We start from the raw sequence: 112,748 nt of genomic DNA on the forward strand, positions 1-112,748 counted from the left end.
TATGCTATAGGCTTAAAAGTTTTTTTAATAGAAGCCCGGGAGAATAGCTCGGTTTCTAACAGAGCTTGCTGTGAAAGTAAGAGGACCATCAGACTTTAAATTCCCAGCATCCACATGGAACCCGGATATGTCCACAAGTGACTTTAACCCCAGTGTTCAGAAAGTAGAAACAGAAAGATCCTGGAAGTTCACTGGGCAACCTGCCCAGTCAAAACAGCTAGCATCAGGTTCAGTAGTAGAACTTAAAAACAAAACAAAACAGAAAAACAAACAAAAAAAGTGTGGTAGTCTACACTTTTAATACAAGAATCACTTGGAAGGCACAAACAGGTAGATCAGGTAGATCTCTGTGAGTCTGAGGCCAGCCCCAACTCTATACAGTTTTAGGTCAGCCAGACTACATAGTTAGACTTTGTTTCAAACAAAAGAAAACACATAAAAAATGTAGAAGGTATAAAAAAAGACACCTAACCTGTTCTTGCCTCTGCATTCAAGTATGTACACACATACACCACACATACATACATACATGAATATATACTGCATGCATGAACATGTTTATTATATACTCACATGTACATATACTGCATACATAAATGTGTTTGCACACACACCACTAAAAATTAAAATAAAATAGAAGTTTTGAAATACAAAGAAATTCCTAAAATCACCTCTGAGTGAGAAATTTGGGGCATTCATTTCCTTCCTTTTGATGAAAATCCATCAAAATGTCTCCATGTATAAAGTTCTGTTATAATGCTAGTGTATTTTGAAGCTGACTTGAATTACTACCAGAATATGCCTTTTACTTTCATTGTAAGATACTGAAGAGATCTGCAAATATTCTAACTCTCACCTTTCTGTGTGGTGAGCTGTCAAGGCAGAATCAGTGACTTTGCGTGCCTTAAATTCACCTCCACAACCTATCTCTACTTTGCAGACACACACCATCCACTTGCAGTCATTTGGCTTCAAAGTATGTGCAGGTGAACCACAGAAGAAAAGGTTTGCCATGTAATCATTTTTAAAGAACATATTTTAAGCCATATCTACAGAAATTCGTGAAGCTTTAAGAAGGGGAGAAAAAGAGTGTGTGTCATCAGCTTAGCCTTACAAAATAAGAAAACTCATACATTAAACATTGCAAAAAAGAAAAGAAAAGTAATACAGCATTAGTTCAATCTGTAATTTGTGAGCTATCACAGAGTTCCTGGCTTGGCACCACTCCGAATGCTCACAGAATGTCATTGTAAAGGTTTGAGAGGACTCTCCAAGGACCAATTAAATGAAGGGAGAACTGGGAAAAATTGTTCTTCACAAAGAAAAAAAAGAATGACTCAGGGTGGATGTGATTTCCCAATTTTCTTATCTTCTCTGTGAATAGGAAAACATGAGCTAAATGCAATTAAGAGTCATCATCGTTTTGTCCAGTTAATTGTTTATGGTCATTAAGAAGGTGTTGTGCTCTCCATTCTGGTCCTATATTCTCTAAATCCTAATTGCTCTCCGACTCCAAACACTAAACAATGTCATTGATTTCATTGCTCTAAATCCTGGTGTGTGTGTGTGTGTGTGTGTGTGTTTGTGTGTGTGTGTTTGTGTGTGTGTACATCCATATTCATAACTGGTTCTCATTTCATTAATTAACAAGTACTACGTGACTCAAAAAATAGAAATAAGAGATTTTAAATATATAAACAGAAAAAGCTTACTGGTTCTGCTTAGTTATTTCTCATTTAGTTTTACTATCATATATTAATTATACACAATAATGGGTTTCATTATGACATTTCCCTACCTGTATAGAACATAATCTTGATCACGTTAGTGATCACCCTCTACTTCCTCTCTTGTTGCCTTCTCACTCACACTGATACATTTCCTTTTTCCAACTATCCGTCTTCTATTTTCATGTCTCATTTTATATTCATGGGGTGAGGGTGTCATCCAATGACTTTAGTAAGAGTCATTTACAAGTTCATGGATGTGAGGTTATTTACAGGAGCACAGATAAACTTTTCAGGGAGCTATATCACTGAAGAAAATGTCTCAATTCTTCCTTCCCAGCAACCATTAAGTATCTAAATACTTGGGCAAGTGGGAACCCCCTTCAAACACTTGTTGTTGTTTTTTAATGTTGACTATGGGGGTATGTTGTACAAGGGGGGAGTGCATGCCATTGTGTTCATGTAGAAGTCAGAAAACAACTTTGTGGACTCAATTGTCTTTTTTCAACTTAATGTAGATTATAGGGATCAAGTCAGGGTGTCGGGGTTTGATTTATGTGCTTTTATCTGCTAAGCCACTATTCTTCATCAGTTTAAACTCATTGCCAATAACCAACTTTGCATTTTTCATAGTATAAATTTTAATTTCAAAACAAGTGTATGAAATGTATAACAGGTTCTCAAAGGCCGATTCACAAATAATTGTCTAATTGGAGTGGGGAAGTTGAATTAGGCATTTCGACTACATCCTTTAAACAAACCCTTTCCCTATTCCCTTATGTATTCTTTCCTCAAACTTGATTGACATTAGTGGATTCTGACATTCAAAGAGAAAGCCACTGAATCTGTACATTATCCATAGGGCTGGTTGTCACTCAGTAAGTTTGTAAGTCTGAACTGTAAATGGAAGTGTCTACTGAAGAGGCAACAATGGTGGCAGATGAGCAGAGTCCTTCCCTTACCCCACATATTTTGTTTTCAAAGTTACAGACTCCTCTTTCAGCATTATACTGTATTTTGTATCATGATTGGTGATGAAGAACAAAGCTTCCCTAGCCCCTGTGTTATAGCACAGAGAAACAGGAGTCTAGGGAAACTAGAATACTCTTGTGTGAAAATTTCACTATTTTTTCTTCTATTTTCTTGTTTCTGTGTTGGTTTATTTGTCTGATTGTATAACCTCTGGGATAAACCAAAGAAATTTCTGTTCTCAAAGTCAAAAGGGATAAAGAAGTAAGCAAAATAGAGAATCTCAATACCAGTTAGGGTTCCAGTATCAAATAAGAATTAGTGTGGAATCTTGGGTTGAATGAAGCCTTGCTCTGTAGGCCATACAAGAGTAAAGAAAGATTCACACATTGAAAGTAACCGGGTGTGTCCTGCTAAACAATGTGCCTCCCATCTATCAAACCCAAGCAGCCATTTGGAAAACTAAGGGTTTAAATTATTTGTTCATTCCATCTCTGATATTCCATAATTGTATTTCTCAATGAATACGTCATAATCATTTATAAGTAATATAGATGGGCTGACATATGAAATAGCAAAATTAATGAACTATTCCTTAATGGTCCTTTATATTTTATGTATCCAAGTGAGACATAAAAGACTGGGTGCTAGTGATGGCTTGGGCCATCGTTGAATCTCTGTTCCTTTTTCCATAGAGTCGATTTCAATTGTCTATTCATTGCCTTACTGAAGACAGGTGGTGAATTCAGTCTAACTTGTTACAAGTTCCAGGTTCAGGGCGCTGACTCTAATGACTTCAGTTATAGTATTGGTAGGCCAAGTAAGTTGGGGAACAATTACATTTCAACAAGTTAACTTTCAACAAGTTAATCACAGATAAAATAGAAACATTAAGTGGTCCCATACAACTTTTGGAATCTTTCTTCCAAGGATTTTTTTCCTTATCATTTCACCACAGCTCTCATTTGCTGCTTTTTTGCCTCTATTTGGTGAAGCAAAGCAGAAAAATAAATATTTGGACTTTGTTTTGGATCCCTGAGAAAGTCTGGCCTTAATTCCCTGAACAGATTTTTTTTTTAGATAGTAGGAGATTACCCACAAGATAGACAAAAATTAAAATCAAGGATGAACTCCAAATTAGACAAATGGGAGAGATTACATATGTCCTAGTGGCAAGGGACAGTCAAGATACAGTCATGAGAGGATTAGTTGGTAGTGTCTTCAGAGAATATTGACTAGAGGAACTTGTCAGAATTGAAATAAAGTCATACTTGGCATGATGCCAGTTCCCTGTAATTTCAGGGAAGGCAGAGAGAAAAGTCTGTGAATCTGAGACCAGTCTAGGATTCATAGAAAGACACTGACTTAAAGCCAGCAACAAAAATGGAAAAAAAGATGAAGTCACTTTCGTTGACTCAAAACATGAGGACTTGCTATTTTCCCAGCAGGGAGGGAAATATCCAAGTCCTATACACAAAGTATGTAGTCTCTTTAGCAATAAAGACTTACACTCGACTTCTGGGAGGAAACCAAAGTCAATAGCAATGGGCTATACTTTGGGACGAGTCCTGCACTTCTTTGACCAACAGCTGGGAGAGATTTCTATTCCATGAATGGTGCTGGGTTTTTTGTTAGATAGTCTATGGCTCTCAAAGGGAGCATTATCACCCCCAAGTGACATAATTTCATTTGTAAAATATTGTTTTATAATTTATCATCTAAACTACTTGGCATATCATAGCTACATTATTTATCTAAGTAATTTACACATGTCTTCCTAATTAGATGTATTTTTCCCTCAGAAAGATTCAAGTTACTAAGTAAATTAAGACAATTTTTTAAATTAATTTATCATGTCTTAAGGAAGAGTTACTAATTGGTGCTTTCATGGATTGTCTTATGCAATTACTATTTTACATGCCTAATATTTAAAATATGATAAGTCTTAAAAGTAGCAGTATTGGCCTAAATAAACACTGAACTTAATTTTTACAGTTAGGGACAGAGAGATGGGTTAGTAGTATCTCATATGATATTTTTAAAAGGCATTACCATCCTTATCTGTATTAAGGGAAGATATATCACCACCTTCTGCTGGTTTCTCAACCAAGAGGAAAGCATCTGAACTTGTGCTGCAGGAATAACAGTGGAGAACTAAAGTTCATCACTGTCTTCACAGATTTAGGAAAGCAGAGTCTTTGTTAAATCTCTGAAATTAGTTCCTAATCCAAAGAGTGCAGACACTTCTAGTTTTAAATGAGTTCTTCAAACTGCCAAAATGGGTACCATTGGTCAAAACTTGGGTGAGACAGAAAGTTCTGTTTATTTTATTGATTTATTATTCTCTGGGCATTATGCTATATTACATTCCTTCAAAGATGTTGTCAAATCTCTTATCTAGATGCCCATTTTTAATTTATCCATCAAACACCCACCAGCGGTATCTAGAGGTAGATGGGTATCAACAGGTAGATGGCTATCATCTACAGGCAGATTGGTATCTACAGATAGAATCTCACTTAGACTGAACCAACAACCAGGGAGTCTGCATGGCACTGATCTAAGCCCTCTGCATATATGTCACAGTTCTTCTTTGACTTGGTTTTCTGTGGAACTTCGAACAGGGGCTGCCTTTGACTCTGTTGTTTTGGGGACCATTTCGTCCTATCAGATTAACTCTTCCAGCCTTAATAGGAGAGGAGGTGCCTAGTCTCACTGGAGATTGATGTCATAGTAGGTTGATGTTCATAGGAGGTCTGCTCTTTCTGAAGAGAAAGGGAGGAAGAGGAATGGATAGGGTAGGGGACAGTGAAGGGGGGTTCTGGAAGGAGAAGAGGGAGGGGAAACTAGCTGTAAGTCAAATAAAAACAAACAAAAATGGCAGCAGATTGTACACCTCAGTTCAGAAAGAGGGTTGTGAATATGTATTGAATTATAATCTTAACTTTCATTCAAAAACAGAATTTTTTTAATTGAAAATAGATTTATTTTCACAATGTAATTCCAGTCAGTCTTGCCTTTCCAACTCGTCTCAGAACCTTCAACCTCCAAATCTCTTTCTCTCTCTCTCTCTCTCTCTCTCTCTCTCTATATATATATATATATATATATATATATATATATATATTTAGAAAATCAAGCTGGTATCTCAAAACAATAAAATAAGATAAAATAAAAACAAACAAAAACAGGAAAAATAGTCAAAGGAAAAGCACAAGGAACATATACAGATGCCCAGACACACACATTCGCACACAGAGAAAACCCATAAAATAAACAAATCATAAACCAGAATATATAAGCAAAAGACCTGTAAGGAAATAAAATGTCCAGATAAAGATTATAAGACAAAAGAAACTTTCAAAATTACCATTGAGCTTTTTCTGTGTTGGCATGCAGTGAGCGTAGGACTTTCCTTTAAGTGTGGTTTGCACAGATAGTAAGACTCCCACTAGAGAAAACTCGTTCTCCCTTGCAAGTGGTTATCAGCTGGAGCTAGTAAAGGAGAACTTTCAAAGATGGAAGGAATAGGGCACTATTCTGAGTAAAAGAAGACAGAAAGAAACCTCAGTCAATATTCAAACTTGCCAAATATGATATCATCAAAATGAGAGTGGAGAATCATGAGTTCTAAGTCAGTATGAGCTGTAAATCAAGTTTCTGTTCCCAAACCCCATGCTTTTAATTTTCAAGTCAACAGTCAACTTTTACAAATACAGGGTAAAATCAAGGGCCAATATCACACTCTTTATAAGGAGATCCACCACAGGCCGTCACATAGAGATCATGAAGGAATAATAGCACAGTCTCCAAGTGCACACTGTGAGTGTTTAGTGTTTTAGTATTCTTCATTAAAGATGGGGATCACCACAGTGAGAAACGCCAGATTCATAATGTGTGCTTTCTCTCAGATTTGGAATCTAGATTTTAGAAAAGATACAAAGAAGGGAGACTACTTGGAAAGAGAAAAAAAACAAACAAACAAACAGAGGATGAAGGGCCAAGATGAGATAATGGGAATAAACACGATCAAATTACTTAATATGTATTTGTGATGATGTCATGATGAAACCTAGTTAACCTATCTGTATCTTTTTTTTTTTTTTTTTTTGGTGTTTTGAAACATGAATGGTACTACATAGCTCAGACTGACTCAAACTCACTGTGTAGCTGACAATGACCTTGGATTTCTGGTGAACTTTCCTCCACCCACTGAGTGCTGGAACTACAGGCATGCATCATTATGTGTTTTCATAATGATCCTGTTATTACTCATTCAAGGAACGTTTTCATTTGACAGTGTGATATCCTCCAACTAAACTAGCATTCATTGAAGCAAGGGTCTGTGCTCTTCAGTAAACTTAATCAGGCCTCCAGGACCATGCCCATACCTAATGATGTTTTGCTTCAACATGCCAGTCTGGAGTTTCATATACCAACAAGCTGAATAGCAACACATTCATAGTCCCTTCCCATTGAAATATGTCAGGAAGAGAAACCATGCCTTGATGCAGATAGAGCTACACAGGGATCATATGTCCAGAGTCAAATGCATTGTGAGGCCTCTGGTCGATGATACTAGTTACTTTGTAAATGAACTGGAATTCCTAATTCTGCTTCGTTTACAAATCTTATAATCCTAGGGCTTGTAAGAAATCAGCTTTAATCCTCTTTCAAATGTTATTCAACAGGCTCTCTCGTACATGGGAAGTAAATGAATTTTTCTTATCACATCCTTTGCTAATTCACTTTCCTTCCACAGAAATTTCTCAGAAATAATTCAAGACTAGATTCTGAGAATGATTCTACCCTTGAATAACATATGTTTGAAGCACCCTGTCTCTTCAATCAGCAAATCACTTCTGAATCATGACTCAAAGACATAGTTTTTTTTTTACTCCATGTGAATATTAAACATGAAAAATATCTGACATGTGATGTGCATATCTATGCTGTTCTCCATGTAGTACAATGTTGACTTAAATGAAATTTTAAAATTTAAGCCTTGGCTACCCTGATAGAAACAAAACTTCTTATCTGCTTATCCAATCAATGATTCAAGGAGCTGAAGAATGTAATTAAGTTTCACACTTGTTATAAAAACCAGAGGGGGAGCTGGAGAGATGGCTCAACGGTTAAGAGCATTGCCTAGTCTTCCAAAGGTCCTGAGTTCAATTCCCAGCAACCACATGGTGGCTCACAACCATCTGTAATGAGGTCTGGTGCCCTCTTCTGGCCTGTAGGCATACACAGAGACAGAACATTGTATACATAATAAATAAATAAATATTTAAAAAAAAAAAACAGAGGGGGAGGAAGACACCAGGAGAGCAAGGCCCTCTAAATCAACTGAGCCAACCTCGTATGAACTCATAGAGACTGAAGCAGCAAGCACAGGGCCCACATGGGTCTACACCAGTTCTTTGCACATGTACTAGGACTTTGAGTTTAGTAATTGTATGAGACTCCTGTGTGTGTGTGTGTGTACACATGCACACATGCACGCGCATGCAAGTGTGCATAGGAGCAGGGGGGCAGTGGGTCTCTGGTTCTTGTGCCTTCTTTTGGAATTCTTTTCCTTCTGTTAGTTTGTCTTGTTCAGCTTTGATATGATGATCTTGTTTTACCTTGTTATGTTTTATTGTTATCGCATAGAATCCTGCTTTTTTGTGATAGACAGAAAGGGGGTTATCTGGGTGGAAGGGGAGGTGGCAGGGATTGGGAGGAGTAAAAAAAGGCAAACCTACCAGAATATATTATGTGAGGAAAAAAACTATTATCAATAAAAGGGAGAAAGTGATTTCACACTCTTAACAGGAAATTTATAGAGCTGTTAGTACCCCTTCAAGCAAACTGAAAATTAATCTTTTTTAATATTTATTTATTTATTTAGTACATATAAAATATTTGTCTGTGTGTTTGCCTGCAGGCTAGAAGAGGTCACCAGACCCCATTACAGATGCCTGTGAGCCACCATGTGGTTGCTGGGAATTGAACTCAGGACCTTTGGAAGAGCAGGCAATGCTCTTAACCTCTGAGCCATCTCTCCAGCCCCCGAAAATTAATCTTAACCAAAGACATGGGATATTTCAAAATTCATGGGATAATATGGAGAAAACTATACCTCAATGTATCTGAGTTGAAAAATGAATGAAATTTTGTTTGTATATTGATAATTGGCCCCCATGAAAGGTGAAATTCACAGTGAAACTGATATAAAAATTTGTCTTTCAACAGTATGAAAAATATACTATGTCTGTTCCAAAGCTCAGTGCTTATATTGTTGGTTGAATCCATGATATGGAGATCTGAAACAAAATTTGAAAGCTTTTTTATAAAGTAATTGTGGCCTTTGGGCTCTAAATATGGTTTCTATTTTTTTCTTTACCCCATGTAAACATTAAACTATTGCATTTGTCCCTCACATGCATCACCTTTGTAGCTATTTGAATACATTATCTGGCCAATGACAGAGCAGTATTACATTTAGAGTTGGAGGACATCATGAGCTGTCACTGAATTTAAACGCAAGAGCTGTTCTTTACCACACTGTGTAGGCACAAATATACCTCATATACTAATGCAAAATGGGGTATTAATATGCAATTCCCTGAACTTTAATCTGAGTAGTGTATTTTGGGAGTTCCTCACTTTGAGGAGGTGGCTCAGCAGTTAAGAGTACATACCGCTCTTTCATAATCCCCAAGTTCAATTTCTGGCTCCCGTGTCAACTGGTTCACATTCTATAACTGCAGTTCCAGGGCACCTGACACCCTCATTTGGTTTCATACATGTGCATGTACCTATGCCCAAACACACAGAGACACATAATTAAAAATGAAATGAACCACTTTAAAAACAAAAGAAAAGAATTTCTCATTTTCTGTAGGCCTTAATAGAGGGAAGAACTTACCTTCCAGTGTGGAGGGGAAAAAGCTACCTCCTGGGCTTCACTTCATGGCACATTAGTTGGGATGACAATTAACCTGCAGGCTCACGGAAGAAGCCAGGATGGACGTCAGAGACAGGTGTGTGCTCAGCAGAATTTTTCTGGAGAATGTTTCTGTCTGACGTGGCCTATGCTTTCTGGCCTCCTTAGCCGATTAGTCATCCAAGAGACTGTCTCATCTTATGACTAGTCAATAAGTCACTCAAAACATTTTACCAAGTCTACTCTGGATAATGAGTAGAAATCAAGCTGGGGTACGTGGCATAGAGACGTTTGACTAAGCACATCTTTGTGAATAGTGGAAAATTAGACATTTGCAAGATACCTATGTGACATATACTAGATAGGAGATGAGATGTGGCCATTCTTTGATGCAACCATAGGTATTGTCTCCTAGTCAGATTTACTCTGGTATAATATTGGTAACTGGTTACATAAAAGTTAAATATGTACAAGACTTCTCCCAGGATGACTGATAATTAGCTGGCAAACCTAACTTCTCATCCTCTTCAACAGTAAGTTTAGACATGATTTGAAATTAACAGATTTAAAATGTAATTTCTAGAATTAGATGAAATATGCCTCTATTTATATATATAATTTCTTTATCATTCCCACCCCCTAGATATACTCTATATAACTTGCTAGTGACAGGCTATAAGCTATAAATATCTAAGCTTTATCATCGGTTTCCCATGGGCAAAGAAGTCATTTTCGCTTTTTGTGCCTTGTTGTCTCAGAAGGATTACCTATAGATTCCATCGGTTGGATTCCCTTCTCATTTTCTCCTTGACTCACCAGTGGATGATAACACAGACACAATTTCTTTGATGGCCGTGCCTTTACCACAGTTTTTGCAGGGTCCATAAGAGCAAGGGGATGGCAGCTACTTTCCATGATGTTTACTCTGTGATTGTCCTTTTCTTCTTCTCTGTCAAGGCTGGCCACCTTCCATTATAAGAATGAGAAAGAATATTACCCCCAAAGCACATATTGTCTTTAAATAAAGGACATAGAATTTCCCACACCGATTCCACTTGTATTCACTTGGAAAGAAACTACATGACCACTGCTAGCTGCCAGTGAGGACGGGAACGAGAGCTCCAGCTGGATAGCCATATGCAACATCAGTATGTAACTATGGGGTAAGAGATGATGCATGGGAGGGAACATCATAAAAGATGTCCTGGAGATATTTAACAGACAATACATAAACAGTGACTTGTCCTAAAGAGTCCATAAATATTGGTTTCCTGCCTCGCCATGTCTGTTTTCCACATAATGTTAGAGAATCCCTCCCATAGAGAGCTATTACACACAGTTCTCCCTATGTGACAGAAAACTATATTATTTCCTGAGTCCAGTGTGTGCCACTCAACCACAGAGGGCCATCTGTTCCCCTTGCCTTTCACAATTGCTTACTGCCATGCAGACAGATCAAGACCTGTGTGTCTATGGTTTATTTCATGCTTGCATGTGTTTAGAACTCCTAGAAACAGAGCTTCATACTAAAATTATAAGACACATTCTACTAGACTGACCCTATCTTGAAACTGATAATAAAACCAAGCATTTTAGAACAAATTTTATGTTCTGAGTCAAAGTTAAGCTTACAAAAACCTGGTGATTAACCATAGTTGATACATACCCCTTCCCACATAACATCTAAATCCAGTGTCTCCTGCTACTCTTTTTATAATAGATGGGTATGTTTGTTACAATGCATGGATTATTAATAGCTGAGGTTCCTCTGTGTTAGAGAGTACTGTAGTTTTTGATAAACACAGAGAATCTTTACCATATCATAGAGAATAATTTTTTTCTGTCCTAAGAATGACTTGTTCTCTTCTTATTCATCAGACCTCTTTCTCCCAGAATAATACCCAGTGAACACTGACATTTTTTATATCACTCAAAACCTTATCCCAAACCCATACAGTTTTGGATTTTTCTTTTGGAATGTCACATTGTATAATGCCTTTCAATGTTTGCTTCTTTTACTTAACAATATGCATTTTTATATCCAAACAAATAACTTTCTGTTTATTTGGTATTTTGTTTTTCTTTCTTTGAAGCATGGTTTCATGTATCCTAGACTAGCTTCATACATACTCTGTAAATGAAGACAACCTTGAGCTTCCAACCTTCTTGTCTCTACCTCCTGAGTGCTGAGATGACAGTTATGTGCCCCCATATCAGCTTTCTTAGGGTGCTGATAATTGAACTCAGGAAATTATGCTTGCTAGGAAAGTTCTTTATCAACTGAACTATATCATTAGCCCCTATTGTTTATTGATTGATAAATACAAATTATGCTTATTTATGCTGCCCAACATGGTGAATTAGGCATATATTTTAATATTTATTATGTTTTATGCATTGTTTTGTGTGTATTGTGTGTATTCATAGGCATATGTGTATGTGTATACATGAGTTCTCATGTGTGTGCCCATGCCATAGTGCTCAAGTGGAGGTCATATGACACCTTGCTGAGGTCAACTCTTTCTTTCTGCATGTGGCTTCCAGTGATCAATCAGGTTGTCAGCAAGCTCATTTACCTGATTAGCCATTCCACTGCCCCTGGTAACGTTTTCATAAAACTTTTGGCCATTTGCATATTTTTTTAAGATAAAAATACAGTCAAGTCCTTTGTCATTTTTAATTGGGTTATTTATTTTTTTAATATTGGGTCCTCTGAGGGGTTTTGTGGTTTTGCTGTAAAATTGTTATCAGGGGGTGTGCAAACAAATTTTTGAGTGGTTCCATATGTCGGTGTATTGTTTTCAAAGGATGGGCCCTTTATGAAAGCAAGCTTTGTGTGGCTAGGCACAGTGACTCTTGTCTGTAACCCCAGCACTTGGTAAGTGAAAGCAGACAGAGCTTAGAGTGAAAGCCTTTTCATCAAGGCATACAAATATGAACATATAAATATATACATGCATGCGTACGTATATACATGCATGCATGCATACATACATACATACGTACGTACGTACATACATAAATCTTATATGGATGCTGTAATATGAATAAAATCTAATTCTGACCAGGCCTGGTCCTATAGATCTACAGTCTAGCTACTCACATGGCAAGAAGATCTGTAGGCCAGATAGGCAACTTGTGAAGACTCTATCAAAATAAAAAAAAAATCACAACAGGGTTAGGAAATATAGCTTGATGGTCGAAAACCTAAGCAGCATATGCAAGGGCCAGTCTTTCAGAAGACAGAAATATTTGACTTTTATAGTAGGGCACTAAATATTTAAGCACTAGTCTTCACACCTAAACATTTTAAACATTTTGCCTTCTCAGAAATAGCCCCCCTTTGCTCTTTTGTCATATATGTGTGTTTGAACCTAGATTCTTCAGATGAGATAAAACATGTCACATTTTGTCCTTATTACTACTCCAATTACCTATTATTATTACATCCTCCTTTTATAGACTCCTCATACTCCCCTTCCCACTTTGGGGTGTGTGTGTGTGTGTATGTGTGTGTGTTTGTAGACTCCACATGTAAGAAAGAGCATATAATATTTCACTTCCTGAGTTTGACTTATTTAATGTAACAAAATGATTTGTAGAAATCACTTAAGCTCTATAAAACTCAAGTTTCTCACATTTATTTTATTCACAGTTACTTGTTTAGTTGTATATTTAGCAAATATATCACAACAGGCACTTCAAAATTATGATTTCCTGCTCAGAGAAGCCAATTTGAGAATCCTCTTTAAAAATTATTTTGCTTGGGCCTGGAGAGGTGGCTCAGCAATTGAGAGCACATTCTCCTCTTTCAGAGGGCCCAAGCTCCATTCTCAGCACCTACTTTGTGTGGCTCACAACCACTTTTAACTCCACCTCCTTCTGACCTCCACTGGCAGAATGCACAAGTGCACATATGCACATGCCTATACATACTTAAAAAATGACTTTTTAAGTTTTTTTAAATTTTTAATTTAGTAAAATCAAATAGTAAGAATGGAAAGGGAATTAATAGAAATTGAGAAACTAAGTGTCAAGGTACTCAATAAGTTATGAGTGTTTTTTTGTCATGAGTTCTTGTCCTGACTTCCTTCAGAGATAGAAGTTGTAGATTGAAATGAACCATTTCTTCTCCAAGTTGCTTTTGTTCATGGTCTTTATCAAAGAAAAAAATTTAAGACACAACTAAACCTAAAGTTATCATCTGATCATCTGTTCTTTATTTAGATATTTTGCAAACTAAATAAGAGTCAAAATGTGCCATCTTACCCCATGGGACAACATCAAATGATGACCAGGACTTGAGAGGAATTATCTCCCACTCGAGCTGCCCTGGGCAGAAGAATAAGAGTCATAGATAGTAGATGTTGCCTTTCAGAACCCCACCACCACACACGCACATGGGCTGTGTATTAACTCTGACATGAGACGGGAATGTTTCCCATCAGGCCTACTGTGATTAAATTCTATAATTCCCCAGATAGGGCCTGAAATTTTATACATTGTATTTTAGCCTGAACCTGAACTTTTTATTGGATACAGTAAAATTTTGGAAGAATATCTTCTAATTTTATAATAATATCTTTCAAAATCTGAAATCTCAGGAAAGTTGACCCACTGATCCTGAATTATTTTGGAATAACAAGTCTGCTGCACCAACCTTTGCTTAAAACAATCCATTGAGTTCACAGTTGTGCACATAAACACTAAACTGACATCCTCAAACTAGCTCCAATTGCTTTATGCACCCGTGCTTCACTTGTATGGAGGCAGTTTGCACAATAACCTTGCTAAAATAATTTGATTTTGCCAAATACTCTGTAATATCTATCTTTTCTGAAATTTTTCTCACATTTTTTTAGCTTACAATGTATCCACCCCTTTTCTAATCCACAACCTTGCAATTCTTAAGTATCTAATTCAATTATTACCTCCTTTAAGAAGTTTCCATTAGTGCCCAATAAGGAGAAAGTCCCATACCTGAATTTCAGACTAGTTTACAAGTATATCTCATTGCAATTTTATTGTTGTGTTTTGGAAATCACAGGAGAAGTTAGCTGGTATTTTTATAGTCAAGTGTCCCTTGCTAGCTATCTTCCTAATACCCATTCTCCTCTTCATTGAAGCAGTAGAAACTTAATTGGTGCCATGGTTTTACCAAAGGAAAGTAGATTTTCCATTCTGCCTTGAAGAGAGATACCTTCATTTCCGTCTTTGACCAATGGTATGTGAGAAAAACACTTTATACAATTTCCTACTGGCTTAACAAGTAAAGTGAGATTATTTCTTTATCTTTTCCATGAGTGGATAAACAAATGTGATGGGTTTTTATTGTCCATTTAAGATTACATGTATTTTGAAGATTGGAATGTATGTTAAAAAACATATCTTTCTGCTAGAATAATTAACATAGTGTCTTGTATATCTTGTATGCCAAATGAATAGGTACTAATAATTGCATATCTGTGGTGCCTAAATGAAGCACAGCTAATTTACTGATGTCTCAAGAAAGGCAATTGGCATAGCATGGTAGATATCACCTCACAAGCTTGCTGTGGGATGATGTTCTTGTGCAATGTAAAGTTTTATCACTCATATTGGTTTAATTTAATGTTGACTGGCCAGTCGCAAGGCAGAAAGTGTCCAGACTAGAATTCTTGGAAGAGGAAAGGCAGACTCAGTTACCAGCCAAATGCAGAGGAAGCAAAATGAGAATTCTGTGCTGAGAAAAGGTACCAAGCCACGTGGCCAAGCATAAACAAGAATCATGGGTGAATTTAAGTTGTAAGAGCTAGTTATTAATAAGCCTGAGCTAATAGGCCAAACATTTTACAGTTAATATAAGCCTCTATGTGTTTCTTTGGAACTGAATTGCTGGAAGTCCAATTGGGACAGAATCTTCCATCTACACAGTTGCTGTATCAATCAATAGCTTAAAAATAACAAACTTTATGAAGGTATACATATTCTTGATTGTACCTTCACCTGGACTAAAGATTAAATAGCATAGCAGCTTAATGAAATCTTGTGAATGGGATCAAAAGAAAGATGGAGATACAAAAATGCAAAAAGTGGGAATAGACTACCTTGTACAATTTAAACTTTCACCCTCAGAATGTTATCTTGACCTATACCAATCAATCACTAATTAATTTTTTTTCCAACTTTAAAGATTTTAGAAAACTCTGGGGTTTCTTTAGTTTGATTTTTCTTTTTTAACTATTGCAACCCAATCTTCATTATGGAGCCACTGACAGATGATCACTGGTGGAAGGGGGAAAGTTAGTTTTCTTTAAGGATGTGGCTCCTGGTAGGTCAATTATGCACCACTGAATGGCATCGTATCCATGGATATATGAACAGCATAAAGTGGGCATAGAAATTATTAAAAGGGGGGACATAAAGTTGGGAGGGGCTTGAGATAGATCTGGGAGGAGTCAGGTACAGGAAAAGAGGGTAAATATGATCTAAATATATTATAAACATTTATAAAAAAATCTCAAAAAAATAAGAAAATATTATATTGTAAAATGTGAAAAGGACAGATGATTCAGAAGTTAAGAATGTATCCTGTTGTTGAAGAAGGCCAGAGGAATTCCCTGAACAAAATAATGTGACTCACAACTCCCTGTAACTTCAGCTCCAACCTCTGACCTCCACAGGTGTGAAAAATTCTATATACATACCTATACATAGACCCATACCCATATTTATAATTAAATAAGTCTTTTTCTTAGTGTTGCAAACCAGGTGTATTGCTGTACATCTTTAATCTTAGGATTTAGAAAGCAAAGGCAGGTGAGTTTATGTGAGTTTGGCTCCAACCTGCTCTCCATAGCGAATTCCAGGTAAACCAAAGCTACATAATGAAACTCTACCTTTTATTTATTTCTTTTATTTATTTGTTTGTTTATTTTGGGAAATGATGGATATTTTACTTATACGTATTGTAAAGACTTCTTTTTAAGGCATTCTTTTCAGCAAGCTAATAGCAATCATAAAAAAGGGCACAATAAACAACAGAAAAATTAAATGCATTATGGGTATTTCAAATCCACAGTTTTATGGGAGGGCACAGAGGAAAATGGGTGCTTACATTTGTTTTCTTGAAATATTTTTTACACAATGTATTCTAATCCCACTTCCCCCTCCCCAACTCCTTCCAATTTGTCCCCATCTGCCCACCCACCCAACTCCACACCTTTTCACTCTATGGAAACCAAAATATACATGTAAAAGAAAAATAAGACAAAAATGCTCAAACAAAGCAAAATGAGACCAAAAATAAATCTACAAAAATAGCATTGAGTTCATTTGGTGTCACAGGGACTACCCTGAAGTGTGTGGATAAAATAACCAGTGTCTCAGTTAGGGTTACTATTGCTGTGGTAGAGCAAAACACCATAGTCTTTTGGTGGCTGTTTTTACTCTTTCCTCTTAACTCTTTTGCAGGGCTCACTATCCAGCTCCCAGATAAATACATGGAGGCTTATTCTTTCTTATGAATGCCTGACTTTAGCTTGGCTTGTTTCTAGCCAGCTTTGCTTAATTTGAGTTGTTCCACCTACCTTTTGCCTCTGGGATTTTATCTTTCTCTATTCTATGTACCTTTATTTACTTCTTACCCTGTGATTTGTTCTATAGCTTTGTGACTGGCCCCTGGTGTCCTATCTTCTTTTCCTTTCACTCGTTCCTTAATCTTCTCTCCCCAAATTTCTCCTCCTGTTTATTCTCTCTGCCTGGAAGGCATGCCTGTCCTTTATTCTGCCTTCCTATTGGCCAGTCAACTCTTTATTAGACCTATCAGGTGTATTAGACAGACAAAATAACACAGCTTCAAAGTTAAATGCCACATAAAAGAAGGCAACACATCTTTTTGCATCATTAAACAAATGTTCCACAGCATAAACAAATGTAGCACATCTTTAACTAATATTCTAAAACAATGACCAAAATGTAAGAGAGGGACAAAGGAGTTTATTTAGTTTACACTTTTATATTGCTGTTCATCTTTGAAGGAAGTCAGGACAGGAACTCAACAAGACAGAAACATAGAATCAAGAACAGAGGCAGAGGCCATGGAAGGGTGCTGCTTGTTGCCTTGCTTCCCATGGCTTTCTTGCTCATCCTGCTTTTTTATAGAACCCAGAATCACCAGCTCAGGGATGGAACAAAAACCAAGACACTGGAACCTCCTCCATCAATAACTAATTAAGAAAATGCCTTAGCATACTTTCTCAACTAAGGCTTCCTTCTTCCAGATAACTCTAGCTTGTGTGCCCAGTCAACATAATGTTAGCACACCAAGTGAGACTCCACTGGAGAAAACTAACTCCTCTTTGCTGGGGGATATCATTGCTGATAGTTTTTTGGTTAAATGTAAGAGTGCACGTTCACTTTGTGCTGAGACTCTGTCTTGCTTGAAGCTGTTCAGATCCTGTGCATGGTCCCACAGTCCTGCTCTCCAAGGAGTCACCCTGTTTCCTTGGAGTCATCCATCCCCTCTGGCTCTTATAATTTTATGCCTTCTCTTCCACATAGCCTCCTGAATCCTGGTGGTTGGGGGTGTTTGATGAGGACATCTCGACTAGGAAAACTCTACCTTTCTAATTTTAATGTTAAATTTTCCTAATTTAAAAACTCTACCTTTAAAAATCTGCAAATGTTAATATCACCCACAAAAATTAGCTTTTAAATTCTTATAAGTCATTCAATATCCCTTTCATGACATTGTGTACTTAAGAAGAATCAAGGTCATTCTCAATTTATGCCTAAAGAGCACTTACACACAGTTGGAACTGACTGAAGTATTTTGAAGACACTCTTCATCTGAAGTATCATTTTATTTTTAGAAATAAAGATGAGAGGGGGAGAGAGAGAGACAGAGAGAGTGAGCATCACATATTTTAATAGCTAAGATGAAGATCCAAAGATTACTAAGCAAAGCTATTACATAAAATACAGTATATAGTACATATGTGGTATTACATGCTTTAAGATAAATTCTGCTTTTAAAGTTTGCAAACGTGTTTAAAATATAACGGTCAGAATATATTAGCAAAAATGTGTTTCACAGCAGTAGCTTTCTCAAGATAATTGTTAAAAATTAAATGTAAATGCTATGTTTTTTTTAAGCAGATGATACTTAAAGACATGTAGACTTATTTGCCCTAAATCTTCCTGCTTACAATCACTAATACATTAGAGATTATGAACTTGTGAACGAGCTGTATCCTCACTTGAGTATGTGAGCTTCTTGGGTCGGTCATATATTTAAACTGCAATTATTTAAGTTAAGAGTCATCCACTTAATTTATTCCTGATCATGTCTAATCTTTCATGTCTGTAATAAGATAAAATATTATTCTAAAATACATTAATTTATTGTTCACTACAGCAAGAATATTATCTTTATATAGGGAAGCCCTTACATTGTAGATAGAGCGAGCAGGCCTTAAATGATCTGATATAAACAATAACTCCCAAACTAGCCTAGCCTCACGTTTTTGGTTTGATATGCCTTGACCCATACTTCTGCCCTAATGTAGCTCTCTTATCTGGTTCCATCCAAGCCATCCCGTGGGAAGCTTAGGTTTATGCTCTGAATGTATCATTTCCTTCTTTAGAGCAGAGAAAACATGAGAAGTTCCAGGGGGTAAAAGGGTTTTTTTTTTTATTTTTTATAAAGGACAGAGTGATTGACATGTTCTGGTAGAAAAGTAGGAGAAAAAAAGTTATCTGTGAAAAACCAGTCAGATGTAGAAAATGTGAATAAATTATTAGAATTCTATAACTTTGATTTCTAATGTCACATATCAGTCCCTAGGCTATGACCGCAGTTTTAGGCTGTTGCTTTCAACTGTGTCCCCGAACAATACAACCTATGCCATTGCCCGCTGCACTCCAGGAAGTCATATTGTGTTACCATGTTTTGCTTTTTGTTATACTTTGATTTTGCATTTTTAACTTATCTTATATCTGAAATCTGTCTCCTCAGCTATAATATTCAGTTCCCTTCAAATATTGCCAATAACACTCCAATATTTTTAACCTTTACTTGTGTGTGTGTGTGTGTGTGTGTGTGTGTGTGTGTGTGTAGGTGCCACTGGGAGCCACAAGAGGCTTTCAGATCACTAGAGCTGAAGATACAGGGAGCTGTGAGCCACCAGACATGGAAGCTAAGAGCAAAATTTAGTTCCTCTAAAGAGTGGCAAATGCTTACTACTGAGCCATCTCTCTAGACCCCATATGGTAACACTCAATATTCTTCATAATATCTTCCTCAGTCTCTAAAACAGGATTTTATATAAGTTCTGTGATCACTTAGTTGTTTTAATCTCATTTAACTTAAATTATAAAGAGCCAACATGCTTTATTTACACCTAAAGAAGAGCAAAATCACTAGTATTAAGTATTAAGATGAGTTTAATTTTGCAGAAGCAATATTTGGGAGGTTAAACAGCAGATCATTTGTAATAAACCAACTCATCACCTGATTGAATATTAAGAAAACCAGCCTACAAACCACAATTCCAGAGAACTTAGACAACAATGAGGACACTGAGAGAGACTTACATAGGTCTAATCTACATGGGAAGTAGAAAAAAAAACAAGATCTCCTGAGTAAATTGGGAGTATGGGGACCTTGCGGGAGGTTTGAAGGGGAGAGGGGAGAGGCAGGGAGGGGAGTAGAGAAAAATGTAGAGCTCAAAAAAAAATCAATAAAAAAGATTATTCCAAAAACAAAGAAAAAGAATTTAATAATATTTATGTTTTGATAAATAATAATTTCATGACAAAATGAGAGAAGTTTGGTTGGAATAAAAATAGCAGACAGATTTTGTATTTGTAGGTAAGTTGAGGAATTCCTAAAGCAATCCTCATGATTTCAGCTGCCTCCTGTCTAAAAATCTCACACGACTCATCTCTGCAAAGAAGCAAACTGAAATCAAGGACTCAAAGAACACAATCCTTAGATAAGGATGCACTAAACAGGGAATGAAACCGCCAGACGTGCCCAGTGCCATTATAGACTCATAGGAATTCAGAGCAGGATGAAACTTAGAAATACCTAATGTAGCAATACAAGATGGCACTAGATGTCTGAGACAAGGAGAGCTCCTGGAAGTTGCTATGGGTATGAAAATTAGTGACTAACCCAGCAATGGACTTGAAATTGCAAGGGCATTTCCCATTGTCCTTTTCCTCACAGTGTAAACATATTAAGGAGATGAAATTGCTCATTTGTAAACATTGCTATCTTGAATTCTCTCAATACTATTTCCTCTTTCAAAGAATGCTGAGGATCTGGGAAGATGGCTAGTGGGTAAGAGTTCTGGCTACTCAGTCATGAGGACCTAAATTCAAATTCCCAGCCCCCGTGTAATAGGTTGGCCAGACACATCTAAAACTCAGCAGTGGGTGATGTTAGGGGAGCAGTGTGGAGACTCACTAGCTACTACCCTAGCTCCCGACTCAGTGAGCTATCTCATATTAAAGAAATAAGGCAAACTGATAGATCAAGACACCCAATGTCCTTCTCTGAGGACACTGGTTGCTTGCACCAATTAACGTACTTCTTACACATAAACCAAACACATGCCCACACACACTTACTGACATAACTTACACATATGTAACATTACAATGGGTGTTTGAAATGGTCTGTTTATTAGTTTTTCCACCACTTGCACAATGTGTCAGTGTGTTAGTGGCTGTTAGACAGCATGGTTTATGGAAGAAATCTAAGTGCACATGTTACACCATGAGTAATGCAAAGAAGCCTGGAAAGGAACTCCTTATTTGTATAATATAAGGATATTATACAAATATCATAGGATACAGTGTAGGCAACTGAGTTTCGATTTCCTTAAAATACCAATCTACTAGAATTGACATGACCTTTTATCATAAAAATCTATTTGTAATGAATTTGTTGGCTTGAATTTCATGATGTTATGGCCAAAAGAGGTAAGAATTGATGGTGGAATCCTTCATTGATCTGTGATGCATCCAAAGTATGTACTCAGTAAGTGAGTTGAGAAAATACACTATGAGAAAACCTAGCAGATCACGTTCACAAGATAAATCATCACTAAATGTCTTTTAGTGAATATACCCATTTTTAAAAGATAATATTGAGAACCTGTTCACTTTTTGCATGAGACTACCCACTAAGTTATGAACATCCTACACCGAATTAAACACTAACCAAAAAGTGAACTAAATGGTTCACTACATAGCGAACCAAAAAGGAAATTATCAAGGCCAAATGCAGATGGATAATACAAATAACATGCTCTAGTAATTCACTAGAGAGAGAAATGCTTGCCCTGGGGCCTGGGGTGTGCAGGGTGTGGTTCTGAGCATCACTTCTACAAAGGAACCTCTTCAGAAGAAAGTAAGAATGAGTGTGCAATTAAGTCCTTTGAAGGATTCTCACTGTTGCTGTATGAACAGCTTTTGAATGTAATATGTAGGACACCATATCCATCTGAAGTGCAGAGCTCTCTTTTCAAAAAAAAAAAAAGCATTTTCCTTATTTCCTTAAGATCAAATAATAAATAATAATAATAAATGCAGTTTGAGGAGGAAAAAGCCACTCTCCCATTTATTCTCTTTTTGTGTTTCACCTTAAAAGAAGCTTTGATAGTTTGATACATCAGTCGGCATCCAGCTTATTTCTGTGCTGGTGTGCTGGCCTCCTCCCTCTGGACACTTGGGATATTAATATTATCCTCGGTAACAATCAGCAGACGAAATGAAGCATTTACACAAATACTGCAAATTAGATTAAACTGCAGTTCTGATGTAACCCTGTGACATACAGTTTCTTGCGCATTAAGCCAAATGTACAAGCATTTAATGACTAATCCTTTTAGGTATTTTAATGCCCACATGAAGATTTATTGAGGAGAAAGGGAAAGCATATGCGGTTTTCCGTTAGAGCCTGCCTGCGGGCGGAGGATTGAACAGATTGGCTTTTTTTTTTTTTTAATTAATATTTCAGTTCTTTGTGTTTTGGCGGGCAGGTTGCACATGGTCCCTAGTACTGAACGGACAGTTCCTTTCTCTTCGCTGAACGCTGAGGGTTAGCAGGCTTGGAGGGCATTGGCGGACCCTGGAGACAAGGGAGAGAAGGTGGAGGGGGTGGGAGAGTGAGATCAGATGTTGCACCACCCTCTCTTTCTTTTACCACACACAGCCATAGGCTTACGTCCTCTAGAAATTAACCGACTGGTCGATATTGGTAGAATTAGTCATACCAGCAGCGTCCTCGGTTCAGTCACAAAAGGGGAGGAGAAAGCTGGTCAGACCCTCCTCCTCCCTTGGGCTTACTACAAACAACTTTTCTGAGGCTCGAAGGAGATCTTTGATGATGAGAGAGGCAAGTTGGCCTGCATTTTAGGAATCTTCCTGCAAATGGGAGGGTTTTAACTAGTGAAATTTCCAGGATCACAATTTGTTTTTAGCATCATGAAGCCTTGGTGAATAAAGCAATACCACCACTACCGCAATGTGTGTGTGTGTGTGTGTGTGTGTGTGTGTGTGTGTAAAGAAAGATGAAGACAGGAAAAGACAGAGATTAAATATATATTTGTATATATGATATATGTACATGCTATATAGCATGATGTTTAATAATGTGATTATATAATAAATACAATCACATGCAAAATTTGTGGTTTCATTAAGCAATCTAAAATATCAGCCATTTCTTGATGCTCTGTTGAAGGAACGTTCAAATTTTATTTGAAAGTTGCTCGTTAAAGTATTTGAGAAGAGTTTAAGGAGTTATGGGTAACGATACATCACCTTTAATTAGCTGGACATGCTAAGTTGTTATTATAGAGGGCTGGAGAGATGATTCCGTTGTTAAAAGCACATGCTGCTATGGAAGAGGATCCTGGTTTAGTTCCCCTCATCCCAGCACCCAGGGAGTTTCACAACCACCTGTAACTCTAACTCCTAGGCATCTAATGCTTTCTTTTAGCCAAAGCAAGCACCTGCACTCATATAACATGTACATGAGTGCACGCTCACACACACACACACACACACAAATTTAAAAAACAAAGGATAAATTTGTAAATGTTGTCATAGAAATACTGACTAAAATTCTTAAGGATCTTTTTAATGAGGCAAAAATACTTTTGACCTCTGAGTGCAGACCTCCTCGACAAAACGCCCTTCACATTTGTCAAATGTGTCCCCACATTAGTGTTTAACTAGACCTAACTGAGAATTTCTCGTATATTATTTTTAACTTTTTCATTTTAAGTGTGAGTTTTTTGCCTGCATGTATGTCTTTGTCCCTCTAGTGTGTCTAGTGCTTCTGGGGGCCAAAGAGCACATCAGATTCCCTAGGACTAGCATTGCCGATGATAGTGAGTCGATGTTGGAAATTGAAACTAGATTCTCTGGAAGATCAGCCAGAGATCTTAAGAGCTAAGTCCTTTCTCCAGCCCTAGAGTTTTATTATTTTTAATTGTGCATGATAGTGTGTATACTTGTACATGTGTGTGGAGAGGGGGTGGGGTATATGCATGTGAGTTCAAGTATCCTTGGAGGCCAGAAACATCAACTCTCCTATTGCTAATGCTGAAAGTGGTTGTGAGATGCCATGTAGGTGCTGGGAATTGAATCCTGGTCCTCTACAAGAGCAGCCAGTTCTCTTAACTGCTGAGCTATGTCTCCAATCCGAATGTGCATTTCCATCTTATGTCAGATGTCACTCCTGTTATTTTGTTTAAGTTCCCCTCTCCTAGGAACAAGACTGGACTCTCCAGTTAAGGAGAGTCATGTAAATAGATCTGGCCAATGTGCTTACAAGAGGTCCTCCTACCACTTCCATCTCGAAATTAGAAGACATCAAGATTTCTATAGTTCTCCACCTTAACAAGGAGAGGATCACTACCTGCCAAGGCCTAAACCCACAACGGTTCAAGTGCTACAGATAAACTTTTGTTCTGAGAAGCTACAGAGATGTGGAACTTGTTTGTAAACCACAATGTGTAGCCTCTAATAAGGGTTTAAAATGTCTCTTAACAGAAAAATGTGAATCATCAGAACTATCAGGAAATGGTTATTAGGTGGGCTGGAGAGATGGCTCTGAGGGTAAGATCACTGACTGTTCCTCCAGAGGTCCTGAGTTCAATTCCCAGCAACCACATGGTGGCTCACAATCATCTATAATGAGATCTGGTGCCCTCTTCTGGCCTGCCTACACATGCAGATAGAATACCGTATATAAAAAAATAAATAAATCTTTTAAAAAATAAACCAATGCCATTCAATAGAAATGAAATACAAAGGACAAACAAAATTTAAATTCTCTTCTGTTCATATCTAAAACAGAAGAGTATGAAAGCAGCATGATTTCTCATTGTATGTTTTATTATCAACACTTCCAAATATTATCACCATAATTACGATAAAAATCTTGAAGTACTTCCCATATTCTTTTATGCCAACATAGGGAAATCAACTGTGTATTGTACATTTGTTATAAATACATCATGATTTGAAGTAATTTTATTTCAAATTGCCAGCACTTTCCAGCCAAAAGCAAAAACAAAACAAGCAAACAAAAACCAAACACATGCCTAGAGCTGAAATTTCTGGATTTGTGTCTTGTTGTATTAAGAGACGTTATACGCTCTGAAAAATCAGGATCCAAGCTCAGTGAGAGTAAGAACTGTCCCATCTGGGCTCTGCAGTGCATTCCTTTTATCCTAGTACCTAAGAAGTAGGGACAAGTAGTCTGCAGTTAGTTTGAGGCCAGTCTGGTCTACACAGATAGTTACAGGCTAGCCAGTGATATAGAGTGATACTTTGTCTTAAAATGAAAAGTTATAAACTGGGTGGTAGTGGTGTACACCTTTAATCCCAGCACTTGGGAGGAAGAGGCAGGCGAATCTCTGAGTTTGAAGACAGCCTGGTCTACAGAGTAAGTTCCAGGACAACCAGGGCTACATAGAGAAATCCTGTCTCCAACAAACAAACAAACAAACAATCAAAAAATACCCCTCCCTAAAGGCTGGAAAGATAGCTCAGGGGTTGAGAGCACTGGTTAGTCTTACAGAGGACCAGGGTTCAATCCCCAGCACCCACATGACAGCTCAAAACTGTCTATTAACTCCAGTACCGAGGGACCTTGACACATTCACATAGACATAAACACAGGCAAAACACCAAAGCACATGAAAATAAATAAATCTGAAAAAAAAAATAAAAAAATAAAAAAAAAGAAAATAAATAAATCTGTTTAAAAAAACCAAAAGGGTTTTGTTTCTGTTTTGGAGTTTGATTGAGTGATCTGGGGAGACACTAGGAAGAAAGGATTCACACTGTGCTGAGTGGTCACAGAAAACTGGAGCAGTGTGGTTGGTGATCTCAAGAACCTTTAAGGAGACAGGAGGAGAGTAAAACTTCTCCTATAAGCAGGGGAGACATATGACTGGGATTTTGTGGCTAGCCAACATTCATATTTTGTCTATTTTCATATGCAATTAGAGTAGATCACATACACACAGAATGGGCTGGCCTGACACCAATGTTATGTATTAATGTTCAACAAAACACTACAATATAAGAGTGAGTACCAGGCAAGAGTGTAACAATACAGAGGCCTAACTGACATTACCAGGCTACCCCTTTGACATCAAGGAATTGTGTTGCTATTGTTTTTCTCAAAAATCTTGTGACAGGTGCTGGAGAGATGGCTCAGAGGTTAAGAGCACTATCTGCTGACTGCTCTTCCAGAGGTCCTGAGTTCAATTCCCAGCAAAGTCAAGGTAGCTCACACCATTTATGGTAAGATCTGCTACCCTCTTCTGGGGAGTAGGTATACATGCAGACAGAACACGGTACACTGTATATGTAATAAATAAATAAATCTTTTTAAAAAGAGAGAGACCCATCTCACTCCTCCAACAACCAGGCAGCAGCATCCTCACAGCCAACCGCCACCATCCCCTGCCCCATCAGTGCCACAGTCCCTACCTACACCTGGAGGATGAGATGGGTAGCAGTGTAAGCATACATTCAACAACATAAAGAGCAAAATGGCAACACCAGAAACTAGTGATTCTACAACAGTAATACATGAACACCCTAGTAGAGGTGAAGCAGAAGAAAACAATCTTAAAAATGACTTTATGAAGATGATAGAGGCCCTTAAGGGAAATAAAAAATTCCATTAAAGAGTTGGATGAAAAGACAAACATAAAACTGGAATTTATCAGGAAATTCCTTAAAGAAAACCAAGAAAAAGCAATTAAAGAAGTGAAGGAAACAGTTCAAGACTTGAAAATGAAATAGAGGCAATAAAGAAAACACAAACCAAAAGAATTATGGAAATAAAAAAATCTGGGCAAACAAAGAGGGACTAGAAATGCAAACATAACCAACAGAATACAAGAGATGGAAGACAGAATCTCACGTGTTGAAGATACAATAAAGGGAACAGATTCATCAGTCAAAGAAAAACTTAAATGAAAGAAATAGGGTATGAGACAGCAGTGTGCTCTGATTGCTGTAGCCGAATCCCACCTATGAGGTGAGCCGACGGATATTTGCTGTGATTCCAAGATCAAAATGTTTGGCAGGTTTGCTTTTCCAGGCACTTTTCTTCTTGATTTGCCGGTCCTCTGGTGGTGGCCTGGCATGAGATTTTCTCCTGTACCACTTCCATATTTTATGAGTAGAGCAGAACCCACTCCTACCAACTTAATTTACATTAACTACCACTTTTAAGGCCCTATCTCTAAGTAGAACCACGTTGGAAATTAGAGATTCAGTCCATGAATGGGCCAGCAATTGGGTCAATGCACAGGTATGTATAATCTAATATGGATCATCTGTATTTACACAATGGAGAAACTCTTCAGTAAGATCAAGTTTGTATAGGTTTCAATATCAGTGAAAAAACTTTAGGTATCTTCACTTTCTATTGTTATTTTCTTTTTTCATAGTATACTGCCTTCATGAAAAAGAAATGCTGGCATTAGGTATGAAACAGTTCTTCATTAGGATGAGACATTTCTAACATCTAGGCAATGAATTAGTTCTTCAGAATAGGCTTTTGTGAGCTTCAGAATTGACTTAGTAGGTACACTCTTGCCATACGAGTGTGAGCACCTGAGTACAGATCTCTGAGCTCATGTAGAGCTAAACATAGTAACTAATATTTGTGACCTCAGTACTTCTACTACAGGATAGAAGGCAGAAAAAAATCCCTGAAAGTTCATGGATCCTTAGACTAGCATGCTCAGTGAAAAACAAGAAAGAGACCTTGTCTCAAAGAGAAATGTAAAGAAGTAACGCAAAGTTGTGCTCTGACTGTTAAATTCCCAGTGCTGTGCACCTGTGCACATATGCTTACACATACATACACACAAATTATATATATGCATATATATATATATATATATATATATATATAGAGAGAGAGAGAGAGAGAGAGAGAGAGAGAAGGAGGGAGGGAGGGAGGTAGAGGGGAAGAGAGAGATTATTAAAATAAAAAAATAAGAATTGGGGTTTGAGATTGATAAGCAATTAATTGAGCACTAGCTGCTTTTCAAGAGAACTTGGGTTCAATTCCCAACACCCACATGGCAGCTTATAATAATTTCAATTGCTGAGTATCTGGGAAACTTATCTAGCCTCCACATGTATCAGGCATGCACATGGAGCGTAGACATGCATGGAAGCAAGACACCCATATGCAAAAATAATAATAAATTATTTTTATAAAGTAAAAAGAATAAATTTTTGTTTTTTAAAAAATATTGTCTCATGTAACCCTGCCCAGCCTTGAACTCCTGATCTTCCTGATCCCATGTTTCAAGTAGAAAGATAATACCACCCATCTAAGAATAGATTTTGTGGTAGTGTAAGACACTTAACTGTCGCTCAAAGCCATCAAATTGCACCACTCAAACCTATCAGCCTCTGCCTCTATGTTAAACATTCCATAGTTGGAGAAATAATAAAAACTTTCTGTGCTGGTATCAGAATAAGGCAGTAGACTTATTCATCCTTAGAACTATGAGTGGATCCAATATCCTCCAGAAAATGTTTTAAGGTGATCCTTTCTCTTCTGACTTTTGAAAAGCACAAAGAATGACTGGTTCAACTTGAGGATCATGCCCCAAGTTGGAGGTTTCACCTGACACTGACTGAATGGCCAGCAACCTGAGGCAGGACAGCCCAGAGACCCAGAATAGAACCAAGTACAACTGCCAAGAAAAAAAAAAAAGGTCAATGAAATGATTCCTGATGATTTTCTACTACACTCTTAAATTGGTGCCTAGCCCAGTTGTCATCAGCGGGGCATCATCCAGCAACCAATGCAGACGCATTGCAGCTGCAGATACCCACAGACAAACAGTAGGCAAAGCCAGCAAAACTCCTCCCCCTGCCCAGCAGAGGGAAAGGAAGAATTGTAGGATCCAAAGAGCTCCAAGACAGCATGAGAACACAGCCCACAGAAACAAAGTCAACTTAGCAGGACTCATAGAGGCTCACAGAAGCTGAAACTATGAAGATGGAGCCTGTATGGATCCGAACTGGGTCATCTGCATACATCTTATGGTTGTGAAGCTTGGTGTTCTTGTCTGAGTCCCAACAATGGAAGTGTGGGTGTCTCTGACTCTTTAGCCTGTACTTGGGACCCTTTTCCTCCTACTGGAATGTCCCATCCAGCTGTGATAAGATGGTTTGTGACCAGTCTTATTATTATGCTGTTAGGGCATGTTTGGTGGCTATGCCTGGGAGGCCTGATTTTCTTTTAAAACATGGAGAAGGAGTTAATCTGGGGAGAACGGAGGTGTAATGCATGAGAGAAGAATAAAATTCAATAAAAAAAGAAAGAAAGAAACTCAAGGAGAGTTGGAGTGAACTATCTGAAATTCTCATTTCTGAGACCAAGTAATTTGGGGCCATCTTTTTTCACCCATGAGACCTATGAGTATATTTCAAGATCAATAATTTCTACATCTCAATGCTTTGAAATTTGCTATTAACTGGACTTGAAATTTATTTAGCCTTGCCATCTAAAAGGACATGAGAGCAATGCATTTCTAACATCACACTGTGCCTCCCCTGTTGAGACTACCAGAGTCCAGTAAGCGATAAAGGAGTTTTCTCCACTAGGCTGCGTTTGCGTGTGTCTGGCAACATGGTGTGGGAAGTTCTTCTGTATATGTGTTGCTTTTATTGGTTAATGAATAAAGAAGCTGCTTTGGCCTGTGATAGGACAGAGTAAAGCTAGGCTGAAAAACTAAATTGAATGGTGGAAGAAAGTAGACAGAATCAGTGAGATGCCATGTAGCTGCTGGAGCAGCAAGATGCACCTGAACCTTGCTGGTAAACCATGAGCCTCATGGTGAAATATAAAATAATGAAGACAGGTTAATTTAAGATATAAGGGTTAGTCAGAAAGATGCTTAAGCTATTGGACAAACCATATTACAAATAATATAGTTTCTGTGTGTTTATTTCAGGTTTGAGTGGCTGGGAAATAAATGAGTGGCCTCCACTGACAAATTGGCATGTCAATGTGTGCAAGCTAAATCCAAATAAAACATGAGAAAGTTTGGAAAGGAATTCTAGACACACACACACACGCACACGCACACACACACACACACAAAAAAAAAAACAGAGTTAAGCACAGCTTCTTGGTAGCTGCCATTTTTTTCAGATGGATTCTGTTTGCTGGCAGCAAGTTTAAGAGAGGTCTTCCTGCCAGGCAGCAGTGGTGTATGCCTTTAATCCCAGCACTCAGAAGACCGAGGCAGGTGGATATCTGTGAGTTCAAGACCAGCCTGGTCTACAAGAGCTAGTTCCAGGACAGGCTCAAAAGCTACAGAGAAACCCTGTCTAGAAAAAAAAGAAAAGAAAAACAAAACAAGAGAGGTCTTGCTGACTCAGCTGACTCAGTATTGGCAGTAAAAACCACATGGCTCCTTTAAGAAGGCTTCCTGGTTCATGGTAGTTGCACAAACAGCTCTGGCTCTTTCAGGAGACTGATCATTTAAATGGGGTTTGTGAGCAGCGTGTTACAAACTGCTTATTGGCGTGACATAGACCTGCTGCATACTTGGAACTGGGGCAGTATACAGGCTCACACAGACAATGAACATGCCTCCATCATGTTGGAATGGGCGGAGCCAAAAAGCAAAACAGCTTTAGTCTTATCCACTCTTCTTAGCATTTTAGAAGCATTCCTGCACAGAAAAGGATTACAGATACACAATAGGTCAGATTCAGACATTAAAGACCTCTAAATGAGACATAGTGTGTCTTGGGAGGGAGAAGAAAAAGAGTACAGAAAGTTATAAAAATAAGTAAATCATTGAAAAAATACAATCTTTAAAGAGACACAGTTCAGTCAGTCATAATGAAAGGAGTAAAGAAAATTAGTTTTTTAAATATGGAATATATACAGAGAGTCTGAATCAAGTGTATTATGTTTTCTTGCTTAGCTTTGTCACTGTAGAATTCTTAGCATTCAGATTGAAGTACACCCAGAGAGACTGTTTACCACCTATTTAACTAAGGGAAGAACCTGTTCTCACTAACTGCTTGCATATAAATCTATGTGAAGTAGGTAGTATTCAATCATACAAAGAACCTTCCACTGTATTATTTATCAGAATGTCAGTGTTCATTATAGGTATTTCTAATATATTAAACATATTTAATTCATCACAGTCTATATGTGTTGGCAGTGTCTTGCAATAGGAAAACGTTCCAAAGATAGATTTAGTTTCTAATTTCTAAGAAAAGGAGGTCTCAAGAGGTAATTTCTTTCTTTCTTTCTTTCTTTCTTTCTTTCTTTTTTTTTTTCTAGATTGAAGGCAAGAGAGCTCAATACAGTGCAGTTCATTTGCTGGACTTCTTAAAAGTTGGCTTTCCACGGATGGTCCGCCTGAGCCAGACAGGTGTCTAGGATGTGCTGGATGCAAATATTACAGGAATCTCCAGAGTACACTGTCCTCTGTTTTTCTCCTATAGTAATTTCTTACGAAAGGCTTATACCTGAAGACAAGGAGAGAGTAGACGCAGCAGTAGACAGTTTCTGGGTTTGTAATTCCCATCGCTGTCAGATAAGGCATATGGGAGGGCAGTGTTGGTCCCTGCAAACCACATCTAATATAACAATGCAGAAAGATGAGGCTAGAGAGATGGCTCAGTGGTTAAAGGCACTAACTGCCATTCCTATAGGTCCCAGGTTCAACTCCCAGCACCCACGCAGCAGCTCACACCTCTCTGTAACTCTAGTTCCAGGATCTCATACCCTCACACAGACATGCAGTCAAAACACCACTGTGCATTTTTTTAAAAAAATATAGAAAGGTGTTACTATAAAGGTATTACCTTCTGAGTCTAGACTCTTGGTACAATATCCTGACTTGGAAATATATCTACTACAGAGACAAAAGATCACAACTGAGTTGGTAGAAGGTAGATTATGATCAAAAAGTCTCCCAACCCAATGATGTCAACCCACTAGACAGACTCTATCTATCAGAATGAAGATGAGATCCAGGAAAAAAAAATGTACTAAGTGACTATACGGATGTCAGTCTGATACAGGTCCTTGCCCATGCTAAGCAAGGGTTCTGTCGTTAAGCTACAGCCCCAACCTCCAGCTCCCAAATAATGTTAAGGCACTATACAAATGGGGGGGGGTGTTTCATATGGAATGCTCTCCGCATTCCCATTTAAGATAGCCTGGCTATTGGGCAAGAACAGAGCGATTAAACTGTGTGTCTAAAGTCATAAAGCTCATCTGTGACAGAGTCAGAGACGGCTTTACCCCTTTTCACTTGCACAAACAGAATTTCTCAAGAGAGAGAAACCCATCCCCAGACTGTTTAACTATCATAGAGACTACAACCAGAGCTGACTTCACAGAAAGGGACATGATCAGATATGCCCATCAGAACAGGAAATAATTTTAAATGAAGAGTTTTACTGGACAAGATACGTAAGAAAGTAGAATCTGTGCAGATTCCTGGACAGCATCTATGAGTCTTAAAGGCAGGAAAGAGAAACAAAGAAATGAGATAAACATGGATGGGCCAGGAGTTTCAAAACAAAACTATTCAAGGGTAAGTAAAAGGCAAACGTGAGGTCTAAACAGCATGCACAGAGCACAGAGATTCGGCAAGATTATATAATGAAGTCAAGAGAGTGTAAAGGCAGGCACCAGCACAGCCAAGTTGAACTATAAAAGGGCGATTGCACCAGAGATTAAGATAAATAAAATAATAAGGCATTGTTCCAGTACATAAGGAAGAGAAGGTCAATGGAAAAATAAACAGGGCCTCTGAGAGGCTACTGGAGTAATTGACAGAAGAAGCAGACAAAGCTCTTTAAGGAAAAAAGAAGTAACTGGAGGCCTTGCCTGCCTCAAAGCTCCCCAAGGCTACTAGAAGGGAGAAGAGGCAAGGACTTGCAATCTGCAACTAGACAGATCCACAGGGGTTTGTTGCAAGGTAGGAAAGGATCTGTGGAGCAGAATGACCAGAGCATGAAGTACTGGTGACAGAAAAGTGCCTCTTCCCCACACCCTCACTGTCTTTGAGACAAGGCCCAGGAGGATATTGAGACAGAAGGAGAATCCTCAGAGATTAGCAGAGCGACTGTCAGAAGCAGAGGCAAATCTTGAAGAGGGAGACAGAATAGTGTTCACAATGTATGTGTGGATGTAAATGGTGGAAAGAGAAGTTCAGGGCAAGTGTGGGTTAAGAAAAGGAAGAGGAGAGAAAGACAGAGACAAAGAAACAGAGTCAGAAGAGGGAGGTAGGCAAAAGCAAATAGGGAGCCCAGGAAAGGACATTTTAAAATAGAGGAAGGGACTGCTACTTAAGGTGGGAGAAAAGGGGAAACAACCCTTTGCCATAAAGGAAGAGTCACGGGAAGAGTAAAGATGGCTGAACTCTTTGCTCTGTAGATCCTGTTTAGGACTGAGTAGATCCAGAAGGCACAGCTCTAGCTCTAAAACAAGCTTGACTGTGTGACCTTGTAACTGTAATATCTTACTTAATTTGTAAACTTAAGATGGCTATAACCAAAATACAGGTCACTGCTTCCGTCATAACTGGATGAAGGGTGAAATTCATCTGAGATCCTACACAGTACTCTCTAGTGATACAAAGTTCCCACAACTAGGATATTTCTTCAATAGCTTCCTTAGCAATATTTCTCCCCTCCCCATAACAACCAGAATTCACAAGTTCAAGTCCTAATCATCCTCATGATTTACACTGGTCTAATGCCCACACGAACACACACATAGGCACATTCACACAAGCGCCACACATTCAAACACAGGCACACACACATACATGCTCAGGCACACACCACACACACACACATTGAATAGTCTCAAGTTTCTCAAAAACTGGAAGAGAATTGTTTTCTTTCTTTCTTTCTTTCTTTCTTTCTTTCTTTCTTTCTTTCTTTCTTTCTTGTGGTTGTTTTGTTTTTCCCTTCCATTTTGAAAGTAAAAAATATATATATATATTTTAAACAGAGACAAACTTGGCAACAGGACTCTGGCTTCCTTGGGTCCAGAATCTTCTCCTGCAGCCTTTGCAATGGAGACCCCAGTTACTAGGCTCTCCGCAGAGAGGTTCCAAAGCCTCACCCTTCCCAAGGTGGAAAACAGATTCTACAGAGTCCTCCCAGACACTGCTGACCCCTGAAGACCTGTCTTCCCAGGTACCTGCGACAAGGCTGGAAACCTGGAAGAAATGTGGAAGCTTCAAAGGCTAGTGAGCCAACCAGGGTGAGGGATCACACCGGAAAGCTGAAGACTGAATGTGCCTTGGAATCCACAGGACTTCCAGCGTTAAGTCTTCAAAATGGCTTGTCCCTTGCTGCCAAAGAAACGCAAACAGCACTTGCAGAGTTTTCTTTAAAAACGCTTGAAAAGGAATGGAGAAAAAAAAATTTTAATTTTGGAAAAGTTTAGGTTCAGGGAGGGGTTCCATATCTGGAGATGAAGCCACATTCAAATTCAAAGTCCTGAGTAGCCAGGCCGATTATGCAAATCTTTTTAGCTTTGACTTTTTGAGATAGCCTAGCTGAAGGAGTGGAGTGGGTTGGAAAGTTGAAGCAAGGGTTAGCAACCTCCTTTGTACCTACCTAGGTTGTGAGGACGAAACAACTTACTGCTTATGTGAAATGCTGGTAACTGCTCTTGCCACGTGATAAGCCCTCGATAAACTTTAGCAGTACAGACAGTTTTGTTGTTGTTGTTGTTATTCTTTCGTCTACTCAAAGGTGATAAAAATTACAGCAACTTGTCAATTTGGGCGGGGAAGACACTTGTTCTTGGGATGAAATGTGCCAATACATTTTTTTTGGGGGGGGGGGTCAGGCTGGTATAAAACTTTTTAAATCGATTGGTAAATGGAGGTGATAAAGTCAACCAGAAGGCTGTCAAACGGACTTTCTAAACCTCTTAAAAGAATGGAGTAAAGTGCAACCTCTTTTGGAATGCAGACATTTAGAAAGGAGGAAATTTCTCACGGGGAAAAAAAAGCAAGGCGTTGAGCGGAAAGAGCTGCTTTCCAGTCTAAATGAGGGCAGCCAGTCGGGAGGCCTGCGGGGCATCTCGCCCTCGGGGACTGCGCCCTGCTGCCTGCGGGTGCGCGCTCCAGACTAGACCGACGGGCCAGACAGCTCCAGAGAGCAACTCAGAGGGATGCCGAGTCGCGCCCAGTCTGCGCTCCAGCCCCGGTTAGGCAGCTATTCCGGCGAGCCAGAAGTCACTCAGACTAGGGCCTCAGCTCCGAGTTTCACTGTTATCAAAGAGAAGACTTCAGATGAAAGAGCCCTCCTATTTAATTTTCCACTAATACGTTCGTAAGGCTTTTTAATTGCTTGCAAATGCATTTTCTCTGTACGATTATGGAATCTGTGTTGCCTACCGGCTGTAAATCTGAGGCAGAATACGGATCCCTGCCCGGTTAGGCTTTTGACAAATAGCTCGGGGGGGGGGGGGGGGGGGGAGGGTCGGGCAAGAGGGAGAAAAGAAAAAGAGGAGGGAAGGGAAATTTTAAAATTCGGTGACAGCCCTTAAACCGAAATGACTCGAGAGTCTGACAGAAATGTCAATTTCCCCTACGTATTCTAAAGTCATCTCTTCAAAAAATGCCCTGCCTTTTCTCCTTTGCAACTGGGAAACATTTTTATGTAAAGTGGCCACTGGGTCGCTGAAGGTGAAATGGTGAGGTACACGGAGCCGAAAGAGGAGCTAAAAAAACAGAACCAGAAGGAGAAGTAAGAAACTCACTAGAGAGGGGAGGGATAGGGTGGGGGAACCCGAAGGGATAGGGGGTCCATGTAAATCAGTCAAGGGATGGGGAGGGCTCAGTGTAAATAAATCGAGGGATGGGATTCCATGTAAATGAGTCAAGAGATGGGGGGTCTATGTAAATGAGCCAAGAGACAGGGGAACATTTAAATGAGTCAAGAGGTAGGGCGTCCCTATATTGAGCCAAGAGAAAGAGAGGTTCCTGTAAATGAGTCATCTTAAAACCCTTTCCGAACAGTCTGGGGCACTTCTCTCCTCACTTTTCCTCCACTGGACACTAGGTGGGAAGGCCAATATGCTTGTCTCTTCATCCCCTGAAGGAATGCTCTGCTCACTAGCCCCCTGCACCTGCGGTGAGGGAAGAAGACAAACTGAAGGAGGGCCCCTTTATAAGTCCTTGGACTAAGAGAGGTTCCAGGTCATTAAAACCCTAAGGGATTGAAAGGGCCCCTGAGAGGTAGAGAGTAGTGAGAGAACTGTCTTGTAGAGCCAAAGCTCTGGTTAGAAACCTATTCAGGAAGAGTTCCTGGATGAGGTAACAGGGTCCCTATGGGCAGACACCTAAGGACAGACACAGTCAGAGCAACTAGGACACTGAGGTCTTTCAGCTGCTCTGTTCTCTGAAAGTGTCATTTGTATATTCCTCTCTAATAAGGCTCCACAGAGGTAAAGGGCCACACATTCAAACTCTTCTTGTTAGTTGCTGTGAATAGACATCTCTACTTGCCGCTTTGTGTGATAAGCAGCATCTACCCTTTGGGGTATTCGGTGTTTTACTGTTGCCCTGAACAAGAACAATTTAGAAGCCAGGGGCGTCACGACAATGGAAAACGTCTCTTATTTGCAAGTTCATGCTTGGGTTGTGGAGCTAGCTGCATGCATCAGTGGAGCAGAACACACTGCATTCCATTCTTAGAAAATGTACACAGATACTTGCTTAAGGCATAACATTAAGGGATCGATCCTCCCTCTACTTTCCTCTTAAAAAAATGAGGGGAGAGAGAAAGGAAAGAAGAAAGAGAGGGAGAGCAGAGCTGGCAAAGGGAGAAAGAAGGGGATGGAAGGGGAAAGAAAGATACATTTGTTAATGCATGTTGATAAGTGTGTGAAGTGGAAGGGGAGAGTATCCAAATATAAGCTAATGCTGTTGCTCAATACTAGGTAATATACCTCGTATAAAGATTGACTTTAATTCCAAGATAAACACACACTCAGGATAAATCATATTAAATAATTGTAACCATTACTTTACCTAATATGACACAAGAAATTTGGTATGAGGAAGCCTAAAGTAAGGGGAAAGTGAATAAAAGGAAAAGAAAGAGGAGGAGGAAGAGCAGGAGGAGGAGGAGGAAGAGGAGGAAGAGGAGGAGGAAGAGAAGAAGGAGGAGGAAGACTGAAGAAATACTTATTAAAGTTAGGGATATGGACTGTGATAGTTGTCTGCTAATTGCTTGCCCATCTTAGACTTACAGTAGATACAGAAAGATCCTTTCAGTGGAAATGCTTGAGAATGGATCCAGACTAAGGCAGACTTCATGGTAGTCACCTAGAAACTCAGGATAAGGACCCTCACCTTCCGAAACCATTCTTCCACTTTAGGTTCCTAATCAAGGTAACAAGTATATATATGCAGAAGGCTTTCTTAGAAGAGTCCTAGGGTGATTTTTGTGGGACAGTCACATCTATGATGTAGAACAGGGAACCAGAAGGAAGAAAAACATAACCATTAAGGCAAACCTCTCCTGCCACAGAAGTGACAGGTAGCAAGGTTGCCTCATGCTCACGTGGGCTATTTTGAGTGGGCATGCACTGGCCTGGTCTCTAGTTCAGACTTGGATGCACACCACCAGTGTTCCCTTAGAAGGGGCCCCGGGCAGCCTGTCACCATGAATCCAGCAGGCTGTGGCCAGTTAATTCAATTACAACACCCCCTGGAGAATGTGTAGCCAATCACTCTCCAAGAAAGAAGCAAAACAGAAAAAGAGGAATTAACTTTGCTGAAAAGCCCTGTGTTTGGGTCAAGCAAAATGTCACTTATTAATTGCTCAAGACTATTAATTAGATGACAGGGGGACAGGTGGGGGGCTGTCTAACAAGAACAAATCCAGAGGCTGCACCTCACACACAGAAGGCATCAAACACACCTGCCTCGATAAATTCATTTATAAAAGGGGCATACTGAGCAACCCCAGAGCAGATGGAAAGGAATACTGACCAATTCGTGCATATGGCACAGATGATTTTTCCCAACTATCCTGTCAGAGTGAAACAGCTTTTTGTAATGAAAAGTTGATATAGACGGAAGGAAGCAGTTGTACAACTGAAGTTTTCCTTTGTCTAAGACGCTGGTATAAGGAGTGGGACATGGGGAAAAGATGAGCATGTTCCAGGGGAGCCTGTCAAAGTAGATCCTATATGAAGTTGGTATAGACTTTGTTCTTTCTGTTTCTTTTCTCTTAAGTCTACTAAAGTATTCTCTCACTCTATGATCTTTAGTTTCCTCCAAGCCCAGTGGTGTTCAGCAGCAAAGAAAAAGAAACCCTTCATACTCTTTATGTGGGTACTTAAAAGTCGCTCAGGAAAGTGGGATAGGAATTGGGAAAGCAATGGAGAGATACAACTACCAGAATTTTAGTAATGTCATGAAGTACTCAAGACAGAAGAGGCAGCTAGAAGGCACTCTTTGGTAGATTCTAAGCTTCATTACCAAGAACATCATAAGACTCCTTTTTTAAGGGAGGGATGTCTGTGGCTGTCTCTGGAGGCAGGAATGATTATATGGACCCAAGGGGCTCCACTGCAGGCTGAGTAAGCAGCCAGGCTGTCCTGAGAATCTTGATTGTCCTAGAAGAGAAGGCTGTGCATCCTCTCCTGAGATCTAAGCTAAATGCTAACGTTCCTTTGCCTTAACTGAAGATATTCCTGGTGGTTGGGAAGGTTGAGGAAAGATAGGCTTTCCTTGTCTGAGAGGTTTGATCCTTTCCTTTTGAGTGCAGACTACTTAAGAAGTTAACATTCTTTACCAGAAAATGTGTCTCACTATTCACAAGACAGCTAGCAGGTCCTCTGTAGTCTTCTGGGAAGGATGGGCTTGAACTTTCTCAGGGACAAGATTTCTGAGATATGATTATAGAATCAGTCCTCAGATCCCATAAACTGTCATGTATGATCATATCATTTAGGTCCACTTCTGTTAAGTTATGAGAGCTGGGCTCAGACAGAGCAAACAAAGACTCTAGTACAAACATTTGGGGGCACAGTCTCTAAGTATCAACAGTGTTCCTCTTTCCCTTCCTTCTTAAACACCCTGTTCTTTATTCTTCTTTTTCATCTTCATTGGCCTCACTTGGAAAGTCTTCTGACTTTGTTAGACTACAATGTGGAACTGGGAAGGGAGGGGGTGGGACGTCCACCTTGACTTGGAGAACAAATATTGGTTGCTGATCCTGTGTGGAAGTAAGGCATCTCCGATCTCTATTTCCGACAATGCATTTCAAGTCTTGTCATGTGCCTTTGTCCATTTGTATAGAGTCAAAAGCTCTGAGTGACAGCCCCAGTTACCCTGCTTGAACATATCCTAATAACCCCCCCAAACCCCCCCAACCAAAAAAAAAACCCACATGTCTGCTTGCCTGCGGCTTGTTATTAAGACACCTTCTCAGCTTAAACACTTAAAAGCTAACCAAATGAAATACCAATTAAGACTGAATTACCCTGTCTATCTCTGAGATGAGCCAGTGGGGCTGTCCAGCCAGCTGACCCGGCTTTTTTTTTTCCCCTTTCATAGCCAAGTTTGCTGATAAGACCTTGCAAAACCTCCATATTTTGAGCTTGTAGCCATCACACACACATACAGAGAGACACAGACACATACACTCACACAGACCTTTCAAAACAGTATTTAACTCAATGGAGCCGCCTAAATTTTGAAGGGAGAAAACCACTAAAACTGTTTGAAAGTTGAGAAACCCACCAAGAAAAGGAAATGTGCGTGCGTGTGTGTGTGTGTGTATGTGTGTGTGTGTGTGTGCGCGCGCGCGCGCGCGCGTGTGTGTGTGTGTGTGTGTGTGTGTGTGGTCTCCTTCCAGTCCTCTCTTTGTAAAAATGTAACTTCTAAGTATTTGGGGGTTATGTAGCGGTAACGGTGTTCATATACCTGATTCCACTGTTAAATGGTCCACACCTTCAGGAAACAGAAAGGAAAAGTACTGTTCACAAGACGAAGAAGGGGAGTACAAAAAGAGAAGGGAAACAGGCTGAGTTGCGAGGCATGAAAGGTATTTACTTAAGTGTGCAGTCTCTTTATTCTCTTGAATTTTCCCACTTCGTTGCAATAGAAACTTAAGACTGTCCATCATGGTTATTTATCTTAAAAACCGCTGAAAAAAATGTTAGCCACCACCTGGTGTTGCCTTTCAAAAAGGGAGAAAGAACCCAAATTCAGTGTAAACATGAGAAAAACAGTACTGGTTTCACTTGGAAGAAGGCAGACACCCCAACTGGGCAAGATTGAGTCTAATGTCTGTAGGAGAAGTCAGCTTTCAGTATCCAGGGAGTGGAACCAATAGGAACAAATGCTCAGTCATGTAAAAGAAAGGTTTAATTAATATATATTTCTGTCTGTAAGGTGTACTTATTGGGGGTAGATTTCCATCTTCACAATAAAAATGTGTAAATGCTCTCAGCAGAGATGAGTCCCCACCTAGGTCTGTATAGAAAAGCACGATAAAGGTTGGGGAAAATGGATAAAAATGTTGAAAGAAGCTCCAGTTCCTTATTAGGCGAAGATACAATATTTATTCCTTGTCTCATGGGATAATCTCCTCTGCCTATTGTCCTCCCCGTTCTCAGTGCTGATGCTTAATTTTCAAAACTTCTATATTACCAAGGGACCTACGACATCAGCCAAAGAAATTCTCAGCAAGTACAAAATCTGGTCCAGGGAGCTGCTTTTGTGCAGAGGGAAAATTTTGTTCCTACAGGTTTTTAAGTGGGTACGAGACAAGGAGCTATCCGATCCGGGCAAAACCATTACAGTTTAGATCTGTATCTACAGAGCATTTTTTTTTCCTTTAAAAAAATTGGAAAATACAAGAAGTTTTGGATTTTTTTCCTGATTCTTTTTTTGGAGGGGGAAATTGCATCGTAAGCTTTTGGAGAAACCCAACATGTCAACTACCTTTCCCGGACTAGTCCACGATGCGGAGGTATTATTACTTTTTTTGTGAGCGCGCGCGCGTGTGTGTGAGTGTGTGAGAGTGTGTGAGTGTGTGGCGGCTGTGGTGGTGGCTGTGGTGGCAGCTTCCCCTGCCTCTAATCTATATTGGACCGTTACGTTTAATTATAATCTGGCTTTCGGGAGAAGTTAAGGAAGGGAAGGGAGAAAGTTCGTTATGACATCTGTCGCCAGGGAGGGCAACTCTCCACGATAAGCACCATTTGCTGTAATGAGGGAGAAACATAATCCTAACAATAAGGGGGGGATGAGGAGAAAGCTAGAGACACAGAAAGGATTCTCCGAAAAGCAAAGAAAAGGGACTAATGGGGGGCGGTAGGTGGACATGGGGGATGGGGGAAAACGTACCCCTTTTGAAAGGGGCTTATTCAAGGAATGGGATACAGACAGATACAGAAGTCAGCAAGCTGAACAATTTTGCAGACTGGGATTTTTAATATATATTTAATATATATATAATTATATATGTGGACGATGATATTTTTGAGCAGCCCAGGCTGAACATCTCCGCATGGTCAGGCGGGCGTTTTCGACGCGAGGATTTGCTGGAGCGGCAAGGTGCATCCTAGCATTCTCTGCCTGTGGCTTCTCCTGCTCCCCGCAGACCCTAATCACCTGCAAACCTGACTTGGACCTCTAGCTCCAGGCACAAGTTGGGAAGGGAAGAGCGTGTGTGTGTGTGTGTGTGTGTGTGTGTGTGTGTGTGTCTGTCTGTCTGTCTGTCTGTCTTCTGTCTGTCTGTGACTGCGTGTGTGATATCGCCCCCACCTATATAGGGTGGGGGATTACCCCCCACCCCGCTCTCTCCACTGTGAAGACGAGGCCGCCCACCCCCAGTTCAACTGTGCTGGAAGTCTGCTTGGTGAAGGAGCTCACGGAGCCCCGGCATCTCTCCCGAACCCAGCCTGCTTGCCCTCTGTCTCCTAGGAGAGCCAGGGAAAGCTCCCGACTCTGGGAGAGTGGCGCCTTGGTTACAAAATGACAAACCTCAAGTTTTTCTGCTCTCCCCTTTCCCCCTCTTCCTTCCAGATACGTCACGACGGATCAAACAGCTACCGTTTGATGCAGCTTGGCTGTCTGGAGTCCGTAGCCAATTCCACGGTTGCCTATTCTTCCTCCTCTCCTTTAACTTACTCCACCACCGGCACCGAGTTTGCGTCCCCCTACTTCTCCACTAACCACCAGTACACCCCGCTCCATCACCAGTCGTTCCATTACGAGTTCCAGCACAGCCACCCGGCGGTCACTCCCGACGCCTACTCTCTGAACTCACTCCACCACTCACAACAGTACTACCAGCAGATTCACCACGGGGAGCCCACCGACTTTATTAACCTGCACAATGCGCGGGCGCTCAAGTCCTCCTGCCTGGACGAGCAGAGGCGGGAGCTGGGCTGCCTCGATGCCTACCGCCGCCACGACCTGTCCCTCATGAGCCATGGCTCTCAGTATGGAATGCACCCAGATCAAAGACTCCTGCCAGGCCCCAGCCTGGGGCTGTCCGCCGCGGGAGCCGACGACTTGCAGGTAAATAAGCATGCAGCGGATTTGTCTGCACCCTCCCTTCGCCCCCCCCCCTTCCGCTCTCTGTTAATGCGCGCTCTCTCTCTCTCTTTTCTCTCTCTCTCTCTCTCTCTCTCTCTCTCTCTCTCTCTCTCTCTCTCTCTCTCTCTCTCTCTCTCTCATACACAGACACACACACACAGACACACGCGCGCGCGCGCGCACACACACACACACACAAAACACGATTTAGGGAAAGGCATCAAATTACAGGAGGTCTGTGCCCACTGCGTTCCTCTCATTGGATCAATAGCTGCAGCCCCTACCTGGGGCCAGTCATCAAAAGTCAGCTATGAATCTACATTTCTGACCCTGAGAGGATAGGTGTGTGAGGTCAGTGGAACTGCGTTTGAATCTAGCGGTGTCAGAGCAAGACCCTAAAAGCTGACGGCCCGCTAATGATATCCTCAATTTCCATAATTTACAGGGTGTATTCTCATATTTCCATAGTTGGCCTAGACAGAACCTGTAGTGGAATTCCATGATGCGTTGAGGGAGTCAGGCTGTTCTTAAGAAGTTGTTAGAACAACAAGCTTGAGCAAAAGTTTCACAAACAAATTAGATTGCTGTGTCAAGTAAGGAACCACAAATAAAAGTGTCAAAAGTCAGCCCCAATAACATAATTTGCACGATGCACTTGGCCAGAGTATAGTTGTATTTCTTTCTGCCTGAGCATACCCAAGCTGGTAGCCCAGCAGCATGCTTTATTCCTTTATCCTTTCTCTTCAGGTCACTCCATATTACGGAAGATGCAACTCGTAATTCTGTCCGAAGTGAAATAAAGGACAAGACAAATAGAGAAAAAAAGCTGGAAGGGGGGGAAAAAGGAAGGAACAGGGATGGAAGGAAGAAAGGGGGAAAGAATAGAAATGAATTGAAACACCGCAGAGCCCGCCACTTAAGCAAGTCTCCTACTTTCTTAACAGGCTTTCCACGTTCGTTGCCAACAATAGAATTTTTAATGAAGTGATGCCATTGTCTTAGACACATTTCAGATCAATAAACCCACAAAGGTCTAGAGTAGGAACCCAAAGAGCTGAACTTTCCTTTAGTGTAGAGCACATCTCCTTCCCTTTTTCATTCTGCACAAAGCCTGCCACCTCCCCACACTTCCTGAAGACCGGGAAGATATTCCAGGAGCACAACTTGGAGACAGAAGAGGTCTCTTGTTGCGCACAGAATATCTTTCCCCCTCCTCTACCCCTGAGCAAGAGATTAATTTTAAATTAAAGTGAAAGCCCTTACAGTTCCAACAAAGAGCCATAACCACATGATTCACGCACGAGAAAGAAGATTTCACTCCTTAAAGCTTGACTTGCTATACTTAAATTCACAAAATAATTTTATACGCTTAGGGCATTTTCTTACATTTTTCACAAGGATCCCCTTATGTCTCAGGAGGGGAAAAAAATCTGCCATTCAATGCTTAGCTCAACTAAAACCTATTTACTTCTTTTAATAGCCACGTCTGCTGCTGATTTTTTTGTATCTGTACAAATTTTTTTTCTGTGCTAGGCACAAAGCTGGGCATTTTTCAAAAGAGAGGATTAGAACATTTGCAAGCACGGAACAAAGACAGAATCCTGTGCAAAAGGACACCGTAGTTTATCCAATTTTCGACTTAGTGCCATTCAACTGGTCATTTATGCAATGTCATCTGACCAAACAGCATGTTTTACTTATGAGGGGAGAAAGTTTGTTAAGTGAAGGGACCAAGATCTGTTTCTTCGGAGAAAATAAACATCTTAGCAGTGCGCCTGAGAGTGATAGGGGAAATTGGTCCCGCTTCTTTGGAGAACTTGGGTGTCCTTTATCTTTTACAGTTTAGATATCTTAAAATCTTTATTTCAGCCTATCTCTTATATATTTATTCTTCCTTTTCTTTTTGTTACTTGTGTTGAAATAATATTGCTCATACTGCGAAAGAAAACACTTCAAGATACTCAGTGAAAAAGTATGGTGTGTGATGCCTGCACACATGCGTGGTCACAAAGACTTCTATATGTGTATGTAAGTGCATATACTGTAATGTATATGAAGACTAGGAGAAGATTATAACTCTAAAGTTATTCTGCTCCTCCTGATGTACTTAGCAGAGCGGAAAAGAAAGAACCATAGCTACATTTAAGAGAAGAAATGAAGAGGGAGTGTGTGGGGAAGCCCATCTCTCTCCTTTTATTTCTTCCTTTTTAAAACATTCATCAGCATATGCCTCATTTCAAATGCAACAAATGTAAATATACTTTTTCCTGCACAGAATTTTAAGTGGTAGCCCAATGGTTTAGAGGGCAGTCTAAGTCTGCCTAACAGATGCAAACGGTCTTGTGGCTTCAGTTCCATCTTTGAGTCCCCTAAAAAGATTTGCTATGGCCAACAAAGGAAACTGTCACACCTTTTCCCATCACCGCTTTAATTTATGCTCAGTCTCCAAGTTTTTTTTTTTTCATATTGATTTGATAATCACTTTAAGGCAGAACATTTAAAATAAGAAAGAGCTGGTGAGTAGGTTGAAAAGGGGGGTCTTACGGGGCCTGCCTCAATATGGTGAAAATGGGGAGGCAAAAGGGAGCCAGGGCTGTAAAGGTTGTTTTGTAAAGTGGGTTTTTATTATGCACCGACTCTCTCCGCATTTACTTAACTCTTCACGGGCTGTTGGGTAGGTTAACACCCTTCAAGGCCTCTTTCATGTCCAATACCTCGTTTGTTTGTAAAGGAAAATGAGCTTTTAACACATTTTGGTTCAAAAGGGGGGGAAAGACAGACAGAGAGAGAAATTTTTATTTTTCTTAATAAAATATTACCAAGTCCTTTCTAGTTTTCCAGTTTAAATGATCACTCTGGGAGCAACCTAGGAGCTTGGAGCTCTGCAGAGAGTGAACCTGAAGGTGTTTCCTCCAGGGGGCCTATTTTGGATAGGATTATTTGGGTCTCCTGCTTTGGGAGAAAACAGAATCCTGAGAAGATACTCTAAACCCTCTATGTGAAATATTTCCTCTGAACCTCCAAAAAAAAAGCCCCTCACAATTTCAGACTTGACACATAAGCTATAATTTTCTTCACCAGAAAAGAAGTGAGCATGCGCTGTTTGTGTGTATGCCCTGTCCCTTCTCAGGGACTGAAAGGACTTCTTGTTCTTTTAGGTCCAAATGAAAATCTCTTAAAACCTCTGAAGTGTGATATTGGGGAGTGATGCACAATGCATACCTTAAGATGAATAAAAGTTGTAGATTGTAGTTTCTATTCAAATATTTTCCTTAAAATATGTTTGCTCACTGATGCCTTCCATGGTCTCCTGACATAGAGGTCAGGGATAGGCTAGTCTAAAATATTGCACCTGCATGGTGGTCATGTCTACCATATCTGAATGCTCCTATTTCCTTTTTCTCTTATGAAGGGTTCTGTGGAAGCCCAGTGTGGGATTGTTCTCAATGGCCAAGGGGGAGTGATAAGAAGAGGTGAGTAGAAATAACTTGACCTCAGTTTCTTTGTTTTGAAAATCTGGGAAGACTTGCAAACATCGGATTCTTTGTGTGCTGATTAAGAAACAAACAAACAAAAAAAAAGAGTTATTGCAGATCCACACAGGCATAGGTACATTAAAAGTACCCCTTTCTTCTACCAACCCCTCAGTGCTGGGCGAGCCCCAAGTCTCATAGCCCCAAATCTATCCTCCCCGCAGAATGCTGACAGAATAGAAGTTAGGGAGAAAATGGCTGGGATTAAAAACAGAAGTTTTCACACTTCTTTCCCTTTCACCAGCACTACATCCTGGAGCAAGATTTCTGGTTTCTTTTAGACCTAATGTGCCAGCCACTGCCTTAGTGTTTGGGGTGACGGTGTTAGCGGTGTTAGCGATGGGCCTTGAGGGAGTCTGTGAAAGGCTATATCATTGAGGCTTTCCGGGAGGCTAATGAGTCTCCAATATTGTAGCTGCCTTATTTATTTAATTTTTTTGGAGCGTCCAGAAGATTTCTTTTATTACGGGAGGGTGGGAGGAGGAGGTAGTGTTAAGTGCACTGGATAAAGCTTTCTTGTTCCCATCTGTTGAGGAAAACATCTGAATCCAGAGTTACCCATGGCATTGGAAAGGGGGGTGAGGCGAGAGAGAGAGAGAGAGAAGAGAGCTGTTGCTTTCAGCCAAGACACTGAAGGGGGCTGTATCTCAGATGGTCCATTTTGACAAAAGGTTTTGAACTATGACAATCACAGGGCCTCAAGGCAGTGCAGATTTTTCTGGCTTCCCTGCTTAACTGTACCATGAGTCTCTGAAGTTTATTTTCCTAGCATGCCCAATAACCCGAGGAGCACAGGAGGCAAGAGGGACCAGCTGTTATCCCAACTTCATACGAATTAATAAGATGTGGCCTATTCACCAAGACTAATTCCTGCTTCAGGCCCACAGTTGTTTCTGGTAACCAAACTACAAAACTTCTGATGATACCAAATAGATGTCCTTTAGTGCCTCTCCATTTCTCTCAAAAATAGTTGAATGATTTGTTTTTTCTTTTCTGAGGGAGTAGTGTACTCTTCAACAGCAATGGAAATTTTGTGTTTGCATGTAGATCTCATAATCCAGCATCCACTATAAACACCAGAAGAAAAAAAAAAGGGATCCTTTTCTTTGGGAATTTGGCTGTTCCAAAGAGTGTGTGCTTGGAATTTATGTTGAATTTGCAAAAAAAAAAAAAATTGCTCAAATCTGTTGTTGCACACTTTTGAGATTTTATAGTTTTTTTTATAGTATGAATATCACTTCTTATAGATATTTAGAAGGAACAATATTAAATTTTCCATTCAGGCCTATATTCAGCCATACTGGAATAAAAAAAAACAGAGACAAATTTCTGAATATTAAATTTAGCTGTTCATAACTGTAACACAAGTAAAATATACACACAGTGAAAAAGAGGTTCAGTAAGTTTTGCTGATTGGGGTCTGTTGAGAAGGAAAGAACACTAAAGGTGAAGCCAAGCGCTCAGGGCGCACAGACACCGTGGTGCTGAAGGACAGCGCCACTAATTAGGGAAGGAGGCCGGCTGCTAGGCGAGCCGAGCTTTCCGCGGCGGTGCGTACGTTCTGCTCCGCAGTTGTTAAAATACCTCCCCCAACGGCTTGACTATCACATCCAAATGATTGTAGCATAACTGACAGGATGAATTCCAGGCAGAGAGCTGGAGCTGTAGATGCTGTGGAATCAATAGTTTCCTGGGAGAGTAGGAACACCTTCCTTTCTTCTGGCCATCCAAAAGGTGCCTAAAAGATGGAAGTGCGCTCTTCCCTTAGCACAGTTGCAGAAGCGAAGCTCCTTGGGTGATGTTGTCTTGTTTTTGTACCGTTCAGTGCCTATTTGTTTCACCTTTTAAAATCCTTCTCCTTCTCCTTCTCTTAGTCTGCTAATTAAAGCCAAACATGGATTGTGTAAGAGAAAAGATCGCGTAGGAGTTAGACAACAATAAAATCTGTGGTCCCCACCTTTGAGAAATTCGGACTCTGGCATCTGACCACTTTTTCCCATTCCCAGGTTTTACAGGACAGGAGCAATCTCGGCTCTGGAGAGGAGAGTGTGCGTGTGGGTGTGTGAGTGTGAACTGATTAGGTGGATGACTCTGTAGCTCTATCAGCATTCATAATTTCCAAGTGGATAGCAAGCACTTTTCTATTTTCAAAGCACTGGCAAAATCCCCTTAGGTCAAAACAACTAAGAAACCCCTTCTCTCTTCTTTGGCATGGTGAGGCACGCACAACACAGAACTCCTAATATCGATAACTGAGGTAATAAAAAGCAGAACACCTAAATCATTAAGTCAGCTACTCCCTCCCATCCCTCCTATGGTAACAATGTCTGTGAGTCACAGACTGATCTCCCTTAAAATCTTTGTGCTCCCCATTTTCTCCCACAAATCTCTATGAACCTGAAGCCTGCAAAATTTCTACTACCCTGCGGACATGTGAATGTCACAGTTCTGCCTTGAGGAAAGACACCTGTCTAATGTCTACCCTGAGGAGGGTAGAAAGAAGTTGGCCTGGTTTGCAGAGGGTGGAGGGATGAGAGTTCATTCACTAAATCTGTAGTAAAGAACAAAATGTCATTTCTCAGGCTAACTTTGTTAAGCGTCGGTTACATTTTTCCTTCTTGTAAACCAAGACCTGATAGCCAAAAGATAACGTGGGCAGACCAGGGTGGTAGCAGTGAGGTAATTACCACCTAGATAAAATATTTGCGGCCGCCTCGGAGGCCCAGCTCCCTGCGCGCTCACTCCCGGTTAATGGTGTGCGCGATTTTGCCCGCAGCTCCACCGCTCCGACCATCACAACCAATAATCTTTACTTTAGCCTGCACTCGCGTATCGATAGCTTCTTTCGCCCCGGGCGTTGGCTTTGATATGTTAATATTTCTGAGTAACAAATTCTGCAGAGATCATATTAATGTTGTTCGTACAGAGTGGAGCTTTGCCTTCGTTGAATATTCAGACAGTGGGTTTCAAAAGGCATCTCTTGAAGGAAAGGGGCTTCTATTTACAGGAGTCGCCTATGTTTTTAATCATTAAAAAAAAGGAAGGAAGGAAAGCCCACTCTTTTTTTTTCCTGGTGACTCTTCAGAAGCATCCTCATGGCACCTCCCTTTTGTCAGACACCCAGACCTTTTATTTCTCTCTGAGCATTTAATAACGCAGTGTTGATGAGGACCACGACGGTGGCGAAGCTAATCATGAATGGACTCCGAATGGAATCATGATATGGGAATCAGCTGGATAAAGGGGCTCTGGTCTTCACACACCAGTTAGAGATGAGAAGAGTCAGGCTTCCTGTATGAGGGTGGATAGTAGTGACTCTTTGGCCCTGATCTCTTTTGTGAAATCGGGATGGCAAACTAAAAAAAAAAAAAAAAAAAGGGGGGGGGGTATGAAAAAAGTGTAGAGGGGCAGCGCCCTTGTTTCGCTTTCTGATCATCTTGCCTTGCAGCCCCAGGCTAATTTCCGAAGCTTAAATACCACTGTAGCCTCTGGGCCACAGAGAGGGAACCCACCGGCCACTTACAGGGAGGAGCGCTTTCCCGATTGCCCTTGGCTACACAAAATACAAACTACTTTGAATCAAAACATTTGGGGGGAATTAATATGATTTGAACTCTGCACGTTTTAAGGGAGCTAGAGTGTATCAGATCGCAGAGGTGACTAGCTCGCCAAGGCTGAGACGTTTATACCGCGGTGCAAATATTGTCCAATCTGATTTAATTCTTTTTCAAAATAAGTCTTTTCCGCAAAAGCAGCCTTAGCTTCAACCGCCCTGTCTACCAATAATGGATAGGACAGAACTGACACTTTCTGTTTTTTGTTGCCCCCACCGCAACTGGCCTGCTCCTCCTCAGGAGGACACGTGCCTTGCTTTGGTTTTTTCAGGACTCTCCTGGGCCTTGTATGGACCTTGGGATGGCGGAGTCCTAGCGGTAGCTCCTAGCAATTTCTAGAAGGGGGCGAAGCAGAAGGTCCGCCTGTAGCTTAATCTTTCTTCCTTTGTCAGCCTGCCATCAGAGAGCGACTACCCCCGAATCCCTTGCAGTTAGGTGACTCAACTCAACTCTTTGGTTCTGCAACCTTTGTAAATGAAAATAGGGCACGTGGCACACTGGAAATGCCACGCGCGCTCTCTTAACGCTAAAATGAACGTACTTAAGACTGGAAATTCTATCCGAAAAGCATACACCAAAGCATGTAGAAGCATGGTTTGCTGGACAGTTGTTTTTCATGAGGAAAGAAGTACTTTGTCCTTTTTTTGTGTTTGTTTGTTGTTTTTTATTTTCCCCTGCTCAGAAAATCACCACCGTCCAAAGCATGTTACGTTTTGGGAACTCAGAACTGATCCCTGAGCAAAACCCAGCAAGGCAGCAGTTACCTATTTGGTACCCAGTTCCTTTTCTTTTGTTCTGCTGGGACCTGGTGCGGGCTCCCGCAGGAAGCAGCAGCGACCTGGTGCAACTACACCTGTAAAAGCACAACCCTCCATCAGGACGGTCCAATTCGCTGCTGTCACACCATCAAAGGCTTGAGTGAAGGCAACTAAGTCCCCACCTCTTTGCTGTTTGATTACAATTAATATCTGCTGCCGTGGGGGGTGGGGATTTTACGGGCGGGGTTAGAGCGTTGGTAAAGGGAGAAAGGCCAGAGGGGGGAAACAGCACAGAAGATTCTACCCCACCTGTCGGACAAGAGAACCTCGCGGAAATGAAAGCCGCAAAACAAACAGGCACAGGAAACTCTTGTAACCGCTTACACATTTTTAATGTGTCAAAATAAAAAAAAAAAGAGCGATCACTGGAGATGAAGAAGGGGAGGGAGAAAATCCCTACCGTTTGTATTTCTTTCATTTGAATTGTAAACATCTGTTTGGCTGTAAGGCGAACAGAACATCTATTTCGCTCCTAAGATTTGGTCTAATTATGTCAACACCAACGTTCAGGGGAGTGGGGCGGTGCTGAGGTGCGGCGGCTTTGTGGGCTGTGCGCAGTGGGGCCTAGCGAGAAGCAGGCGAGAAAGTATTGATCACACCTGCAGAGGCGCCAGGGGGCCTCTTGGCACAACTGAGTGTGTTGTTAGGGGTGGGTGGGGCACGAAGAGTCAGCAGTCGCTCAGATGCTGCTCTTTAGAGACAATCACTCCCCTTTGCTCTGCTCCACACATCTGGGGTAAGAAGAGACTTTTAGCGCTTGGCTTTTCATTAGGAAGCAGTACAAACAACGGGTAAATGAGTATCCAGCTTTATAGCTGTGATGTGGTAGCTGATGCTGGGTACCATTACTCAGGCTGCTGAGTACACTGTCCACTTCCTGTAACATCTCATCAGCCATAGGGGGAAGTAAATAGGTACAAACACTTTCAGTTTTCAAGTAGACTAATTAAGAAAGAATTGGTCTCCAAGCGAGTGTGCCAAGTTCCTATTTGTCACCAGTCCACCACTCCCACCCCAACCCATGGTCTGAAGGCAGAAAGTTAGATTCCCCCAGGCTAATCAAGAGAAGTGCAGTTCCAGGCTTCTTCAAGATATTCAGGATCTATCAGGGTATGAAGGACAGTCTAAACCTATGTTGTTCTGTGTCAGGTAACAATAGGCTAACTTCTTTTTGTAGCTTTGGCAGAATTGTATATGGCGTGCCCTAGACAAGTGATCTTGAGTAGACAAGTCTTAACTTCTTACATAGCTACTTATTAAAATTTGCAGATTTGCAAGAAATAGGAGGTTGCTCCAAATTTACAAAGCACTGACCTCCGTAGAAATATTGCTTCTCCATGTACTATGAGTGCGGGAGGGGTGAACTCCTAAGAAGTTCTGCATACCCTATTTGACTGTCATCCCCAACTGGAATGACGAAGAGAAAATGAGTGTCACCCAACATCTGTAAGAGCTGAGGAGCCTCAGAGACACCACAAGGACCTTGAGTGGCGAACACAGAATGAGTAACGCTAGTAGCCCGGCCAGGTCCAATTCTGATTGTCCTCTGGGTTCTCATCGTCATTGTTGACAGTCTCTATCAACATCTATCTATCATCTATGTTCTACCATGTCACTACCTTCATTACAAATGCAAAACCCTGGCTATCAAGCCTTTGTTTCTTCTCCTGCAAAGTAACCCACTGGGAAGAAAGATATCAGGTTCCCCAAGTTGATGTAAACTCTACAAGTTGCCCAGTCTTTAGCCAGAATAAGAGAGTTCCCTAAGGCTGCAACGATGCCACGTATCAAAGCAACAGAAATTCCCTTTAAAGATTCCGTGACATAAAAAAATAAAAGAGTCTAGAGTTGATGGATAATCCTGAATACAAAATAAATCCTTGAGGCAATTTGTGTGTGCATAAAGTATATTCTTAACATGCAGCCTGTGTAACTTACCTAACACAGGCCTACGTTAGCATAAACCAGAAGCCCAAACTGGATGGAGGAGCAGAAGCTCTCAGGGCCTCCAGGATGGCTACATAGTCCATCCAGAGGATGCTCAGAGAACAGCCTACTTTCAACTAAGCCAAAAGGTGATAGATTTTGAATGTAAGAAAATTCGACTTAACTCCTTTTTCAAAAATTGTGACCATTTTCTCTCTAAATTGGGTTTCTAACTCACAGATTACTAAGGACAGGAAAAGCCTAAAATTGTGTGGTTCCAGTTTCAATCAGATAGAAGAAAGGAAAAAAAAAAACTCATGTAAATGCTCAGACACTTAAGACCAGTTCTTTTTCTTCTGTAAAATACTGAGTGAGATATTAACTGTTAAGATCTGTGTCTGCTTCTGATTCATTGTGACCGCAGCTAGAGTCCTCTTTTCGGAAGAGTGGATGGATATTGTATATACACATTTTTTATTGATTTTTGATATTTCCTTCACACGTAAATCCTTGAGCAATCAGAAACATGATTCTGATTCACTGGAATTACCTTAATTTTCAGTTTATTTCAGCTTCGGAAAAGTCACTTTCCTTTCTTTTTAAGGGTATCTCTTAAGTACACAATGCAAGAATGAATGAAAATTAATGAGTAAAAACAGCCATGGCCCCAAGAATCTGTGGAATTTCCCTAACATTTTGCTACTACTATTACTTTTTGAAATTCCGTAGAAATTCCAAGTGGGAAAGAATTAGCAAATTTGTGTGCTTCTATATGCTGACGAAAATCGTTTTCAGACTTTCCACATTTGATTATAAGAATAGAATTTAGTTGACAGACCTTCCGACCTCTCAGACTTTAAAACCTAGGTCTTGTTTCCAGAAAATGGCACAAGGAATTTTTTGGAATATACAACAGATTTTGCCATATGCCTTGACATTCTATTCTCTCTCCCTTTTGTATTGTCACAGTAATGGGCCATATAAACTGGTTCAGAATTATTAAGGGAGAAAGACCTTGATCATTAGCAATTTCAAAGCTAACTTGGGGAGGAGGTTACTTACTGAAGCCTAGGCAACTTTTCAGTGACAACACAACTGAAAGAAAGATGCCACATCCCCCGGCAACCACTACTTGGAAATAGTTCCTTAGAGACCTTATGAGCCCCTACCTTACCCATGCTCCAGTAAATAATGCCCCAACAATGCTTATGTAGACCGCCATAATAAAATATTAAATTCAGGGGGAATCTCTCTCCTCCCTCTCCCCCCACTCTTTCTCTCTCTCACACACTCAGTGGAGGGGGAGCGGTTCGGTGTGAAGGATGATAAGAGAAGGTAATGGAGGCTAAAATGACTAAAATTATTTATGAACATTTATGAAACTGTCAAAGAAAAAATATTTGCCAGGTGGTGGTGACACACACCTTCAATCCCAGCACTTGAGAGGCAGAAGCAGGCAGGTCTTTGAGTTCAAGGCCAGCCTGGTCTACAGAATGGCTACACAGGCAACAAAATAATAAATAAATTTTAAAGAGAAATATGAGTAATTGTAAAACAGCTAGAAAGAATTTCAAACATCATAGGGTTGGAAATATTTTAATATTCTCACTTCTAGGTAAGGATTCCTTTACATATTTTCATGTCCTCCCAGGTTCTTTAGGTGACAAGACCAAGGAACATCCCTGAATCTAAAGATCTGAGGTTCCTTGCTGTAACTGCTCATCTGTATTTCTTAGTAAAAGAAGATAGGGAGGGGCTGCTTGGAGGCAATGCCTAAATTCTAGTACAGTACTTCTTAAACCCTATTGAGTATGAACAGCGTCTTTCTTCCTTCAAAACCAAGATTCTGAATGAGGACCTAATGGGATCTAAGATCTCACACTCATGACTAACTTCTTCCTAGGTAGCTAAAGTCAATCACCTTCTTAGTAAACCAATTTTGAGCAACAATCTTCTGTCCTTTTCTTTTTCTAATCACTTATTCCTTCTTTCCTTTCCTTTGTAATCCCCTTTTCTGAAAAAGTAGCTTAGGTTTACCTACAACTACAGCAAGAAAATTCTTAGAAAAAAAATCTGGGAAGGGCTCGAGAGGTGGCTCAACTATTAAGAGCACTAACTGCTCTTGCAGAGGACCTGCATTCATTTTCCATCATCCACATCAGGCAATTAACAACTACCAGTGGTTCTGGTTCCAGGGCATCTGACACCTTCATCTGGCCACACATACATACACACACACACAGAGAGAGAGAGAGACAGAGACAGAGACAGAGAGACACAGAGAGACAGACAGACAGACAGACAGAGAGACAGAGACAGAGAGAGAGAGACTTTGTAGGAAATTTTTTAAAAGAAAATCCAGTTTTGAATTACAATTGGCCTCAGAGGTCTAGGCACATATGAAGGAAGCTTTACATCCCAAGTTCATACGCCCATTATCTTAGCAGGATGAACTTTGCCTGGGGATTTTTGCAGTAAGTTAGCAATTGGGCATCAAGAAACTGTAACTAGTATTGCTCACACATGAGTATCCAAGTCTATTCTTAGCCAGTGGGAGCTGTTTGAGGTTAGAGAGTAGAGTATTCTGCTTCTGCAGGAATGTGAGGCTCAAGAGACTCTATCAAACTTGAAGATAGATATTCCTGTTCTAGGAAATCCACCACGGTAAAATTGTTTGGTGATGTTCTTAATGGTTATCATTTCCCTGCACCCTAACAGTAATGATGAAGCAACCATCATAACGATAATAACAAACATATTTAATGTAGGTAACTAGCTAACACTATGTCTTACACTGTGTTTGTCTACCTATGCTGGCTGACCATGAAGATTGAAGCATCGTGTACAGATTTGAGTATATTGTTACCTGTATCTATGGGAAATTTCTGGTGACAGGCAGATGATTTTTAGTGTACATGGGGATTGGTGTCTTTAGCTGGTGGATGGATGAGGGAAGGAAGAAGATAACTTGCAAACATTTCGGAAGAGAAAAGAATGCATCAAAAGTTTTAACCCATTCTATATGTGGACACAACCACACATAACTGTGAATCAATAGGAACGACTTTTGTGAGGTTAATTCTTGGATTTGAAGGCAGTAAAGTGCTGATGTATCTCTTGATGTAATAATGTCAAAATTAACATTGGAGAGGCAACCTGTGTTGTAGGAGGTGCTAATTTTGTCTAGAATTACAATGCTGCACACAGATTCATTTTCTGTATAATATACAAAACCCTAATTAGTTCTTAGAAGAATGTATTTGTAGTATCCTGACATGATGTATATGGTGGATAGACACAGCTGTTGCGTGTATCTCTTGATTCTAGCTGCCTCTTACAAAGCTCTCTTCTTTTGCTATCACTAACATGTACATTTTCCCCTTCCAAGGTGGCACCTGTGTGGTCAACCCCACAGACTTGTTTTGCTCAGTTCCTGGTCGATTGTCCCTTCTCAGTTCTACTTCCAAGTACAAGGTGACCATTGCTGAGGTAAAGAGGCGTCTCTCGCCACCTGAGTGCCTCAATGCTTCACTCCTGGGAGGCATTCTGAGGAGGTAAGATGAAGCTGTTTCCTGCCACTGTGTCTCTGGTAACTGAACCGATACCATTCTCGAGCCTCCTGTCTTTTTATATCCCATCCACTGTGGTATCTTCCCCATGAGAGCTAGTCATCTTAGAATTTCTTCCAAGTTTTAACTAACCAAACTGAACTTGCATTTGATTCTGGACAGAGCAAAATCCAAGAATGGTGGCCGCTGCCTAAGAGAGAAACTGGATAGGCTTGGCCTAAACCTGCCAGCTGGAAGACGGAAAGCAGCCAATGTCACGCTTCTCACTTCATTGGTTGAAGGTATGACTTTCACGTTCTCGAAGAAATAATGAAACACTGGTCTCAGTGGTACTACAAGCTTTGGTTTATGTTATTGCTTTACTTCAGTTCTGTTAAGGGTAATAGTCAGTGGTAATAGGGGAACTTTCTAATTGATTTTGACAGTGATTGACTTTACCTTAATAAAAAAATATAGCTAATTCATGGAGTTATCAATTGACTTACTAACTTGGCAGTCATAGGAAAGATGAAAGAAGGCACTGGAAGGTGTGTGATACTTCACCAAGTATTCCTCAGATAACAGCAACATGGCTGTGGTCTTCTCATCTCTTTATTAGCTTAGTTTGAATAAATCTAGTTTAAGCCATTGATACTCAGTACAATGACATTACGGGCATTTTTACAGGGTCTCACTATGGTAACTCTAACTGGCCTGTAACTTACAGAGATCTGTCTACCTCTGCCTCTCAAAAGCTGGGATTAAACATGTAGGCCACCATACCCAGAAGTTTGTAGATTCTTAAAGCACATTGAAGTTCATGCTTCTGTTAAGGGGTAAACTGAGTCAGGGAGAGCCTAAGGTTAAGAAGTATACAGGGGGGTGGTAATTAACTGCCGAGGGTTACTTATTCCCTCATATTTTCCTTCATCTCTCCTGACAAGACTAACTTGCACATTTTCATGCAATTATTTTATAAGTAGTAGCTGTAGGGAGTATTAGGTTTTGTGGGTTTTGAATGCCAGAGGAATGCTCCTTCAAAATCCAGAATAGTGTTTGAAATACAAATGGTGGACGGCTTCCTGTCCTGGCCAAGTGTTTTAAGAACACGGCCTTGTGACTTTTGTTGCATCTGTTAACTTATGGATGTGATGCTGGGAGGAGAGGTATGTGAAAGGCCTAGGTTATTGCATTGCCCATTCCCATATTATACATTGTAACGTGTATTTGTGCAGCATTAAGAATTTCTTCGACATTAGCCAGACATCGAGCACACCTTAGTAGCCTAGCTTGGGAGACTGGCAGGAGGCCAGCCTATGCTATATAATAAATTCCAGAATGCCTATGGCTACTGAGAAAAATGCTGTTAACAACAACGACAACAAAACCAAACCAATCAAACAAAAAAGTATATTGATTGCATTCTTAACATTGGTCTTTACAAAAAAAAAAAAGCTTTATTTAATCCTTTATCAATAGCTGTCTTTGTTTTTGTTTGATTAGTTGGTTTTGGTTTGGTTTGGTTTGGTTTGGTTTGGCATTTTAAGACAAGGTTTCACTGGTTTGGAAAGAGTAGCCTGAAACTCACATCAATCCTCCTGCCTCAACCTCTTGAGCAATAAGATTTCAGGTATTCACCAGTAAGCCCAGCTTCATAATAGTTTTCTTTGCTCCCTGACCCACTCAATGGTAGCAACAACAACAATCACAACAGTAAGATCTTTGGCAGCAAGCATTTTGTGCTAATCAAAGTTGCTCTGAGAGGTTGGTCATTGCTGATTGTAAATGTGAATGCAGAAGTGATCCAAATTTTAGACTTTTTGGTATTTTGTCTTTTTATTTTCCCCTAAAGCTGAGGACCCAACCCAGGGCCTTGTTCTTGCTAGGCAAGCACTCTACCACTGAGCTGAATCCTCAACCCCAACGTTTGAGTTCTAACATGATACTTAAAAGTTTGGCATTCTGAATTATTTTGTGTTTAGAATTTCATGTCAGAGATATTCAAGTAGTATTTCTATGCAAGCATTTTAAAATCTGAAAAGGAACTTCCAAAATACAAAACACCAGGGGCCTGAGCATTGTGGATAAAGAATGGTTGACCGTACTATGTCTTGAATCTTGCTTTATGTTTGCTGCTGCTGGGAACTGATCTGTGACAGAGACATCTTACTTATTATCCACATGCATGTACTGACAAGAGTAGGGCAAGGTTACAAGAACATGACTAATTCTTGACTAAAAAGGAGATAGTTTCTTAGTAAATATATTTTAAAAAATTATTGTAAGGTTTTTTATTGTTTGTTTTTTTGTTTTGTTTTGTTTTTGATTTTTCAAGACAAGGAGCTAGTCCTGGAACTAGCTCTTATAGACCAGGCTGACGTCAAACTCACAGAGATCTGCCTGTTTTTCCCTCCCAAATGCTAGGAATAAAGGCATGCACCACCACCACCCGGCAAAAATTATTGTAGTCTTTAAAAGGTGAAGAAAGTAGATGTAATAGCAGAGATTTGAGGCTCATATAAGTGGTAGACGATGAATAATTCATTCCCCCCAAAAGAAATTCTAAAACTATTATTTTAACATCTAAAAATTGTCTATTAGTTTTTATTAATTTTTAAAGTTTTATTTATTTTTAATTAATGTATATGTATGACGATCTTTTCTGAATGGATATTTGTGTTCCATGTGTATGCGTGATACCCGCTGAGGTTATGAACAGGCATTGGATCTCCTGGAACTGGAGCTCCAGAAACTTGTGAGTCACCATTGCAAGTGCTGAAAATCAAACCTGAATACTCTGGAAGAGCAGTTAGTTCTCTTAACTGTTGGGCCACCTGTTCAGCCGCTCTTTACACCCTCAGCCTCTGTGGAGTTAGTTGTTCAAATGTGCAGGAGGATTCTGTGATTTAGGCCCTGTTGTCCATCGCCTTTTTCTTGCGTGCAGCTTCCCATAGCCATCAGCACTTGGGCTGGGAGGGAAGTTCTGTTCACCTGAGTGCAACGCTTGGTGGGTCAGTCTTGCTGCTTCTGCCGAACTTTGTGTCGCTTTGCCAGGCAACCTCCAGGGTTGCAAAACGCCACTCATTTAAGTTGTTTGATAGAAACGCTTAAAATAGCAATTGTGACAGAGGCCAAGTTCTCACTTGACTTCTCCCTCTTCCTCTTCATCTTCCTGCTCTCCCACCTTTCTCAACAGTGTGGAGGAGAATCAGCAAAAGAAATGTTTTATACCCAAATACTGAATGTGGTTTCCCTTCATTCGGTTGGAACTCCTATTACTGTTAGTGTCTTCTTCAGCTTCAAATATGTACATTTCCAGACCCACTCTGCTTCCTACTTCATGGGAACTAGTGTACCACCTGCAAAATCTGCTAATCCTTAAGCTTATTCCTTGACCTTTTAAGAATAGTATCACATTTGAAACTGGTATTGAACTTGGAATGGTTGGTTTACCTGTCTGTACTCCATTTTCCTCACTTATAAACAAAGACCATAGTATCTACCACAGCTAGGGGGTGCTAGTTATTACACCTGATATTACTGCCTCCTGTGTTCAGCAGCCTAACACAACGGCAGCTTGCTTTTCCCTGGCCGCAGTCAGACACATTCCTCATCAGTAGCCTTTCTGTCTCTCACAGTCTTATCAGGTACCAAGAACCCACAGTTCTTTTCTGTCTGTAATTGCACACGTCTGTGGGTCCCAAGAATCTTGTTTGTACAGCTTGAAGTAGGTAAAGGACTAGAACTGATCATCACACTCCTTTTGCTCTTTTCTCTGTGAAAATCCATTACTCGGTAGAACCTGAATGTAGGGTGAGCTTTGGGCTGTGCTGGAAAATGTTGCCTATCTCTGAGCAGAGACTTCTCTGCAATAGCTCAAGAATATATGAAGAAAAGAGCTGAGTAACCAAGGGTTGGTAACAGGGCTGGGCAGATAGAGATGCCTGCCACTGAGACTTATCAGTGACCTGAGTTTACTCACCTGACTTGCAGAGGTATGCTGTGTCACGTGCATCCTCAACCCTCGCTGAGAAAATAAAAAATTCAAAATGTAACTTCTTCACTAAAAGTATATTCTCAAAAAGATAATGTTTTGATACTCTAACACCATATACGCACAACAGTGCATTTTATGGCTTTTGTATAATTAATGATATTAACATCAACTAAAAATTTGGTGCCAGGCCGACACAGAAACACCTGAAGCTCGTTAATCATTACACTCTAGTTTTCTTTTACCTAAACCTCAAAACAAGTTCAGAGTGTGGTTTCTGGGGACAAATGAGTGTGTTTGGACTCATGTCTACCTATCGCTTACAACAGGGAGGTGCATCAGTTACTGCTGGAAGTGTTCTTATCTGTGATGCGGCATCGGTAGCAGCATTGTACTCAAGAGGTGGTGGTGAAGATTCAGCACAATACGTACAAACCCCTGAGTATGATGAACAGCCCAAAGGCAGCGCTCAGGATGTCTTAGTAATCACTATTCTCAAACAAGAAAACTAAAGTGAGGAGATTAACTGTTCTGTATAGGATTATACAGTTGGAGACCACAGGGAGAAGAGCCCAGTTCTTCAGCTTTGCAAACCCTAAGTCTGTTTTCCATTTGGATCTGTTTTTGTTGCATAGTGAACTGCCACAGATTTGAGTCTTCACTTGAATGAAAGAACAGGCTGGAGGCTACATTCTGGGTTTTTTTTTTTTCACCTTGCATAGCACCCCTGCCATCCCTGTGAACTCTAAGCGGAGTTCTTACACCATTATCAACTATAAGTCTGTAAAATCTTGATAACTCTTCTGCCACTTAATTCCCCAAAGTTCTTCTAATTTGTAGTAATCAATAACATTATTAAAAAGTTACTAACACAATTTACAAAACTCTTCCACTAAAAACATAATAGACTTGTATCTTTAAAATAAGTGAAAAATGTGTGTGTGTGTGTGTGTGTGTGTATGTGTGCGAGTGTGTATGTTTGCTCAGGTATACAAAGTTCAGAGAATGACCCCATGGTGGTCCTCACTTTCCACCTTGTTTATCCTGGTTAATGAACTCCCAGATATTCTCCTTTCTTTACCACCCATCTTGCCGTAGAGCGCAAGAATAACAGAAAAGGACTGCATCATTGCCTTTATTTTTGTTCCGGGTATCGAAACACAGGTTTTTCCTTTTGCACAGCAATTGCTTTCCCAGCCAAGGCATTGCATCAATGTAGTAGAAGTGATCTTATCATCGATATTTGGTCTACTGTGTCTCTGATCCTGAACTCGTACGTCTGCATTTCCAATAATAAAGAAACATAACTTCCACGGCAGAAAATATTTTCTTGTAGGTGAGAGAGCTGGCGAGTGGAGTTACTAAGTGTTGTAGTCCACGATATTTTTTTTTCCTTCAGAGAGAACTGTTGTCAGTTCTTTGTGGCTTGAAGAGAAGAAACCAAACCAAACCAAAAGAGCAAAATAAAGACCCTTAGAATTGTTATTCCTGTGTCTTAATGATACCATTTGTTTAATCCATGCTCAACATTGGTCATACATCTAGGGAGTTTAGGAGTTTCCTCCACACAGCCAAGAGTAACAGGGGCTTATTTTGATAAACAAGGCTAAAGGGCTAACCTGGAATGATCATGGCATGTAATGTCTAAATGGGCCATCACCCTCCAAACAGCTCCTTCCCAGGCCTTCCAGACATCACATCCTCATTAGTCCCAATCACCTGCGTTCTAAGATTGCACGTAATGTGGAAAGCAAAGCTGCGACACCTCTGCTGGTGCTCACTTTAGTTACACAACCGCCAGGAAGAACAGAAAGTAGGGGACCCTAGTTTTCCCCTTCTGCACAGAGAGAATCTGACGCTGTCATGTCTTTGGGGGCATGGTTTTGCATTTCAAAAGCTAACAGTGGAATTGACCTCAATATATTTAATTATAGCTGCACTTATGGTTGTTACTCATTCTAAGGCCTCTTCGGGATTTTTTTTTCTCCCTTCAGGCCGATGAGAATTACAGATAAATTTCTTCTTAGCACAAAAAGGTTCCTAAGAAGTAGATTCTGCTTTGATACCTGATAATTAGGTAACAATTAAATATTGTTATGTAATATCTGAGGTCTCTTTAATATCAGGTTTCAGTAAATGGCCCCAGCGAATCTGTCTATCCTGTAGGATACCATGGACACACATACACCACTTGGAGATTATCTCCTTAAACTCTCTTCTTCCTTGCTACTTCCCAGATTTCTCTTCTTACTCCTCTTCATTTTACCTTTTGATCTGTTTAGTGGGGAGGGAAGGTATTTGTTTACTGAAGCAGAAGATACAGGAGGCTACACAATTTAGTCTCTGCTTGAAAATGTGCTCAAGGGGTCCGTATACTCCTCTTCCTCCTGACAGAGAACCCCAGGGTATGTGTGAGTTTTCTGGCCTCAGTCTTTGGTCCATTGTTCATTCCTCACCCTGATACTTAGCAGGCTTTGCTGAAGAATGTGCATCTTTACACTGTTTTATAGTTTCTTTCATCACTCTTTCAAACAATTTGCTTTACAAAGATTGTGGCTCAGCTGATGAACTGTTCAAAGACTTAATTTCAGAATCTTTTCTATTCCTTATCTGTTTTTTGAAATTCATCGGCCTTTAATCAAATCATAGATTACACTGAAATAACGAAGTCTTAAAATTATCTTTGTTTAATATACAAGGAAATTCTTGAGTTCAAAATGAATGAAATCTTTCTAAGAGGGTAGAGAATGATTCTGTTCCCTTATGAATATATTTTTAAACAAGCAGCATATGAAAATAATATAAAGTCCAAATGTTGTGAATGAATTTACACTCTTTTTCCAAGGCAACCAATTATTTTCACAGAAGAAAGCCAACATAACTTGTCACTCTGCTTCATTCCAAGGATATATGCATATATGTGTTTATTTCATTTTTGATAGATAGTAGTCTATGACATGACTTTGCACTTTATATTTTTGTACTTTGTCTTAATACTCATTCTTTTAGTAACATATATGAGCTGTTGGTTCTTTTAAACATTGATGACAATATATTTAGTTAACACATTAAATTTTATTTTTATTTTTAATTATTTCCATTATTTTTTGAATTTATAATATATTTGCATCATTTTTTCCTGCACCTTAATCCCTCCAAACCCTCCTGCATACTCTCCTTTGTTCTTTTTCAAATCTGTGCCATCTTTTTTCATTAATTATTTTTACATGCAAGTAAAGTATACAGATTAAGACAATTGTACTTATGTAAGGAGGAACAGATACATTGCAATTTGATGAGTCTTCTACTTAATATCTCTAAAGCATTTTCAGCTTTTGACAATTTAAAAAGTGCTACAATAATTACCCTCCTATTTATAGGCTTAATTATACAGAGTGGTAAATTCTTAGGAACAATGTTCCAGGCTCAAAGGATAGTACACCTGCAATTTTGATAGACTACAGGCAGATTATTCTCAGTTGCTGTTATAAATGTGTATTTTTAAAGATAGATTTATTTGTTTGTTTGTTTATATGAGTGCTCTACCTGCACATAGGACTTTATGTTAGAAGAAGGCATCTAATTCGACTACAGATAGTTGTGAGCTACCATGTGGCTGCTGGAAATAAAACTCAGGACCTCTGGAAGAGCAGCCAGTGCTCTTTAACCACTGAGCCATCTCTCCAAACCCATAAATATGTATTCTTATGGCAATGTGGGTAAGGCATTTTCATGGGAGCCTCCCTGCGTTTGAACATAAATCATTTATTCTAGGCTTTTTAATGTTTGCTAACTTGATAGATTAAAGAAAATCTCTCTTAAAATCTAGAATCAACACATGCTCGGAAATTTCTGAGCTTTATTTTCTATATACTGACTTTGTGTTTAGAGAGTAACTTTTGATATTTTCAAATTCTAGAAAACTGATTGTTGCAAACCTTCTTTTTTTTTTCCGAGACAGGGTTTCTCTGTGGTTTTGGAGCCTGTCCTGGAACTAGCTCTTGTAGACCAGGCTGGTCTCGAACTCACAGAGATCCGCCTGCCTCTGCCTCCCAAGTGCTAGGATTAAAGGCGTGCGCCACCACTGCCTGGCTTTGTTGCAAACCTTCTTAACCCCCAGATTTTATTTGTTTACTGTTACAGGGATATGTTGCTTATTTAAATCTTTTGATTTAAATTCACTGTCTAATAATTTCAGCCATATATGCTTAAAATGTTCTTTAAGCAAAATCCCTATCCCATTACCCTCTTTTATTCCTTTCTTCTCAGCATTTTCAGGCATTTGACTTGTCTGTTGATGAAATCATATTTCTCACGTAGTTTTTGAAGTTTTAGTTTTGGTTTTAGTACCTTCAGATTCAAAATTACAAAAGAATCATCCCAGTTTTTCAATTACTTTGTGGTTTAACTTTTTATACTTAAATTTTGATCCATCTGGATTTGTTTTGTTCTTGGATATATGGTATAGGTCCAACTTTACTTCTTTCCAGATGGCCACCCAGTTGTCCTAACACCTTTTATTGGTAATCCATCATTTCTCTACAAACTTGAAAAACAAGCTACACCTCACTACATTTCTCAATTTGAGTGTTCTTTTTTAATACAGCAATGTCTTTGTTTCCTTAATTATACTATTTTTATTCCTATTACCACATTCCCTGTTTTGTTTCCAGAATTTATATCAGCCAATTTTGTCAGTGTTTTAAGAACATACAGCTAGACGGAACTCATACAACTTACCAGTAACTTGGTGACTGTTTTTCCATAGTGTAACCCACAGAATTCTTATAGGGAGGATTATGTGTAGTCCATCTGCATAATGCTTTTCCCTCCTCCGAGGGGACAAATTTTCAACCACAGCTGAATAGAACAACTTGAGGAGCTTTCGGGGAAAAGCTCATGCCTTAATACCAGAGATTAACTGATGTTGGTGAAATCCAGTGGGTTTTTTTTTAAAGCAAAAATATGAGTTAGAAGTATAGAAAGGGTTCAGAAACTATATCTTCAAGTGTTGCTTGTTTTATTAAATAGCTCCACTGACATAATGATAGATTCTTGTTTGCACGTGTATGTATTATGAAGTCAATCTTTCTAGCAAATTTCTTTGGTTTGGTTTTTGTACAATATTTGCTGGAGTGCCTCACAGGATGATTATGATAAACCAATAAAATATTTGAGTGACTGGTTGTCGCAGGTCAGGAATTCTGATCGTGGCAGGGCATTGGAGGAGGTGTTGAACAAAACACAATATGGTTGCCTGAAAACGGTCACCACTTATCAAGAGAAACTCTCTGGTTATGAGACATGTAGTTATGTCAAAGATTCAGTGAGGTGGTGCTTAGACTGCTCTCCTTTCAGAATAAGCTAGAACACATAGCAGAAATATTAACTTTGTGTTTCAGCTCTAGGATTTAATGGTAATTTCATATTACAAGAAAAGTTATTTGCAGATCCTTGCAGTGCAGAGCCATGATCACAGCTACTCCGGATACTGAGGCAGGAGGATTACAAGTGTAGGACCTGTCTTGGCTACAGAATGACTTCAAGGCCAGATTGGGCAATTTAGTAAGACCCTATCCCAAAAATGGAAAGTGGAAAGGGTTGAAGATAGGAAAGAGAGAGGATTCAGTGTTAGAATACTTTCTTAGAAAGTGCAAAGTCTTGGATTGAATCTCCAGTAGTGCAGGAGAAAGAGAGAGAGACAGAGACAGAATCAGAGAGAGAAGGGGGGATTTATTAATATAAATATCTAGGTTTAAAACTTGTCAATGAAGCTGGGCGGTGGTGGCGCACACCTTTAATCCCAGCACTCGGGAGGCAGAGGCAGGCGAATCTCTGTGAGTTCGAGGCCAGCCTGGTCTACAAGAGCTAGTTCCAGGACAGGAACCAAAAGCCTGTCTCGAAAATAAAAAAAAAAGAAAACCTTGTCAATGCTCATAGGTACTCCTTGAAATAGCCTGCTCTTTCCCCATACATGAAAATAAGATTGAAATCATATGTGAAGAATATTTAAAATATATGAGTTCTTGTTTTTATTACATGCTGCAATAGTATATTAAAACTAATTTTGTGGTAATATTTTTACAGTGACCATTGGTAGGGTTTTCTAAGAAATTACAAGGTTACAGTTTCATTTCCTACAGACCGTTATTGAAATTTTAGTTATAGAAATCACACTTTTCCTAAAATAGAATTATTTTTTTAAAAAATCCTTCATGGCAATACACAAGTTTCAAAAATCAGGTGTGTTTATTTCTAATTTTAAAGTAAATCCAGGTACTGGAGAGATGGATGTGCCATTACGAGCCCATATTCTTTTTCCAGAAGACAAGAGCTCAGTTCCCAGCACCCACATCAAACATCTCAAAGTTGCCTGTAACTCCAGTTGCAGGAAATCCCAGGCCTTCTGGCCTAAATACATGACATAGTCCACAAAGACACACACATATACAAGTGAATGAAAATAAATCTTTAAAAATAATAAATACAGATCCATTCCTTTAGAAACTCAAACCTCAGTACAATAGTCAATTGACTTTTCATCAGAAAATACTTTGCCATTATCTTTCCCTTAATTGTTTTTCTAATATTTTCTCCCAGAATTATACTTTTGCTTTGATGTATACAGAAACGAATCCCCAGAGACCTGGCAAGCAAGTTTTATGCTGGAGTTCGTCCCATGTTTTAGAATCTCCCTGTACCTGCTTTTTAAGATCATTGTTTACTAATATCACTTAAAACACTTTATCATCTCTCTGTCTCTCTGTGGCGACCCATTTTACAGATGGGGATGGGTTATCAATTGGCACATACACCTAAAGCCTTTGCAAGCCTTGAGCTCGGCAGTGTGGACTTTTCAATTGAGACATTCTTTTCTATTTATTTTTTAATTTCATTTTGCATTCCAACCACCGTTCTTCCTTCCACCCCTACTCCTGACCCTCTTATTCCCTCCCCCATTCCACCTCCCATCAACTCCTCCCAACTTGTAAGAGCTCCCATGGGGAGTCAACAAAGTCTGGCACGCTAATTTGGGGGAAGGACCACGCCCCTGCATTGAATCTGAGCATGACATCCCACCATAAGTAAAAGATTCCAAGAAGCTAGCTCATGCACCAGGGATAGATCCTGGTCCTACTGCCATGGATCACTCAGATATTCCAAGCTTCACCACTGTCTACCACATATGGAGGTAGGTATTCCTGCCATGAAATAAAATTAAGCTAGTTTTCAAAGTTAAGACATCACTGTTTGTGCTTAAAGGGTAGATGCCCAAGTGGCACAATAAATTGAAATAAACAGAAAGTTTAAACCCACTCAGAACCACGGAATCTTACCTCATCCTTTAGAGAAGGTGTTAGTGGCCACAAATGAGACAGAAAGGGGAAATGTTCTTGTTCCTTCCTAAGGATGCTCTCTCCACCACAGGTAACTGCCTATGGCTCAGAATCAGAGAAACTCACAGATCCTTTTTTGCACAAGCCACTCAAAACTCAAAGATGCTTATCCATATAATTTTGTTTTTCTTAAGCCTGTTGACACTAAGTCATCTGCTATAAAGGATTCTGCTTTGTATGTTACATTGTTTTAGAATACTGTGTTTTAATTGACACATGCATTATCTATTCATTCTTAGATTTCCACACACAAGGCTTTTGTGGCATGATACACACTTCTAAACTACATATCAGAATGTCTTCACTTGCAGCTTCTTTGATGTAGCATCACTATAGACCCTGTAACAATGTTACACTCCAAGCTACAGAAAGCAGTGAACAGAGCTAAGGGAAGGAAGGGTGGGGCTGTCGATGTAAATGTAAAACAGCAGCTTTTCTCCTTAAACTGGTTTTAAAACTACCACATAGTGAGAGTTTTGCATAGAGTGGGACTAATCATCAAGGACCAGATTCTAGCAAACTCAAGAGGCCTGCCGCCATCCTCCTGTTCGCACTGTTTATGGGTTGCTGGTTCTCAGCCTGTGAGTTGCCATCCCTTTGGGGATCTAATGACTTTTCCATAGGAGTTGCCTAAAGATCATATTTTCATTATGATTCATAACAGTAACAAAATTACAGTTACGAAGTAGCAACAAAAATAATTTTATGTGTGTGGGATCACCACAGCAGGAAAAGGTGTATTGAAGGGTTGCAGAATTAGGAAGGTTGAGAAGCACTGAACTATGTAAAAGTCTCTGGTAAAACGTTACTTAAGTATCTGGATCTGTGTGAAGGATGGTATGTGTGGCTACTCTGATATATGCAACTTGGCTTGCTATATAAAGCTGCAAGAGAGCGTGGTCCATGCTGTCATTGAGCAGGTTTGAAGTGACCTTTGCACTTAAGAACTGCACATTTATCCTCTGGTCAGATACAATAACATTCAGTATTTGATGGGTCCAACTTTTGATCTTCAAGTGTGAAATTTCACAAATAATTCATTTTGTCATTTTTTTCTAGTAAAAGTGATCACTACATAACATTGCTATGTCCTTTAAAAATCCTTAGTTCATTTTTTCAAAATATAAATATATCTTCTTCCTGAATCAGGGCGATAAACTGTTGATAACCAACATTTTAAAAACGCTGCTTGTTCCTTGTAGCATTACTCAAAACAATGGCCCCCATTAAATACTGAATACACAGAGACCCTTCATATTTAGCCACAGCATCTCTGTTCTAAGTGCAGGGAAACTTGATGTTTCCACACAAGTACTCAAAGCGCTCATTTCTGGTGTGTGGGACATGCCTTAGTCAGCTAATTGACAAAACGCTGTCTGTACTGATAGGCTTGTTTCATTGAGAACTTCCCCCTCATTGAGTTAGGCTCTTTTGCAAAGTTCTAGAAGAGGTTATCTCATACGGTGAGAACGAGATAAATGTTCATAACATGCATGATTAGATAAGAAAATCACTGGCGAGGCACAGGGGATGTACTCACTCATATTTGGTTTCTAGCCATAAATAAAGGACATTGAGCCTAGAATTCGTGATCCTAGAGAAGCTAAATAAGAAGGTGAACCCAAAGAAAAACATATAAGCATCCTTCTGAATATTAACCTTCATCAGGCGATGAAAGGAGACAGAGACAGAGACCCACATTGGATCACCGGACTGAAATCTCAAGGTCCAAATCAGGAGCAGAAGGAGAGAGAGCACGAGCAAGGAACTCAGGACCGCGAGGGGTACACCCACACACTGAGACAATGGGGATGTTCTATCCAGAACTCACCAAGGCCAGCTGGCCTGGGTCAGAAAAAGCATGGGATAAAACCAGACTCGCTGAACATAGCGGACAATGAGGACTACTGAGAACTCAAGAACAATGGCACTGGGTTTTGATCCTACTGCACGTACTGGCTTTGTGGGAGCCTAGGCAGTTTGGATGCTCACCTTACTAGACCTGGAATGGAGGTGGGTGGTCCTTGGACTTCCCATAGAGCAGAGAACCCTGATTGCTCTTAGGGCTTACGAGGGAGGGGGACTTGATCAGGGGAGGGGGAGGAAATTGGGAGGCGGTGGCGGGGAGGAGGCAGAAATCTTAAATAAATAAATAAATAAATAAATAAAATAAAAAAAGAAAATCACTGGCAATATTAGCATCTATCAATAATAAATAAGATGTAAATATACTCACATCCATGAAGCTGCCTTATTTTTTCTTTTGCCATTTATTGCTATATGTTCACTTTGAAAATTCCAACCAGGTTCCCAACTACATCTGTCAGATACAGCAGTTTACCTCGCTGTTCAAATGCTCTTTTTTTTTCTGAAACAGACAAAAAGCAACCCTCAAAAATTTTAAAATCTTCTCTTTTTTGTATTATTTTAGCTTTAATTGTGTGCATCTGTGTATAGGGATGTGCACGTGAGTACCTGTGTCTGAGGAGACCAGAAGAGGGTGTGGGATCCTCTAGAGATGGGGTCACAGGCAGGTGTGAGCCACCCCATGTGCATCCTCTGTGAGAGTAGTGCTCATGCCCAACCGCTCAGCCCCTGCCCCAGTGCTCCACCAGTTCAGACTTAGCCAGTAGACGCAGAGCATATCAGTGAGGGTAACGGTGTGTCTCGTGGGTACAAATGCTTGCCTAGCATGTGTCCCTGACTTCATGATATCTTTTTCTACTCCTTCCCTCCCTCTCATCCAATGTATTTGCACATCATATCAACAAATCACAATTAAGGCATCTCTAGTCTTGTTTCTTTTATTTAGCATACTGCAGGGGGAAAGTCTGAAAATACTAAATATAGAACCCAGGTTAGTGATACCCAAACTGATATCTTTGAGAGGTGCGTGATATTTATTATTTCTTCTGGAAATAACATAGATAGATGTGTAGTACAATGAATACCTATGTGACAGAGCACACTTAGTGTATAAAGATTGGACATATGGGTTTTCGTTGCAAAATTCTTTCAACTTTGCTCTGTGTTTTCAAAAAAATGTGTCTGAGAAAAAGTTTTTATTAGAATATTTTAGCCATAAGAAAGGTTAAGAGTAATTTTTTTGTGGGGACTACTTCCTGAATATTAGTTTCTCAGTGTTCTGTGGTCCTCAACTGCCTTCCTGCTTTTTACAACTGTTAACTTTGTGAATGTAAATTTTCCAAACCAAAGGGCTTATTTTAAGTAGGAAAACCATTTTTTACTAAGGATACTTTAATGATGTCACCTAGTGTCTCCTATCAACCTAGTCTACCAAGCATCCTTATGCACTTCCAAGCGTCCATTCGTCATCTAGTCTGTTGTTCTGTGAGCACACCACGAGTTCAAGTCAGTAACGACTTAGAGTGTTACACTGGACAGCTATTAAAGAAGAGTCACATGATATTGGCACCAGCCTGATTTTTTTTCTTTGCTTCTCCGTGGAAAGGTTTGATAAAATATGTGGATATTGGGTAACCCTGCTCCATGTATTATGCACATAATAATAATAATAATAATAATAATAATATAATTGGTGTAACATTTAATTTTGCTAAGTGTAACAACTTCCAAAGTCTTTTAAGCTCATTTCTGGATATTTTGATCAGTCTCATAGAGAAGTCATCAGAATGATTCATCTGTAGATAACAGACGTAGGACTGAGCAGCAGCAAAAGGTTATATCCAAGGAGCTTTTCTCTTTGTTGTTGTTGAGTAGAATCTTGGAAGTCTTTTTTCTGTTATGCCATGAGACATTCAAAGGAAAGAGTCAAAACTCTGAGCCCCAGTGTTTGCTCTCTTTTCTTCTCAGTCGTCCACGGGTTTGCCTAGGAAGTTCTCTGTCCCTTTGTTTTCGTCAGCATTCCTCACAGGTGACATTCCCTCCCAATTTTATTCTTGCATCATTTAAATTGGATAGAAATGAAATGATGCATCTGAGCACAGCCCTGTGTGAGAACTGGGGAAAGGCGGCGGCAGTGCTGTTATAAGGTAGGGTATCCTTATGACACTCACCTGTGCTTTCTGCCAACAGGCGAGGCTTTGCACTTGGCTCGGGATTTTGGCTACACGTGTGAAACGGAGTTTCCAGCTAAGGCAGTGGGAGAACATCTCGCCAGACAACATATGGAACAGAAAGAACAGACAGCACGGAAAAAGATGATCCTAGCGACCAAGTAAGTGCTGTCGGGATGTCTCTGTGGACCCAAATCCCCAGTGTTCCTGTTTCCTTTGACTAAAGACAGTCTAGAAAGCCAGAATTCTCTAAAAACAAGGGGGCTCACACTCCAGAATATAAACAGATTCACCAGGACTCTCTACCATCTGTACCAAGGCATCAAGGTTCACATGATTAGACATGGGGCTATCAAAGAAATTCTCAGATATACAGAAATTAGGCCAACTATATGACTCCACAGCTAAAGGCACTTACTGTCAAGGCTAACAAACCTGAGTTTAATCCCAAGGGCTCCTATAATGAAAAAAGCAAAAAGAAAAAAGCAAACAGACTGCTGCAAAATACCATCTGACTTCCGCTTGTGTGTCACGGCGTGTGCCTGCACAAATACACACACATTCACACACACAGTGTAAAATATAATAAACGTTTTAAATATACATGTACTACAAAATTCTTTCAGTGAGATATCCAATCACTGATTTGCTTCTGCAGATTGATCCATATGACTCTTTGCTACTTTGATAAATAGTAGATTTCATTGTGTTTAAGTATAATTTATAAAATACACAGTTACAGATAAATGGCATTGATTAGGTACAGTTGCCTTCCTAAACCATCTTTATTTCTTCTGTTTGGCAATTGACCAAATATTTTGGTATAATTTGGATAGTTGTTTAGGCAGAAAGATAGAAGCCAGACACATTTCGAACTAGACATGATTCTTGCTTACTTGGTTGATAGAAAACACAAGAAAGTCTCATCACTAGATTAGAAACCAGTACACCTCTCATTTGATGGACGGTAAGCAAAGTCAAGAAAGTTAGTAATCTTCACTGTCATTACCTTAACAGCCATCACCAGTAGAAACACCGAACTTTAAATCCAGAAATCAGCCAAAAAAAAAAAAAAAATGTTACCTCCTTAAGGACAATGACGCAAGTGATAAAGTTAGAATGCTGTGAGTCACTGAAGATCATCTGTTACATAATTCATAATATGACACTTTGTTTAGAGACAAAAGAGCCTTTCATATCTAAGCTTCAGAAACAAGATACGAACTAAGAATGAAAGTAGTCAGCATGCTAATTCCGTAACTGTCCTAGGCAGAAGGTGGTAATTAGTGCTGAATCCTGCAGAATTGTCACCTGTGTTTAAGTACCTCCACTGTCTGAGGTCAGCAAGTTAAGGGACAAGACTGAAAATTCAACCGGGAGCCCGGCTGCTGCTTCTGCTAGAGTGTGGTGTCCTGGGCTGCACACCAACAGAGTTCAAGCTTGCCGAGCTTTCATTTCTGTCTTCAGTGACCACAATGGTTATAGTTCCCAGAGTAGTTAAGACAAACATAAGCCAGGCTTGTAAAACTGTAAATTAATGTATTCAGTGACCCAAATAGTCATCAGTGTTTAGTTGCTTAAAATTTGTTTCAATCTGAAAGAAAATTAAGACTTGATTTGAAGTTAGTCTAATCTTTGTGTGTGGGGGGGACTGTAATGATGGGCGGCTGCACAAGAATTCATAACATTTGTAAAAAAGGAAAACCTGGGGTATGAGGCTATATTTATGTTTTTTTTACTTAGAAATCTAAAACAAAAGTAACAATGTTTCACTCTTATGTAAGATAAAACCCTGGAGATGGTGGCACTACAAAATGTCTTCAAATACATAGGTAAAATTTCACTCAACTATTAAAACTCAACTAGCATCAAACCTATCCAGTTTCACTTCAGAGAAAGGGGTCCCATTAAAACGAATAAAGAAAATTCTCAACAGTCCACTTGGCAAAAAAAAAAAAAAATTGAGTCTTACTCTTCATAGGAAAAATGACCTCTTGCCAAATTCAATAAAATTTAGCCATCAAACAGCAAGAAACCACACTGAAACTTCATCCAAAGTGAATCGCACTTTAGAACACTTTGCCACTTTAATACTTTTGTTACCTTTATTTGTGTGTGTGTGTGTGTGTGTGCACGCACGCGTGCACTCATGCCGGGGCATGCAAGTGGAGGTGAGAGAACAACCTTCAGGGAGCTGGTTCTCATGCTCCCCCATGTCTCAGAGGTGCGTTGCTGAACCTCACCTTCTGAGACACCTGCCCAGCACTCTTGTCACTACTTATAAATATTTGTTGCTGCAACAAATGTTTCAGAGCAGAGCTGTCACTGCCTTCATGAGCATCCGAGATGATTTGACCTTTCTATATTTGCTGTTGATGACATTCAAGGCCAAACCACTGTATTTCACAGACGCCTATTGTGAAAACAAGCATACGTACAAAACTGTGTTTCCCCTTAAATATCAGGTGTTCTTGCCATACATGAAGAATGCTTTCAAGACATTTCTCCATGCTTATTGACTTTATTTTATAGCTTCTATGTTAATTCACTGTATTAGATATTTTTTATAATTTTCTGGCCTGGGAAGATGGCTCAGTGGGTAAAAATCACTTGTCCCTCAGCATAAGAACCTGAATCTGAACTCCCAGAAGTCACATAAAGCCAGTTATGATAGCATGGGTCTAAAATGCAGTGCTCCTGTAGTGAGAGAGGAGGCAGAGACAGGAGAATCCTAGGAGGATCATGAGTCAGCTGGCCTTCTGCATGCAGGAGCAAAAACAAGAGATACTTTTGTAAAAATGTGAAAGGTGACGTCTGACACTGGGGGTTTTCTCTGACCTCAACAAGTGCACACCCCCATACACACACTAAAATGCACACACACGCATGCACACGTGCACGCACACCATAAAAAAGATTTTAAAACAATATTTATTTAAGTGTTACATTTCTTTACAATTATGCGATCATTACAAAAGCTTAACCGTTAGTCATGACACACAGCAAAGTTTCTGATTAAACAGAGGCTAGAATTCATAGTAAGACAAGAAAAGCGTCAGAAAATTCTCTGTCAAATGCCAGCTGAAACTGGTGAACTTATTTTGGAGCGAGAGATTATCTGCTTCAAACATTGAGGCATGACAGTGGTCAGAAGTTAATTATATTGCAATATTGGGAAAAAGCACTTTCAAAAGTTGACTTGAATTATGGCTTTGAATAATTCAAGCCTGTAACTTTAGTTAAATTTGTCTACAGATGTGATGTACTAAGAACAAATTGTAAGATTTTAAAAGATGAACATTAATTACAGTTCTCTCATATGAATTTTCTTTTATCCTGAGATTAACATGTAAAGATTCACTTTAAGAGTCAACGTGGATCCAGTGTCTGGAACCAGCTGTTTGCTGGAACCGTTTTAGCATCATCCTGTGGTCCTCAGCACCAAAGTCACTGCATGCTGCCTATGGAACTTTAGACTGCTGACTGAAACATCCTTCCTATCCCCTTTAAAGTAGGGAACAGACTTTGCTAGATAGTATCATGCAAAACTAAATGTCCATTTCAAGAGTTCAAATTCAGTTTTGTGCTTCTCCTTGTAGACAAATTTGTAAAGAATTCCAAGACCTCCTGAGCCAAGACAGATCCCCGCTGGGGTCCTCCAGACCCACCCCCATTCTAGACCTGGACATCCAGAGGCACTTAACGCATTTCAGGTAAGACGGGATTTCCCATCTGTTCAGATTTGGAGTAGTTAAACCACACCCACCCCTCCAGGGTTTTGTATTGGTATCGCAGTTCCAGTTAAAGATATACTCACATGATAAAACAAAGACTGCAGCATACTTTAGATTGGATAATATGCCAATGGTATAAATGTATAGTTTAGATTCTGAGCCTTGGAAGTCTGAGAGCGAGGTGTGGGCAGATTCAGTATCTGGTGAGGGTTCTCTCTCTTCAGACCCTTTAGCGGCTGTACTGTGTGATGAAAGGGGCCAACAACTTCCCAGGAGACCCTTCTTAAGAGCAGAAATCCAATCTTCTGTGACTTAATCACCTCCCGGGGCTCTTCATCTTAGTATTATATTGAGGTTTAGTTTCAATACATGGATTTGAGGAGACACAGACACAAACATTCATGCCACAACAGTGACAGCTTGAATTAAAAACAAAACGACTAATTGAAGCATTTTAGAACAGAATATTTAATATCTTTTTGTATTTTTCAAGAAACAATGATGTCATGAAAATTAATATGATTAGATCGAAGAACACTAAGAAGTTTTGGACCAGGATTCTGAAATCTTTTAAATGGTTACTTACGATGTAATGGTAAATTGTTAAATGAACAGACATGACGAAAGTTCACTAAATATCATTGACAATTTTAGGAGTATATTAGTAATTTCTACATACTTAGAAAGTATAGATGACTCTTAAACACGGGATCCTCAAATGCATTATTAACTGCACATTTTACGTTTCAATTTCTGAAATACTTTGGAAATAAATAGAATTTTTTTCTGGCAAATTTACTCTCTAGATGTAATAGGAGCAAGAAAAATGGTCACTGCTTAGTGCTTTTCCATTTCAAACTCTAGAATTATAGTGCTATGCAATATTTCTCCTTCATAGAAAATATTTCATCTTCCTTGAGTTATCATTTGGTGAAAAATATAAGCAATATTAATAAAAGATTGGTTCACAAGCTATGGTGGTGGCCACACATGTAATCCCAGTATTTGGTAGACTGAGGCAGCGGGTATTGGGAGTTCAAGAATAGTTCATGGTCCACTAAAGAGACCCCATGCAAAAATGAACAAACAAAAAATAATAATCATTAGGATTAAAATGTTTCCAATACCTGCTTAAGTTCTTTTCTGAGGTTGAGAACAGTTTATTAGATTTTAAGAAGAAAATTCCAGATGGTCAACCTGTGAATTATTTTAAAATATTTTTATTTCTTTTATCTCTTTTATTGAAAATATATTTTTTCTTATTATATATCCTGATTATGACTTTCCCTCCCCCAACTCCTCCTAGATCCTTACCACTTCTCCAGCTATCCAAATCTATGTCCTGTCTCTCTCATTAGAATACAACCAGTCTTATAAAAATAATTAATAGTATAATAAGTAAAAACAAAGCAGAGTAGGACAAAACAATGAAAGAGAAAGCTGTTTAAGACCATAAGGCTGTTGAAGATGATACACAATTATCTACATAATAGGTGCTGAAATAATGTTGGCTGCAAAAACAGTATTTCAAATGCAGTTATCTGCCGGGCGGTGGTGGCGCACGCCTTTAATCCCAGCACTCGGGAGGCAGAGGCAGGCGGATTTCTGTGAGTTCGAGGCCAGCCTGGTCTACAAAGGGAGTTCCAGGACAGGCTCCAAAGCTACAGAGAAACCCTGTCTCGAAAAACCAAAAAAAAAAAAAAAAAAAAAAAATGCAGTTATCTATCTTAACATATCACAAGTCTACGCAAGATTCAGTAAACATAATCTTTCCAGATTCTGAAAAATGAAATGAAATTTTTGCCCTGGCAATGCTGAAACACATGTGGGCAGCCCGTACTTGGCAGTTGTGTTGAACTTGACCATACTGGGTTTCATGGTCTAAGTTGATGAGGACAGATTGACCAGGTCTCTTCCTCAAGAGGGCACCAGATCTCATTGCAGATTGCGTGAGCCACCATGTGGTTGCTGGGAATTAAACTCAAGACCTTTGGGAAAACAGGCAGTGCTCTTAAGCGCTGAGCTACTTAGGATTTATTTTTCAAAATTGCACCTGACATCGAATACATTCTTTTTAGAATTTTACCTGCCCTTCAATGGAAATAGTATGGACAAGTGTAATGAAATGAGGAGAAAAATCAAATGCCTAGGTATTTCAGAGTATAAGATTTTGCAATCAAGAGAGTGATTTTTAAACCTAGGTCTCTTTAAGTGTGAAGTCAGTTGCATGCGGGTGGCTTTCAAACCTTGGTTTGGGTTTTCATAGATCCTCTGTACTATGTGTAGTAATGAGATAAGGAACCTAAATTTAGCACTAAGTAAATGTGTGTTGCTTGTTTCCACCAATCATGCCAGTTGAAGAGAGACTGACATCCCAGTATTATCTTCACAGTTGTGTTTATGTACACATTCAAGAGATTTGGAACTGTTTACAGGTATTAGATTCAGAAGTTAATAGTTTTTTCTTTAAACCCAAACCGGGGTCTAAAAGAAACTTGTAAAGTTACAAATTTACTATTAAGATACAGAGAATCAAGAGCCTCCACCATAAAAAATGAGAAGCTTATTTCTACTTAGGAATGCTGATGTCTTCAACTGAGGGTGACCTCACTCTTCTGGCCCAGAGTGAAATCAGCTTTGACTTGAATATTAGCTTCTGTAAGAAATAAATAGGTAGAAGAGTTGCATATTCAGTACAGACATGACTGGCTTGCTAATGTGTTGATACTCGTGCAAACTATAAACCTAAATGTCACAAAATTTGTGTGTGTGTAATGTGTGCATGTTTATGTGTCTGTGTAAGTGTTAATGTGCAAATGTGCATGAGGAGGCACCAGGGGAGGCTGTCTAGACTCCTGCTTTATCACACTGTACATTATTCCCTTGAGACCAGGTCCTTCAATGAACCTGAAGCTTGCTCCTTTGGCTGCCTGAAAAGAAATCCTCCACTCTTTATCCCCCACACTGCTGGAGGGTACAGGCCTTGGTCCAGACATATCTTATTATGTGGGTGCTGGGAATCAAACTTAGATTCTCATTCTTCAACAGCAAGGAGACAGTCTTTTCCTGCGGGCCATTTCCCCAGCCCACAAAATTCTTTGAGAAAACTTCAATTTACTTATAAAATAACAAGTGAGTAGCTCTCCTATGTACTTTACATGCTCTTTTTTTTAAACCTCCCTCCTTAGAATATGGTAACAGGGTAGTGTTTGCCAGGGAACTAAAGAACTAAATATCCATGCTGTAGTGGTGGCTCACACCTTTAATCCCTGCTCTCCAGAGGCAGAGGCAGGCAGATCTCTGAGTTTGAGGCCACTCTGTTCTACAGAGGAAGTTCCAAGAAAATCAGAGCTTCACAGAACAACCCTGTCTCAACAGAACTAAATAAGATAATTGGCTGCTCCTACTCTCAGGAAAAATGAGATTATAGCTGAGATACGAAAATCACAAAATAAGTGGCTTTAGATTCTCAGTCACAATTTGAAACATAAAACTATATATTTAGTTGAGATGGTGGTGGTACATACCTTTGATCTCAGCACTTGAGAGGCAGATGCAGGTGGATCTCTGTGAGTTTGAGTCTAGCCTGGTTTACAGAGTGAGTTCCAGGAAAGCCAGGGCTACACAGAGAAACCCAGTCTCATAAACATAAACCAAAACAAATAAACAAACAAAAAACCCAGTTACATGTTTAAATGTTCTAACTCCATACTTAATAGCAAAAATGTACAGTAATAGTTTTAAGAATGATTAATAAATATAGTAATTAATAGTGATTTTGCAATAGCAGCATTTCTAAAATTTTAATATTTATATGTTGAAGATCTTGAATATCACAGTTGTGATTTCTTGCTTATTTTGCTTTTTAAACATTTGCCAGAATTTTCATTTATTCTTTCTTACATTCCAGATTGTTTATTGTATAAAGCTCACTGCTTTCTTAGGATTCTGGAAGTCACCGGGGTTAGAATTTATTTTAAAGCAAGTCTCCTAAAGTCTATCTTTTCTAAATCGTACTAAAAATATAAAATTTACATCCTTTTCCTTTTTCAGTAGGATCCAGCTCTAGAGATAAGCATATTTATATTGTTGTTTGAACAAGCTTCTAGAATTTGTGTTTTACAAAACTAACGCATTGTATCTATTTAGCAACTCCACCTATCCCTCCATTTCTGGCCTCTGAAGGGTGCTCTTTTACTTTTGATTTTTGTGACTCTGATTGTACCTAAGCAGATTATACAAAAGGTGTCGTTTGTAACTAGTTGTTTAATCAGGCACAGCTCACTTCAGGTGCATTAGTGTTGCCAAATATGCCATAATTCCCTTCCCTTTAAGGCTATATAATTTTCCAATATGAGTGTAAAGCCTACATCTGTTATATACATTACCTACGGATAGAAAGGTGAGGAGTAAAGTTTCACAAAGCTTTGCATTTCTCAACATCCTCTCCAAAAGTTCCTGTTGACTTAAAAAAATAATAAACATCCCCTTTCACGCACATTTAACTTGCATCTTCCTAATGACCAATGACTTCGAACATCCTTTCTGAAAATTGTTAGCTATTTGTCACGGACTTGTAGTCAATCTTCTCGGGTTCCCATTGGATTATTTGATTCCATGCTGACCTGAGGTACTTCACTGTTTATCTTTACAATAACCTTTTATATATCAAATACTAGATACCCAATTTGCAAATTCTTAGCTTCCTAAGGTCACCTTTTTACTCCACTGAACATGGGTCCTTGAAGCAAAATTTTTAAATGTAGACTGTTTTTTTTTTATGTATTATTACAATGTTTGTCTGTGTTTTCTGTGTTATGTCAGAGAATGCTTGCTAAATCCAATGTCTTGAAGCCATCTCCTATGCTGTCTTCTAAGAGTCTCACAGTTTTAGATCTTATGTGTAGGTCTTTGATCCATTTTGTGTTAATTTCTGTGAGTAGCTTATAGTGCGCTGCAGCTTCATTCTTTCCCATGTCAAAATTATATCATTTTAAAGACAGCTGTCATTTTTAGGTAAAACCCAGATTGAAGGCTCCTGATGAAGCTTCAATGGGATTTAAATGTACCCACTATTTCATTTTGCATGTATTTTTAAAAGCAACAATAACATATTTTAACAAGAGGTTAGTAAATGTAGGCTCATTGACCAGACGTGGAAAGACTATATGGTTTATGGTCCTTAAACGTGGCCTCATAGCAAAATTGTCAGTTAATCTCCATTAAAAACCTCAAGAATTAGAGTCTATATGTCAAAAAATGGAATTCTGGGATTTATGTTATTTTCAAAATCTGATAGCAAGTTTTGAGAAACATAGTCCTTAGATGCTCCTAGGATTTCAGCATTTTTTTTTTCATTCTTTGAAAGAAATATGATTCTGATGCATTTTAAAGCTATTTGTGTTATACTTTATTTATTACACATGTATGTACACATGTTACGGCATGCAGAGAGGTCAGAAGACAGGTTACAGCAGTCAGTTCTATCCTTCTATCATTTAGCTCCTCAGAATGGAAAGCAGGCTGGACAGCAAGTTCTTTACCTGTCAAACCGCCTATCTGCCCCACAAATTCATTGTTCAGAAGAGCCAGTAAAAACAATGTAGATTTGTGACTTGGATAGTAGCATATTTAAAAGTTTCTGCATATATGATTTTGTTGATGGTCTGGGTAAAATGCACTAGACAAGAGTATCTCTTTTGTTGCTTTTTGCTGAAAGTGGCAATTGTGATGTAAATGGACTCAAGAGTAAAAGCATTGCAGTTAACACAGACAAGTTGCTGAGTCTGATTCTCTACTATTCTTAGTACTGGCTAGGAGAGGAGTAAAGAAAGAGCAAGACTGGGTAGGCATAGAGGATTCTGTCATTAGTAACGTCCGTCTACATTACTATTTTGTTTAATCAAAGTCATAGAGCAGATTATTAATTGACCTTATACCTTATCGGATTTTCAACTCTTGAGAGCTCTGGCTTCCTCTCCGGAGACTGACGGTATCCAGACAAAGATAGAGAGCGATCTGGCCCTGTAAAGGAGAAATAACTATCTCTAGTTTTTATAGCAGATGACATATCATTGTGCTCTGGAAAGCTGTGACAATAGCAGCGACCGCTCTGAGGACTCAGCCTTCGGAGACACTTGTTTCCATCAAAATGACAGGAGGCAGGTTTATTTATCATTTATCACTTCCCAAGTCCCACCAGCAGTGAGACCTGTCATAGGACACAGCAGACACCACAACGCCTTCCAGAAAGGGAAGCAATTTGACTGAAATCTGCAGACTACTCCCTTGGACTCCAAGTCTCCAGACCTAGTGATGTCAATTAGTGCGAGATGGCATCAGGCTTCCAGGAGAGGGCAGACAACTCAAGTCAAAACCACAGCCCGAATTTTCTGAACTCATGGTCCAAAGAAACTGTAACACGCTTTCCATTCTTCGTGTCTCATAGTCTCATAATCTCCTTGAGTATGAGGTCACAGGGGCACATGTGTTCATATAAATGAGACGTTAGAACAGTGCTAATGATCAACTCCGAGAGGACAGTCTATCAGAAACATGAGGAAGATTCTTCCTCAGCACTGACCTTGTCTAACAGAAATGTTAGTCAGCTCTTCTGCTTCACCGTGCCAGTGGAGAGAAATGGAAGGATGAGTGACTGGCACATTCTTCAGGAACTTCTAAATTAATGGAAACGAGTCATAATTCATACAGAGTTGGCTATTGTTGCTCTAATCTATAATCCCAGCGGTTAAGAGGCAGAAGCAGGAGGACTGGCATGTGATCAAGGCCAGCCTAGGGTATATAGTGAATATCAGGTGAGCCAGGGCTACATGTCATACTAAGACATTGTCTCAAAATAGAAATCAATCAAAACAAAAACCTATAAAGAAAAGAATGAACACAGTATTGATAATTACATGAGGCCAAAAGACTTTTGTCTTCTATCTAACCCATATCAAATGTTATGATTATAGTTCACTTGGGTCTTGGATATGTTTTCCACGGGTTTGCCTCCCAGGGTCACGAGCTGTGGAAGGGAAGTGATAGACATGCTTAATTCTCCAGTATGAGTCAAAGCATCTGCTGACACCTCCCTGTCTTCAGAAATGGACTCCTGCACCACTCCTGTTACGCTTCTGAACTAGAAAATATAGAGACGTGCTTGCGGGTGATTATGGCTTCCTGCTTGGGTCTCTGCATCGGGAGGCCCCTTCCATTTCTGACTTTTCTTCAGCATTTACATCTTCTCCGCAGCTTTGCTGTCAAGCTGTCACCCATTGCAGGCTTGAAAACTTTAATGACAGCCTGCTCTTCTAGATCTAACAAGTCTATTAGAAACATCTTCCTCCCATTGATAGGATTCCCTCTCTAACATCTGTCTCCTGGAGGGCTTCACACCGTCAATTTTATCCTGTTTCCGGTTTGTACAAACAGCTAAGTCTTCATGTCCCAAGATTCTGCTCCTGGTGTCATTCACTCCCATTCCCTTTGGTGTTCCATGTCAGACGGGCATCCCAGGCAATGGCACTGGCATGTTCTAAGTGCTCCGCTCTTGACAACATATGCAGACAACAGTCCCAGCCCTATTGTGAGCATCTTCACTTTCATCCACGGAGCCTTAAGTGCAAACATTTTATTCTTGTTGTTTTTATGTTTTCTTGTAATAGGATAATGGAGAATTTGCTTAAATCCTCAATCTAGGACCAAGACATCATAAAGCATACAGCTAATTTTGGCAGACAAGAGGCAAAATTCTCAAACTTTCTTCAGAGAGTTCTTGGGTCCTCAGGAGGACTTGGTGGAGAAGAGGACTTGCCACCAAGCCTAAAGAACTGCATTCCATTGTCAGCTCCACATAGTGGAGGGGCCTAATGCCAGAAAATCGTCTGCTGACATACACACATAAGCTACGGCACTCAAGCGTGTATGCTCAGAAAAAAATATTTAATTGTGTGGGGAAATTTTTCTTCTAGTCAATACAATTATTTTTAAAGAGTACTAGGAATCATCAGCCTGAGTTGGGAAGAAAAAAAAATCCCGTTTCCCACATTAACCTCTATATAAGGGTTGACAGTTAATTTTATCTTCAGCCCCTAAAATGAGGGTCACAGCCAAGTGCAAAGAGAAGCCCGTAAGGACTGAGGTCTGTGTTTGTGTCACAGTTATAAGGATTTTTACCGTCAAAAAATGCGAGCTTAAACTCAAGCCAGGCAAAGGCTTTAGCTTATTTAGCACCGAAGAGCTGCCATGATGTCCTTCTTTTATTAATCTATGTTAAATTATTTATGTTTCTTAAAATAAAGAAGGAAATTAAGAGACCGAGATGATTGCAGAAGCAGTGGGACATTCATCTCCTAACCTGATAGACCCCCATGGAGTTTACCTCCAAAGGGAGTTTTCAGAGTTCCAGTCTCACAGGAAGGTTCTTTAAAGTGTTTGCCAGCTGTTTTGGTGGAAGGACTTTTGACTGTTGTACCCGTACTGAATTATTGCAATGCACGACCACCTGTATTGGCTCCCTGACTTTTCTGAAGCTGAAATGTCGCTTGGCTCCCTGTTTGTAAAACTTGATCACATAAAGGTTTTGTAGCTACCAACTTTCCCTGGAACTGAAGTTCCGCAGCTGTTCTGGAGAAATACTGGAGACATTGAAGAAGACATAGCCCAGAGTGTACTTTAGCCCTAGGGAGACATATCCAATTCCCCAGCTGCATTTAAGTTGTATGGGAATAGTTTTTTAAGTACTGATACTTTGAATCTCATCCCAAACCAATTAAGTCAGGCTCTCTAGGGTAAGATCCACAAAATGAAATAAGCAGGCTAGGTAATTTTTTAATGTGTGTTTGTGGTTGAAGGGGAAAAAAAAACAGCTTAAGAAGTCATGGAGTCCTTGTGAGTGCTGCCAAGGCCACTGTAATGAGCAGCTTTGGGTGGTTCTCCACCACCAGCCACCAGGAAACCAAAAACCTTCATTATGTACCTTAATTAAACTCTATTTAATGAGATAAGATAATGTATAGAGGGAGTAAGTATCATCCGCTGGTTTTCACCTTTCCTCTGATTCCTTGTTTAGGTTACAAAAATAGATATCCCTCAAACTATAGCAAAAGTAAGCCCCCAATTCTTTTCCCAGAGCTAGGGTCTCTCTCCCAAGCTTGTATTTAAATGCTCTGTTGATTCCAGAAGATCAAATAAACACCTCATCTACATTGGTCCAAACAAAAGCAATTTGGCAGAGAAGACCCAGAATCCTTTGCAGGTATCTCCTGGGGTCTATTCCCAAGACATTTGCCCGGCTGTTGTTCCCATGATTGTAGTTGCACTTTTCTAGCAGAAATCACCTAGTACTGTAACACCCAGAGTCTCAGACTGCATTTCAATTTTGGTCTTCAATGAGGAAGTATGGGGAGAGGGCAGTGGGAAGCTGGTCTTCCCTTGCAGTCTTGCTGCTTGTTTGTAATAGGAGTGGCAGGCGGCTTCCTGCTACCCAGGAGGGCTCCCGGCCACTGGCTAGCTTTACCCAAAATAATTACATGGAAACTGTATTCCCTTTTTTTTTTTTTTTTTTTTTTGGTTTTTTTAAGACAGGGTTTCTCTGTGGCTTTGGAGCCTGTCCTGGAACTAGCTCTTGTAGACCAGGCTGGTCTCGAACTCACAGAGATCCACCTACCTCTGCCTCCCAAGTGCTGGGATTAAAGGCGTGCGCCACCACTGCCTGGCCAAAACTGTATTCTTTTAAATACTGCTTGGCCCATTAGCTCTAGCCTTTCACATCTTGATTAACCCATTTCTATTAATGAGTGTAGCATCACGAGGTGGTGTCTTACCGGGAAAGATCTTAACCTGCGTCCATCTTCGAGAGGAGAGCTATAGAGTCTGCTTGAATCTGCTTCTTTCTCCCAGCATTCTGTTCTGTCTACTCTGCCTACCTGATTTTCTGTCCTATCAGAGCCAAGGTAGTTTCTTTATTAACCAATGAAAGTAACACATAGACCCTCCTCCATCACTTGTTCACCTCCCATAAGCAAAAGCACAAGGAGCAGTCACAGGCAGCACTAGAAATCACAAGATCCATGATAAACAAGCACTCAAGAATGATGCAAGATAATGTAACAGCACAGTAGCAATAACAATCCACACTTTAACACAGTAGTAATAACAACCCACACTTTACTTCAGCCTTCTCAGACACCCGAAGAAGGGCAGGAAAGAGAAATGTGCATTTAAAACATTTTCTACATGGAAATTTGGAGGCGAAGATATAGCTCACTGCAAACTATTTTCTTGGCATTTGAAATGTTTTGGGTTCAAAGTCCACTACAGACAAAAAGAAAAAGTTGAAATCTTATAAATTAAATTAGCTTTAATCTATCTGAATGATTATTGCCTTTTCCTTTTGGTTCATTTCTCTGGTGTGTAGCCTAACAAAATGTACTGTTTTCAGCAATTTTTGTAGACTGAAAAAAAACGCTATTAAAAACCCATCTGCAGTTGGCAGTTACAACATTGTGACCCAGTCCCCAGAAGAAAAGTAACTTTTGCTTTATTTTACTTCCATTAGTTAAAGATTTCATTTTCCCACTGAAATTATTTTTCTTATTTTATACACTTTTTATTATTTAATTGAAAATTTACATACCCATCCCAGTTTCCACTCCCTCCCCTCCTCCCTCTCCTTCCACCTTCTCCCCCATCCCCCAAGCACTCCTAAGAGAGGGTAAGGCATGTATTAAAAATAAAGTGAACAAAGATTTATTTTTAATACATGCTAAGTCAGTGTTTGCTTGGTACGTGCAAATTGTGGGTGCCAGACACAACCCTTTTCAAGAAAGAATGGGATTCAGAAGAGATCCCAGGGATGGTTAAATAAAAACAGGCACATATAAAGCATTTTGGAAGGGAAGGACAGTTTGGCCAATGGGGAAACAACATGGTAACATTTATCCAGCATAGACTAGCAAAATGTGAACCATGCTTACTATATTCAGAAAGCTAAATTAGCTTTGGTTTTTCAGATAGGTGTTAACTCTGTTACCTAGATCTGTGTACATTCTGACTAAGCACTGATGATTGCAATATTTCAAAAATAAGCATGGGTAAGTCTTTGAACACAGTAAAAAAGAAGTGCTTGACCAAAAATTACACAGCTCCAGGGGATCTAACACTCTCTTCTGGTCTCTATGGTCAACAGGCCTGGAAGTAATGTGCAGGCAAACACTCATACACATGAAACAAGAACAAACCTTAAAATACATTATTATATGAATTTCTGCTGGGCATGGTGGTGCATGCTTTTAATCCCAGGACTTGGGCAGCAAGAAGCAGGCAAATCTTTTTGAGTTCAAGGCCAGCCTGGTCTACAGAGTGAGTTCTAGGGCTACAGAGAAAAAAAAACAGGGCTGCACAGAGAAACCCAGAGAGAGAGAGAGAAGAAAGGAGGGAAGGAAGAAAGAAAGAAAAGAAAGGAAGGAAAGAAGGAAGGAAGGAAGGAAGGAAGGAAGGAAGGAAGGAAGGAAGGAAGGAAGGAAGGAAGAAAGTTTGCAGGTAGATATTATGGAGAACAGGAAGTATCTAGGAGGTCTTTGAGAAATAATGAAGACAGAAGAGAGATACTCATAAGTCAGGTAGTGGTGCCGGGCGGTGGTGGCGCACGCCTTTAATCCCAGCACTTGGGAGGCAGAGGCAGGCGGATCTCTGTGAGTTCGAGACCAGCCTGGTCTACAAGAGCTAGTTCCAGGACAGGCTCCAAAACCACAGAGAAACCCTGTCTCGAAAAACCAAAAAAAAAAAAAGTCAGGTAGTGGTGGCCCATGCTTTAACCCCAGCACTTGGGAGGCAAAAGCAGGCAGATCTCTGAGTTCACAGTCTGGGCTACAGAGTGAGGTTTAAGGACAGTCAAGGGTACACAGAGAAACATTGTCTGGAAAAATAAACAACCAAAAACTGAGAGAAACTCATGATTATGTTTTAGAAAATGTGAGTTAAGTTACATGTAGTAAGTTTTATAAAAATTGCTATAATAATAATTTTTTGTCCTGTCAGGTCTCATTTTGTAGTCCTGGCTGGCCTGAAACTCTCTATGTAGACCTGGTTGCCCTTGAGTTTACAGAGACCCATATGCCTCTGCCTCCGTGGGAGACAGTAATTTACTATGTGACCCTGGGTTCCTTATATGTTCAATCCTCCTGCTTCAGTTTCTCAAGTACTTGGATTACAGGCATATGAAGGATGATAGCAAAACAAACAAGGCAAAATTATTTCAGGAAAAAAAAATGAGCGTCCACCGTTGTCAGGAAAGGAAGCTGTCTTAGAGGTTAAGAGCACTCATTGCTCTTTCAGGGGACCTAGGTTCAGTTCCCAGGACTCACATGGCTGCTGGAAACTATCTAGAGCTCCAGTTCCAAGAGATCCAGTGCTCTGTGGCCTCTGTGGGCACTGAAAGTACATGGTACACAGATCTAAACGTAGCTAATTAAAATGAAAGAATTACAAATGGATTTCTCAAAGGATAGGAGTCAAATATGCCTGAATAGAGAAGGACAAAATACAGAATATCTGGTTCCTCTGGCAAATTATTTAGCTACATCCTCCAAGTCTCAGTTCACCTGTAAACTAAAAATAGCTGTGTCTACTCACTGATGCTACAGGTAGGACATGTGAGGTGGCACAGATAGAGAACTAAGGATGAGGCCAGTATCATGTTCACAGTTCCAGTCCTGGCTGTTACGTTTACCATTTATTCATACTGACACTAAACACTGTAACCCAGCTATCGTAAATAAAATGCGCATGTATTTTATTCTTGGGGCTAACTGCCTAGCCCAAAAGGATCTCCTTGTCGAGTGCCACCATAATAGATTTACCTATAACTTCAACAACTCCATTGACCATCCATACTTCCTGTTTTAATCTCCTACCGTGTGTCTTTCCTGAAGCTGTCTCATTGTAGAAATTGAATTAAATAAGCTTGCCTTTTTCAGCATAAGAGAATGCAGAAAAAGCATACATATTTGATTGAAGTATAGTGGTACGTTATAATATAAATTTTATTGCAAACAATAGCTTAAAGTCTTGACTATTCTTATTTACTAAATTATCAGTGACCAAAGCATTGTTTTTCCTTTAAACATATATTAATGTCAGCTAAGGACAGGGTAAATTTTCTAAGCTATCCCAAAGATGACGGAAATTTCTAGAACAGCAAGAAGGACGTGCAAAAATTTTACTTTTGTCAATGAGTACATCACAGTTGTAAACATGAATAAAGGGCACTATGGCACTAATGGGGCCAGGACACCATAGCTTTAGTGCCACCCTCACTATTTTCATGGATTGATGTCATCGGCACCCAATATGGCCAATCCTATTAGCACTTTGACTAAGGTGTGTCAGTAGGCTAACTCAAATTCTTTGTTTGTATTGTTTAACATCTCATTTTTTGATAATAAGGATTATATATCTTGAGTGGTAACATACTAAGATGGGAGTATCTAATGAAAAACTACTATCATTATCATAACTTTAAAAACCTGTATTTGTACACAGTTAATAGTTCTATTTATTGAATGTAGAATATATCTTATATACTAGAATGTATTATGTGTTATAATATATGTCTAACGTGTGCCATGTATGCATTCTTTATTATTATAAGATACAAGTTTTGAAAAGAAAACTGACAGTATCTCTTCAGGACAATTTGGCACAAATGAGCAATCTGGATGGTTTTCTTCACAAGAGGGTTAATGTACAGCTATATATTTGTTCAATGAGAGACATCTTTCATAATTGGAAGTAATATTTATGCTGAGTTTGAAGCAACATTTCCCACACATACTTGCTACTTTCTCCTAGTTATCTTCCAAGCAAAAAAGGCAGCTTACATGTGATAGAGCTTTATTTCTCAATATCTCAGAGTCTAGATATAGATTCTTTCTACCTCCATCTGTCTCTGTCACCAGGGTGGTATCTTCACCTGTGTAGTGTATAGATCCTTCAAGAAGAAATTAAGGCTACTCAGTGTCTATATAAGAAATGAGAAGTACCTCTATCTAATTTATATCCTCCTGCAAACAGGTTAGTCTCTTATTCAAAGCAGTACAGAAGAATCTGACAATACAACCCTCAGGTGGATGGGCATATGACTCGAAAGGCACTTTTGCCATGAAAGGAATGAAGTCAGAGGAACCAGCTATCAGGCACACTCTGCCAACTCTGGTTCTCTTATGAGTCATTTTAGTTATACAAAAGGGCCCATAGTTTGTTGTAACAATATCATAGATGCATATGATATACTAATCACAACCACTCCTTACTACCTGACTTGCCAGTCCTCCTCCTAGACTCCAAGAGTTACTCTCAATATTGTGAATTGTCTTTCTCAAGTGCGACCTATGCCTACACATGCATACATAACATTCTCTGGGAAGCAAGATGTTCTTTGCTTATAGAAAGACACATGTTCTATCTGTTCCCTAATGAGATAAAGAACTGAGTTGTCTGTTACTCAGAGTTACTGAAAATATTTACACACAAAGTCTGTGAACAGTGAGTCTTTGTCTCAGTAGAATGCAAGCATCTTATTGATCTTATAGGTCATGGGGATTAATTTAATTGTATTGTTTCCCATAATAAAAGAAACATCGCAGAACACAGTTAAGTGTCAAATGGAATGTTCTGAATTACAGGGACTTTTTTTGTGTGTGTTCCAAATGATTCACCTATTTTTTCCTACTTCTCATTTCCAGTTTGATCACTCATGGTTTCGGGACGCCAGCAATATGTGCAGCTCTGAGCACTTTCCAAACAGTCCTCAGTGAGATGCTTAACTACTTGGAAAAACACACTACTCACAAAAATGGTGGTGCTGCAGACTCTGGCCAAGGACATGCCAACTCGGAGAAAGCCCCGCTGCGGAAAGCTTCAGAGGCTGCTGTGAAGGAGGGCAAAACAGAAAAGACAGACTAGAGACATCAAACAGAGTCTATTTCCAGAGAGTCTTGCTGCTCATATTTTTTTTCTAAAATATATATCATTGAGGGTGACTAATTTTCAGTGGACAAAATCTTTACAATCCCCAGCCCTCCATAAAAATAAAATCAAAATGGAAATTTAAAAAAATGAAACAAAAAGGACAAATCTAGAAAAATGGAAAAAAAGGAAAACAGCAGTGTAACTGTGTGATGAAATTGTTACTTTTGAATTTTATGTTATGATAAAACTCCTTTTGTGCACGTAGTTTATTGTTCTGAATTATATACACCGCAGTTTTCAAGCACGTCTGGACTTTGGAGGGGCAGCACATGCTTTTTTACAAGTAACTGATGCACTTTCTAATCCAGCTATGTAGTTAGGGATCAGAGAACATGACCAAACTGGAGTCTGCCACCAGTGACTGCAGTTCCAACCGTCCTTGACTTAACCCCTTCTCACTCAAGAGTGCCTCTTTCCATTAAACAGGCCAATCTGAAATTAATCCACTAGGACTTGTTTGGGGAACTGACAAAGGCAGTCAAGAACTTTTGCTCTGTGCACTGACAGCAGTTCTAAATATTTGGTCACCCCCAGATAACTGAATTATCTGTGCCTTGGTGGTGTTTAAAAATTCCAGAAACTGTCTCCCTTCTATCTACCATCCCCTTCTCCTTAGGCCCTCTCTCCCATTTCTAAGAAGATATTCAGAAGATTTATATGACTCTGTAGGGATGAGAGACAAACTCTTCCTTGCTAACCTTACAGTTCAAAGACACGCTGAACTTAGTACATGGGGTATATGGACACAGGAGAGGGGAGCTTTGCCACTCCTGTGATCTCAGTGGGATGCAACATTGTTTTGCCTGAAAATTATGAGAAATAGGAACAGTGGTATTTCTAAGAAGTTCTGCCTGTAAGACTTTGGGGTCCTTTTAAAGTACTGGTGTCAATGACTGTGTGGTTGAAGTGAGAGCTATGTTTTTTTCACTTCTTGCTACTTCTACCTTTTCCACATGTTCTAAACCTTTAGAGGCACAAAAGCATCCAGGCTATGTTCAATAAAGAAAACAAACAGAATAATCCCAGAGAAGACATTTACGTTGAAACCTTTTTGTTCTTACAGCTTTCTTGTCTTTTAGTTAAGACACTACACATGAGAAGTTCCTGACTGCAAAGGCCAGGGATAATTGAAAGAATGTTGGGTCCACATAAACCTGTATGTGTCAAGAAAGTTGATTGCCATCATGTTGTTCTAGCATTTCTACTGTTAACAATTAAGCTTCTATATAGGCCAATAAAAACATAGAACATTATGTAACAAAGGAATTATCTTCATGTGTAGACACTCAACACTTAGTATAGCATGAAAATATTATCCACTCAACATGTTTCAATTTTTTTTAAAATCTCTGCCACATTATAACTTCATGGAGAATATTAGCATTATAGCTAATGAGATGCGATATCTTAAATTTTTGTGTATGAATCAAAGAAACTATTTTTACCTGACAATAATTCTTAAAACAGTTATCTTGAGTCTTGTACAGAGAAGAATCATAAACACTGAAAACCTAAAGGGTTTAGATTAAATTTATGCAGCAGGAGACATGCTGAGGAATTCCATAACAATGGGACTTATAGTAATACAGTAGAAGAGCTTAAAATAAAAAATGTAAAAGTAAAAAATTATGATTTCACGTGTTTAGTTTCATTTTTCAAATTTACCACTATTCATGGCTTTAATTTCTTAAGTAAAATAAAGATAAAACAAAGCCAACATTCTTCCACAGTTCCAAATTTCATGAGAAAACAAGTGAGACCATGTGGCAAGTTTCCCATACTGTAAAATATACACACCAAGAAATGGTAAATATTCCAGTTTAGCAAGTGGTAGGAAAGCTACATCTAGATAATGTGGACTATTGTTTCCTCAATAAAACCTCCACACTAATTGCTCTTTATCCCATTTAGTATTAATAATACACTTGTATTTAATATGGCATTTTGAGATGCATACTACTAGTACTTGACGTAGCTATACACCATGCCAATTGTTCACCAATCATCAGCTGGAACTCCAGGTCTGGCTTCTGTTACCAGTCTACTTCTTCACCCTTAGTTATAACTAGTTTGGGTTCTGAACACCTCAGTGGGGTGTTATTACTCATTAGCCTTGAAACAAAATGTAACTATAACTACAGTGCTTATTACTTACCAGGATAACGGGTGTTTTAAGAGCCTTAATGGACAACACCCATCATTTCCCTTAACCAGCCATTAGAACATAAATGAGTTGATGGACTGGTCCTGTTTAGAATCATCATTTATTATCATATTCTAATAGACATTGTTAATACCAGCTTTTGCCTTGTATATAATAGGTAATGAACACTTTTTAAATAAATGAATAAATGAATGTGTGTTTGTTCTTTGTCCAAAATGGGCCAAAGGACCTCCTAAGTTTTGATGTTTTTGTTCTACGCTCAATGTTTCAGTTGAGCTTGTTTTCTTCCCCCTTGGTAAGTTGTGGCTAAATTTTATTGGAATAATGAAAACTTTTCATGATAGCTCCTTAGTTACATATAGATATATTTAATACGAAACTACGTGGAAACCTAGTTAGATATCAAAATTTCAATAAAAAAAATCAAGTTAAAATATTTTCATAGTTTATAATGAAGATAAGTAACAAAAATTTGGTTTTCCATGTTGTAAGTAAAAAAGGAGCCTATTCAGATTAACTATTACTCAGACAAAAAAATCAATTGTACTCCAATGTTGGTCTCTGTCTCTGTCTTCTTTCATCGCCTGATGAAGGTTAATATTCAGGAGGATGCTTATATGTTTTTCTTTGGGTTCACCTTCACGATCCAAAGGAGGAGCAGAAGGAGAGTGAGCACGAGCAAGGAACTCAGGACCGCGAGGGGTGCACCCACACACTGAGGCAATGGGGATGTTCTATCGGGAACTCACCAAGGCCAGCTGGCCGGGGTCTGAAAAAGCATGGGACAAAACCGGTCTCGCTGAACATAATGGACAATGAGGACTACTGAGAACTGAAGAACAATGGCAATGGGTTCTTGTTCCTATTGCACGTAATGGCTTTGTGGGAGCCCAGGTAGTTTGGATGCTCACCTCAATAGACCTGGATGGAGGTGGGTGGTCCTTGGACCTCTCACAGGGCAGAGAAACCTGCTTGCTCTTTGGGCTGAGGAGGGAGGAAGACTTGATTGGGGGAGGGGGAGGGAATGGGAGGTGGTGGCGGGGAAGAGGCAGAAATCTTTAATAATTAAATAAATTAATTAATATAAAATAAAAAATCAATTGTACAAACCTATTAAATTTACTAAAACAATAAGAACTTAACATTTCAACTTGGTGGAATAAGTGAAGTTTCTATACAAAGACATGCTTGCTTTGCAGCTGTTTAAATGTCACAGTTGTAGCTATATCATTAGATTTACCATTGGGATTAAGTGTGGTGGCTCTCGGAAAAACAAATAAAAAGTCTGAGTTACTCTCTTCTTTTCTTTGGAGAGATCAGGTGATTGGAAATGCTGATCGGTGCCTCCTCTGCCTTCTTTGTAGATTCCTTATCCCTGGATGAATTCATCCTTGACCTTGCAGGTTCTCTGCTTCCTGTCCTCCCCGCCCCCCCAGGAAACCTCCTGATCTTTTATTTATTTATTTTTTTGTTGTTGAAAAAATTTCCGCCTCCTCCCCGCCTCCCATTTCCCTCCTCCTCCACCCACTCCTCTCCCCCTCCCCCCACTCCATTCCCCCTCCCTCTCGAGTCTGAAGAGCAGTCCGGATTCCCTGCCCTGTGGGAAGTCCAAGGCCCTCCCCCCTCCATCCAGGTCCAGAAAGGTGAGCATCCAAACAGGCTAGGCTCCCACAAAGCCAGTTCATGCAGTAGGATTGAAACCTAGTGCCATTGTCCTTGGCTTTTCATCAGCCTTCATTATCCGCCATGTTCAGAGAGTCCAGTTTTGTCTCATGCTTATTCAATCCCAGTCCAGCTTGGCCTTGGTGAGCTCCCAATAGATCAGCCCCACTGTCACAGTGGGTGGGTGCACCCCTCACGGTCCTGACTTCCTTGCTCATGTTCTCCCTCCTGCTCCTCATTTGGACCTTGGGAGCTCAGTCTGGTGCTCCAATGTGGGTCTCTGTCTCTATCTCCATCCATCGCCAGATGAAGGTTCTAAGGTGATATGCAAGATATTCATTAGTATGGCTATAGGATAGGGTCATTTCAGGTTCCCTCTCCTCAGTTGCCCAAGGTACTAGCTGGGGACATCTCCCTGGACACCTGCGAGCCCCTCTAGAGTCAAGTCTCTTGCCAACCCTAAGATGGCTCCCTTAATTAGGATATGTACTTCCCTGCTCCCATATCCACGCTTCCTTTATTCCAACCATCCCATTCCCCCAAAACTCCCCCATCCTCCCCTTCTCACTTTTCTCACCCTATTTCCCCTTACCCCCGTTCCACCCCACCCCCACGTTCCCAGTTTTTGCCCTACAATCTTGTCTACTTCCTATATCCAGGCAGATGACTCTATGTTTTTCTTTGGGTTCACCTTCTTATTTAGCTTCTCTAGGATCACGAATTATAGGCTCAATGTCCTTTATTTATGGTTGGAAACCAATTAAGAGTGAATACATCCCATGTTCATCTTTTTGGGTCTGGTTTACCTCACTCAGGATAGTGTTTTTTATTTCCATCCATTTCCATGCAAAATTCACAATGTCATTGTTTTTTACAGCTGAGTAGTACTCTAATATGTATATATTCCACACTTTCTTCATCCATTCTTCCATTGTAGGGCATCTAGGTTGTTTCCACGTTCTGGCTATTACAAATAATGCTGCTATGAACATAGTTGAACAAATGCTTTTGTCATATGATAGGGCATCTCTTGGGTATATTCCCGAGAGTGGTATTACTGGGTCTTGGGGTAGGTTGATCCCGAATTTCCTGAGAAATCGCCACACTGATTTCCAAAGTGGTTGCACAAGTTTGCATTCCCATCAGCAATGGATGAGTGTACCCCTTACTCCACAACCTCTCCAGCAAAGGCTATCATTGGTGGTTTTGATTTTAGCCATTCTGACAGGTGTAAGATGGTATCTCAAAGTTGTTTTAATTTGCATTTCCCTGATCGCTAAGGAGGTTGAGCATGACCTTAAGTGTCTTTTGGCCATATGAATTTCTTCTGTTGAGAATTCTGTTTAGTTCAGTGCCCCATTTTTTAATTGGGTTAATTAACATTTTAAAGTCTAGATTCTTGAGTTCTTTATATATTTTGGAGATCAGACCTTTGTCTGTTGCAGGGTTGGTGAAGATCTTCTCCCAGTCAGTGGGTTGTCTTTTTGTCTTAGTGACAGTGTCCTTTGCTTTACAGAAGCTTCTCAGTTTCAGAAGGTCCCATTTATTCAATGTTGCCCTTAATGTCTGTGCTGCTGGGGTTATATGTAGGAAGTGATCTCCTGTACCCATAAGTTGTAGAGTACTTCCCACTTCCTGTTTCTTGAGGGGTGTGTAAGAGGTAAGGCTGAGCCCAACAGGGAGAAGCTGCAAGCATCCTTATCTAACGGTGACAGTGATGATAGTTTCAGCCTTTGCCACCTGGTGCTTCTAAGATAAATATGTCAATAAATTATCCTTAGTATTAATGAATGAAAAAACAGAATCCATTTTCTCATATTTTCTCCCCTATGTGCTTCTTTGTAAGCATGTTATATGAGAGAAATTTTATAAATGATCAAAACACTGAGTCTCTAACCTTCTTAGCAAGGACAAGCCAATGTATGAGAGCAGGCTGACGTCACCATTCGGGGCCAAGCTACCTGGGATCAGTCAACAGTTATTTGCTTTGCATTGTATTGGATTTTCTGTGCCTTTGACTCTTCCCTTCTGTAAAATGAAGATATTAACAGTCATATACTCCCAGAATTATTATCAGAGCTGCTTATTTCCAAACAAGAAAAGATTAGTGCTATGTAAATATTAGTTATTCTCTTTAATACTTAAAATTTGGACCATTGACTTTTACTTATAGATCAGTTTCTTAGCAACCTATGAAGCCTCTTCAATGGCAAATTATCTCCTAAAGACTGGGGATCCAGAGGGAAATAGAACTTTATCAAAGTTTGTGTGACTGATACCAGTCTTTGAAACATGGGGAGTGCCATAGCACAAGCAAATACAGAATACTATAGTTCAAAGCTGTCTAACATCTGGAAAACAGAAGCTGGAGCCAGGGAATGAAATCAAAGAAAAGGGATATAATCAGGAAAGGGGGGAAGTGAAAATAAGGACAGTGAAGAAATGCTGGCTGTGAGAGAGCTTAAACACTAAACACTTAGGGGAAGGATGCTGCGCAAATGTCAGCAGACTCACTTCTCCTTCTGGTTATCCCTACCTGCTTCTCTATTGGGCAGCAATACATATTTTGGCCACACTATCTCAGAAAAGGAGTATGACTCAAACACAAAGAATGCACGCAACAAGAGACAAATTTCTACACAAGTTTTCCATTTCAAACCTGAAACACCTTCCCTCTTTAGAGGAGTGAGATAAGGTTCAACATTAGGGCAGTTGCCTACCATCTCAGAGGCACTGAGTTAAATCTCTGGAACCCCAAACAATAACACTGCCTTAGGCTCTCAGTAATGTATGGTTGAAAGGCTTACTCCAAAAGGACAGTTATATTGTGCACATTCAGAGACACAGAAAGAGACACAAAGACTGGAAAATAGCCTAGTGGTTTGGGAAAGAGGGGAAAGGGAATTTTAAACAACTTTGGTATCATTGATTCTCTGATATGTTAGTAAAATGGTGATGGCAGAGTTTATGTGAGAAACCAGCTAATGTCTGATTTCACTTAGGGCCCATTCCATGAGTTGGAAGCCATATTTGACACAGCTTGAGTAATTAAGAATCTGAGACTAGATAGACCAGGGACCTAGGGCAAAACCAATACTATGATTCGCCTAAAATAACATAGCAATAAATTGAATTATTGCATTCTGCATTACTTGTAGATTAGTACCTTTGCTCAGTCATCATCAGAGAAGCTTCCTCCAGCAGCAAATGGGAACCAACACAAATACTCTCACAGCCTGAGAATAGAAACCTCACAGAGCTCAGCGCTAAATAAGATGTCTCCATCAGGTCTCTCACCTCAAGGCTCAGGGAACCATGGGGAAGAGGAGGTGGAAAGGGTGCAAGGACCAGAGGAGATGGAGACTCTCAATTAAACAAGGCCCTCCAAGTCCACATGTTCAAAAATCATATGAACTCACAGAGACTGAAGCAACACGCACAGGGCCTGCATGGGTCTGCACCAGATGGGGTTCTAGCCTACAAGTTATCTCAGATGATAGCCATGAAAAACCAAAAATAAATTTAATAAAAAGAAAACGATAATTTCGTTTTCTCTAAGGGAGTCTCACTGGGGAAACAAACATTTAAGGGTGAGTTGTACACCCGGTAACAGGTGACCAACAGAAAATGAACTCAAATGTCTTGTTGACACTTTTGAAAATATTGTCTTAATTCTAATTTTTATCTTATTTATATATATTTTCTCTTTTTACCCTACAGGTCCTTTGCATATATATTATGACTTCCACGTTAGAAGGTTTTTTTTTGTTTTTTGTTTTGTTGTTTTGTTTTTGTTTTTTGAGACAGGGTTTCTCTGTAGCTTTGGAGCCTGTCCTAGTACTTGCTCTGTAGACAGGGCTGGCCTCAAAATCACAGAGATCTGCCTGCCTCTGCCTCTCTAGTGCTGACATTAGTTGCATGTGCCACCACTGTCTGGCCTCTGTAGTGTTTTGATGGGACTCTTGAATATGTAAATGAGTGAGTCTGTACATCTATATCTGTTTCTGTGATTTCCTTAGGCTCTCTTTCTTCTGTTTGTTTGTTTGTTTTGCACCATTCCAATCTCTCAATTTTTGTTCTATCCTACTTTTTATTATTATTATCCTTTAGATGCCTGTTTTTATTCTGATGAGCATTAGAAAGAGGGTAGATCCTAAGGAGGAACTGAAAGAGCAGAGAAAGACAAATCTATAATCAGGATATATTATGCTTAAAATCTATGCTTTGGGGGGGGATGGGTTTTGAATTTGGGTTTTCGAGAAGGGTTTCTCTATATAATTGCTCTGGCTACCCTAAAACTTTCTTTGCAGACCAGACTGGCCCCAAACTCACAGAAATTCACCTGTCTATGCCTACTGAGTGCTGGAATTAGCAGCATGAACTGCCATGCCTGACATTGACACTCTATTTTTAATAAAAGGAAAATTTTTAAAAAAAAAAAACTAGAAATAAAAGAAGTTATTTGAAGAAATATTATGACATAATATATACTGGTTTCCAGCTTCAGCAATATATAGTATAGAAGAATGGTTATCTCTAGAAGTCAGTAAGAACAGAGACTCTTTCCGGGTGAGCCCACACTTCTTAAGATTATATAAATCCTTCCCACCCAACTCTGGGACATAAATGCCTCCTGTGATGGATGAGATTAATTGTCACTGTAATAGGATCTAGAATTAATGGTGAGACATGCCTTGGTGGGTCTGTGTGGGTATTTGGAAGTATCACCTGAAGGAAGAAGTCCCTTCCTCACAACAGGTGCTGCCTTCAAATGGGTGGCCCAGATATCAAGCAATACAAGAAATAAATCTCTGCTGCTTGCCTGCCTTCACCTCTTGCTGTAAGTTCTACCTTGTTATCATTGCTGCTGCTGCTGCCATCAGAATTCAGCTGCTTTGACCTTCCAGTGTGCACTAAAGTACAATGATTTTTCAAAAATATAAAAAATATTTTACTTAATATTCATACATGCACATAATATTTTTTGATCCTACAATTCCTGTTCTATCCTCTGGCCCGGCTGCATGTGTTCTATTTTTTTAATACCCTTTGTGTTCATTTAGTGTTGTCTGTATATTTATTAGTGTCAGACCATATACTGAAGCATGGTGCCCATATCGAAACGCAAGCAAGAATGAGGTCTGGAGAGATGACTCGGAGGTTAAGAGAACTTGCTGCCCTTGTAGAAGACATGGGTTCCCATCCCAGAACTCATGTTGGGCAGTTCTAAACTGCTTGTATCTCTGCTTCAAAATATCTGATGTGTCTTCTGCTCTCTTTGGGAGTGCATACACATGGGCTCATACATGTGCGAGAGCACAGGAGTGCACAAGAGTGCCCACCCACAAGTAAATAAAAATAAGATTCTCTCTCTCTCTCTCTCTCTCTCTCTCTCTCTCTCTCTCTCCTCTCTCTCTCTCTGGTTTTGGTTTTTGTGAGACAGGGTCTCACTACCAGCTTTGGCTGTTCTGGAACTCACTATGTAGACCAAGCTGACCTTGAACACAAGGACATTCTGCATCCCAAGTGCTAGAATTAAAGGAGTGTGCATCTGGCAAATAAATCTTTTTTAAAAGACAAAAATAGAAATTAAATCTTAGACAATAAATTAATGCTTCTTATATATCCAAATTGACAGATAGCTATCCAAACTTACTCCCATTTGCCCAATAGTGGATTCAAAAATATTAATACATATTGGGGAATTTGAAATAATTCAATATCTTCACAGAAAAGGATGAACTAAATTTTTAAAATAAATATGCACTCTTGAGTTATTGCCAACTGGATTCTGAGTTTTCAAACATATACTTCTTTAATACTTTTTGTTGTTGTTGTTGTTTTGTTTTTGAGATAGTGTTTTTCTGTGTAGCCCTGGCTTTCCTGGAACTCACTCTGTAGGCTAGGCTGGCCTCAAACTGGGAGATTCACATGCCTCTATATCCCTGCTGGGATTAAAGACATGCACCACCACCACCTGACAATATTGCATAGACTTAATTACATCTTTCTTATCAAAAGCTAGTGGGAAAGGGCACTGGGGCATGACATAAATATATGTTTGCTTTTTTCAAGTCCGGTGTTATTGCTGTCAGTGTGAGCTAGTACAATCCTAAATCCTTGATTTTATTTCATCTCACCACATGCTCCTTTTCTTTAAGTGATATTATCTAATACCCCATAATTCAATCACATCATTTTATGTTAAAGATCATCTACTGTGATCTATTTTTGCTTTTGCACTGGGTATGTCCAATATCACAGTCTGAAAAGTATTTCTATAAAGAATTCTATGAGCCGGGCAGTAGTGGCGCACGCCTTTAATCCCAGCACTCGGGAGGCAGAGGCAGGTGGATCTCTGTGAGTTCGAGGCCAGCCTGGTCTACAAGAGGTATTTCCAGGACAGGAACCAAAAGCTACGGAGAAACCCTGTCTCGAAAAAAATCCAAAAAAAAAAAAATCCAAAAAAAAAAAAAAAAAAAGAATTCTATGGAAGTATCATAGTCATATGATCTCTGTTTCACCTACTGCTGCACAATGTGAAAGGAATTGTATGCAATATATGAGCAAATGGACACAAATAGGATTTGGGAAGATCTGAACAAATGGCTATTCACCCTACATAAGACACCGACTACAGAACGTAGAAACAATTCCATCCATGCATAGCTTAGTGAACCAGTTCGTTTATGGGAAGGACTTACAGGAGCATGGGTGAGAGGTTGCTTCCAGAAACACAGATGACTCCAAGGTGACTGCATCATTGAAAAGCTGCCCTCGCATTGGTGTTAACTGGTAGAATATGCATTCCTGGGGCATATTGTATACTTATAGGCAGTTTGACTAAGTAAAACCTCATCCCTCATAAACAACCACTGTTGCTTCTATAACCCTGAGGACAGGCCTTGTAGATTTTGTAAGTTACAGCAACTTCCTGCACCTTGAGAGTCTCCCTCTCAAGAAGGAATAAGTGAGAGTCAATGAGGAAATGTTTCTATTCTGATAAAATAGCCTACATGATAGGTTTCAAGGACTCACCATCTACAAAACAGGCAGTAGCCTGGACTCATTCTGGGGACTGTAGTTTCACAACTCCTGACTTAGATTCAACTTCTGGCACTTGATGCCAATATGATTAAATTCTCTTGACTGGGATGGCAGAAATGTTATTTTCCACTTTCAGGTTTTACTAATAAAAAATAGCCGTGCGTTTTTCTTCATGTTCTGTTCAGCATGAACTGACTAATGTTCCGATCCCAGGACAAGGACTCTCAGCCATGGCATTGCTGACATTTTGCACCTAGGACTTCTTTGTTGTGGAACCTGCCTTTTGTACTGTGGGGTCTATCATACATGCTTGGCTTGGGTGCAATATGTACCAATAACATCTATCCCAATTGTGACAAACACACTGAAAATCATTTCACAGCCTTTGTTTTTTTTGTTGTTGTTGTTTTGTTTTGTTTTTGTTTTTAAGATGGCTTAGACACAAGCCAGAAGACTGGTTCCCTGAATTGCTAAGTGGAGGGGAAGAACACATTACTGTGGTCCTAAGTTCTATTATGACAAATCATTGAAGTTTATGGTGGTTAGAACAGGAAGATTTTTTTATTGTAGTTTAGCCTAGCTTAACATAAAGTCAATACATTCTGGATTATTCTGGTTACTACATTCTAAATCCTATACAACATCTGCGTCCTTATAAGTAGCAACTTCAAACTGTGCATATGTTAGAATATGAATTCCTAACCAGTCTCCTCCCTTACTAGTGTTTCCTGTTGGATTTAGCTCTATCTCTGCTGAATGTCCCTTCTTATGATTGCCCTAAGTAAAAACTTGCTCGTCATCTTAAATGTCTTTCTTTCTCCACTTTATCCTACAGTTAATTACTACATAATAAAAAAATTAGTACCTTAATGCTCTGATAAATTAAATTTTAGGTTCTACTGGTACACTTTATAAGGTAGTTCCTCCCTCAGTTGAAGGTACCATGACTACATTACTGCAATAATCTCCTAACAGGGTTCCTCCCTCCCACTGTTTCACTCCCTAATTCCATTCTGCACACTGAAGGGCCCTATTCTGTAGCAGACATCTGGTTTGCCTATCCTGTGATACTCTTCATAACTATACCCGTTGTAATAAAATCCAACACTTCTGCATGATTTACAGTGTCCTTTAGTTTGGGCCTTTGCTCTCTCCACTAATCTCCTCTCACTGTTTCTTGCATCCCTGCATCTCCTGTCTCATGTACTTCCTACATGTAAACGCATGGACACTCCATTCTCCTGTCATATGAAGCTTCTTTGAATTTCTGAAAATTTTCATATCTAATACTTTTCCAATATAGCTCTCTTAGCTTGAAATACTATGTACTACATAGTTCACATTATCTTCCAACTCCTTCTTTTCACCCACTCAACTTGGAAATCATGAATCCAGTGCAGTTACCTTCATTTTGTATTGCTTCATAAAACGTTTTAAGTTTGGTGGCATAATTCAGCATCAAGTTAGTACTATACATTTTTGTTTGTTTGTTTTTCCAGACATAGTTTCTCTGTGTAGTCTTTACTGTCCTGGAACTCGATCTGTAGACCAGACTGGCCTCAGACTCATAAAGATCTGCCTGCCTCTGCCTGCTTCTGCCTCCCAAGTGCTAGGATTAAAGGCATTTGGTCACCACTGGCCAGCAAGTATTGTACATTTTTATAGGTCACAAGTCTAACCAAATATTAAATTGAGCATTAGGTGTGGTGATGCACACCTTTAATCCCAAAACTCTGGAGGCAAAGGCAAGCAGAACTCAGTGGGTTTGAGTCCAGCCTGGACTACATAGCAAAGCCTAGGCTAGCCAGTGATTTTTGGTGAGGTCCTGTGGTTAAAGACACACACACACACACACACACACACACACACACACAGAGAGAGAGAGAGAGAGAGAGAGAGAGAGAGAGAGAGAGAGAGAGAGAGAGATAATTCTCTGCTTATATGTTTGCGCGGCTACTAATTATTAGACAGTCTTGCTGCTTTCTGGAGGTTCTCAGGAAGGTCTGCTTTCAACTTATGGTAAAACTTCCTCCTTGGAAACTGATAAATTTAGGGGAAGATTTATATTCCCTGAAATCCATTCCACATATGGAATGCAGCACACAGCATTTAAATACAAAAGGTAGCTAAAAGTTAAAGGGTGTGTCTCACACACAAAGAACCAACTCTCTGAAGGAGGAAAGGGGTGATAATTAGAAATGATTCCTGTTCTGGTTTATAGCTACAACAAATGTAACATCTTTTTTTCCCTAATTCTTTTTCCTCCACAAGAAACTCATGAGTGTTCAAAAATAATGGAAATAGCTATTTACTTCCAAACAGCTACACCAGCTCCCAGTGCCTGCATTAAGCCACCGAGCATATTCTACTGCCCTCTGCTGGAAGATGCCGTAAATGCTCACTTTTCACACAGATTGCAGAGGCTGTGCTTTTTTATTAAAATTCAACAACTAGATATTACCATTTCCAGCCATGTGCCACCTAAGATATGATGTTGGGGAGGAGTAAGATGATTGGTAGACAGACAGACAGACAGACAGACAGACAGACAGACAGACAGTGTCTAGGATATAGCTCAATCATAGAAAATTTACCAATGTCCAATTCTCAGTACCACAGAAAAGTAAATACACTTAAAAATCGTTTTTAATTAATTGTGTGTGTGTGTGTGTGTGTGTGTGCCTGCCTGTGTGAGTTTATGTGACCCATGTGTGAGAAGGTGCCCACAGAGGCCAGAAGAGGGGACCTGATCCCCTGGAACTAGAGTTACAAGTGATTGTGAATGATTCAACATAGTGAGGTCCTCTGAACTTAGGTCCTTTGCAAGAGCTGTAAGTGTTCTTAACCAGTGAGGTATCTCTCCATCATCCAAATATTCTTTTGATCACTATATAATATATAGATCATAAATAAAAAAGAGAAAAGAAGAATGGGGTAGGAAGGTGAGTTAAGGAAAGGGAGGAGAGGGGAGGAGAGAGAAAGAGGGGAGAAAAGAAAAGAGGGAGGGAAGGAGAGGGGAGGGGAGAAGCGGAGAGGGAGGGAAAGAATGCTCAAACTCTGGCACAATAATGTCCTTTCCGACACAGCGCTGGAAATTAGGGTGCATTTCTACTTTAATTATGCTCATATTCATGTCTCAGCTTTAGTGGAAACTGTCCTGTTGGAACAAGTGCTCTCACAGTGTGTTAGGTACACAGTGTTGCCCAAGAGAAGCACTGTGATGACCTCATTACAGAACTGAGAAAATGAAGGCAGAGAGAACAAGCTACCTTTACACATTTCAGAGGCTGAAAGTGAACGCTGGAGTCTTGAGTGAAGGCTACGGCTTAAGAGCTCTAGCTTATTCCACCTAAACCCTGCCTGCTGCCACCGGTCTTCTCCAAATCCGATTTGTCTAACTATGAAATGATACTAAAGAAACCTCTCTGATAGGATCTTGGTAAGAACTTCAAGAGTGTGAAGATGGGTTTTGGGTTGCATCAGGTGCTGCAAAACAAACAAACAAAAATACCAGTCACTGGGTGTGGTGGTGCACACCTTTAATCTCAGAAGGGAGTTAAGCCTGCAGGGCTCTATGAGTCCAAGGTCAGCCTGGTCAACAAAACCGAGTTCCAGGAGAGCCAGAGCTGTTAAACAGAGAAAAAGAAACCACATATAGAAAAACAAAACAAAACAAAAAAACAACGACAAAAATACCATTTGTATTCTGTTGCTAAACAACTGTTGTTTATAGATCATCTGACATTTGTCAAGTTCCTCCAAGCAGGAACTATATCCATAAAACAAGCAGAAAGTCTGTGCACGGGTCCTCTTCAGGGGAGAATCAAAGAGACCATCTTCTCCTTCCCTTTGTGTCAGAGGTGAGACTGGTCATGCCAGCCTGCAGCAGATGATTGCCCAAGACTTGTGAAAGCTGAACCCCAGAACTCACCCTCAGATTTGTGCCATTTCATCACGCTGTGCTTTTTACTGACACAGCTTGCTGATTGACCATTATTACCTCCTGAAGTATGAGGAATCCCAAGTTGTCTTTGCATTGTTTAAGTTTTTTTTTCAGCACATACTGGTTGCCCAAATTAATGGCTTCCCTTGTGACATTTTCATACATTCATGAAAAGTACTTGGGTCATTCATCTGTTACCCTCTCTTGTCTCTCTCCAACCAGGCTCCAGCTCTTACCAAATAGTGTCTTTTTGACTTTAATGAATCTTTGTGTGTGTTTGTGTGTTTGTTGTTGTTGTTTTGTTTTGTTTTGTTTTGTTTTGTTTTCTTCCAGACAGGGTTTCTCTGTAGCTTTGGATCCTGTCCTGGAGCTAGCTCTTGTAGACCAGGCTGGCCTTGAACTCACAGATGCCTGCCTCTGCCTCCCTAGTGCTGAGGATTAAAGGCGTGTGCTACCACCACCTGGCTGACTTTAATGAATTTTTTCAAATTCTATATTCCATATATGAAAGAAGATCTGCTATCCACTGTCTATCCATTTCTCTGCAAAGGGCACATTCCACCCTTCTTTCTGAGTAGTACTCTACTGTGTATCTACTCATCCTCTCTTTGTTACTTAGCCTTTCCTTTTTCTTAAATTCCAGGAGGGTTACATTCACTCCAAAAGCATGCATGCCCAGCTGTGCTTTCCAAGTTGAAAACATGTTTAAAGCTTTGCTGAAAGCTTTGCTCAATGGAAAACACCTGTCTCCACTTCCCGTTTACCATACTAACTGCATCAGTACTCATGAAGGTAAAGTTGAGAATTTGTGCAAATTCATGTGCACTGCTGAAGTGTCTTCATGTTTGAAAGCTTGCATTCCCATGTCTACACTTGTCTGTTTTGATTCTTTGACTTTCTTTCTTGTCTATTATCTCTTTTTTCTCTTCTCATTCCCTCACCCAGTTCTCTGTCTCTCTGTGTGTCTTTCAGTCTCTGTCTCTCTGCTCTTCTCTGTGTTGGTTGCTTTTTTTCGTCTCTGAACAAGTGTTAATATTCCTGGGAAGAAGGAACTTCCGTTAAGAACTGAGAAACCACTGTGTGTCTCTCTCAGTCTCTGTCTCTCTGCCCTTCTCTGTTTCTGTCTCTCTCTCTACACTGATTGGTCCGTTAGCTCTTATAACTTATATTAGCCCATTATTCTTGTCTATGCAAGAGCCACATGACTCGGTACTTTATTCAGACAGGCATTCACATCTTCTTTTGTGGCTGGGTCACAACTGCGGAACAAGCTTTCCTCTTCCCAGAATTCTCCTAATCTTGTTGCCCTGCCTCTACATCCTGCCTGGTTGTAGTGCCTATACTTCCTGCCTGGCCAATCAGCATTTTGTTAAAATAAAATTGACAGTGTACAAACCATTGTCCCATAGCACAATTTCTTGAGTTCTTTGTATATTTTAGAGATCAGATCTCTGTCTGATGTGAAGATCTTTTCCCATTGTGTAGGCTGTCATTTTGTCTTGTTGACCATGTCCTTTGCTTTACAGAGGCTTTTCAGTTTCAGGAGGTCCCATTTATTAATTGTTTCTCTCAGTGTCTGTGCTGCTGGGGTTATATTTAGGAAGTGGTCTCCTGAGCCAATGCATTCAAGTGTACTCCCCACTTTCTCTTCTATAAGGTTCAGTGTGGCTGGTATTATGTTGAGGTCTTTGATCTATTTGGACTTGAGTTATGTGCATGGTGATAGATATGGGTCTATTTTCATTTTTCTACAGGTTGATATCCAGTTATGCCAGCACCATTTGTTAAATATGTTTTCTTTTTTCCATTTTAAATTTTTTGCTTCTTTGTCAAAAATCAGGTATTTAAAGGTGTGTGGATTAATATCTAGGTCTTCGATTCAGTTCCTTTGGTCCTCCTGTCTGTCTTTATGCCAATACCAGGCTGTTTTCAGTACTGTAGCTCTGTAGTAAAGTTTGAAGTCAGGGATTGTGATGCCTCTAGAAGTTTTTTTATTGTAAAGGATTGTTTTGGCTCTCCTGTTTTTTTTTGCTTTTCCATATGTAATTGAGTACCATTCTTTCGCGGTCTGTGAAGAATTTTGCCTAAACAGAGAACTCTCAACAGAGGAATCTAAAATGCCTAAAAGACACTTAAGAAAATATTTAACATCTTTAGTCATCAGAGAAATGCAAATCAAAATAACTCTGAGATTCCATCTTACACTTGTAAGAATGGCCAAGATTAAAAACACTGATGACAACTTATGCTGGAGAAGTTGTGGGGTACAGGGAACACTTCTGCATTACTGGTGGGAATGCAAGCTGGTACAGCCCCTCTGGATGTCAGTGTGGCAATTTCTCAGAAAATTAGGAAACAACCTTCCTCAAGACACAGTAATACCACTTTTGGGTATATATCCAAAAGATGCTAAATTGTGCCACAAGGGCATGTGCTCAACTATATTCACAGCAGCTCTGTTTGTCACAGCTATAACCTGGAAACAACCTAAATGCCCCTCGACCAAAGAATGGATAAGGAAAATGTGGTATATTTGCACAAAGGAGTATTACACAGAAGAAAAAAAAATAACATCTTGAATTTTGCAGAAAAATGGATGGAGGTAGAAAACATCATTTTGAGTGAGGTAACCCAGACACAGAAAGACAATTATTACATGTACTCACTTGTAAGTGGTTTTTAAACATAAAGCAAAGAAAACCAGCCTACAAATCACAATCCCAGAGAACCTAGACAAGAATGAGGACCCTAAGAAAGACATACAGAGATCTAATCTAAGACATGGGAAGTAGAAAAAAAACAAGATCTCCTCAGTAAATTGGTAGCATGGGGACCTTGGGAGAAGGTTGAAGGAAAGGGGAGAGGCAGGGAGGGGAGCAGAGAAAAATGTAGAGCTCAACAAAAATCAATTTAAAAAAATCAAATGTTATAATGCTATTTTTCAGGTAGTTCTTATATGTCCAGTGTTCTACCCTGTGTGTCCATTCATCACCATGTAGAGGGGAAATAGTCCTTTCCACACGTTAGTTGTGAGCCACTGAGTCGCATGCTTCATTTGTAAATTCTGATGTAACAGAGTCTCATGACTCCAACTTGGAAATTTTGAGGGGATTTCCCTTTTGGGTCTGCTACCATCAGTCAACACTGGATATCTTAATTTGTTTTCTTAAGAACATTGAATTCTTATCCCTATAAATATCCCCGGAGAGGAGTTTCACAACTTGTCCATCATGATGAATTATTAATCTGGGGAAAGTGATTGTAGAAAGTTCCAAGGTCAAAGAATTTGATCCCCAAATTCTGATAATTTTTAAATCAGCCATGTCCAAGTTCAGATAGGAGTAGGTTTGTTTATTTTATAGAAAAGTCTTCATTTATCAAGATGATTAGCCTTCCTTCTTAAAATGATATATTTTTAGTGTATTAAAATAAACACTAGTTCATAAGAAGAAAATAGCAATTTTATTAACCGCTTTCTTGAAGGATCACTCTGTCTGCTAACTGAGAACATGAAGGAATCATCCAGTCAGAATAACTATCACCACAAAAAAAAAAAAAAAAGACCACAAATGCTGGTGAGGACTGGGAGAGGAACACTATTCATTGACCGCAGGACTGTGTACTGGTACAACCACTGTGGAAATCAGCAAGGGCATTTTTTAAAAAAATCCAAAATTGCCAACACTCAGGAGGCAGGGACAGGCAGATCTTTGAGAGTTTGAAGCCAACCTAATCTACAAAGCAAGTTCTAGGACATCCAGGTTATAGAGAAAAACCCTATCTTGAACAACAGAAACAAAGCAAAAAAGATAATTGAACTACTTTATGACCTAGCTGCATCATTGTTGGGTATATCTCCCCACCTCCCCCAAAAGTTTATTCTATCACAAAGATATGTGAATATCCACGTATTTTACTGTCATATTCAAAATAACCATAAAATGGAATCAATCTATGTGTCCATCAACAGGTCAATGGATAATGAAAATATGATGCATATAGAGAGCTGAATCTTATTCAAACATAAAGACAATTAAGACTGCAGGAAAATGAATGGATCTGAAAAATATTTTATTAAGTAAGGTAACTCACAATGACAGGTAGTGTATGCTTCCAGTGGGACACAGTTGTTACATGTACGTATATGTTGCGGGAGGTGTAGGGCATGAAACAAGAAAGGGAATCGTGAAAGGGGGAAAAGGTCTCAATGAAAGCAAAAAGAATAAAATAGAGTAATAGAATATATGCGCCACGAAAGTAGGAGAGGATTTTTGGAAAGAGAAAGAGTAGATGAAGAAGAATAGGTAGAAGAAAAAGAATGATGAGGGAAGAGGATACACAAAAGCAAAGTGTACATGAACATGCCATAATGAAACCTGTTACTGTAGCTGAGGGGTGGAGGCAAACACCTTTAATCCAAGCACTCAGGAGATAGAGGCAGATGGATATTTGTGAGTTTGAGGCCAGCCTGTTCTGCAGAGTGAGTTCCAGGACAGCTAAGGCAATTACACAGAGAAACCCTGTCTTGAAAAGAAACCCGTTATTGTGTATGTTGATTAAAGAAAAAAAATTTAAACAAACACATACATACATATATATATACATATACACAAACACACACACACACACACACACTATACTGTGTTGTCAAAATATTTTTACAGGTTTTATTTTATTTTTAATTACATTTATAAGAGTCTGGATGTGTGCTGTGAGTGCAGATGCCTATGTAAGAAGCATCCGGTCCCCTAAAGATGGAGTTATAGGTGATTGTGAGCCATCTAACATGGGTGTTGAGAACCAAACTCAGGTCCTCTGTAAGAGCAGCATGAGCTCTTTACTGCTGAGTCACCTTTCCAACACCATAAATACCATGTGTATGGGTTCCCCATAGCCAAGTAAAGCTGATTCCTTCTGAAACCTCCAAGATATGAGAAAATGAGTTAGTAATGTACATATAGTCTTCTCCAATCAGCAACAATACATTATTTTTGAGATTCAAAAACTTATAAAGAACTAAAATACCTCATTCACTTATTAAATAAATACTAATTGAAAAACAACTAAGACCCATGTACTTTTATAGGAGGTGATGATATCTTGGAAATTAAATTTAAAGTGCACACACACCACTCACTCACTCAATGGGGCTGAACAGATGACTCGGTGTTTAAGAACACTGGTTACTCTTCCAGAGGACCTGGATTTGATTTGCAGTACTCACTTGGCAGCTCAAAACTATAACTTTAGTTCCAGGGGCTCTGAGGACCCCCCTCTACTGACCTCTTCAGAAATAAGACATGCACACGGTGCACAGACATACATGCAAGCAAAACATCAATAATATACTTATTTCTTAATTTAAAACTTTGAATGTCTCTACCCACGCCAAGCATCCATTATCAAAAGGAAGAAGAGAGAGGAAACAAGACTCAGATTCTATTCTTCATTTTTCAACGTATTCGCTATTACCTGTTTCAACTGTTCTGGCTTCATAGCTCAGCTTCCCCATTGCACATTTTTTGTGTGTCTTTTGTCTACCTAATCCAAGAGTTTTGAAGTTTAATAAAATAGCAAGGACACAGAAAACTACACACCCAAAAGAAAATTAGGATACGGGCAAGTTATATCTGAGATACGTCTTAAAAATGAATTAACCATTCAGGAAGACAGTTGTGCTGTGGAGCATGCAGCAGTAGCGAGCTCCTAGACAAACGTGGTTTACTCCAACTATGGCTAGAGAAATTGGTGACCACTCCTTGTCTGACAATTAGTGAAGAAAGTGAAGTGATGTCAATACCAGAGAGAGCAGCCAGGGTGGATAGCTCATTCCTGTAATCCTATCTCTCAAAACAGGACAATCAGATTGAAGGAATACTTGGGCTACAGAAAGAGAATAAGAGCAACCTTGTCTCAAAAGAAAATTTGAAAATGGTGAAGGATCCAGATCAGTGGTAGTGTGCTTGCCTGGTAAGCATAGGGCCTTAGGGTCAGTCCCAAAGATAATACATAAATAAGGTCTTATTTACTGTTCTTCCAGAGGACCTTTATCTGGTTTCACTCACCAACACTGGGTGACTCACAAGTATCTGTAACTCCAGTTCTAGTGAAGCCAACACCCTGTTCTGCTCTCCACGGGTACCGAATGCTCATGGTGCACATATTGACACGCAGGCACACATATGAAATAAATAAATAAAGAGATAAATGAATAGGTACATAAGTTTGGAATGTAGCTCAGGTGTGGAGTGTCCTAGGATCAATCCCTACTACTGCAAGAGGAAAAAAAAAAAAACATTGCAGAGTGAGAAAAGCCTAGTGAGGGGAATCAATCAAAAATGATACAATGATGAGGATTGTTTAATGAGGATTGGAACAAAAATCAGATAAGGAAAGGACATGGAAAAACAGACTTCCAGACAGCTTTGTTGCAATAGCTGCCGGCAGAGGTCTCTAGCCTGGAGCAGAGTCACTGACAGGGCTAGCATTGAGATGCCAATTTTCACTAACCATTTCTCTTCCGAATTAACATGTGTAGTTATTGTTTGTCTCTCCCCAAAATCAGCAGTCTCTCCTTGCGAGGCCCAGTTAATTGGGAATGACTTGAAAGAAAGAGGAGAACTCTACCTACCCCTTTGTACCAGAATAAATTTGTCATCTTTAGCCCTTTGAGCCTTTTGTCAGTTCCTGTCTGGGAGAACTCAAAAAGGAAGCAACACTTTTAATTCAACTTTTCTCTCTCAAGATATCTATGTCTATCATGTAACTTTGGCATCAGACAGGCCACAGTTGAAAGACTGGGTTCCTATTAATATAGTAAGTTTCTGGAAAAAAAAAAACTGTGTTACTACAGGTCTCAGAGTAATATGGTCACTTATTTAGGAAGAACTTTAACAAAAAAGTCGAAATATCAGTGTTTTACATCAGAAAAAAAATTCTATAATGTAAAAGAAATCAAAGATATTCAGGAGTTGATATAGCGATTCAATTAATCAGTGGTGGAGTATAACTGCCCTTCAGCTCCCCGTTAGAGATTTAACTTCAAGGATTAGTACAGGATCAAAGACAGTTTTATGCTGATTCCTTTAAAATGTTACTTAAATGTTAGCATTGTTAAATCTAAAGTGATATTGTTGTTGGATTTTCATCACCTCTATGCTTAATTTTTGAGTCAGATGTATGAGCCAAAAATATTTGTCTACGTCTTTAAATATATGGACATCCAATATATATTTATCCTACATATATTTCTAGACATCTATAAACATAGATAATCATTTGTGATGGTTACTCTTCATGGTCATCTTGACCAGGTTTGGAATTACAGATGAGACACCTTTCTGGACCTGCCGGTGTTTCTGGGGGTTGAACTGAAGAGGGAACACTCACTCCTAGTATAGGAAACTTCATCCCATGGACTGGAGTTACAGATGAAATGGAAAGGAAAAAAGTGAGCTGAGCACTGCCCTTCATCTCCTCTGCTTCCTTATTGTAGGATGTGGCCAACTGTCTCATGCCCAAGGAGCCGAAGAAAGCATCTCCTTCCGTA

General features: G+C 39.7%; 1 protein-coding gene across 2 annotated transcripts; it reads left to right on the forward strand.

The window, feature by feature from the left end:
• The first annotated feature begins 41,073 nt into the window (after positions 1 to 41,073).
• Tfap2d (transcription factor AP-2 delta) lies at positions 41,074 to 90,430 on the forward strand. 2 transcript variants are annotated; one of them, XM_057751794.1, is made up of 8 exons: positions 41,074 to 41,175; positions 42,234 to 42,731; positions 46,162 to 46,222; positions 56,029 to 56,194; positions 56,372 to 56,490; positions 71,636 to 71,777; positions 75,216 to 75,329; positions 90,098 to 90,430. In XM_057751794.1, the coding sequence occupies exons 1-8, from the start codon at positions 41,137 to 41,139 to the stop codon at positions 90,315 to 90,317; spliced, it is 1,359 nt and encodes a 452-aa protein (XP_057607777.1). In that variant the 5' UTR covers positions 41,074 to 41,136; the 3' UTR covers positions 90,318 to 90,430. The 2 variants fall into 2 exon arrangements, with proteins under 2 accessions (XP_057607777.1, XP_057607776.1); XM_057751793.1 differs by lacking the exon at positions 41,074 to 41,175 and having other exon boundaries at positions 42,183 to 42,731.
• Positions 90,431 to 112,748: the final 22,318 nt, after the last annotated feature.

This window comes from Chionomys nivalis, chromosome 19 (genome assembly GCF_950005125.1).
Source record: "Chionomys nivalis chromosome 19, mChiNiv1.1, whole genome shotgun sequence".
Taxonomy (NCBI): domain Eukaryota; kingdom Metazoa; phylum Chordata; class Mammalia; order Rodentia; family Cricetidae; genus Chionomys; species Chionomys nivalis.

Coding starts and splice junctions, on each gene's coding strand:
- Tfap2d (XM_057751793.1), top strand. CDS start 42,183: ATGACAAACCTCAAGTTTTTCTGCTCTCCCCTTTCCCCCTCTTCCTTC. Junction 42,732..46,161: donor CGGGAGCCGACGACTTGCAG/GTAAATAAGCAT, acceptor TCTCTTATGAAG/GGTTCTGTGGAAGCCCAGTG. Junction 56,491..71,635: donor TCTCACTTCATTGGTTGAAG/GTATGACTTTCA, acceptor TTCTGCCAACAG/GCGAGGCTTTGCACTTGGCT.